Source organism: Podarcis tiliguerta (assembly GCF_965153285.1).
Source record: "Podarcis tiliguerta genome assembly, chromosome: 4".
In the NCBI taxonomy this organism is placed as follows: Eukaryota; Metazoa; Chordata; class Lepidosauria; order Squamata; family Lacertidae; genus Podarcis; species Podarcis tiliguerta.
Genome location: NC_139537.1, coordinates 39,553,714 through 39,697,892, shown reverse-complemented (window position 1 = coordinate 39,697,892; position 144,179 = coordinate 39,553,714). Strand labels below are relative to the sequence as shown.

Sequence of the window (144,179 nt, the reverse complement as noted above, 5' to 3'; positions counted from 1 at the left end):
TATACATGTACCTTATTTTTCGCCCTATAGGGCGCACTGGCCCATAGGACGCACCTCATTTTTTGGGGGGGGGGGATGAATAAAAAAAATCATTTATTCATCCCCCCCTCATTTTGGGGGGGGGATGAATAAAAAAAAAAGCAAGGCTTACGGATAGCTTCCTGAAGCCTTGAGAGCGAGAGGGGTCGGTGCACACCGACGCCTCTCGCTCTCCAGGCTTCAGCGAAAGCCTGCATTCGCCCCATAGGACGCACACACATTTCCCCTTCATTTTTGCAGGGGGAAAAGTGTGTCCTATAGGGCAAAAAATATGGTACTTCTTCAGGGAAGGCTGTGGTTTGGAACCTGCTTTGTTGTTTTGGATAGTGGGTCTTCTCATTTTGGTGTTTTGGACTGATTTTACACTTTGGTGAACATTTGAATCAAAACTTTGCTTTGGTTCATTTTCCAAACGTTTAGATGACTTCTCCATTGATTAGAATGAAGAACAACAACAATTGCCTTTAACTTCTTCCATTTTTGGCAAGATTGGGGGGGGGGGAATCCACAACCTTAGTGGACTCTAAGACTGACTAAAATCCAAAAACTTGATGCATGGAAGAGTTTTCTGTTTGTAAGATACCTTGAAAGTTTGAGCTATAACTTCTTCTTCTTCATTTGAGAGGCAGAATGGGTATAGACTCTGATAGTACCATTTCCTGCAAAAGTGGAGGACACTGATCATACTTGCAAAGTCTACACACACAGGCTCATGCGCTGAGGAAACATCAAATATGTGGACATGGGGGAAGGAGAGAGGCGCCAGCATAAACAACCAGCTTCCTCTCCACACATCCATTCATACAAGTTAGAATGCCACTCTGTTCAGGCTTCTATGCACAAGCAAATTCAGAAACGCCAATGGATGCCATAACATGTACACAAGAAGAGCCTGCTGGATCACATCAGTGCCTCAACTGGTCCAGGACTCTGTCCTCCCAGTGCCCAACCAGATGACCAGAATCAGGATCCAATGACAACACCACTCTCCCTTCCTGCAGTTCAACTAGCATGCAGTCTCTGATTGTGGAGGCAAAGCCTTTGATAGCCTTTACCTCCATGGATTGGTTGAATCAGTTCATTAGAGCATGGACAGGGACTGGCTGGATGGGAGGCACCAGCCGGGGAACCCACAAGGGAAACACCAGAGGAGGACGGCTCAGAGCTATGGGATTGGTGGAGGGACACAGAGGAGAGGTCAGGGGGAGAAGAGTGGGAGGAGGTGTTGGATGCTGAGGAGGGCAATAGGATTTGGTGAAGAGGGGGAGCCTGTGACTGGAAGCAGTTCCGACTCAGTGGCTGAAGCAGAGCAGGAGGGGCAAGAGGCTGTAGGGAGCCTGCCTCTCCTCCTGTGGCAAGCTCCTCTTCCCCCACCCCTTGTCTCCAGGGACATGCAGAGTAATGAGTAGAGCAGAGATTAGAGATTTCCCATCACAGTTTGAGACTGCTTGGGAAACTTCGGGCAGAGGAAGATCCTTAGAGGGGGTAGAAGGTGAAGTCCTGACAACTGCTCTGTAGGAGCAAGACTTACTGGGAAGTGTTGCTGAGTCATATCCCATTCATTTGAATAAAAAGTTATCTTCTCAGTCAAACACCGCTACTCGCTCATTGACCTGCGTCTGACTCCAGCCCTGACACCTTGCAAATCTGCATATCTAGGTTTCATTTGACACACTTTCACTAGTGAATAGTGCATTACTTCTAGGTGCTGGCTCTCACGGCTGCCTGAAAGCCTTTGCCATCTTTACACCTTAACCCAGATATGCGGAAGCTCATTCTTCTTTTTACTGATTACTGGGAGGAAAGCCCTCTGCATGTGCTCAAGGGAAAACTTTCAGGATTGCCTCACATGTCCCAGGGCTGAGCCCTGACACTAAAAACAGATTCTGGCTCAGGGTAAGAAAAAGAAAAATTCACACCTAGGTACATGAAACTCAGTTAAATATATCCCTCCCTCTTGGTCTGGCTGATGGTGCAATCTTACTGGATGGGACTCAGCAATAATATAAAATGAACGTATCAGCTTTGAGTTGTTGTTGTTTACTTCCTCTCTGTGTCTTTGTGTAAAGGCTACAGCACTCTTTGCTTTCATTCTGCAAGTCAAATTTGTCTCCAAAATGCTGCTGTTTTCCCAACCAGACACTGTGCTTTTGCAATCTCTCTCTCCAGTTATCCTAAGGGGCTTCTCTCAAAAACCTCAGTCAAGACAGCTCATCTCAGTGCCCAGGAGCTTTACATAAGCAATGCCCATTAGCGTTAATGGAAGATGCTTGCATAAATCTCTCAGGCGAAGAAGGGAGAATAGACCCTTGGGTATATACACATGCATCAGCGCCAGAGTTCTTATCAGCTAAATGGAGGGAGATGCATTTGCACCTGCTAGTGTTCTGCTCCTTGGGCCTCCCCAAAGAAGCTTCTTGCACATGGCAATTCAAGAAGCAGCAAAATCCATTGTAGTGCATCTAGTTAAGTCAATTCTACAACTGTAGAATCCAGGGCAGCATTTCAGCACTGGAGACATGAGGCAGTTGTTGCTTGTATATCTCAAGCAGGAGCTGGAAGTCTCCCTATTCCCCATTCCCCATTGTGATCTTTGCATTCCAGAACAGTAAATTAGTGGAATTACTTTTGCTATGCAAGGTGGATTTGGGTGACTGGCGTCTCATTCCCACTCAGCCACCCCTCACCCCACAAGTTCTCTTGGGTGTGTACCAGATATTTGCCTGACTAGAAATAGTCAGAGGAGGCAATAGTCAGTTTTGCTGTGCAGTTGTTTCCTTTACATGCAGTATCACAACACAATTCACCTGTCAATTAAACTTTGCTAGTGAGGATCATATGTTAGGACCACAGTCTCCATCGTCTTCCTTTCCATATTGATCAATGATGGAAATGAGTTGCCAATTTGTCTATTGCTCTCCTTGTTTATTTGTTATTGTTGTTATGTCTCTCACAATGTTATATTAGCATTAAACACAATGATAAATTTTGGTGCATTTGTTTTGTGGAACACCATTTTTAATGGAACTCTTGATACATGTTTTTGTTGGTTTTTTTGCCAAAATTAAAAAGGCATTGAAATGAACTTTAAAAGAAAATTTTAAAGCATTCCTGCACAGTATAATGTTAGGTTAAAGAAATAAAAAGCCAACTACATCTATGGGGTCCTCTGTTTTTTGCTGAACGTATAAAACATCCCAGCACAGTCTATTACAAAGGATGAATCATGGCTTAATAACCAGAGGAGTTTCCCCCACCTTTTGCAGACCACCTATTTAAATATTTAACTAGCAGATCAAGCCATTTCTTTCAAAGCTTAATATAGCAGACATGTCAACACATAACACACAAGGTCTATTTCATCCAATTCACATGGACATCTACCTTAAAAAGAAATCCTGTTCCAAAATTGCAGCAGTGTTAATCTTATTAAAGTACAAGCAAGTAATGTTTCCCACGTTTTAAAATTTAGCACAGTTGTTAGCTAATATACCAGTGCAATGGGGCACTTGAATCATCACAGAAAGACAGTAGCAGGGGGCAAATTTACAACTAACAGAACAGGCATTCCAGGACCCTTTCCCTGCCTGTTCCTGTCCACATTCGTCATCACGAATGGACGGTGACAAGAGCAACTAGAGCTGTCTGTGCCAGAAGCTCAGTGCTTCTGGATGCACAACAGGCACAAATTCATCAGGTGATGCTTCTCCCTAGCAGGGATATGTGGTAAGAGCAAAGGCTGCACCCGTTGAATTTCTGCCTGTGAAGCTGCCACTGGCAGGAAACAAGCAGTATAGTGATGCAATCATTGCTCTTTGTCCTTGTTTGTGATCCGGACTTAAATTGCCCTTTCCTCCATCTGTATAAAAGAAAACAACAGACAATGAGGCTGATCTTTACATAAGGAAGTGATAGGGCACTATGGCACTGGATACCACTTGCTGGGGAAAGCAGGAGCTTGTCAGCTTTCCAGGAACATCTGGTTGGCCACTGTGGGAAACAGGTGCTGGACTACGTGGACTTGAGATTAGACACAACAAGGCCCCTCTTATATTCTTGCAGCTCCTTGACTGCATTTTTTCTTCCTATGCCCCTGTGAGATAAGGCAGATGGTGCAGAGACATTTCAAAAGTGAGGGCCAGAGGCGCACCCTTCTATTCCACTCAGAAAGGAAGAGATGGCAGCTGTTGCAAAGAAAGCTGTTGCAAAGAAAGCCACTCGACATAGATTTTGCTCTCGCGTCTACAAAGAGAATGCGTCAAGTGGTGGAATGAACCGAATCCACCGGGGCCCGGTGACGTTTGCACAGATTCTGAAGGAAACAGTCTATGCAAATCTCAGAGCTGCTAACAAAGGAGCTTCATTAGTGCAAGGATTTCTGCTTTTGTGCAATGGGAAGTCCCCCCTTCCCCTCCACGCACTCCCCAAATCTGATCTGGAGGTGGGACCCCCAGAACAGTTTTAAGGGCACACACAGGGTATGTGGGGAGTAGAACTGTAGAGTTCGAAGGAACTCCAAGGATCATCTAGTCCAACCCCCTGCAATGCAGGAATCTCAACACGTGGTTCCCCTATCCAGTTTGAAACCATATTTGGGGAGAAGGAGGGGAAGTTCAGTTGCAAAGCCAGAAGTTCTTGAGCAATGGAACTACTTCACCAGGTACTGCCCCTAATGTTGATAGTGCAGGAATAGTGTGGAAAAGGAAGATAAAATGACAGAAGGGCCAAACTCCAATACAGGCCTGACTCCAGGTTTTGAGGGTCTCATAGGTGGTGGCCCCTCACCTTTGTAATACATGAGTGAAGATCCCTGGCACTTACCGAAGTATATTGTCTGATGGCCCTAAAGAGTGCAATTTCTAAGAACGAGCAAAAAGTTGGAGAATCATGAAATGGATCTGACTATGTAATATAAGAGGCACCATATACCTAAGCTTTAGCAAGGCTTTTCTCATTTCTATAAAGGCTCAGGGAATGTGGACTAGAATGAAGGTGGAGGGAGGCACATTTAGCTGAGACACAAACTGACATCAGATTCAAAACGAGTATCCAAAGGAATCAGTCCAAAGTCTCACATTGTTCAGCACAATGTGCTGGAAATAGGCTTGGAAATAGGTTCCGTAAACTTGTTGAAATTGTTGGCTGTTTTGTAAACTTATTGAAGAGAGTGGCAAAGATAGAAGAGGGTAGGCTACAGTTCAAAATGAGCTCCATAAACTAGAGAACGAATAATTATGACAAAATGGAACTTGACAAAGACAAATGTAAAGGATTATAAATGCTCCTTTATACGATGCAAAATACCCAGCTAGGCAATAGTACTGCCAAAAATGATTTAAGTGTTACAGCGGATCACTAAACATGAAACAAAGCTATGACACTCTGCTTTTTCAGTACCTGTGTTTGGGTAGAATTCTCAGTCAAACATTAATCACTACAACATGGAGACTTTCCCTATGAAGTGTGTGAAGAACTAGGTCCAAAAAGAATTCTCCATTGTAAATTTTTGTGTTGAATATTCTCTAGATATAAGAAGAAGAAGAGGAGTTTGGATTTGATATCCCGCCTTTCACTCCCTTTAAGGAGTCTCAAAGTGGCTAACATTCTCCTTTCCCTTCCTCCCCACAACAAACACTCTGTGAGGTGAGTGGGGCTGAGAGACTTCAGAGAAGTGTGACTAGCCCAAGGTCACCCAGCAGCTGCATGTGGAGGAGCGGAGACGCGAACCTGGTTCCCCAGATTACGAGACTACCGCTCTTAACCACTACGCCATACTGGCACACCATATATGTGTGGATCATTAACATCTGACAAAGTACCTCTCTGTTTGCCACAAAAAATGGCATGTTGCAAACACCTGCAACTAGGGGGTGTGCACAACCCCTAGGGCTTGCACAAACCATAGTAGGGTCCTTCTGACATGCCCTGAACCAAAATGCAAACCTGAAAGGGCAGCTCAGATGTTTAAAAAAACTTTGCAGACAAGTGGGGGAAACGATATCCCCCCCCCCTTATTTCCCCATAATGGTGAATGGGGAATACATGAAGCTTTGTTTTGCTGAATCGGGATTCAGATTTGGACCTGAACTTAATCAGGCAGCATCCAAAGTACTGTTTTTCAAAGTGCCAAGTTGGTGTCTGAACCTGATCTGGTGGTCTGTGCAGCCCCCTAGGGTGAATCCTGGCCAGTAAAGTCATCTTTCTTTATTCTTTCAGCTCCTGCCACCACAAGAAAAGCCTTGCATGTTAATTGGGGAGGTGGGGTTGAGAGACAAGGAATACAGCAGTCTGCTTAGGAATTGTGAATGAAGCAACACTAAGATAAGTGAGAATCAAGCCCTCCCAACCCTTTACAGTTTGAAGCCAGGAGCTAACATCGCTGCATGCTGAATTCACAGCTCAACAAAGTATGACGTGAAGAACTGCTTCGCTTCAACCAGGACCAAGTTAGTTTGCTACCGTCAGCGATGGGTAAAGAAACCTTTTCCCAAGCATGGACATTTCCCAGGCTCTGGCAGCAGCTCCAAAATTCATTTCACCCTTTAATTCGATTTCATGGAGCTGAGTAAAGAGAGGTGGGGCGGAGGGAGAGGACCAAGGGGATAAGGGAAAGGGCATCTCACAATTCTTCCTTTGAATGCAGAGATGCTCTTGATCAGTGAGGGGTGGGATAAGTGGTTTCTATGGCAATATATTCCCAAATACACACACACACACATATTTGGCAGGGAAGGAATTCAGTGCCCTGTATTGAGTGTCAAATTTCAGCAAGAGCACAAGTCACTTCCATTTCATCATCTTCCAAAAAAATAAAAACCTCTGGCTTTAACTAGGTCACATTTTCTTACCAGAGCAGAAGCTGCTGCAGCCTTGCTCGGAATGGCTTAACCACCCGAGAAGAATTTCACTAAGAGGCTCCTTATATGCCAGAATTGGTGATAAAAACCCCTTCCCTCTGCTCCGGGGGGGGGGGGGAGCCCTGTGTGCAGGGTGGGGGCAAAGCCTTTGGAATGGTGCCGTTCAACGGCGGCATTAGAACAACAGTTTAAAACAATGACGCAGTCCCCCAAGGCAGGCCACAGCTGTACACACACTGAGCACATTTGGGGAGAAATGGGGAATGGGGACAGAGAGAGAGAGAGAGAGAGAGAGAGATTTGCAGAAAGCCTTTATTCCGCTTCTCATTTCCCGGGAAAGGCTTTGTAACATATGCTATTAATTCAGTGTGAGGGGGTATGCAGGATGTTTAGTATACGAAGTAAAATTTTAGTTTCATCCCATTGATTTTAATGCCAAAGCGTCCTGGGCAATGTTTCTGAAATGTATCTCACTTAGGATTGATATCTTTGCCCATTTTTGTAACTATGTTGATTTAAGTATCTGTTTCATTAAAAAAAAAATTGCAGTGCAATCCCATCTTTGATTTACAATGGCTAGGATGAAGGTGGACTGTTACTAAATCCCTTATAGAGGCTTAAACCCTAAGCTTCCGGTACCATTTGCCTCCAGATACATGTGGGAAAGGAAATGGGGTTGACCCACTGGTCTCACCTTCAACCTTCACACATGCAATGGAGAACCTGCAAGTCACCCTGTATGAACACAGTAACTGCATGTGTCTGGAACTGTCAAAAGTGCCTGGAAAGCAGGCACAATCAGGATTTCTTATCATGTAGCCACAAGTCAAAGTTGGTTGGCCATTACCGGTCACTGCCTTTTATGTGCGGGTTGGGCGGTTGCTTTATCTATGACAGAGGTGGCCCTCCAAAAGGCTGCTGGATTCCAGCTCCCATCAGTCTCCAAACAAGTGGTCAAACAACATCTGGAGGATGGTAGGTTAGCCACCCCTGGTCTATGGCATCTGCATCTATGTATATGGCCAGTGGAATACCTGGTCTATGTTCCTATTGAGAAGCTTGAAGACAGTGGCACTGCTGGTTCCAAAGCTGTATGTGCACAGGGCAGCTCAAGCCAGTTGGCTGCCTCGGGAGCAAAGGACAAAATGTAACCTCTCTCATTTCTTGCACAGAGTAAACCAAATCTTACTTCAACACTGGCAATGGGTCAGTGTCTTGCACTGCAGGCTAACTTGGGGGGTGGGGGGTTTCAGGGCAAACCACATAGCTCAGTTCTCTAACATCTCACTGCTGTTCCTCACCATCTGCCACCAGAGGCAGCCATCTTACGCTGCCAAATGATTAAGTTGGTCTTGTCCAGGAGCGCAGGAAGGATTCTAGAAGCAGGCAAATACTTTACCATTTGCACAGCCTGGTCAGCCCGCATCAGTTCTGTCTATGATTAGTAGCCCCATCATCTCCAGGAAGGGCTGGAAATGTCCTTTGCTTGAAATCCTGGACAGCCCCTGCCAGTCAGTGAAAACAATACTGAGCTAGAGAGATAGTTGTGGATACCCAACAATTAGAGCCAATAAGAGATGCTATGGGGAGGCTCGCATGGTCCAGGTCTGAGCATTCATTGCGGAGTGAAGGGGGAATGGCTTTGCTGTGCATCCAAATGTTCAGTCGTCTCTTGAATTTAACGGAGCTCTTTTGGCCTCTGCTATCTTATGGCAATGAGCTTCACACATTAATAATGCATAGGGGCCAGTTTTAAATATATTGCCTTTTAAAGACATTAAGGTCCTCTTGTGCCTCTATTATTAGAATGGGAAACAGGGTGTAGATAATTTACTTTCATTCATTATTTTTAATGCGTCTGCCATGGCCCTTATTCTTTGGCTCTGTAAATTAGGCATCCAGTATTTTCATTCCGTCTTCATCTTGGGGGCTTTCCATGCTGATAGCACATGGCTTTTTCTCTCTCTCTGGGCACCTTCAGATTCAGCTGTTTCTTTGAGATAGGCTGAACCCGGCGCCCTTCAAATGTACTGCAGCTCCCAACCTTCAGACATGCTGACTGGTGCTCTTGGGAGTTGTCATCCAAACATCTGGAGGCTGCCCATTTAGGGGAAGGTGAGATGAACAATCATAGTTCTACTATTCCTGGTGAAGAATCCTCAAGGATGTATACAAAGCAATTATAATACCAGATTGTTACTTTATAGTAGGACTGAAGATTTCAGTTTGTAGATTCAATGTACAGCACCCCAGCGGGGCTTTGCAGAGAGGTGAGGTTGCTGTTTTGACCACAGGCCTGTTGCTCACACTGGCCACAGTGGAAAGAGGAGCAGGAGTATCTGGACTGATCCATGCTGATGACCCTGCCACCTCTAGCAGCGAGGCTGGCTTGAGATCCTGCAGATTCCTGGCCAGTTCAGCCCTGCCACCTCCTCAAAATGCCCAGTTGAGGCCTTTCTGATGGCTGCCACCAGCCTCCAGGCCTAACATTTCCCTGCCTGGTCTTAGATAAAGCATGATGAAAGCAGAGGCCAATGGTCCAACCAATGGTGCAATCAAGCCTGTACATGTCTACTCGGATGCATGTCCCATTGGATTCAAGGAATTGTCCACACTTCCATTTGCCCCATGCCTAGATAGCACAAATCTGAGTGGTTTTCAACTTCATCTGCAGTGTCTAGGTGTGGGTCCAAGCGATTTTTCACTTGCCCTATTCCTTTCCCAGGAAAAACTTGTTCTTTGGTGCTAAACTGGAGCAAGAGTTAATCCATAATAAACCTGAATTGCTGTTTGCTCTGATTGAGCACTAAAGAGCAGTTTTCCCCAGGGAAAAGCAGTGAGACAAGATAAAGTTACTCCCAGGTAAATGAGTTTAGGATTTGCAACCTAAAGCACATGTGTGGCTAAACCCTTTTAGCTGTTTTAGATGGTGAAAGAAGGAAAAGCTCAGTGTACAGTTGCAAAGAGAACCAGATGCAGAGAGATCAAAATAGACTTTCCTAGAGCAGAAAAAAGGCATTCATTTCAGTGAAGTCTATTTATCTGCCAAATTGTAATGTATTTCCAGCTGGTTTGGCTATGGCTATGCTAAAAAGAAAATTCAGGATTATTATATGGTTTTTTTGAAAGGCAAAACATATTTATTTCAGTTTCCCTTGGCTCTTTTGGGAAAATGGCTGATTTATATTTGCTCAAGCTTTCAAGCAAATTTCACATCTAAAAAGAAACTGGGCCAGGGAAGCTGCTTCAAGTTCCAAACAGCTGGAAATGAGATGGTGATGACAGTGAGGGAGGAGGCTAAAGTGGAAATCTTAATCCACTTCAAAAGTGAGCTTTCTCTAATATAATACAGAAGCCCCTCACATTTACATGTACCTCACATTTACAGGTTGGTGGCAGAGCCATTCATGGGATTACTGCAAGCTCAGAGTTGCTACTTCTAGTTGCCAACACCAATATTTCACTTCTCCGATCATATGGCAATCTGCATCTTCCCATGTAGTCCAGCATTCTGTCCTCACATTGGCCAGCCTATGAGAAGCCTGTAAGCTTGTGATTCCTAGCAGATGGCATTCATGGGCATACTGCCTCTGACATCAGGTGTAGAACATCGTGTGTCCCAGTGGCCTCAGAGTGCAGCAGCCATCACAAATCAGAAACTATGGGAATCTCCAGCTAAGGTGTTGGCCCAGGTTCAGGGCCCTGAGCCTCCTGCTGGAGACTGAGAAACCACTGAATCTGAACTGACAGACATGAGCCTGCAGGGTGCGAAGCAGAACTGGTGAAGGTGTGCTACCTGGGTAGAGCCCCAAGGGCCAGGTAAAGAAACAGGGGCTGCACATTGGTACCCTGGCCCTGAGATTTCCTATTTCTGATCTAGCAGAAGTAGAGCTACCAGTGAACTGTCCAAGACAATATTCCCCTCCCCTTCCACTTGCAGAAGATGACTAGACTGGCAGTTGAATTGGATGGGACAGTATTCTGCACAGCTGAAGGTGGCAAACTAAATTAGGGGACACTGAGCACGATACATGGTTCACTCAGCTCCATCTTCTAACACCTTTGTGCCATTTCCCTCCCTGCAGCATCTGCTGCCTGAGGCAACTGCATCACCCTACCTAATGGTAGGGCCAGCTCAGAGTGATATATTACAGGAGATCCGTGCCACATGGCTGCTGCCAAAAGCCACAGCCGTGTATCTCTTCCTCCTTTCTTCCTTGGTAATTCAAAACATTTTCCAGTATTTTCTAGTATCTTACTTCTTTACAGATATTAATCCCTTCCTTCCCAGTCCTTCCAATAACTGTTTTTTCCCCATTTGTTTTCTCTGTACTGTCTTCCACAAAACCAATTAAAGGCAGGTATTTTGACCAGTTTGCAAATCTCCCTCCCTCTTCTTTGAAAATGGGGGCTTATTGCCCCAGTTCTGCACTTTTGAAATGGGGGGGTGGGGGCATAAGATGCCTTTACTACCACATAAAACTTGCCAAGATAACAAATGAAACTTTGTGAAAGAAGCTGCAGAGCTGTCCAGATGTCCAGAATACCAGTGACCTGATAGGAGATAATGATGAAAGGGAAACATCTCCTGGTGCATTCATACCTCAAAAGCAAAAGTGGGTGGTGGAGATATATCAGCAGAGATAGAAGGAAACAAAACAACATTGCTAATTAGGGAAGAAACACTGGCCATTTCTGAACTTGACTGTAATGGCAAATGATAGATCTGTCACTTGACAGAAGGGATTCATTCAAATTGATTGAACAGAACTTTATAGTCTAAATTGTTGTTGCATATCATTAGAAGCAATTAAGGTGTTCACACTGTGCATCACTTACAGGGCATATTCCTGAATTATCTGTGAGCAGATTGTGTGTCTATGGATGTGGTTCGCAGTTGCTTAACACAGCAACAAAAGAAATTTAAACATGTGGCTTATTTGCAAAACTTATTTGCATTTGATGGAGTATGCGATGCTAGCCTGTGATAGCTTACGCCAGAATAAATTAACCTTCAAGACGCTACAATTCTGCTTTTCTTTTTGTTCCTCGAGAGCTCTCCTGTAAATAGCTATCAGCACCACATGAACTGTCACCTCAGGTAGATAATATTGTTTGGCTTCTCTGATTGGAACACATTAATTCTATATTTTCTTTCATACTTTCTTTCTTTCCTTCCTTCCTTCCTTCCTTCCTTCCTTCCTTCCTTCCTTCCTTCCTTCCTTCCTCTCTCTCTCTCTCTCTCTCTCTCACACACACACACACACACACACAGAGGGAGAGAGAGAGAGAGAGAGAGAGGAGGAGGAGGAGGAGGAGGAGGGAGGAGGAGGAGGAATCTATTCTTTTATTGCCAACAAATACTCAATTGCTATAGAAATCCAATTTATGTGTTGGTGTATTTTAGAAAGGCTGGGAGTGTGTTTTTATAATGAATACCCCAATGGATCTTAAATATTCCAGAGAGGATTTAGATAACCCTAAGTGGCTTAAAGTCTGCAACATCCAGTTTTAATTCCTAGGAAATATCTGCTGGAACTGCCCAGTTATAAAGTCCTTTGTGAGAAAACTGGTAGATATAACGATTTATCTATCAGAACTCATGATGTGACCCCCATGTCTGTTCTGTTGGGTTATCTGGATATTAGACTTGAGGAGGGGAAAGAGTCTGTATGAAATCTAACAAATACAGCACAGATATCTGTAGCACAAAAATGGAGAAACAGTTCCCCATCTACGATAAAGGAATATTTGGCAAAGCAAATAGGCTCCTGAAATTACTAAAAAGTGTTGTGGAAGACGAAAGTCATAAGAATTTTATAATAATTGGTTTCTGTTTACTGAATATATGAAGAATAGATTTGGCATAGTTATTGACAAACATGGAAACTTCTCTATGTGGTGACTAGTGGGGTGCCACAGGGTTCTGTCTTGGGCCGGTCTTATTCAACATCTTTATCAACGACTTGGATGATGGACTCAAGGGCATCCTGATCAAATTTGCAGATAACACCAAACTGGGAGGGGTGGCTAACACCCCAGAGGACAGGATCACACTTCAAAATGACCTTGACAGATTAGAGAAATGGGCCAAAACAAACAAGATGAATTTTAACAGGGAGAAATGTAAAGTATTGCCCTTGGGCAAAAAAAATGAGAGGCACAAATACAAGATGGGTGACACCTGGCTTGAGAGCAGTACATGTGAAAAGGATCTAGGAGTCTTGGTTGACCACAAACTTGACATGAGCCAACAGTGTAACGCGGCAGCTAAAAAAGCCAATGCAATTCTGGGCTGCATCAATAGGAGTATAGCATCTAGATCAAGGGAAGTAATAGTGCCACTGTATTCTGCTCTGGTCAGACCTCACCTGGAGTACGGTGTCCAGTTCTGGGCACCACAGTTCAAGAAGGACACTGACAAACTGGAACGTGTCCAGAGGAGGGCAACCAAAATGGTCAAAGGCCTGGAAACGATGCCTTATGAGGAACGGCTAAGGGAGCTGGGCATGTTTAGCCTGGAGAAGAGGAGGTTAAGGGGTGATATGATAGCCATGTTCAAATATACAAAAGGATGTCACATAGAGGAGGGAGAAAGGTTGTTTTCTGCTGCTCCAGAGAAGAGGACATGGAGCAATGGATCCAAACTACAAGAAAGAAGATTCCACCTAAACATTAGGAAGAACTTCCTGACAGTAAGAGCTGTTCGACAGTGGAATTTGCTGCCAAGGAGTGTGGTGGAGTCTCCTTCTTTGGAGGTCTTTAAGCAGAGGCTTGACAACCATATGTCAGGAGTGCTCTGATGGTGTTTCCTGCTTGGCAGGGGGTTGGACTCAATGGCCCTTGTGGTCTCTTCCAACTCTATGATTCTATGATTCTATTATTGTAAATTGGCCGGGGAAAATAAGGTTTGTCGTGGATATTATGCTACCAGAAATACTTATTTACAATACGTATACACCATCCAATAACAAAAAGTTTTCTGGACAGTTTACAGTAAAAGTGAAAACTACAAATTATACCAGGAATTTCTCCAGCATGGTGTTCCCTTCAGATGCTGTTGCACTAAAACTCTCATTATCCCTGTTGATTTGAAAGGCATCAGATTGGGGGAGGCTGAACTATACAAATTATCTCAACAAAAAAAACAGTAAGAATAAATCCATCATACAATGCAAGACAGAGAATTTCAACAGTGCAAAATATCTAAAAATCACTAAAGGTTCTTTTGTAAAACTGAGGGGCTAGGAAAATAATAATAAAAACAGAAAGTTTCCACCTGGCATTCTGCTCTAACAATGACAAGAAAAAGCAATGTTGCATCATATTTTGACATTTAAATGAAGATTATACTTCAAGGTTAGAAAGAAAAGCACCCACCATCCAATACTCAGAAAATTTTATTGCCTTTTCTACATTTGAACATTTATCTTACAATTGTCACTCTTATTTGGATATCTATTTGGACATATGGCCTGCTTATACTAAGATATGTGTTTACATCAGGATTAATGCACTGTGGTCTAAACCACTGAGCCTAGGGCTTGCCGATCAGAAGGTCGGCGGTTCGAATCCCCATGATGGGGTGAGCTCCCGTTGCTCGGTCCCAGCTCCTGCCCACCTAGCAGTTCGAAAGCACGTCAAAGTGCAAGTAGATAAATGGGTACTGCTCTGGCGGGAAGGTAAATAGCACTTCCATTCGCTGCTCTGGTTTCGCCAGAAGCGGCTTAGTCATGCTGGCCACATGACCCGGAAAAACTGTCCGCGGACAAACATTGGCTTCCTCAGCCAGTAAAGCGAGATGAGCGCCGCAACCCCAGAGTCATTCGTGACTGGACTTAACTGTCTGGGGTCCTTTACCTATTGATAAGGTGAGCCGACATAGTTTCTTTCTCTTATATCTTATTTTTAATATAAATATTGTGTGCTTTTTAAAAAACTAAATTCAGAAATTGACTTTTTATTTAAAAAAAAAAGGTTAACACACTTAACAAAATACAATCCAGAGCTCTGTTATTATTCATCCTCCTTACTTCTCTGCACCCACTGCAAGTGTATGAGTGTTTGCTCAAAAAAGGAAGTTGAAATGAATTATAGGATTGTGGTCCCAGGATAATTGACTGTAAAAAAAAAAATGGGAGGGGAGAAAATTAAAGAAGCTCATTGACTTACACATCAACAGATGGAGAAACAAGAGACTTTGAGAAACAGCTTCAGGAAAGCAAAATTAAACATAACAGATATGGCTTTCATTAACAAGAGCAGCAGTAAAAACTAATTTTCCATGGATGCAAATGGTTCCTCTGCTTGCTCTGTAGCACGCCATTTGGGGAACTTGGGTATTAGGTTGGGAGGGGGTTCACCCCGGTTCAGTCTTTTATTGCCACAGCTCTCCGAGTCTGTCAATATTTGTAAAAGAGCATGTGCATATCTCAGGAGACAGATAGGTGTGTATTGGATTTCCATGGTGAGAATGAGAAGAACAGACAGAAGCTGTAATGTAAGGAGCCTGAGGAGACTAGCAGGGCCAAGTAAACAGCCTTGTTTCATTAGACGAGAAATGAATTCCCACTTCAAGCTCCATGGCTGGAACAGGCAGGGGTCTCTATTGACAAGCAGAGGCATAAGTACACGTGCGTCAGGATGTTGCCTTGCTTCACTGACAGACAATCCCCTTGACGTGAGCCAGCCACTTTCAGCCAAGAATAGTAACCATTACACAACTCTCCTGTGGGACAGCCTGCAGAGGCCGGGATGTGGCTGTTACTACGGTACAGAATGTAGCACATTGAAAACGCTCTCTGGGGGGAGAGAGAGAAAGAGAGAACGAGAGAAAGAGAGAGAAAGAAAGAATTATACCCACTTCCTTGAGGAAATAAGAAGCTCCAGTAACTGTCAGATTTCCAGTATCTTATTCTTTATTTACATTAAGACCCCTGGGTATAGGGTGGAATATACATTCAATTATTATTAATAATAGTAACGACACACAGGACTTCACCTTTCCTACCTTCTGCCACCAGTTTCTGAGTGAGTTTAATACTTGTCTAGTTATGTCTCGCTCTCTTTTAGTACACTGCCACAATATTTTTGAATGATGGGCAGGCTGCAAAATAATCATAGCATATTCACAATTTATTCTTGGCATCTTCTCAAGAGGCACAACCCTGCTTAAAAAGTCAGTTGTTAATACAATATTAGATTCATCTTTTGAATGTATCGATGAATTTAGATGATCCATAGCTCTAGTGCTAATAGCTATTCACAATAGTACCATTATGCAGAACACAGAAAATCCCCTGCAAAGGTTTTAAGGACATGTAAACACCATACATATCTATTTTAAGGAAAGGGAATGAAGCATAATAAAAGCATTATTTCACAGATGATTCATTTTTACTCATTTCTCCAGTCACTTCACTTGCACTTCAACCGCGGTAGAATATTCAAATTGTAGCTTCTTTCTTGTTTTATTGTTTTCTAACCAAACCTCCAGAAAGGGTCGTAGCTCAGGGGTAGAGCACGTTCTTTGCATACAGAAATTCCTGATTCCATCTCCAGCTAAGACTTGGAAAGGCTCATCCGAACCCTGGAGAGCCACTACCAACCAGTATAGACAATGTTGACTTAGATGATCTAAGGTTCTTAGTTGGATGACGCGTTCTGCAATTGCCGGGCACGCTGGGTTCAGGACCCTAGAGGGCTGCATCTGGCCTGCGGGCTGTAGTTTGAGGACCCCTGGTCTAATGGATCGACCCAGTAGGACAAAGCTTCCTAAACAATAAAATAGAGCTCCTGCTAGTTTTCGGATTTATTATTCAGTTTACTTTTGTCACTTTTCTGATAGGGCTATGTATTATACGCATCACACAAATGCACAGTAAAGTGTAAAGGCACAGGTCAATTCTGTGACCAGGGTAGCTGTCTACCAGCTCCATCTGGTACGCAGGCTATGACCCTACCTGCCCACAGACTGTCTTGCCAGAGTGGTGCATGCTCTAGTTATCTCTCGCTTGGACTACTGCAATGCGCTCTACGTGGGGCTACCTTTGAAGGTGACCCGGAAACTACAACTAATCCAGAATGCGGCAGCTAGACTGGTGACTGGGAGCGCCCGCCGAGACCATATAACACCAGTCCTGAAAGACCTACATTGGCTCCCAGCATGTTTCCAAGCACAATTCCAAGTGTTGGTGATGACCTTTAAAGCCCTAAACAACCTTGGCCCAGAATATCTGAAGGAGTCTCTCCACCTCCATTGTTCACCCCAGACACTGAGGTCCAGCTCCGAGGGCCTGTGGAACGCCTTCCCATCAAATGTCAAGGAAGCAAATAACTATCTGACATTAAGAAGACATCTGAAGGCAACCCTGTTTAGGGAAGTTTTTAATGTTTGATGTTTTATCATGTTTTAATATTCTGTTGGGAGCACTATGGTTTCATAAACTAGTGGTATTTCATGTATTTTACAGACAGCATAGCCTGCACTGAGGAGGAGGTCAGGAGAAAGCTGTGTGGAAATAGCTCAGTAATACAGAATGCAAGAACTCCAGTTTGCTTTCCTAAGAACATATCAACAAAAGGAGAATCTGATCAAAGGTCCATTTAGTCCAGCATTCTGTTCTCACAGTGGCCACAAGCTTCCAACTTCTGATTCCCAGTAGCTTTTCTTCATAGGCATACTGTCTTCAGCAGTGGAAGCAGATTACTAGTTAGGGATAACCTTTTCTTCCATGAATCTGTCTAATTTGCCTCTTCCCACTCACCCCCACCTAAACAAACAAACACAACATAGGTAAGGTAAAGGTACCCCTGCCCGTACGGGCCAGTCTTGACAGACTCTAGGGTTGTGCGCCCATCTCACTTAAAGAGGCCAAGGGCCAGCGCTGTCTGAAGACACTTCCGGGTCACGTGGCCAGCGTGACATCGCTGCTCTGGCAACACACAACACACAACACAACATATATTTATTCAAATCTAGCCAGGATCTTTAACTTAAACCTGTGTTTAAGATCCCGGTTTGCTCCAAAGCTGATAACTATGGCTTTCCAGTTTAGACGTAATGAGAAATTATGGTTAAAGATGAGCATCTGGACCCATTTTAGAGCATACTGTTAGGCATGGCAGGTCAGACCATCTTCATTCTAGACCACAAAAGAAGAGTGTTGACATGTGGAGAATGTGGTAGGATGGAAGCTTCGAAGATGTGCTTTTATAAGTCCAACTTGAGTGGAAAGTCAAGTTCCAAGCTCCTATCTTACTCTTGCTTGGCTGCAAAGAGGTGGGAGATACAGAAGGAAGCTGGTGGAAAAAGAAACCATAAGATGAGAAGAAGAGAACAAGGTTATGGGAATATGCCTTGTAGGTTTTCCCAGGCTGCCTTGCCTCTTCCTTATCTCTCTTTCTATGCAAACATGTGTGTGCATATCATCTTCACTTTCACATTAATAATATCCTGGAACTGATTAACTGCATTCTTTAATGCTTCTTTCCACAGAAGGATCATCAGGAAAAGTGTATTTAGATACAGGGCGTGCATTTACCCAAAATAGAATTAATCCCGAGAATTTGGATTAATACATCCCTAATACTGTGAAAGGTATCAAGGGGGAATTCTTTTATTTAGTTATGCAAATATAATTTTGTTTGGCTTGGCCTACCCCAGGTCTCGAAGAGATCTCTCCCTCGATATAACAGACCTTCTTCCCTATGTCCGCCCAGACGATCCCGAAGTCCTGAACTCCTTGCATATTTACTGACATTTTGATTTTTAATCCACTCAATCCCAGCATTATGTCCACTCTCTTTGCTTTTGCAGTAGACAATCTCGGTTCTAAGCCCACATATGCCAGTAGTGGCTGGCGTAGTAGGGCCGAGCCGCAGAGCTGCTTAGGTTTTTGTTGCAATTCTGGCTTGCTTCAGTAAGGAGTGGATAATGTGCATTACCATCCCTGCTACATCCAGCCCCATCCAGTTAAGCTGCCATGATGGATAAGCCACTCTGCCCCACTATACCAGCCACTACTGTCCTATGCCCCACCCAGCTCTAATAATAATAATAATAAATTTTATTTATATCCCGCCCTCCCCAGCCGAAGCCAGGCTCAGGGCGGCTAACAACAATAAAACAGTACAAAAGTACAGCACAAACAACACTCTAAAATCATTCATTATAAAATTAATTAATTCAAGCCACTGGCAACCATTGGGCCAGAGCTCTGCGAAGATAACCGAGGGAGGGAGTCAGGCTGTGCCCTGGCCAAAGGCCTGGTGGAACAGTTCTGTCTTGCAGGCCCTGCGGAAAGATGTCAAATCCCGCAGGGCCCTGGTCTCTTGTGACAGAGTGTTCCACCAGATCGGAGCCACGGCCGAAAAAGCCCTGGCTCTAATTGAGGCCAGCCTAACTTCTCTGTGGCCTGGGACCTTCAAGATGTTTTTATTTGAAGACCGTAAGTTTCTCTGTGGGGCATACCAGGAGAGGCGGTCCCGTAGGTACGAGGGTCCTAGGCCGTAAAGGGCTTTAAAGGTTAAAACCAGCACCTTAAACCTGATCCTGTACTCCACCAGGAGCCAGTGCAGCTGGTATAGCACCGGGTGAATGTGATCTCGCAGCGAAGACCCCGTAAGGAGTCTCGCTGCAGCATTCTGCACCCGCTGAACTTCCTCTCAACTCAGTGTTTATCCCTAAGGGCCAAGTCTAATTATTAGGCTGTAGTCCTTTACAGGTGTGCCTGGGAGTCAGTGGTGCCATCAAGGGAAAGGACATTCAAGGCCACACTCAGCAGAGTTAGCAGGACAACCTCCAAATGCAGCAGGGTTGACTTGCCACATTTCAAAGGAAGGGAAGCAGTTGCCTTGACAATCTGAAGAGTAGGACCCCTGCAAGGCCAGCAAGTCTAAAATAGCTGCTCCGCTGATGGAAATCAGTCCTACGGAACTCAAGGCGGCTAACCTCTGCATAGGCATGTACAGGATTGCCCTGCAGATTAGTTATCCATTACTTAAGCAACCCAAATTACAGCAAAGCCGTAATCAGACTTGAACAGAGCAAGAAATTAAGCAGCTTTGGCCCAGGGAGCCAAGAGAATGACAGAATTGCAACCTCGTAAACATTCTCTGCAGTGTGCCCAACACTGCTATTATTACAGTCTTGAGCAGATCCAGTTATTTGGGGGGGGGGGCAGACAAAAAACCCACTTTATTCCATATGTTCCTTCCCACATGCTCTGGTCACCATCTGAAGCACTGATCCAGATTCCTTTCACCCTATGAAGCATGGGGAAAGGGGGGTGGACAGTAACTACCAGGTATAAATTCCTCCTTCTATATTTAAAGAAATATAGGCCTTCTGCCGGAGAGGGCACCCCACATTAATTCAGCCTCCCTACTAGTCTCCCAAGGACCAGAAAGGTAAATTAGGGATCAGATCAAGTCCATGATCTGACTCGGTGGGCCTTACTAACATCTATTACCCCAAGCTGTGCTGCACAATTATAAGCATCATAGGTTTCTCTCCGTTTCATAGGAGTTCTTCCCAGTTAGTATGTACAGGACTGCAACTTTGATGCGGCTAATAGTCGCACACATATTTTTCAAGGGAAAGAAATGTCTGCTTCACTCCAATAAGCCCCCTATGTGATGCTATTATCACACTTGGCACAAACCCTAGAATCAGTGCCAAAATCATGCAAACAGAAGGCAAGATGTTTCACTGAACATTTCAATTGCCTCCCAAGGATTCTGACCCTCTTTATGGAGCAGTGCAAGAAGTGAGCTTTCATAGTGTTATGAGTTTTGGGTGTTAAGCTGTGTGCCAGACTCCCCAATCCCTGGATCCAGTGAGTGTTAGAATTTAATCAAGGCATCTAATTCTTGGAATAGCCAGGCTAGCCTCCTGGTGAGGCGATAGCCTGGTGATGAGCCATTAAGGGGGATTAAGGGGATCAGTGTGAGATGGCAAATGGGTGTCCCCACCTCAACAGACAAAGCCAGAGTTTGGAGTTTTGCAGTGATGTGACCTACAATCAAAGCAGCAACAAGGAGAGAGAAGCAAGAGCCTCTTTTAACATCTTTGTCTTCCAGGAGCACTTCTGATCCAAGTCTATCAGTGACATTGACATCTTTCCATATCAGACAATGGAAAGCAAATGATGGACTCTGGCCCACATTCACCCACACTGCATTAACCTCTCCACTTTCATTGCTAAACATCCGGCATTGTTCTGGCTCACGCAAAATGAAGCCACAGACTCCCAAGGAGAGAACCCTGGAAGGCAAAGGCCTTTACAGTGGAGAAGGTAAGGGCTACAGCTGTTTTCCATGAATGCAATATTTTATTTATGCACTCGGCTCTTTGGTTAAGTGAGCCTGAGGGGCTGAGAATCTGCATCCATAGAAGCTTTTAGCTATTGTCTTCTTGGATGTGGCTGGAAGTCTTGGAATGGAATGAATTGGAGCAGGACCCTTTGACAAGGCAACAGCAAATTGCCAAATGCAAGGAGATAAGAAAGCCTGTTAAAAGGTCAATCTGTAGTGATTGCTAATAGCTTGGGGTGACTCACAAGCCACAGGAGTGGTCTATTTCTGATATTCCATTATGCCCAGTGTGGCTTGCTGGAAGCTCTGTAGTGTGAAAAGGCAAAATAGAGCAAGTAAATCATTTCTTATTGATTGGCAACTGAGAGGCAATCCACTGGCCATCTTGAGAATTCTTCCAAGGAGAATAAAAAGAGGACTCACTTGTTTTGGAAAGGCTTGCTGGTCTTCTGGGTGTAATTTAAGAACAAAAATTGAGAATCTGTGACCTTTGGGCTCTTCTGGAAATTTAACTTGAATGTTTTATTATTTACCAAAATGGAAACAAATCTCTGCAAGTTAGAGTAGATATGCCAGTTTGTTTCTAGGCCCAATTCAAGATGTTTACTTTAGTATTCAAAGCCCTAAATGACTTACTCTTTGACCACTCCTGTTGCTTTTACACACATTATGATCTTGATGCCTTTACCTTGCTAGGGATGTTGCCATCTGTCTCTCTATTGGCCACTGATAGATCCTCACTCAAGATCCATTCCTGCTACTATGCAGGTGGTCCTGTTGCTACCCAAAACCTGGCCTCTTCACACAGCTGCTATTATGCAGACCAGTGGCTTGCCACACATATCTATGCTACTGTGTGGAAAACCTCCACAGAGGAAACTGGTGACAACATAGGAACCTTCCATACTAAGGATGCATACACACTATAACTTTAAAGCAAATTTGAAGCACATTATTTCTCTCAAAGTATTCTGGGAGCTTTGCCCCTCACAACCGCAATTCCTGGCAATCCCTAAACAAACAACAGTGCCCAGATTCTTTGAAGGAAAGAATGTGCTTCAAATGTGCTGTAGGGTTGCCATAGCTTTTTTTAAAAAGCCTTTTTTTTTTAAACTAAATACACACACACACATTCAACAGGTCTGACATGGGTTGCCATACGACCAGGTTTTCCCGGTCATCTTTACCGATTTTTGGAAATTCCATCCGGACATTATTTCTGACGCATCCTGGATATGTCTGGCAAATGTGACATATGGAAGCCCTATACAATGGTACCTCAGGTTAAGTACTTAATTCATTCCAGAGATCCGTACTTAACCTGAAACTGTTCTTAACCTGAAGCACCACTTTAGCTAATGGGGCCTCCTGCTGCTGCCGCGCCACCACTGCACGATTTCTGTTCTCATCCTGAAGCAAAGTTCTTAACCTGAAGCACTATTTCTGGGTTAGCGGAGTCTGTAACCTGAAGCATATGTAACCTGAAGCGTATGTAACCTGAGGTACCACTGTAGTGCTGTGAAGGTATGGTGTGAACTGCTACATGCCCCCCATCAACTGCTTTTGCCCAATATGTGCTTCAGCTGGGATAAGGCATGTGACCAAGGGAATCCTTGGGCTGAAAAAGATTCAGAGACACCTTGGCCTAGAGAAATTCTTGCAGTGATATCACAAGAAAGGTAGATGCTGATGGGCTATAACTGCCATCATAGCTAATAACTGGCCATGCCAACTGAGACTGATGGAAACTGGAATCCAACTGCATGTGTTGGGTCCTATTCTGGCCTTGAGCAGGAGCTCATGGAGCGAAGCAGGTTGGTTATCGCAGCACCAAGGAGAGCTCCCAGAGAGCAAGGTTACACCCATTTCATACATTCAATGCATGTGGCTTCCCGCAAAGAATCCTAGGAACAGTAGTTGAGGGTGTTGGTAATCATAGCTCTGTGTGGGGTAAACAGAAGTACCCAGGATTCTTTGTGGAAGGCCACGTGCTTTAAATGTATGGTGTGGTTACGACCCAAGTTGCTACAACAAAGGGTGGATGTAAATTGAGGTCTTTTGCCCCTGTTCACCTGTTCTATGCTCCATCTCCCTTTGTCAGGGCACAAAGTACTCCAAAAGGCCCAGTCCTCTGGCCTGAAGATGGGAGATCTTCCTGATGTGCTCCCTGCATCATTGAAAGGGCAAGGTAGTATAAGAGTCTATCAGTTCCTTGGGTCTATGGGAGGACCCCTGAATACTGCTGGACTCTGGGTGTCACATCACAGAAGGCCCTAGGTTCCTTACCCCTACCATATAGCAACCCAAGAAGCAGAGGATCAAATATGGATAAGTTGTTGCTTATCTTTATCCCATACTGGACAAAAGTGAACATTAAAAAAAAAAAATCTTACAAAATTAGAAGTGTCATTTGGACTGCAAAATGCATTTGATCAGCTTAAATTCAGCCTCTCTAAATTTTGATGGGTATTTTTCTAAAACACATCACTTCACTGATGTCCTCTCCAGAGATGTCTTTATCCTCGGCTAGCTCTTGTTAAGACGCATCATTCTAGACATCATGGAGAAGCCCCAGGAGAGCCATTGAGTAAAAGCAAAATCACAAGAAACAACCCACAGCTGAAGCATTGAGATTTAACAGCATCGCTCAACAGCTTAGTACTTGGTTGCAGCGCTCTTGGCTGACTGCAAAATTAGGTTGGTGCCAACAGCCTAAGAGCTTTATATTCCATATTCACAACAAAAACTATGATCATTTTTGCTTTGGTGATGGCCTTTCTTTCCCTTGCCAGTCCGGGCTCTTCCCCTTGCAGGAAAATCCTCTCTTAGTCTGGCCATGTAGAAAATCCTCTATATGAGAATTCCAAAATCGGTGGGAATGAATGCTTTCCTCTTAAGTTACTCTCCTGGCAAGACTAGTGTCAAGGATCAGCAAGGTCAGGCACTCACCAAGGTGAGACAGGCAGAGAACCCACCATTGTCATGAGACCCTGAGCGAGTATCCCATTTCCTAGTGGAGGAAGTACCTGCTGGCAGAAGGTAAATCAGACAGGGCCACGTGCTGCACGTGCTTCAGGTGCAACTCCACTGCAGAGGCCTCTGGGGGCAAGCTACCATTTCCCAGGGGGAGGGGCACCTGGAGGCTGCAGAACTGTAATCCTCTTGGGATCTGCTCCCTCCACCAGAGTGCAAAAAGGAGGAGGGCTGGTGTTGGGGTAAAGTTAGCCATTATGTCCCCACCCTTAGCCCCAACTCTCTCACAGCTGAGCATTAAATTTAAACTTGCAATAACTTGTCCAGAACTGGAGCCCTAGTAACCAATGGTGAAAATGGAAATCAGTGACAAGACCCAAATACATAACTTTGGATTTTCAGTGTTGGCTGGGTTGACTCATCTAGTCCAACCGCCTGCAATGCAGGAATATGCAGCTGTCCCATATGGGAATTGAACCTGCAACCTTGGTGTTATCAGTGCCACGCTCTAACCAACTGAGCTATGCTGAGTATAAATACATTCTTATTTATAGTAATTCACATAAATAGGAAGCTACCGTATTTTTCGCTCTATAAGACACACCAGACCACAAGACGCACCTAGTTTTTGGAGGAGGAAAACAAGAAAAAAAATATTCTGAATCTCAGAAGCCAGAACAGCAAGAGGGATCACTGTGCAGTGAAAGCAGCAATCCCTCTTGCTGTTCTGGCTTCTGGGATAGCTGCGCAGCCTGCATTCGCTCCATAAGACACACACACATTTCCCCTTACTTTTTAGGAGGGGAAAAGTGAGTCTTATAGAGCAAAAAATACAGTATGTGGAAACAAGAATGGCTTTGGGCATTTGGGGTGGTACTACAGATTAGCCACCTTTTAAAATCTGCAAGATAATTGCTTTGAGAAAGTCCCACCCAGAGTCTCAGATTCAAGTCTGACATAAGTCCTTTTAAACATGTGTGATACCAAATGAATGAGGGGGCAGCAGGAATATGCAGCCCAGTTCCCTAGATGACACCATGCACACTGGCCACAAACCCCAGGCAATGCATGATGCAGCTTAGTCTGAATCGGGCTGCCTCCTATGCTCTAGGGTTTGCAATCTGGGGAAGTAGCTACTTTCACACTCAGCCAATCACACATCAGCTGGGAGATACTGCTGGTGTGTGCAGTGAGGTCAAGTGAGTGGGCCTAACCCTGTGACTTCCCACTGGCCCCTTCATGCATTTGGTAATGAACATCCTAGTAGGGTTTTAATGGCAAACCATGCTTTTAATGTTACCTGATTGAGTCCTGGGCTTCCATGCTCCTTCTTCCCTCTCCTCCCTCCCAGACATCCTGTTTGTGGTAAAAGTAGAATTTGTGATTATTTCCAAACTGTGTTTTGCACCACGAGTTGCTGGCCCTCAGGCCACATGTACCCCACCCACCCCAGTGGTTGCTCCAGCCTCTCTGACCTTTTCTTCGAGCTGAAAAAGGTTAGCCAGTGTGGTGTAGTGGTTAAGGGCGGTGGACTCGTAATCTGGTGAACCAGGTTTGTGTCTCCACTTCCTCCACATGCAGCTGCTGGGTGACCTTGGGCTAGTCACACTTCTTTGAAGTCTCTCAGCCCCACTCACCTCACAGAGTGTCTGTTGTGGGGGAGGAAGGGAAAGGAGAATGTTAGCCGCTTTCAGACTCCTTCGGGTAGTGATACGGCAGGATATCAAATCCAAACTCCTCTTCTTCTTCTTCTTCTTCTTCTTCTTCTTCTTGCCACCCCTGTTTTACACACATCACAGCCCAACGACAAATGAATACCGTCATACCTCATGTTACATTTGCTTCATGTTACATCTTTTCTGGTTGCATCCCATGGCGACCCAGAAGTACCGGAAAGGGTTACTTCTGGGTTTTGCTGCTCGCGCATGCGCAAAATTGCTAAATCTGCAAGCCAGATTGAGAAAGCGATTAGTCCGCATTCGGCCCCCGGGCCTTAGGTTGCCTACCCCTACTCCAAGCTATGGGAAAAACAATGGTTAGGACTGTCTATCTGCCTGGGTTCTGGATTCCAATGAACAAAAGGATCTTTTAAAAAACAGGAAACCAAGTAATTAAAGCAGTCCTTTTCCAAAGGTAGTTGCCTCTTTAATGCCCGAGGGCAAAACATGTGCAACTTATCAAAACAGGTTTATTTACCAACATACATCAAGATAATCATAGCATAAAATAAATAACCACTTCTAGCTATCTCGACTCATTGTTTGACAATGGTGTAGAAGGTCAAACAAGCCTTGAAAGCTTGCAGTTACATTACAATGATCCTTTGTGCAAGATATCTTAAAAGCTCTAAGATGAATCTCAGCTGCCCAGACTTAACACATGGGTGGGTAACCTACAACTTGCATAAGGTAAAGTGAAGCCAAAGGATGGTATACAACTAGGTTTTGCTCAGAGTAGATAGATTGAAATTAGTGGATCCAAGTTAGTTAAGGTCATTAATTTCAGTGGGTCTACTCTGAGTAAAATGTGGTGAATACCACCCAAGGAGCCTTGTTTAAAGAGAAAAAGCCCAAAGTATTGTGCAAACAAATATGCCCTACTTCAGTGGCATGGAGAAATCAGGATCCTGAATATCGTTAATGGCACCAGGCCTACAAAGTGTACACATCTTTTAATTGAAAATCCAGCAGGGCATAGAAAAAGGTTTGCGCTACAACTTTTCTCCACAGGACTCCCTGGTGCAATTTAATAGGCCAGCCACTAACTGTGGAGGAATTGGATGAAACAGAAGAAATAAAGACAATAGGTATTGCATGAACATTGATTACAAGCGATAGCGAGTGAAGATCCAAGGACTCCCTGCTTTCAAAACAGAGTTTTGTAGTCAGGTCAAGCAAGCCAGAAATGTGATTAAGATCATACAGGCCAAAGTTCAACATGTGCATCTCCCCCTGTATGGAAAAACTGGAGCAAACAGTAATCGGGGTTTCTGTGGACTGCCATTTCTTCCAATTCAGTAGTAAAATACAGGTTTCCCTGGGGAAAGTGATGGGGCAAAACAACAACACCACTCAGATACAGAGCTGGATATCCCAGACCTGTTCCTAGAAAGCACAGCACAAAAGGAAGTGTGACTGAGCCCCAAGTTCAAGGAGACTAACAGAGACCACATCTGCACTATTTAAAGCAGTATCATACCACTTTAAACGATCAAGGCATCCCCCAAAGAATTATGGGGACTGCAACTTGTTGAGGGTGCTGAGAGTTGTTAGGGACTCCTATTCTGCCCCCCGCCCCCCAGAGTTACAATTCTGAGAGCTGTTTAACTGTCATAGTCTCATTTCTGAGCCACAACATACAGAGCTCAGTGGAGTGGGAGACCAGCCAACCAGACAGGTCTCTGAGGTGTACTTGCCTGCAGGCAGAGTCAGCATCCAAAGTTGGGTCCAGTCCTAGGGTGAGGCAAACAGCAATCCTCATGGTCAGATGGTCCAGGGATTTAGGAATCCAATGATCTTGGGGGTCAAGACGAGCAGGAAGCAGCAAGGTCAGACCAGGAACTACAAGCGTTATTTCCAGCACCTGACTGCTGCTGGAAGCTCTGCCTAAGAAGGCTGAAGCCAGCTGGTTCTCATCAGTGCCTTCTCCTCTGTCCCCTTGAAGGCTGATCAGCTGCTGGTGGAGTCACTCTGCCTTCTCCCCCTTCAGGCAAAGCTGACTCCTGGCCCACGACATTAACAATCAATCTCTCTTCTTAGGGAACTCAGGAATTTGTTGTTCTGTGAGGGGAAACAAACTATAGTTCCCATGTTTCTTTGTGGGAAGCCACCATCATTGCTTAAAGTGGTATACTCCTGCTTTAAATGTTTTGGGTGGTATTCAACTAAGTTTACCTAGACTAGACCTATTGAAATTAACAGGCCTAACTTAGTCATGTTCATTCATTTCAGTGTGTTTGCTCTGATTAAAAACCTAGTTGAAAGGCAGAAGGGCCATAATTTGGATCCAACCGTATGTACTTACTGCAGGAAACTCCGCTGTGACACTTCTCCACACACATTTACAGCCTGTATTTTGGTGGTGGATGAAAATATTTAATCTTTTAAGGATTGCACTTCTGCTAGAAGGGGGACCCCAGTGTGTCAGAAGGACTCCAGCCTTCTGTGGAACAGGCAGTTTCAGTGTCCTCCTTTTATATTTATCTTTTGAACAGCCAAGTTCTGCATTTTGTGATACTATGGTGATGATATAGTAAGGTTTTGGTATGAAGGGCTGGATCTAGACAAATCAAAGAAGCGTTTCAGTTAAACCTTGTAAACGTTGTATGAGAAATCGGGTCGGCAAAAATGGAACTTCACAGCGCCATCTGGTGTCACAGTGTTATAATGCATCTAGGTAAAGATAAAGGTACACCTGACCATTAGGTCCAATCGCGGACGACTCTGGGGTTGTGTGTTCATCTTGCTCTATAGGCCAAGGGAGCCGGCATTTGTCCACAGTTTTTCCGGGTCATGTGGCCAGCATGACTAAGCTGCTTCTGGCAAACCAGAGCAGCACACAGAAACGCCGTTTACCTTCCCACCAGTGCAGTACCTATTTATCTACTTGTACTTTGACGTGCTTTCAAACTGCTAGGTTGGCAGGAGCTGGGACCGAACAACGGGAGCTCACCCCGTGGCGGGGATTCGAACCGCCAACCTTCCAATCGGCAAGCCCTAGGCTCTGTGGTTTAGACCACAGCGCCACCCATGTCCCATAATGCATATACAATGCATCTAAAGCGCTTTTTCTTTGCCAGTGTAGCTGAGTCCAAAGCCTGCAGAATTTTACTGAGGGGAAAGAAAACTAAGGCTAGGAAAGTGAACTGGGGTGTATGGGAGGAAATTAATTCATTCAGCTTGGTAAAACAAAGATGCTCTTCTGCTATGAACATTCTACAAGTACAGAATCTGGTGCAGAATGGATTTATATATATATTTTTTAAAAAAACTATCTGCTATACTGTATTTCTTAATTAAAAATGCAAGTTGTAGAGTTTTCAAGCAGCAATTGCAAAAGGCTCCAGCGTCTGGACTCTCCGCCCCTTCAAGGCCTTCATTTATGTTCATCCTTTATATATACATCCCCCCACAGCCCCCTGCCAACCTTTATCTGTCTTCTGACAACATGCTTTTGACTTGCAGTCTCTTGGAGACTTTTTTTATGCTGACAGGTCTACACAATTGTTTAAAATTTTCTTGAGTTGCCAGTCTTTTTAATGATTGCTCTTTACTGCTTTTAATGTGCGTGCTCTTTGTTTTATATTGCTGTGCATCACCCTGATATTTTGTGAGAGCGTGATATAGAAATACTGATACAAATAAAGAAAATCAATAAATAAACATGTCAGTCCTTGGAAAAATCTGTTTTCAAGCCTACAGATGCTCAAATGACAGATCCCTCCACCCTCCGCACAAGGAGTGGAAATGTAGATATTGTCTCTAAAGACCAGGCTCGATTTATGCTCCTAGCTACGTGACTCACTATCACTCAACAACTTCCACAAACCACAATCTGAGGTACCAATTATTGCACCTAAGTCCAATAGCACTTTTTAATGTTATGTGATAATGAGATGTGAAGCTACCAGTGTAAATTGAACCTGGTCTTTAGAGGCAATGGCCTTCTCCACATTTCACCCTGATTTAGCTGTTAATGCACTTTTCTGCCATTCGGATTAGACTGGAGTAGCCCACACCTGCACATATTTCAGTTTGCATATGAGAAGGTCCTTCCTGGTCGTACCAGCAGCCATTTTGTGTTTGCCTGTGGCTTCTGATTTGTTGATTCTGTACCAACAGAGCATGCATGCAGATACCTGCACACTCATCTTATTTTTAATTTTTTATTTAAAAAAAATCTGTCCCTGTGAAGTATGCAACAGCACACACTCAGGCACACACTCACTCAGCACACACTCAGCACACACTTATGGGACATGGGTGGCGCTGTAGTCTAAACCACAGAGCCTAGGGCCTGCCAATTGGAAGGTCGGCGGTTCAAATCCCCGCGATGGGGTGAGCTTCAGTTGTTTGGTCCCAGCTCCTGCTAACCTAGCAGTTCAAAAGCACATCAAAGTGCAAGTAGATAAATAGGTACCGCTCCGGCGGAAAGGTAAACAGCGTTTCTGTGTGCTGCTCTGGTTCACCAGTTGTTAAATTTGCTTGTGCATTTTCTGGTTTTGTGCAAATCTGAGGGATCAGTTGTCAGGGGAAGCAGAACCCTCTGTTCAGGAGCACACCAGAATGACCGCTCCCCACATTAAATGGGGGGCGCCCTTTGCATGGTTGCACACAGCCCCCTGGACCCTATATGGCACCATTAACACAGTCTCCGCCTACCTCAGCCAGTTGCCCAATCCCGCCTGGAGAGGTGTTGCCAAGGTGATCAGGCCAGGTAGGGGGAGGGACCACCCTGCCCACACAATAGGGGGAGGATCTTACCTGGGAATCGTCAGTTGGCTCCAGAGCTTATCCCACCCTACCTACCATCAGTTAAGACTTATTTTGCAGGTTAACCTTTTCTCCACAGCTATGCAGGCGCTGCTAAATCAAGGTCACTGTTGAAGGGCCTGAAAGGAATTATCCTGCATTGGCAGGATTGCCTTTCCCGTAGCAAAACGTCACAACTTTGGCGGTTTCAGGCCTTGGCCAGAATCCTTTAGTCTATCTTCCTAAATGAGGGGGGGGCTGAAGCGGTGGCCCACACCTCTCTTGTGGCGGTGATCCCAGGGTTCCCCATTAAAGGGGTTGTTTTGAGGGAAAGCTTTGGCCGTACGCCGAGAGGTTGTCATTGCTCTCCCCTGTGACAGCGGTGTAACAGGGGCAGGCTCTCTCTGACGCCTGTACACAGGGGAAAGGCATCGAGACTGCTATTGTTGGAGAGTAGCATCACATGGACTACCCAAATAAATGGGAATGCGAACAGCTGCAAACAGACACTGAACTATGGTGTGGACAAGCCCAATATCTACAGATGGTCCCTTGAAAATACAAAATAAATTCAGTGTCAGATCCTTCACCATGACGGTAAGCTCATTAATTCAAGACTACCTCCCAAAATGCTTCTAGTGGGGGCAGCTCCACCACATATGTAGGAGTACCTTTCCAGAAGACAAACTCTCCAACAAAGATTTCGAACCCATGTTGTCACTTGGGCCATAGAGTTCTCCCTAATATTGGCTGAGATGGAGTGGAAGACTATATAATTATATATATATATATATATATATATCCCATGTTTCAGCTTAGTTCTCCTAATTCCTGCACCCATTGGGATATATGTCCCATGAAACTTGCAGTACTGAACTCTAATAATGAATATCTTAGATACTCACAACATTTTCCAGCTTTGAATACTAGTGACACAGAAAGTCACCAGGTGTTGGTTGCTGCTTATGCGTAAGAAAGCAGATCTGATGAAGTTGCAACCAGCCCAAGATGATCTCTCCAAACACCTGACACAGCTCTACTTGAAATAAAGGTTCCTTTGTCTTAATATCAAAGTCTCATTACAATAAAGGCTATTCGGTTTCCAGATCAAATGCATTTGCCCTTGTCCTGACTAGGAAAAGTACAGAAATGGGAACAACGGGGACAAACCAGGCAATAGTTTTCATTGCCATTGTTTTCATATTTTTAATGTACATGCCAAAAATAAAAATAAGGGTTTCCTTCTGGCTTCTGCCTTTCAAGAGCCTGAAACAAGAGTGCCATGACTTCTAAATGTGTGAGACAAGGTTCCTGTGCTCACCTATGCCTTGCCACAGTCCTTCAGCAAAAATGGGAGATGTTGCCTTAGTTAAAAAGCATCCAAATACTGCTGGAGGTTAGATATTCCCCAACTACCTTATCTTGATTTATTGTATAAAATGTACACACTCAGTGAGCTTCCAAACAGGGGCAACCCATACTGTAAATGGTTTGTTTGCATATCACAAGTGAGTCATTCACAACAGCGAGTTTCTGGGTTTTTTTTTTAACGTATGCAATTTCCCCCAGAAAGGGTAAATCTGGATTAAGGTGGCTGGGGGATATGGTTTGGCATTTTGGTGCCAACAACATCATGTGGGCACCGTGACAAAAATTATGCATGGGGAGCATCCATTCCACAATAAACACCCTTCAGGAAGCGCCTTGGAGTTAGGCATTTATTGTGGAAACTAAAACTGTTGAAGATGGTTTGCCAGGATTTGATGGTCCTTTTCTCTCTCAGGAATACATTTTTAAAATGAATATTGCAGCAGGTTTGTAACAACACATTGAGTCAGCGCGAGGGAGGAAGATGGTCTAATGAATTCAGCACATCACAGCCGCCAGTTTTCACGGCGCCTCATGAAGTAGCTGAGCTCTGGTCTGGTCAGGAGCTAGAAAATTCTTAAGAGTCCTGCACTTCATACAAACCAGGAAGCAGGAAGCCCTGAAAAATAGCTCATGATGTCATTGGATGCCAATCCCTGCCTAGTTCTGAAATTACACAGGAGGTGAGAAAAGGATATTAGAGTTACAACACCAATAATATATTTTGTCACAAATGTCTGCTTCCTCCTCCTCTGGGAGAAGTTGCAACTGGCTTTTCTCCCCAGCTTTCTTCTAAGCCACCCCTTGGGAACTGGAGGGTGGGTGGGTGTGGAGATCCACACAGTTCCCTGGTTTTCTATTTTGACATTCTGTGTTTTGTGCATAGCGTTTCCCTTAATATCTATTTGCAATATTCAACCAGAGCAAGCCTAGATAGGTTTCACCAAACCACCCTTGCTTGAAACCCTGCCATCTTGCAACCTGTCAGTGACCAAACCATTGAAAGCGAAGGTCTGTGTGCACAGAGTTGCCAACTCTGTCAGGCAACATCAACTTAGTGGCAGTTAGTGGAAACAGGCACCATGAAACCCAGGGAAAGAACTGATAAGAATCAGCAGCTCCGGCCCTGTTAATCCATCCTCCATCACTCACCCAACTTTATTACTCCTGTAAAGATCAATGATGCATCAGTATTACACTTGCATCCTTCCCTTCCTCTAGGTCAGGATGGCATATATAGTGTCCCTACAAACACCTGCTGCCACCACCCACATTTTATCCCCACAACCACTCTGTGAGGAAGATTAGGTTGAAAGATGTCTGAAGTGAGCTTCTTGGCAAAGTGGGGGTTTTAACTCTAGTCTTCCAGATCCTAGACCAACACTCTAACCACCAAACCACACTGACTCTCACATAATGATTAACTTAATACATATATTTCTAGACTTTGACCAGGAGACCTGAATTTGACTCCTCACTCATCCCTGAAGCTCAGTAGCTAACCCTAGACCAGTCACTCCCTTTCCCTCCCTCCCTCCCTCCCTCCCTCTCTCTCTCAGAACTGTAGAGTTGGAAGGGACACCAACAGTGAAACTTTGGTGGATGGGCAGGACGGCTCCAAGATTACCCAGCAAGCTTTATGGCTAAGTCAGGATTCAAACTGGACTCACCCAAGTCCTCCCCAACACTGATTGTTGTTGTTGTTGTTGTTTATTAACTTAGGGTAGTATTCAGTTAAGTTTTACTTTGAGTAGTGCCACTGAAATCAGTAGCCATAACTAGGCAAGGCCTATTAATTTCAATGGGTCTACTCTGGTTAAAATCTATAAACTGTTCTCTGAGCAGCTCCTACGAAAGTAAAGAATAAAATTGCAAGATTCCTCATAAGCAAGGATGTTAGTGCAAGTGTTCTTTTAAAGATAAGGAAGAAGCAGTGGAGCAAGGGATGTGTGGATTTCACAAGATGCAGGCTTTGGGCTGGCAATGTCCCACACATTCCAGGTGAGAGTTTTGCCCTACCCTTTTCCTACCTTGCCCTGCCCTGCCCTGCCCTGCCCTGCCCTGCCCTGCCCTGCCCTGCCCTGCCCTTTTACCGGAACTTCCTCCCGCTCCCATCGGTGACTCCCAGCCCGTGAAAATGCTGTCCACCTTCCATTTGCATCCTACCTTGCTGTGTACATCAGGGTCAAAGAGACTGCGATTACATCATGTTTAATCCTTCAGGCTACATGAATCAAAAGAGCTATTGATACTTAATGCAGATCCAACATAATCAGGCAAGCCTCGACAAGTCTGCTGACATACACAGCATTAGCAAAGAAGACAACTCATGCACCTTCAGCAGAAACCAAGGATCCTGGAAAGAAGCCTGGCCGGCGCGGGGGGAGCGTGGAGGGAGGTATAGCAGGAACAAAGAAGGGGGGGAAATACTTAGGGCAGGCATGCCTCTTCAGGCACACAGCTCCCCACCCCTCACCCCCAAGACATGCTTACAGGTGTATTGCAGGAAGCAGCCTCTCCAGTATAATGGTACCATGCTACTGACAAATCTATGGCATGGAGGAGATTAGATCTGCCACCTCTTTTATCCGTGGCTCTACCAGCTGTGTGGCAGGCACAAATTCAACAGGCAAAGCTTTTGCTGCTGCGGAAAAAGCTGCACATGTCCATTTTCCATCTGGGAGGAAAGAGGCTTGGTCAGAAAGATGGAGGCACACCTAGCTGGATGCCTCAAAAACAAATGATGCACAAGCTTCCAAATCAGAGGGGACCAGATATAGTCATACCTCTTGTTACGTTTGCTTCAGGTTGTGCGTTTTCAGGTTGTATCCCGCGGCAACCCGGAAGTACCAGAAAGGGTTACTTCCGGGTTTCACCATTCACGCATGCGCAGATGCCAAAATGATGTCACGCGCATGTGCAGAAGCGGCGAATCGCGACCCACGCATGCGCAGACGCAGGTTGTGTTCTGCTCATGTTGTGAACGCAGCTCCGGAACGGAGCCCTTTCACAACCAGAGGTACCAGTGTACTATAGATGATAAGAAGTTGCTCTGTACCAGGTCAGACCTTTGTGGATCTGAGCCAGTGCTGTCTAATACTAGGGGCTCTCCAGGGTCACAGGAAGAGGCTTTGCATCCCTCAACTACCTTATTCTTTTACAGCTAGGCACACAGGGATTGCACCTGCAAAGGATTTGTTCTGCCATGGAGGTACAGTTCCTCTCCAGATGAAGGAGGGGAATCTGTGTGTCTTTTGTAGTTGTAGAGAAGCAGGGATTTCAGCAAGCGCTGTTTTTCCACCCCCACTTTCTACAGCAGTTTCTGTGTCTGAAGGATCGCCTCTTCCCATGCATGCCTATGTGGACTTTGCCATCATCCCTCAAGGCCCTGCTCTCTGTGGCCACATAAGTTGAGTTCAGATAGGTGGCCACAAGCAAAAAGGCCTTCTCAGCAGTGGCCCCTTGCTTGTCACTTCAGCACCAGCAAGAGTGCGGTGCTTTTAAAATCTCATCTCTTTTCCTCTGTTTTTATCCCTGGAATATTTTTAGGAAGAGTTGTATGCTTCTTGCATGATTCTTGTTATGTACTGAAGTTCTCACTCTGGGCCAGCAGGGGGATACTGTAGATAGTTATGCAAATGAAGGATCGAAAAGTGACGTTCAGTGATTGGATAGTTTTAGAAAATGGCAACAGTTGCATTGTTCTGGAGCTCTATATAAGCAGGCTGACTGAGCTCCTCAGCCTAGTTCTGTTCTGGCATCTGAATAAAGAAGAGCTGTTTAAAGAATCGCTGTGTCGTCTGACATGTTCACCCACAACTTAACAATTCTCATTCTCTCCCTCTCTCATTTTATACTGATTGTTTCGTTTTGTTTTTCAAGATTTGTGTTTCATTTTTGTTTGTGCTTTTCTAAGTATAAATTCATTGATATTGTATTATTACACTTTGTAGCCAAGATCGTTATACATCAAACAAGCTTGCTTGTCAAGAAAAAAAATAAGTGAAGCAGAAAGGGAGGAAAAGAAAAATGACACGTGAAGGAGAAAGGGGGCAACATAGCAAAAAACCTCTAAAGTACGGTAAAGGAAAACTATCGTTTACATTGTCATTCAATAAATGTAAACAAAGCCCACATCTCAATAAATCTGTTTTCTTGATTTTTATGTATTGTGTTTCTCTCCTACATATGTTTTATCATTAAGACAGTTTGTCAGGTTTTCCTTAAACAATCAATTATAGTAGGAAGTCTTTATTTTTTCCATTTTCATGAAATACACTGATTTGCTGTCCTAGCAGTGTAGTAATGAGCTGCAAATCAATATTAATGACTTCAGAATGAACTTTGGTGAGACACATGCACATGAATACACACAACAAAGATACTTTAAAATATTATACTGTATTAGTATAATATTTTTATACTGTATTAGCAGAGAACTTTATAGCACTTCATTTGTAACTCGGCAAGCAACTACAAATTATAATTGGGTCAATTTACTCACCACCAACCATACCCTCCAACATTCCTCAGATAAAAATAGGGACATTTCTCATCACCAACCGCACCCTCCAACATTCCTCAGATAAAAATAGGGACATTTCTCCCTCCCTTCTCAACTGACCCTCCCCAACCCTGACCCCCATTTTTTGTCCCCATCCCCCACACAGAACATTTCCTGTCAGAACAAGGGTGAGTACCACTGGGACACAGTACACACACCCTCCTGAGAAAACCCCTTAATCCTCATTTTATTTTATTTTATTCTTTGGTAGATTTACAAAAAGAAAAGCACACACCAATCAATAAACGCATTTTGTTTTATTTTAAAATTATATTTATGCTTTATACATTTCACTAATTTTACAGTCATTTTAACATTTCAAAACTTGATTTCTTATTCTTCTGGTAAGTTTCGCCAATGAAGATATCAAACTTTTAAATAAAAGAATGGAAATGGTTTATTGAATATTTACAGATCAATTGTAAACAGATAAGAACATTGGCAGGATTATTGTAATAACTTGCAGTTTCATAAGAGTATATATTTAAAGTAGAAGAATAAATGAGCAAATGAAGTTAATTTGGATATGCAGAAGATATTAAAAATAAATTTAAGGAGCTGCAGCAAGAGGGGGAAGGAAGTCAAGATACCAATAAATAAATTTTAGAAAGGGGCAAGATTAGGCGCACAAAGTGTTTGGATTTTTTTTTTCTTTAAAAAGGAGACTCCTTGCTCTCTGCTTTGCTTCCCCTTTCTTCCTTCCCAGGGTGGCCCTTCCCTCTGCCTGCCCTTCAGAGTTGGTTTTATGTTCATTTTAATGAACATAAAGGTAAAGGAAAAGGTACCCCTGACCATTAGGTCCAGTTGTGACCAACTCTGGGGTTGCAGCGCTCATCTCACTTTATTGGCCGAGGGAGCCGGCATACAGCTTCCAGGTCATGTGGCCAGCATGACTAAGCTGCTTCTGGCGAACCAGAGCAGCGCACGGAAACACCGTTTACCTTCCCGCCGGAGCAGTAGCTATTTATCTACTTGCACATTGACGTGCTTTCGAACTGCTAGGTTGGCAGGAGCAGGGACCGATCAACGGGAGCTCACCCCGTCGCGGGGATTCGAACTGCCAACCTTCTGATCAGCAAGCCCTGGGCTCTGTGGTTTAACGCACAGCACCACCCGCGTCCCTTTAAAGAACATAAAACTATCCAAATGGAGTTCCAGCAGTAAAATAAACAAACCAACTATGCAGGGTTCTCGTTTTCTACAATCTAGATGCTGTAATAAGCAGTGTTGTGTTTTTTCTTGGGGAGAACGCAGGGGTATGCATACCCCTAAACATTTTGTGAATCTAAGTTTGGCCTCATTGAGGGGCAGTATTTCAATATGAGTAGGAAAATGAGAGAACCCCTACACTTTTTTTTTTTTTTTTAGAAAAAAGGACTGGTAATAAGAATGGAAGTTCTATACAGTGAATGGGAAAGACATCTAAAGCCCTGTTGGTTGAAACAACTGTTGTTCCTGTGCTCCCCCTACTGTTCACCTCTAGGTGTACACTCACATTTTTTGAATATTCCATTGCAGGGAGAGAGAGAAATGTTATTGGGTGGCTTATTCGTTTGTTGTCAGCAAACAAAGCTCCTTTACACTTGGTGCTCTGCTGGCTTTATTTCCCTTCCTGCTCTCATAACATGAGAACAGCATAAGCCAGTAGTTGACAAGGGAGTTTCCTGCTGCAGAAGAACAGCCTCACAAGGGAGGCGAGACTGTTTGCCCTCTTTTTTTGAAAGAATAAAAGGGAGATATGAATTACAATCCTCAAAATGGGGAGCATGCATTCTTCAAAGAAGAAGAAGAAAATCAGCCTCAAGAAGGGGGGGGTCTGGCTTGTATTCAATTTCCTTCCTTTTTCGCCCCATGAATGGAACAGAACAGAAGCCACCCTGGCCGTAATGGAAACCATGCTAACTGGCCAAGATACAGCAAATATGCTTTAAGAAAGCTACTCCATGCATGCTCAGAGGGATGTTTCTTTTCTTCGTTATTACTTCACAGATTTCAGGACTCAACTCCAATAGTAAAAACAGAGTCAGGTGGCTACAAAAGTACACAGAGGAGACCTTTCATTTTTATTTTGAAGATGTGTCTTATTGTCTTTTAATATTGTAATTTGCTATCTGTTTCATGTGTCCCAGGAAATGATTGTAAATTTCTGACTCCTCAGGATTTCCCACAGCTTTATTATATTCTTAGTTTCCTTGATTTTGAAAACATGTCAGGTAGCCACAGACAATGTTGATGGTGTGAAAATGCATTTACTATTATGGGTTGGATCCAGACCTAGCCATACTTGGAACACATCCATGGAAATCAGTGGGGAATGAATTACTCATGATCCAACCTTGTATATTTCTTCCGTCTAAATGCTGCCTTCCTGTTAAGGTAGCCAAGGAAGTTTACAATTTTAAATTACCAAAACGAGAAAGAAGAAGAGAGCATAAAAGCAGCAAATCTCAAACAAAGTTTTTACAGGCTGTTTGATAGCCCCTTTAGGAGCTGATGATATGGATCCCTTGATCTGGGTTTTTCTCTTTGGCCTTCCTTCTAGCCGCATGTTTTAAATAGGCTCTTGGGAAGGTGTGAGGAGAAACTCCCTTTAAAGTTATTTCGAGTCATTGTTGATGTCCTCAGAAGCTCCTTGATGTAGGCTTCTTCTTTACTAGTGCAAATGGTAGAAGAGCATACCTTAAAAATCTGCATTATCACAACAACAGATGAGCCATCGGTTTTGTGAAAGGCCAGCTGTGTGCCATAGAGTGTGTACATCTTTGGCTACCATTTTGATTTTCTGCCTCTGCCTTGGGCTGACCCTGTTGATGGCTGCCACCTGCTGTTCAGCGTCGCTTACACATGCTCAAGCACTCCCAAATCCACCACCAGGCAATATCTTTATTAGGACCAACCAAAACACCACAGTTCTCCAAAACGAGATGTTATACACAAAGGGGGTGGAAGATGGCTGTTAAGCAAATTGGGCTGGATGTTGTAGTCAAGGGGATCTGCAGCTAGACTTCACGCCATGATGGGAGACTGCAGACTGACTGGATTAGTCTTGGCTAGGTGGTGCTTGCGGGTATCAGGTTACATCCAGGATTCTGGGACGAAGCAGCAGCGGCTGGTTCCTGCCTGGCTGCATTCCAGATCTGTTTCATGCCGTAAGCAAAACACACAGCTTCCTGGTTAGGCAGAAAGCAGGATTAAGACAAAACGCGCCAGTCTTTATGTTAACAAAGGTGGAGATTAATCTTGGGTGGTGTGCGATAGAAGGGAACGTAAGCCTCAAAAAGGCAGACTTTCGCTTCAGATTCGAAGAAATCGAATGACAATTTGATTCTACAACACAGACCTTAATTTCTTTTCTTTTTTTATGTGAAAGTATGCCCCACAGTGCTCAGTTGGGCTTAAACACCCTTGTCTATGTGTTTTATATTGCCTCATTCCAAAGCATTATGTACCCTAGTTGTAAGAAAATGGCATATTTCCACACTTAAGACCATGAATGGACTGTTATAGGTTGGGGAAACCCCGCTCCCAAACTCTAGAAATTAATAAATAGTAGGATTTTGATTATTTGGGTTATGAAGGGGGAAATACCAGCTGCAGAGGGACTCCTGGGCTAACCTACATAAAGCAAGCTGGCATTAAGAAACTACAGGGCCATTGAGGGCCATTCAAAATGCAAGAGAACTGTCCTTCCTCACTGCCCTGAGGTGTGAAGAGAGAAGGTTGGAAGGCTGCCAGGATAACTTGGCATGATGTGACAGGAGGAGTTTGGGGCCTTTAACATGAGGCTTGGAGTAGCTGATAAAATGGGGCAGAATGCAGCATTGCTGAAGGCAGGCTGGAACTCCAGTGCTTCACTGCTGGGGAAGAAGAGCCGGAGGTTTCTATTCACATACATTTCTCCATCAAGGCAAGCAAGATGCAGTATCAGGACACATTCCAGCCAGGCAAAAAGCACTTGAGGACAGTGTCCGGAGCAGGGCTGGTGAGAAGCGTGGCCTGGAGAGGAGCATGATGAGAAAACATTTTATCCACTAGATGGCACCATTACCATTTCCTTGTAACCACAGATGAAACACTGTTGTGTATAGTGGTTTCAAGGTCAGATAACCTAAGGACTTGTCTGCACCAGAATTCACCAGGGACTCAGCTGTACAGCCAGAAATAAAACGTTTTAAGTTAGTTTGTAAAATGCAATATACAAATGTGACACTAGATGGCGATGGTGAGCTATGACAAATTCAATTTATTTTTTCAAAACATTTTTATAAAAAAGCACTTTCACAGTGTTTGCAGTATGTGTGTAGATACCACTCAGGTAGTAAAAGGCAAAAGATTTATATGATCTGAAGAGAAAACAGAGCTTTCTTTTTCTTTTTGAAAAGCAAGGATGTTTGATGCCTAATGGTTTTGGTTACAAATTGTAATAATAAAGGGGGTGGGAAGAAAAATGAAACCAAACAAACATTTCACTTTGTAGGTTGCTTGCTCCTTCCTTTTTTTGCAGGAAACACGTGATGTTTGTACTGAACAAGTGACATACTGGTCTATCTGGAGCTGAAATCTGCTTTTCCACTAACCAATAATAACAAAAAAAAGTTTTTTTCTAAATAAATTACATGCCCCTTTGCTGTGTAATGTGCATTTGCCATATCAAGGATTTGGGGTTATCCCATTTTCCCCTGCATCTTATCTCCTCCTCTGTGCTACTTCCCTACACTCCAGAGCACCAACAAGCCCAAAGCCTCATCTTTTCTCCTTGCTTCTTCAATTTGAAGAAGCTTTCCTTATTTCTTTTCCTCCTGTTCCTTAGCTCCTGTTGTTGCGTGCTTGCTTGTTGCAAGGCATTTGAAGCAGCAGTGTGCGATGCAGTCTAGTAATAATGAAAAAGCAATATGACAAGTCCCATGAAATACAAAAACAAAAACAAAATAAAACCCCACACACTCCTTCTCAGCTCATGAATTTCCCTTCTTTCTGCTGCAAGCAGTACATGTTGGAAGATTTGCTGTGGTAGTTGTAGTGTGGTTGCTTATACCAAGTCACTGGCAAGATATTAAAAATAGACAATGTTACACAAGATGCGGAACAAAGGTAAACACGTGTGTGGTCCTTGGACAACAATATGTGGGAACAGTGAACAAACTGGATAGCTTTGGCAGCACGAAGGGCTGTGGTGCACAAAACAGATTTGGAAAATGTGAATTTTCAGCTGTGGTGCAGATGAGTCCTAAATTTGCAATCCTGAACGGAACCGACACCAGGCTGCATGGTGTGGATATTTCATCAAAAGCCTCCACAAAAAAGACCCCTCTTTAATATGGACGTGCACAAGATTCAGCTGAAGCATGAGCCCTGAATAGAATTTGGTCAGTTTTTTTTGGGGGGGGGGATCCTGGTGTGCCCTAAGCTAGGTTGAGACAGCCACTGATTGCCTTGGGTCAGGTGGCCCAGAACAATTTGGTGTTGTCAGGGTGAGGGGCATCAGGCAGCAGAGGTAGACACTGAGCAGGAAGAAGGAGAGGTCAGGCAGGGGAAAGGCAAAACCATGAGGAGACCTAGGAGAGTAGGGACATACCTGACTGGTTGTGCCCTTCACTTAGAACAGTTGTGATGAAGGCGAAGGGCAGGGCCTTGGTGACAAAAGTCGTAGATTTATGAGCAGGAGGGATGCAATATCTGAAAACCAGCAGATAATAAAGAGCCTGGAATGTCACTCCATGTTGAAGATTGTCACACCAAGAAGACAGACCAAGGTACAAGCTGAGTGGGTGTGCGGCCTCTGATCACATATGCACATAAGTATGTACATAATTCAATTGTATGCCAGCTTTCCACAGTTCAAACTATGCTCCAGGCAGCTTACAACATGAAAAAATACATGACTGCAACGCAACAAAAATAGTCATAAACAATAAATTAAACAAGTCCTACATAAATCAAATATAAACCTAAAAGAAAGATACAAAAAAACAAGAGTAGCAATAACCTCCTGCCCCACAATAATAATAAAAAATCCAAACAACACCCCAGCCCAAGAGTCTGTTCAGCAGTCCCAACTTGTGTAGCTGGAGTCAGTCAGGGCCCCCACTCTCCCAGGCTAGGTGGAAAAAGGCCTACAAGGCAGGCAGGGAGCAGGTCTTCCAGGACTCAAAGCCTAGGTGATATGGGCCAAGGCTTACCCTAGTGTCTGCATAGGATTAGTCCATCATTTGCAAGCAGCAATCTCCAAGAGGCAGAAGGGAGCTCTTCAAGTGATTGACTAGAAATCAATGTCCCTAGGAAATTCAGATCACTACTGCTGCTGATTCAAGGAGAGTGGTATGATTAGCACACCGTCAATGTAGATATGAACCACAATCATCATCAGATGGGTCACCAAAAACTCCAGGACTTTAGTGAAGATCCTGGGTGTGGCCAAGACTGGTATTGGTGTGGTCTACAACTGAACCTCAGGGAGGGGTGATGACGTTGTTCGAAAACGTCTTACTTGGTACTATTTTCACCAACAATTAAGCAACTCTTCCTTTATTACATGAATAAACTGCCGGTACGGATGAGACTTTGAGAAGGAACATCTACAGACCTGCCCACAGACAGACATATCTGGTGGTGGAAGGTTTTGCGAGTGGCTGCCTTTCAAACAATGTCTGTTTGTCAAACAATACACTCCACACATACCGTGGCAATCGCTCAGGAGACCTTCATCCCGGGGAAAAAGAGAGGGACCTCACTAAAATGAAAAGTGGGGGAGGGCCTCTGCAGCATTGGGAAAGAGGCTGTGAGCTGGCAATTTGGCTGGGAGTTGGGGGAGAGTAGTAAGAGAGATGTGCTTGGGAATTGTGAAGAGTGTGTGTAAAACTGTAGACCAGGGCTGACTCTGCCATTGGGCAGTGAGGCAGCTGTCTCGGGTGGCTAATTCTGGGTGTCCCGAAAGGGCAGCAAATTGTTACCTTGTCATTTTTCAAAAACAATCTTTTTATCCCCAGGGGGAAATGCTAGTTGGAGCTTCTTCCTCAGAAACCAAAATACCTTCGTGTGCCTTGGGTATTATTGTATCTGAACTGCCAGCCTACTCTGGGGCACCAGCGATCATCATGTATTACCCAGATGAACATACAAAACTGGGCCTGACCTAATAATGTTTGGAACTAGTTCAGAGCAGACAGTTGTTTTATGGAGCCAGAGTTGCTGTAAACTCTGTGGAGAGAAGCCAAAGAAGAAAGCCAGTATGAGGACTAGAATGAGATCAGCACCCAAAAAGGACAGGGCTTAGAATGAGAACCAATAAATAAATTTTGTGGAAACTTCTCTTTCTCTCAGTTTGCCACAGTGTTTTGCTGCCACCTAGTAACTGATTTGTAAAAGTGCAGTTCATAAAATAACTTGTTATTTTATGAGCAGAATTATTTAGGGTTGACTCTTTTATGTGCACTTACGAAATGCACATACAGGCTGAAGTAATACAGTCCTTAGAATTTCTGACAGCCTGTCCATCAGTAACAGTTGTTGTTTGCCCCCAAACCTTTTATTTTATCCTTAAGGAATGAGCAGGGCTTCGTGGCAAGCTGGAAATCCAATTTCCTGGGCCAGGGCAACAAAACAGAACAGGAAGATGGGAGGTGCTGGTTTGGTGTAATGCTTAGAGTGGTGGACTAAGAATTCACACTCACAGGGTACACTTAGGCCTGCCACATCTCATAGCCTCACCTCTAGTGCAGAGTTGACACAAGGATAAAATGGAGGGCCAAGAACCATATACATTGTATTGAGCTCCTTTGAATAAATTTATTTAATTACCATATAATAAGAAATAGGAGCTTTGGGTAAGTAGAGCTGAGGGGAGTGAGATGGGAGTGACTTGGCATGGTGGGTGCCACATAAACACGGATAAGCTTTCCAGATAGTAGTAAGGAACAAAAACAATGGTACAAATAACTTTACTTTTCCACATTATGTTTATAAAACAATATTTTTATTAGTTAGGGTACAGCATTATTTTAAAAAACACCATAGCATGAATGCAGATAAAAACATTACAGAAGAATGAATGTCCTAGCCTTATATTGCTGTAAGAGAGAGAGAGAGAGAGAGAGAGAGAGAGAGAGAGAGAGAGAGAGAGAATAAAGCAAAATGGCGAGCTGTAGCTGTCTGCAGAATTTCTGAAGCTATTTTATGGCTGTCTACACGTCTTCTCTAGTGCTGTAAACATGCAGCTTCTGACACATGAAGCAAAGTGGGATTCTAGAAGATCCTGTACATTAGACTAGTACGAAGCTCAAGAGGCCTGTCAAGTAACGTGCGCCTAGTCATAGGACAGTCACCACCACAGTCACATCATGGATGGCAGATAAAGACATTAGGGTGATGGACAAGCAGGATGCAAGTGGTACAAAACATCAGCAGATAAGGGGGCTACTCTGATGTGCTGCCACCGAGCAATCTTCTTAGAAGGGGTAGAGGAGGGGGCCTGTACATCTGGGCCCCTGGCTTGGGAATCAATGGTAAAGACACAGTAAACCATTTGGCTGGCACACGAGAAATACTAGCCTAGTCCCAGCCTTTTACTTTAAGTCTTAGAATCTCCCGGAGCATCTTTCTTCCAACCTTGGCCTCTGATGCAATATCAGGGCTGTGAATGACATCACCTTCACTAGTGGGTTGGAGGTTTTTTAAAGCCCAATAGTTAACTTAAAGCAATTTCACTTTATTCTAGATACTGTTGAACTCTGTACCCTAGCATGCTCTGCAGAATGAAAGCCCATACCCCTTTCTCCTAGCAATCAGGACTTTCAAGTCACAAGGCCAAACGTCATACCAATGACATCCATGCTCATATGACATTCAGACACCCTGGTGTGTTTTTTAAAAGCTTTTTTATTTTATTTTAAGGAAAGCATTGTCCCCAGAATCTAACTGCAAATTCTAAAGACTTTTTATGCACAAAGCTTAAAGCAGGGCATGCGTCAGTCAGGCTTGTGAATGTAAAGTCTATGATGCCTATTTGTGTCATATGTGCATCTTTTCTGCATTATCAAACGTAGTTATAAATGGCAGGAGAGGCTGGAACACAAGCGAAGTTTCAACTTTGATAACAGCCTAAAACAATGTGACTTATTGCTTAGTAAACATACCTGGCACACGTGCTGCACATCTAATTTACAAGGCCTATATAAGCTACAAAGATGGGATAAGAAGCCTTGAAATCATGTGTTAGATCTGAGTTCTAAAATAGAATAATTCAAAACATTTGTGTAAAAATGGTCTCACCAGATAGCAGTAACTGGATGTTCATGGCTCCTGGCAGTGGCAGTATTGGTAAGAGGGGTTTTTCCAGTAAATGAGACATGACTCTGAAATTAATTCTACTGCAACTCAGTTCTGTAGCCATAGAGTGGGGTTTAGTCATCAGCATTTAATATTTATAAAAGGGTCCACACTGAACAAGGAGCTGTACGTCAAAACAAATGCATAACAAGTCCCAGCCAGGAGTTCACGATCTAATAATAGCTAGTGATGCTTAGAAGCAGAGACTGGCTTGTTTAGTCAAGGACTGACTTCTTTTCAAAGGCAATGGAATGTCACCCAAAGCCAGTACAACTGACACTCACAGGCTGCAATATTATACAAACTTACCTAGTCATAAACCTTGCTTCTGAGTACACATGAATGGAACTGTAGTGCCATTTTCTTTAGCCTCCACCAATCTCTGAAAAAAGAACATTCTCAGGGCCATCCTATACATGTCTACTCAGAAGTAAGTCCCCAGTGCCATTTACTTCAAGGAGTGCTGCTACCTCAGTGTATGTTCATATAGGGAGCAAATAATGCCCCCTTTAGAAGTTTCTAGAACTTAATCCTAAAGCCTATCTGCAGAGTATATGCCCAATTAAAGACAGCAGAGTGGCTTGCAGTGTTTCAGGCAGCAGCAGCAAAGCCTTTCTATCTAACTAAGGGCCCAAAATAGCTACACCACAAGAAAAGAGCACCTGGAGAATCCCTCAAATTCTCCAGCCTTTCATCTGAAATAAGATGCAAGCACATCCACACAAAGGCAAGATGCAGGCAAGGAAAGAAATGGAACACCTGCCGCAAATTACAAAGAAGATATATGTGAACTGCTTGGAACACTCAAGAAAGCGCAATGCGTATACAGAGAATTATCAAATTGCTTAGGCCAGTAGTCAATTTATGTTGAAAACTCCATCACAAATATAAAAACAAAATGCTGTTTCTGTGCTTCCTATTAGGCACAAACTGTGCACTGGAGCAGCTTCTTCAACCTTGTGCTCCTAGGTGTTGTTGGGACTGCAGCTCCTACCATTCATGACCATGGCTGGGGGTTATGGAAGCTGTAGTCCAACAACATCTGGATATCCAAGGTTGGAGCTGGAACATGTGCTGGGAAGCATTTTTGAATCATTCCTTTCAAAGGGGCATCCAGCAGTGGGCACAGGGATCCCTACCTTCTGCTAAAAGGTAGCTGGATGGAACAAAAACAGTTTAGCTATGGAAGCTCGGTTTGTGTCAGAACTTGCTCCAGAAGGGGATGAGATTGGGCATCTCTTTGGGCCTGTAAATTGACAAAGGGTCCACTGTCCAAACAGTGCCACTGATCTCACTTTCCACATTCTCTATTTTTGTGCCTCATCTCTTCCAGGTAAAGGAATTCTGTAGATACCCTCCTTGAGGGTCCCTGAAATCTATGAGCCAACATCAGTTCATATAAACACCCAGCGTAATGAATAGAACTGTTTTTGACCACAAGAATCTGCGAAAGCTACTGTGATATGATTCCAAACATCCCAGTACAGAACTCAACACTTTTTCTGGAATTTTTAGGGAATTTCTGGTCCTCATTCCAATATAAAATATGTACTTTGGGACTCCTGTATGGTATGTTGCCTGTTGTGTGTCTGTGCCTTGACAGAACCAAAAATATTGAGGTTTTGAGAAGCCTGAAAATTGTCATAGAAACAGGAAAAAGTAATCAGATTGCTTGAAGGTTAAAGGTCTTGCACATAGATCTGTCATATTTAATTTGAAATCTAATTGCTACATGGAGCGAGGATACCACACTGGCCCATGAGGACTATTTTTAGGTGGGTTTGTAGATTTGGCTAACTGTAGGCAGGTTTTTTTTAAAGGACACTATTATTATGGAGATAACATCATGGAATGAAGAAACACCAATTCCCAAGACTGTAGGTAGGGTTAAAGGGAACACATCTGATCAAGCATCAATAGGATCCGGGAAGCAATCATCCACGGTTTCCAGGGCTTCAGTGTCAACCATGACTTCTCGAAATGCTGTTTCAACATCTTCCTCTGTTTTAGTCTCCAGTGCCAGTTTAGGTTGAACTGTAGGATTTGGGTCTGTCTTGTGCTCTGGTTTAAAACTCTCACAGGTCTCAGGACCTTTAAAGGAAGCGCAAGTTAGAATGTGCTATAAAAATGAACTAACATAGTCTTAGATCTCAATCTTTACTATAATCTTCAACAAAGTCTTCATCTCAGCTTTCCTTTTGCCGTTTTCTTTTTTAATTTTTGGTTTATAGATTTATATCCCATCATTTAAACAGAAACTTCCTCACAAGGTAGTACATGACGTGTATCAACTAAATCAACATCATCATCATCATCAAATAAGAATGTAAGAAGAGTTCGCTGGATCAGACCAAAGGCCCATCTTGTCTAGCATCCTGTTCTCACAGTGGCCAACCAGATGCCTGAGGAAAACCCACAAGCAAGACCCAAGCACCAAAGTACTTGCCCCACATCATTTAAAACATAAACAATAACACTAAAGCAATACATCCAAGTGAATGGTTGACAAATATATTGAAACAGCCATCAGTCCTAGTAAAACCTTATAACTACAACACAATCACAATCAAACATCTCACAAAACTTCATCAGTCCAATTGAAATCATTATGGAAGAGCACCAGTGTACAAGCGATTATTGTGGAGGAACTCTGTATGATTCCATTTGGCCATGTGGGGGCTGCTCTACATGTTACTCTACTGTTTTGTGGAATGGCCACCACACAAAAACTGTTGCATGTGGCTTTTGGAGGGTCACCATTTCTGCATCCCTGAACTACACAAATACATTTAGTCCCACACAGCTTTGCTCTTTAATAACAACAACAATGACATAACTGTACCTACCAGGATTGGGGGTGCTGGCAACAAGGGCATCTGTGGTTTCACAGGGGTCTCCATTAGGAGGACTCTTTGGTTCTTCACTGGAAATGGCAGACAGGGTTATCCCCTCATCCTTTTCATCTTCTGTTGGAAAGCATAATGAGAGACTGAAAGGGGGCAAATCAATTATTCAATTAACATGGGTGAGGTGGAATTTCGGCTTTGTGGGTATTCCTTCACCAATGCTAATTGATGTCTACTGTACCTGGCCTCTCCATAAAAAAACCCAAAGCACCCCCCAAAAAATTCCATGTACAATTGCCATGCTTCATAGAGCAAAATAGCAGGTGCCCTATTTTACATCAGAAGTGGCTAACCTGTGGCCCTCTACTGGATGACATCTCATCCAAGAGAACATTGGCTAGGCAGGCAGAGGCTTTGGGGAGCTGATGTTCAGCAACATCTGGAGGGTCACAGGATCCTCGCTTTCACCTGGGCATTTATTTAGGATTGAGGAATTGTTCACATGTAACTAAACTGTTGATTATTTTTATGAGGATGAGCCAGTAAAGGGCACTAAGAGAATAAGAATTATAGGCAAAGAGGAGAAGAGAACTACAAAAATGCATAGTGAATAGTGGGTATAAGCAGTTTAATTCCAACTTGTATGAACTCTAGGTAAAGAAGGGCAAGGTCTCCAGATGGTCTCCTGATGCCCCTTTGGAATTACAGGCCCAAAAATACTCAGCATATTTCCAACAAGGACTAAAACAAGCATATTCAGGCTTAACCGAGGATTATTATGATTATGACCAAACTTTAAGACTATTCTCGAATCTGTCGGAAGATCTAACGTCTTTTTTCTCTGTCCCGACGCATAAAATAAATCGAACACAAAGGAAGATAGGTGCATTGTGGTTCAATAGTGCTTGTAAACAGGCTAGACAACTTCTCGGTAACATCTACAAAGAGTATAAAGCCTCCGGGGCAACGGTCTTGCCAAAAGAATATTTCCAAGCAAAATCGGCCTACAAGCAAATTCAAAAGGGAGCCAGACAGGAATGGCAAGTGAATCAATGGCGAGCAATCATAGAAGCCTCATCATCACGGAACTCCAGACAATTTTGGCTCCTGGTAAATAAAAGAACTAAAAGATACCCTTTGACTATTATTCCTGCCCCGGTTTGGGAATCTTACTTAAAAAATTACTTTGCCACAACTGACTGTATTGCTAACACAAGAGATGAATTTCAACATCAGCTTCCCCTCTGGCCCCCCACCGATCCAGAAGACATCCATGACCTGATCGTTAAACTCAAAACAGGGAAAGCGCCTGGGCCAGACCTGATCCCGGCAGAAGCAATAAAATACCACGCGGACTGGTGGGCCAAAGTTCTGGCGACCATCTTCGATGCCGTTAACAACTCTGGAATGATCCCGGAAGTATGGAAGGACGCTGTTATCGTTCCAATCCACAAAAAGGGCTCACCAGATGACCCGGGGAATTACAGAAACATCAGTCTGCTCTCAATAGTGGGGAAACTGTATGCCCGCTTCCTGTTGATCAGACTTAACCAATGGGCCGAAGAGAAAAAATTAATTGGGCCCGAACAAGCTGGATTCCGCCCAAAACAGTCAACAATTAATCACATTCTAACTTTACAGCATCTTGCCTGGAAATACTCCACCCCAAAGGGTGGCCAACTCTGTGTAGCATTCATTGACCTAAAGGCAGCATTCGATAGTATCCCCAGGAGCATCCTCTGGGAAAAACTCATCCGCTGGGGCATTGACAGAAGGCTTCTCTGGCTAATAATCAAACTCCATGAGAACTCAGCGGCCAGAGTGAGATTCACCCCGGAGGGTGATCTCACGAATTCAATTCCCATTAACAGAGGTGTCCGACAGGGTTGTATATTGGCTCCACTCCTGTTCAATTTGTTCATAAGTGACATGAGGACTCCCCTAATAGAGGCCCAAGAAAGGATTCATGCACCCCGCCTAGCACTCTATCGCTGCCCCTTGTTACTATATGCGGATGACGCAGTCATTCTTTCTTTTTCTAGAGTAGGTCTCAGGAGGGCCCTAAAAATTTTTGGATCATACTGTAGCGCAAACTCCCTTACAATTAATTATGGAAAATCTAAGATCCTGATTTTCTCAAAGAGCCGGAAACTCCATAATTGGAGAATTGATGGGAGAGTCATCGAACAAGTCTATAGATTCCAATATTTGGGAGTTTGGTTACAACATAACCTCAGATGGAAGGCCCATGTAGCCTATGTTACAAATAGAGCCAAAGCTATCTCCTTGGCGATCTTGCGATTCTTCTTCACCGATGGGGCCCTTCATATCCCATCGGCGCTGAAAGTCTTCAAGGCCAAGGTGATCCCGACAATAGCTTATGCCATCTCAATCTGGGGGACCCTTGCCAACCTATCTCACCTGGAGGTCATTCAAAATCAGTTCTTAAGAGGGATATTGAAACTACCCAACTGTGTAAGTAATACAGCGTTACGCATGGAACTTAATATTGTATCCCTGGAAAATGCTCTGTGGAAGCACATACTCTGTCACTGGTTATCTCTATGGCACAATCTCCCAAACTTGTACTTGATACAATGTATGTGGAGAGATGATTTCCAGAGCCCATGGGTAAAAAATTTACAGCTGAAAATTACGGCAATGGGAATTTCCCCATCCAAATTATTAGAGCAGGACATAGTCCCAGCTAAAAGAACAGTAACCTGTAAGCTAGAGGAGATGGACTTGCAGCAGAAAATGATCTTGGGCAATGGTACCTGCTCACCTCTAAATCTTGGTTTATTACCCCTCTTAAGGCTCCCAAACTATTTGAATTCCTTAACTTCCTCAGCTCATAGATATGCCTTTGTAAAGGCAAGATTCAACACCTTCCCATCGAACGTGCTGAGAAATAGATTCTCCAATGGACAGATATCGCTCTTATGTGATTGTAACAGTGGGGCACCGGAATCGTTGCATCACATAATTTTTGACTGTGCTTTTCACCTACCGGCCAGGAGCAAGTTTCTGGCTCAATATCTTAAGGGAATTGCCGATGACACAATTGAAGCCAAACTGAGATATCTACTAATTGATGATGACCCCCTAAAATCACTCATGGTTGCCAGATTCCTGATCAGCGTCCTATCCCTAAAGAAGAGAAACGGTCTCCTGTGTGATTCGGATAACCCCTTTAAACCATGACCTATGTTTTAGGTGATATCACCATTGTTTTAAATCATGATCTATGTTTTGGGCGATATCACCATTGATACCCCTGATTAATTTATGAGTAGAGGGTGATGTATAGGTTACAAATTTATTGCAATGTATGGTGGTGGTTCCTGTTTTGTATGATGGTGGTTTTTGTTTTTGTTTTGCTTTGGTTACTGTTTGTCTTTTGTAAGCTTTGGCGATTTTAAATTTGGAGTTTTAAGTATAATATGTTGGTATGGGAAACTGTCGTGTAACGGGCCAATGGCCGTAATAAAGATCAATCCAATCCAATCAGTAGGTCTGGATTTTTCCCCGTGGGGATTCTCCTAAACTTCAAGGACAAATTGTGGAACAGGGGCCTCTTGTTCTGGTGATGCCAGAACTGAGTTATTGCCAGAGGCCTAATCATGCAAGGAAACCTACAAAATGTGACACCTTGATGTCAACATCACCAGCATCATGATTTGTGGTGCCTGTAGGCAAAACTTATCGTGGCGAAGCCTCTGTATCCCTTCTGTTCCCATGGCATATTATGAGACCTTTCTAGTTGGAACAACCTACGTTAAGAGGAGTGTAAGGAATTAGGGTGAAGGATTTTGAAGAAGTATCAGGTGGGCTTGATAGAAATTTGGAAGATAGATCCCATGGTGCAGGGTCCTTTCTAACAGTTCTATGATTTTATGTGCCGAAGGAGCTGCATACCTAAAAGATAGGTTAGGATCATATGAATAAAATCAGCTAAATGATTCTTGGTCCCTAAAACAAGAATGATGTAACCTTATGAGAAATATACCTTTGCAGAAATGCAGTCAAGTGTATAACCTGAGAGGCAGGCTGGGATATGGGCAAAGGAGCCATGGAAAGTAAATATGAGCTTTATTCTGGCTGGTTGCAAAATCCGCCTAACTTCAGAATTGTCACTTTTGTCACAGAGTGTAAACAACTGCAGTTATAGGAGGAGCTTAGATTCATCTACAACAGGCATCCCCAATCTCGGCTATCCAGCTGTTTTGGGACTACAATACCCATCATCCATGACCACTGGTCCTGTTAGCTAGGGATGATGGGAGTTGTAGTCCCAAAACTTAGTCATGCTGGCCACATGACCCGGAAGCTGTACGCTAGCTCCCTCGGCCAGTAAAGCGAGATGAGCGCGGCAATCCTAGAGTCGGCCACTACTGGACCTAATGGTCAGGGGGTCCCTTTCCCTTTTTAAAAAAATCTACAATAACCTATTTTTTTAAAGAATGTAACTGTGGTTACAGGCCCATGCATTGCTTACATGGGGAATAAATGCCACTGGACTTCTACGTAAACATGCAATAGGATTGTGCTGCAAAATACAATGCAAAAAAGAAGAGGGGAAATTGTTACTCACCCGCAGGCACTGGAGTGAAATGATGCTTGCTCTTCATGCAGCAGCATGTGATCAGTGAGGCAATAATGGCCAGAAGGAGAGCACCCCCTCCACAGGCTACCATAATATACAGGAAGTGCGGGTGCTGCAGCAGATCTCCTGATTGAAAGAAACAACCTTGTTCTTAAGCAGTAAAGAAACAGGAGCAACCTAAAGACAGGACTCAGGGTCACCACAATGTTAAAGGTGTCTTTGCCTATAATATGCAAGGTGTGTGGGTTTTTTAATGCAAATAATGTTGGTGGGGAGAAGACCAATGTTAGTTATCAGAATCCTACCAGGCATGGGGAAGTTATGTAAGGATGCTTCTAGACTGCTACTATTTGGGGGTGGCAAATTCAGGTTGCAGTCAACACCAATAACATACATTTAAAGCACATCTAAAGCATATGACTTCCCCACAAAGAAGCCTGTGAATAGTAGTTTGTTAAGGGTGCTTTAAATCACTGGTCTTCGGCTGATGGGTTGGGACCCACTAGGTAATAAGCTACCCTTTGATCCTTCACATCTCATTTTACTTGAAATAAAATTTACTTACAAAAGAACATGATTCACTCTGCCTCCCACTTAGATCAAACTTTAAAAAACCCACTTAAGGCTGGAAACATTCCATTGAGACATAATACAGTAATCCACTTTATAGCCTAGTATGCTTTGCTTCCATTTTATATTTTAGTTCCTAGGAATTGAAGTGGCTTTCAGTCACTAATATTTACATTTATTATTATTAAAAAATATTTTTATCCCCACCACCACTGCTTTTGGAAGCCAAGAGGTTCCTGGGTTCATTCTGAATTATGGAGTGCCAACAGGATTTTCCAGACCTGGTCCACTCAGTGTGGGTTGCCTGCTGTACCCCACCGATCTAGTTGCAACAGGGCCAGCCCTTCCATTAGGCAACACAATTTGAGTATCAAAAAAGGGCTAACTGTGTTAGTTATTTAATTTGTTGTCACTGTATTTTTACAAAGGAGAGGTTTTCTGTCTCAGGTAACAGAATAACTTGGATGGCCTTAGGGATTATGTACCTTGACTTGGTAGGAATTCATGGCACCATTTCCTGGTCAGCTTCAGGCAGCAAAATGTGTTGTGCTGAGCCAAATAGGTAGGAATTATCCTCCTTTGTTATGTAAAAAGGTAAGGTAAAGGTACCCCTGCCCGTACGGGCCAGTCTTGACAGACTCTAGGGTTGTGCGCCCATCTCACTCAAGAGGCCGGGGGCCAGCGCTGTCTGGAGACACTTCCAGGTCACGTGGCCAATGTGACATCGCTGCTCTGGCAAGCCAGAGCCGCACACGGAAACGCCGTTTATTTTCCCGCTAGTAAGCGGTCCCTATTTATCTACTTGCACCCGAGAGTGCTTTCGAACTGCTAGGTTGGCAGGCGCTGGGACCGAACAACAGGAGCGCACCCCGCCGCGGGGATTCGAACTGCTGACCTTTCGATCGGCAAGCCCTAGGCGCTGAGGCGTTAACCCACAGCGCCACCCGCGTCCCTTCAGTTATGTAAAAAACATACCCATAAATTCAAGAAAAAGGAGGGTCCAGAACAAAAGACCCAGCACTCAACCCCCCTCACCCATGGAGCATAGGGGATATCATCATGAGATGCATAGAAACTTATTCAGACAGACATGCAGTGCCCATTTTAAACCTTCATCACATGAGGAGGCCCCTGTTTGCTGATTCTTGCGGCTGCTGCTACATCTCTCTAGGTCTGTAAAGGTTGGAGAGTGCAGAAATAGTTCCCTGTGACTGAGGGGATTGAACTGCACAGTTACTGCACCATAAATATCAAAGCCACGCACGACTGCTTGCAGTTAGCAGTCTGTGAGCAACCCATTGACTGCAATCCATTCAAAACATTCAGGGGGCAATAGGTATCCAATAAATTGCATTCTCTGTTTGCTTGTTTTTATTTCAACTGCCTGGTCCAGGACATAGACATTAAAAAGCAAAATACATTGCCAAAATGATAAATGATTTACCCTAACCATGAATGTCAGGTAAAGGAGATTTTATTGTGAGCTACTAATATTTCTGGTTATTTTGCAATGAATATCTAGGCAAGAATCACAAGATGGGGCCAAAACGGAAGCTGAGCCTTGGAGCATTCAGCTAATTATGCTGAGGACTGCTGTGTCAGTTGTGGTGCTGGTAACAGAAAGATTATTACATCAGTTTCAGATGTCTCTCGGTGACTTTTTAATGCTGACAGACCTATGCTGTCTAAAATGTTCCTTCAGCAGCCAGTCATATTAATGATTGCTTTGCTTTGCTTTGATTTTTATTTTATTTTTATTTTGTCATACACTGCTCTGATGTTTGTGAGATGGAAATGTGTGTGTGTGTGTGTATTTCTGGGAAACATGTTAAAATATGTTGTAAAATGTATTCAGACATGTTTTTCCCACTTTAACATTATTATTAAGTTCTCCGATATACAGAGGAACAAGAAATAAATAAAAAAAGTTGCCCCCCCCAAAAAAAAAAAATCATCACAGCCTGGAAGAAAAAAATGAGAATGCTGTATGGAACAAAGTAAATAACAAACCATCATTTTTCAGAGGGCCTTTCACCAAAAGTCTTTAAAATAAGCATGAAAAAAGGAAAGAAATACCCTTCCTTGTGTGTCTGTTAATTTTCTATTAAGGTCCAGAAATTAAATTTAATATCTAAAAGCTTTACAAAATCCCAATATCTGCATATGCGGGTGGGACCAAATGTCCATGTTCTTTCAGATTCGTGTATAATATAAAGTCATTCCACATGGCAAAGTAATGGTCACTAGTGATTTGGCCTCCCATTAGCCCCTGTCAACATGGCCAAAGGTCAGGGATGATGGAAGGAGCTGTCCAACAATGTCTGGAGAGCACCCAGTAGGCAGGGGGCTGCTTCATGAATGAAGGAAAATGATTTTGTGTTGGTGAGTCAGAGAGACAGATCTGCTGATATATAAATTCAAATAACACGTTGAACACCCATAAGAAGAAGGTAAAATATAACTTACGATCGTTACCACCATTACATGACAGCTCAATGGAGGAGCTGCTGCAAGAGTTTCTTCTATGGCAAGCGAACTTTCCCTCTACCCCTTTCCCCAAAATAATGCTCTTGCCACCATCTTTCACACAAGCATCAACATCATGTATTATTCTCCCATTCCGAGTCCAGTAAACTCTATCATTGAATTGACCATCTGCTTCACAGGACAAATTTGCTCTTCCATCAGGTAGACAATTGATATAAACAGCTGGAGGCTTCTCTAGGCAGTGGAAAGAGAACAAAAAAACAGAGAGAAAAAATATTACCATGACAGGACAGTGGAACCATCATCTGAACCTTTCGTTTTTTTTCATTTAATCCCCGATGACCTCCTTCAACTATATATAACATTCAATGGATCCTAATGGATTTTTCTTGCTGTTTGCTTCCGGAGAAATTGAAAGCTCCTCATGGTCCTTGTAAACAGACCTGCTCCTCTACTAAAATTTACCATCTTCTAAATTGGGATTCCAGGAATCTTCGAAAGCAAATCACATGGATTGCAGGTTCCTATTCACTTTGTTTTTAGGGTACCAGCCCAAGGGCATGTAATTAAGGTGCAATTCTGTATTGAAAATACAGCACAGGGGACGAGCACACATGTTACTTCAATCCATTGCCATGCCTATGTCAATCAAACTGCCTTGCCAAACCATCAACTCCATTATGTGTTCACCATCAACTTCATCATGTCAGGAGCCACTAATGGTTGTGTGAAGTTGGTTCATGTTAGCTCCAGTCCAAAGAATGTGAGTCCTCTTGTGACTTGTTGAATTCAAGCATACTGGAAAAAGATGGGGTGGTGTGTGTGTTTTTTTTTTGTTGTTGTTGTTGTTTTCCAGATCAGAACAAATATATGGAAAATCTGGGTCACAATATAGAAGCCTGGCAAAGGAATATTTCTGGCAAAAACATTTCCATACAAAATGTGATTCTCGCAATTCAAGTATGCATTTGAAGTAATGAAGGAATTGGTGTTTCCTTCTCCCTCTTTGGGAAGTTGTATCTTTGCTACTTAAATCCCACTTACGTGTGTACCCAAAGCACCATTGCCTTTGCTGCAGCAGTTGCAGTTCTGCCTGTTTGCCTTTGGGTGGCACTTAAACACTTGAATCATAAATGCATACCTTTCTTATGGCACTTTCTTCTGTTTTAACAAACTGATCCGAGCGCGTGCAGAGCCATTATGTGCTTTTATTACACTAACCAGAATAAATTAGCTCCCTCCTTTAACCTGTTGTATACCAACCCACATCTTTGAACGAAACCTACACTCCCATTGATCAAACCCTGTTTAAAAGGGATGTGGTAATTGTGATATTTTCCCTATGCAGTGCTTTAAGGTTACGAAATTAGAAGGCATCCGACAGCTTTAATATTTTTATTCTTGAAATATACTACGTTGCCTATAGCCTCAAATTTAAATTACGGATGGAAACATTTTCACAGATCATTTTAGGTATCTCAACTGACAAATCAATTGCCCAACAGCCCAGCCCTACTGAGTTCAGGGAAGGGGGTGGTCTTAGTCCGAGGTAAGGATGTCTAAGATTGCAGCATGAATGTTGGAAAGAGACTTTTCATCACTGTATCTCCTTGTCCATAAAGGGTTTACTTGTTTTCTGCTCGTTGTGCAGCTGTTAAGAGCCAAGGATCCTCTGTCCATACAATATGGAGAACATACCCTCCAACATTCCTCAGATGAAAATAGGGACATTTCTCATTTGCCCTCCTCAACCTCCCATTTTTGGACCCCCTGGCAGAGATCAGAAGAAGGGCAAAAGGGAGCCCATGGAGGGGCAATGGGGTGCTCCCTCGCTGGTGTCGGGACAATCACCATTTCCTCTTCCTCAAGCTTGTTGGCAGCAGCACTGAGAGGGGAAATATGGACATTCTGGGATCAAATCAGAAGTCGGGATGGCTTTCTGAACTCCAGGACTATCCCTGGACACTTGGAGGGTATGTGAGAACCTCAAAGTACAGTGGTACCTCTAGTTACGAACTTAATTCATTCCGAAGGTCCATTCTTAACCTGAAACTGTTCTTAACTAGAGGCGGGCTTTTGCTAATGGGGCCTCTTGCTGCTGCTGTGCTGCCAGCACACAATTTCCTTTCTCAACCTGGGGCAAAGTTCTCAGCTCAAGGTAACTCTTCCAGATAAGTGGAGTTTGTAACCTGAAGCGTTTGTAACCTGAAGCGTTTGTAACTCGAGGTACCACTGTACTTGGGTACTCTGAGACAGACTGAGGGCAAAGCACATAGCCTGTATGTGTGGCCTGCTTATTATTATTATTATTATTATTATTATTATTATTATTATATTCACACAGTGAAGTGAATTATCTGAAACACTTGCGACAAGCACAAATTAAAAATTAGCATACCACAAAGCAGTTCACTTAAGGGAGATTTGCAATGCTGTGTCAAATCAGCAGGCCTGCTTGCTACATGCAGCGTCTGTCAGGTGGTGGTAGTTATGAATGACAGCTGAGTGTGAGAGGTGATGTCCATTGGCCTCTAGAATAGTCTCCAACTGCCCCAAAAATGCCACAGCTGTCACGAAAACCCTTAAGCCATCACAGCTTCTCACTTTGTCATGTCGAGTCCCGAATTCCCCTCTTTATTGAGCTACACTAACTGGAAATGGCTTCACGTTGGCGGAAGCAAGAGGAAGAGAGAGTTGCCAACTGAGTCACTTTCTCCTCCTCCTCCTCTGCTGCCATGTCCTTTGCCTCTGGGAGTCAGAGAAAATGGGGTGGAGTAAGAGGGAAGAGCATTGTGCCAGGTCCAGGGGAGGGAGCCAGGTAGGTCGGCTGGCTAGCTAGCTGGTGGAGGAGCTGTAGCAGGAAGAGGAGGGAGGGAGGCAATGGAGACGACAACGGCAATGTCACTGCCATCCCTGCCCTAGGAGGTTGTGACTCTCAGCCTGGCAGGCCCCCAGTCACGGAGTCAAGGAGATTATTGGGGTGAGGTGGGTCCTGGAGCTAGGTGGCTTTCAAGTGAGGTTGTCTGTCTCATGGAAAACTTTATTAAGAAATCTTAACCTGCACAAAACAAAAAAGTCCTCTCCCTCGCCAGCAGTGATATTGAAGTACAGTGGTACCTCAGGTTACATACGCTTACGCTTCAGGTTACATACACTTCATGTTACAGACTCCGCTAACCCAGAAATATAACCTCAGGTTAAGAACTTCCTGCTTCAGGATGAGAACAGAAATCCTGCTCTGGCAGCGTGTCAGCAGCGGGAGGCCCCATTAGCTAAAGTGGTGCTTCAGGTTAAGAACAGTTTCAGGTTAAAAACAGACCTCCAGAACAAATTAAGTATTTAACCTGAGGTACGACTGTAGAATAGAATGCCTCATTTTATCTGAGGCATGTTGGAGGGTACGCTTTTAGTCATTAGGCTGTGACTCTCCAAGTACTGCTGGACGACAGCTGCCATCATACATGTTTTTGGCCCTCCAACATAAGCTGGAGGGCCACAGGTTCCCCATCTGTGTTTTAGGCTAAATATCACTGAGTTTAAGCTTAAATTAAAGTGCACTTATTTGTGGATCACAAATTAAGGCTGCATGCTTCCTTGGAAATAATTCCCATTGAACACCTATTTTCACCTATTTTCTGAGTGAGTATGCTTAGGGTCACGCAGTGCGTTTGAAGCAGAACCAGCAATTAATCAACCTCTTAGATTTTGCCATTGTCGATTCCAAAATGAGGATGCTGACCACAAGGAATGGATAGAATTATGTCAATTTCCGTTTCTCTCAGCTACACATTTTTCCCATCTTAAATTTAGTTCTCTATATTTCCACGTCAGTTTGCCAACGCTTTCTGAAAAGTCCTCATGAAAATCGATTGGCATGTTGATACAAATTTCTCTTTTGGGTAAGGAATTTCTGCAAGCAATTTCCCCTGATATGCCCAGTTTTGCAAAGCAAGTTCCCTGAACACAAAGTAGTTTTGTATGTTGATTTCACTAAGATATAAATATATACTACCTGGCTGGAGAACTGCTAAGCTGCAAATGAAAAGAAGTGCAGGTTTTGAAGGATGTCTGGGTTTTGATTCATGCATTGTTTCAGAAAGTGCAGATTCGGTATAAAACACAAACAGGTATTAGATGCAAATGAAATCAGTTCCCATGAAAACTGATTCCAATTTATCCCCCATCCCTACTTACCACACACTTTGAGCAAGAAAACTTCGCTGTCATTTCCAAAAGCAAATGTATATTTCCCCTCATCGTTTTCTGATAAATTCGTCATCTCTACAATCCCGTTCCTCAGGCACAGCCTTTTGTCACAATCATTGCAACAGTCCATCGTAAAATTCTCCGGCTTAGAACAGTTCGTTTCTTTCGTTACTAGGATGCCACTTCGATTTTTAATTTCCAAAGGAAAAGAAACATCGCCACCAGCGTCGCCAAAAAGCTGTTTGAGGTCCATACAAGTCACACCTGCAACAGTAATAAAAGATTTAAGTAGATTTTTTTAAAAAAAAAAACAGTTTAAGTATCGAAGGATACTTGATGAGCCATTGCTGTAAATAAATGACCCAAATGTAGCTTTTAATTCAGGTAACATTTAATATATTTTTACAAGAAAGTATGTGGTTTGTCGGTTGAATAAGTGTTGTTTTTCATGTAGCTTAAACTGTCACCCATAGTGTGTATGTATTTGAATTCATTACTCATTGGCCTCAAAAAACGTTAAATGACTTCATATGGTCCACAGATTTATACTGATTACACCATAGAATGTTTAGAAATGGAAATAATCACCACCTACTTAGTAGTTTAAGAAAAAAAAGAATCTAAGCAGTGTTTGCAAAACTGGACGAATTCAGGCTAGTTACTTTCCCTCACTACAATTCACTGTCTCCAAAATCATGCCCAGATATTGAAAAGGACTTGGAGTATTGTTTTCAAAAGGATTTTAAACTGGAAACCTATGTACATCAGACTTGATTTTGAGATGTTTTCATCAAGTATTCTAAATTATTTGTTCAAGGTCATGCCGAGAGACCAGAAAAGAATCCCGGAATCATTGTGTTGACCACCACCCCGCACGAAAAGCCCCGCAACCTCTTATTTCTCTTGCATTTACAAATGCAGTACATCAGGCGACATGGTTGCAATTAGTTTATGAGAAAATCTGTCTTACTTTGGAGTGACTGTCCATTTTCATGCTTTGGCGGTTATGACACCAGTATTTCCCTGAGTCCCGTCGATTAGCCTTCCTTTAAAGGAGAGGGGTGGCGGGGGTGAAACCTGAACGAAGAGGATCATTTCTGCTCACCTAGGCAAAGCAATGCCAATTTGATAAAAGAAAATTCCCACTTACCATCAGTAATGGTCAGAATCACCAGCACGCATGGCAAGGGAAAAGAAAAGCGGAAATCCATTTTAAGCACCTTCTTGCATCGTGTGCTGAGAAGAGGATCTGGCTTTGCTGTTAAACCAACGCACTAGTCAGGAAATGATGTCAGAAGCAGGAATTTAAAAAAAGAAAAGAAGAAGAGCATATACTGGAGGGATGCAAGACTAATGTACAGTCAAAACAAAGCAGAAGGGTGTTTGGTTGACTGACCTCATGCTTTAGCCACATCACCTTGACGATCTATTTCTATGGCCCTGTATGCAGGAACTGGGGTGTGTAAGAATAAGATTCAGAAGGAGTGATGAAATAGTGCTCTAAGCAAGTCCATCGGAGCCAACAGGACAGAGCTAGCAAGAATCCCAAGCAAATCCTGATATTGTGCCACTGAAGCCCTTTGTTGACTGATATAAACACGAGAGTGCAAAATGCAAGGCAACATAAACAATCTAATCCCACTAACAGTAGCCTTAACTTAATCATACTGAGTTGTATTCAACTACTGTATGTCATACGCAGAGGATGCCCATTGAAATCAACTAACTTTTACCCAGAGTAGACCTATTGAAATGAATGGCCATAAAGAAGTTGGGACCATTCATTTCAATGGCTCCACTCTGGGCTGGCGAGGTGAATCCTGCCCAACAGAACAAGCTAGATTCAACCAACTGAAGTGGATTCAGACCAAAAGCTGCAGCGCATATCGGTAGTGTTTGTGTGTGTGATTACTCTATATGCTTTGAGCATCAATGATAACTCAAAGAATTCTGTACCTTTGTGGATGGAACCAGCAGAACAAGCCCCAGATGCATGAGGTCTTCTTTCTGATGACAAATATTCAACCATCAATGAACTCTGCTGTATATGAAATTAATCCAAAACTTTGGCCAATTTAGAAAAGATACAAATATGGTGCTCTATGTTAACTCAATTTGATACAGCAGCAGTATAGTACAGTGGTACCTCGGATTAAGTACTTAATTCATTCCGGAGATCCGTTCTTAACCTGAAACTGTTCTTAACCTGAAGCACCACTTTAGATAATGGGGCCTCCAGCTGCCGCTGCGCTGCCGCGCTGCTGGAGCACAATTTCTGTTCTCATCCTGAAGCACCTCTTAACCCAAGGTACTATTTCTGGGTTAGCAGAGTCTGTAACCTGAAGTGTCTGTAACCCGAAGCGTATGTAACCCAAGGTACCACTGTAGCTGTAGCATACATATCGCTGTGGAAGATTATCCTGTTGCAAATACCTCTGATAATACTTTGCAGATACTCACATATGCCTCAGTTGAGAGGGTCATAGTAATGGCCCCATATGTGTGTGCAATGCATGTGTTATCCCCCACTAGAAAAGTGCACTCTCACAAGAATGGCCAGGCCCAGCTTCACAGTCAGCATTCTAGAGGATTCTGCCCACCCTCCAAAAAAGCTGCCAAACTCTGTCTCTACAGGGTTGGCTGAAGGTCAGGATAACTATTCTGTCTCTACCACACGCACATACAGTGGGACAGGGGGAGGGGAACCTCGCTGTGATCTAAGATGCGACAAAAATAGCCTTCTGTGAGAAAGGCAGTGATCTGAAACTTCAGACATCTGCAGGCCAGTGGAGAGAGAGAGAAAAGACATCTGCAATTAAGAAGTCACCCATGGGTGCACTTGCCCTTTATATATATTTTTAGACCAGAACCGTGCAACTGCAACCTATATGTGGACCCCACCATCCTGCCCTAAGTGAATGCACTTGATTGGGGAAAGGCTCTATATTGCATCCAATAATAATTCTGAAAAGCAACAGAGGAATGAGGAAGAAACCAGCTCTCACCATTTGGGAAACATCAGTTTTAGGCTACTATTTTTTCCTGGTCATTTCAATGTGTTCAATATACATTTTATTCATGTTGCAAGTCAGATGCTAAGTTGGCACTTTCTCTCTCTGAACTTTCACTTTCTCTGTCCTGGTTCTAGACTTGCCTGGTCTTCTTCCTTAATTTCCTCCCCTGGCCCAACATATCAGTCTACATATGAATTTCCGCCTTCCTGGGATTGTCTCATCCTGGCATTCTTTCCAGCCTGACTCTTGCCCGGCATCCCTTTGCAGAGGAATCAGGGGAAGAACCTTGAGAAGGGGATGTCGAGTGAGGGCTGGAGCAAGGCCGAGTCTCCAGCCAGGATTTGAGGGATACCCATTGCCCTCTGGTGAGCTTCTGTAGCAGTGGTAACAGGCAGCAGCAATGCTCCTAAAAGCGCTGGGTGGGAGCTCCCAGAGTGGTGCAGCGTTTTCCCACGATGCTGCCAGCATGATGCTACACTGGCTTTGCAGAGAACTGTCATTGTAACTAGGTCTGACACTTGGAGCACCAGACCCAGAAGAAAAATTAAGCGGGTTCCAGGGCAGGTGACAGCAATGGGTCCTGCCATGGTGTTGGGGCCCCCAACACTCGCCCAAGGAGCCCAGGGACCAGCGCTGACCGTGCCTGTAGTGCCTTAGTTATCCTGAATCTGGTGTCCTCCACATATTGTTGGACTACAATTCCCACCAGTCCCAGCCACCACAAGCTGGAGGACACCAAGCTGCTGTTGTGCAACACAATTCACTTACCCCTCTCGTGCAAAACCTTTCTCCTGTCTCACGTTCACCATCATCAGCTTGAACACCCAATCAAGTCCATCGCCTCCTCCACCTCCAAGTCTATCACACACTCCCTTTGGCCTTCCTCAGCCTTGCATGAAATGGTCAAGGTGAGACCACTGAGGCAGAGAAACATGAAGGAAGCAGTGTGTGGCCAATTCATCTCAGTCTTCCTTAGTCCCTGCTTGACTACCATCCTAAGATATGTATCCTGGGCTTACTCTTAGTAAAACCCAGGACCACCACCCTCCACCCCCCAAAAATACTTCTGAGGCAGCACAATGCATCCATCTGTCATGTTTTGAGCTCTCTGCTCCACACTTTTTTGAGTTCTTGTTTGTTCTTTCCTTCACTTATCGCATTTATATCCCACATTTTTCTCCAAGGGGCTCAAGGTGGCGAATATGGTTCCCCTCTCCATTTTATCCCCGTGACAACCCTGTGAGGCAGCTTAAACTGAGAGGCAGCAACTCTCCCAAGGTCACACAGTGAGCTTCATGGCCGAGTGGGGATGTGAACCCTGGTCTCCTAGGGCCTAGTCCAACCCTCTATCCACTACACCACACTGCCTCTCACAACTGTTGGAGCTCACTACTCAGTTGCTGCAAAAGAAATCTCCACTTTATGAAGCTCTTTCATAGAGACACGCTTTATAAAAAGGAGTGGGAACTGCCAGATGCAATTCTGTTTAACACTCTGAATAGGCCTCAGCAACTGCACTTTGCATCTCCTTGTTAACTTTCCTTCTGGGAATCCTGTGTTGTTTCTCACTCTGCTGCTGAAATGTGGGTGTTTGGCTGGCAGTTTGCTTGAAAATCTGCATGAGTCTGTCTACCTGGCCAGCCAGATAACAGAAGTCGCTTTTGGGTGGTTTCCAGCAAGGGAAGTGAAACAACCATGCTATCACTTTCTTTGAGATTGAAAGTGAGACGCTACGGATGATAAGATTTCCCCAGTTGCATTTCATTATTGTGGGCTGACTCTGTCTCACACTCTGCTCTATGGTCTCATTTTGTATGGAAAATTTCTAATTAATTTCGGGAATTGCATGTGCGGAGTTTGACCTTGTTCATTCATGTTAGTTTCTCTCTATCCACATGATCCATGCCCATAAGCTGTTGTAAACATTGAAACTTTTTTTTAGTTTGTGACTGAACATGAGTGCACATCATTTGAAAAGCTAGGCTCAGATGAGACGGAATGTGCATTGCCACGTACATCAGAAAGGCATACTCTGTATTGACCTTCTTGAAAGAAGGTTATGATTAAAATGAAAAAGGTGGTGAATCACCCAAGCCAGAGAGAGACATTACTTAAACACAAATAAGATTTATTGAGAAAAGAAAAACAGAATCAAAGAAACATAAATTATCTGTTTCCTAATGACTTATGCTACAATTCTAACCATTTCTACTCTGACTTATTCCCAGGTAACTGGGGTTAGTTAGCATTAGCCATGAATTACGATGAACTACTTAAAATGTGTAAAAGTTCACACAAAGTACTGGGTGACAAGTCAGGGGTTGAAAGCTAAGAAGCACAATCCAGATAAGCAAGAACGCTCAAACTAGATTTCCAAGGGCAACATTTACAGTTTCAAGATGGCGGTTATTTTGGTTCACCTACCTTCCGATCTGATGCAAATCTGACAGGCAAGTTAGCAGCTTTTACGTTCAATGTGACTATTTATATGGTCAAAGGTGGCCTAAGACCACAGTCTGCAACCATAGTTCTATATCTTGGTCATTAATGAATGATTCTGAAACACTTTATACTTACAGGTTTAGTACCTAGCAAGGGGATGTGTGTTTAGTCGTGGTTTAGGCAGGAAGCAGAGTAAAAGCCAGTCCTATACAGATCTATTTTCAATTTGGGCTGAAACATTTGCTGTGAACAAGTCAGCAGGGTTTGCTTTTTTTTAGAAAATAAACTTTTGCTTTTCAATGCATACACTTTTAGTAACTAAATTACAATAAAACATGTTCATATGTCATTATATATGGAAGATATATCCACTCCAGTCCTGTTGCAAAAGCATAGCATCAGCTTCTATAGTCTTGGATTAAAAGACTATAGAAACCTGAAGAATGATAAGTCTAGAAACTCATATCAACAGCAGTTTTAATAATGCATCCACAATAGACATAGACAAGGATAATTAATGATCAGGGACAATGCAAGAGGGAAAGTTGGATGATACACAATACAAATTAAACATTGCTTATTTTAATCAGAACAATACAGTACAGTTGGGTCTTAACAAATTACTACATATTATTGTATCTATACATAAAACTCACCCCATTTGCTAGCTATGTAATGACAATTTGCTGAAAGAGCAGTTTCTCATCATGATGAAGAGGTAAAATGGCCTTTTATTGTTTCATATTTGTGATATTAAAATTAGTAATTAGGTTATTTTTTTTACATAAGCGCACTTTGAAAGCCTCTGCCTAGCTACTAAATGAACTGCATCTTCTGACAAATGAGATAGCATGTTAAATAGAACTTGGTCTCAGATGATTTCAGAATTCCATTGTCTCTTTTCCCATCATACATGTGTGCTGGGTCACTGGAAGAAATGCATATTTGTTCTCTTAATTCCATTGCATCATCAAACCTCTCACAGAACACAGTCCACAAGATCTGGAAGAACACAGCTGCCTTCCCAGCAAACAGAGCTGCCACTCCTCAGTAGACTAGCACTACAACTCCTGACATTCATACACAGTGCTGGTGATAAAGCGTTTTCTTTCTCTAAACAGAAAAATAATATGTATACCTCGGGTTAAAGTTGCTTCAGGTTGAGCGTTTTCGGGTTGCACTCTGCGGTGACCCAGAAGTAACAGAATGCGTTACTTCCAGGTTTCGCCGCTCGCGCATGTGCAGATGCTCAAAATGACGTCACGTGCATGCGCAGAAGAGGCGAATCGTGACCCGCACACGCGCAGACGCACAGACACGGGTTGCGTTCTCTTCAGAATGCGAACAGGGCTCCAGAACGGATCCCGTTCACATCCAGAGGTACCACTATACATCAATAAGATATTTCTCACCCTGTGGTCTCCAAACTTTCCCAGCTTTCCTGCATTGCAGGGGGTTGGACTAGATGACCCTGAGTCCCTTCCAACTCTATGATTCTATGGGTCCTCCTAAAACACTAAAGTACTGATCTCCCTCTGTCTAAAACTGGGATGATGATGAAGAAGAAGAGTTTGGATTTGATATCCCGCTTATCACTACCCTAAGGAGTCTCAAAACAGCTAACATTATAGTGGTTAAGAGCAGTAGATTCGTAATCTGGGGAACCAGGTTTGTGTCTCTGCTCCTCCACATGTAGCTGCTCACATGTAGCTATTCACACTTCTCAGCCCCACTCACCCCACAGAGTGTTTGTTGTGGGGGAGGAAGGGAAAGGAGAATGTTAACTGCTTTGAGACTCCTTTGGGTAGTGATAAAGCAGGATATAAAATCCAAACTCTTCTTCTTCTTCTTCTTTCCCTTCCTCCTCCACAACAAACACTCTGTGAGGTGAGTGGGGCTGAGAGACTTCAAAGAACTGTGACTAGCCCAAGGTCACCCAGCAGCTGCATATGGAGGAGTGGGGAATCAAACCCGGTTCACCAGATTACAAGTCTACTGCTCTTAACCACTACACCACACTGGCTCTGGGTCTCCAGATGTTGTTGGAGTACAATTCCCGTAATTCCTGATGGCCATGCTGATGAGGTCTAAAATAAAGAATTAATTTTATCTGTACAAGACTTGCCAGAGCCAGCCCACAGATGTGGTGGGGTTGTGCTTCTGCCTCAGGTGGCAGAAGTACAAGAGGCGGCACCCCATCTGCCCCACCACTTCCACCACCACCAAATTTGAATACGAGAGAGACATTCCAGTGTGCAGTGCTGCCGCTCACTGGGTGAAGAGGAGGGCATTTTAGAGGTGGTGGAAGTGGTGGGGCAGGAATGGTGCAGGGGTGTGGCAGGGGCAACAGAGAGGGGACAGGAGACAGCACATTCCCATTTCACCTCATGTGAAATGGGATGCGCTGCCCCTGAGACTTCCCTATTTTACCACAGCTCCAACTGACATCTGTGCAGTGATCATGCTGCAAATGCTGGAAATTTCTGCTGCTTTCACTGTAAAGAGAGAAATTCCACCTGGTCCAGGTTTCTGTCCTCATAGTGTCCAACCAGATGCCTACGAAAGGCCCAGGAAAGTGCTGTTGTGCTCAAGTAATTCTTTCAGGCTCCCCACAGGGATCAGGTTGCACACTATGGGAACAAAGCTTCCAAAAATTTTGTAAGTGTCCCCAAATTTCAAGGAGGCTCGATCGCAGTAAAGATCACTTTCAGCATATTTATATTTCAGACTTAAGCTGGTTTATCTGCTAGTCATTCTCCTTCCCCAGAAACCTGATGTTCTAGGAAGATGGCCAGAATAATCAGGGAATCCTCAGCACAGTTCCCAGAAGGCTGTGGGAGTGTTAAAGTAATATAAAACCTAATATGTTTGCAAGATAGGTATGTCCTTAGACATTTAGCCAAGCAGTACAACCTCATCTGCCTATTGCCTTATAATTAGAAAAGTCCTCAGGATGCTCAAGAGATGCTCACAGCTAAACTATTTTAGATAAAAATGTGTCCTTCCTGTCTGCAGTGTGGTTCGGTTTTGGTCACTTACCTTGAAAAGTAGAGATATTTAAAAGCATGGGGTTTTCTGTGTTGGGAGCTGCTGCTGTTGCAGTCTCTTTTTCATTCCCAATCGAAAACCCTTGACCTTCTTCTGTGGTTTCTATAGCCTGTGGTTTCTGTAACTCTGGACTTGCAGTTGCTGAGCAAGAAAGCAAAAAGCAGAAAATACAACAACCATGGAAAGTAAATGCTGGGTTAACACAACATTAACATATAAACATGTTATAACACAGGAACACACAAAATTTACTAAGTATAGGGGGAACAGGTTTTAGCATGATTACACAAGGTTTCTGTATACTATGGGGCTCACTCCCAGGTAAGTAGCCTTTTCTGAAGACCATAAATAGAGGATCCAAAATCTGCCTTGGGTCCTTTGTGGAGAGGGGAAAAACAGATTAGAACAACAACAAGATGCTTGGAAAATGTAACTTGTGGGACCTCCTGATAAATACAAAACCATAGTGGCCTTTTTCTGTGAGCATGTAGCTCAATGTAAGCCAGGTCCATAAGAGGGCCAAACTAGATAGGACCTGGGAGAAATGTGTGAAGCATTTCCTAACTGAAAAACTTGAATTGCAGGGGTGGAGTGCCCCAAATTTTGTCAAACCAGCTGCAGTGGAAGGGAGTGATCAGTTCCCCCATCACAATCTGCTAAGAACCACCCTCTGGTATCTGCTTTTTCCCCTGTAGGGAAATTTTGAGCCAGTTTTGACTGAGAAAACTACTCAAGATAGTAAAGTGTTTTCTTCCTCCTGCTACTGCTCCAATTGCATTTGGAGGCAACAAGGGTGCATTAAAGGAAATTGTTGGAAGATACTTGATGTGCCTCCAGCTCAGGTCTAGTTGGACCCTCAGTTGCCCCCTAGGAGATATCATCAATTTGTCCCTTGGCACCAGGTCATTCCCAGGGGAATTAAAGGAGGCAGTGGTGCGCCCGCTCTTAAAGAAAACATCATTAGATCCTTTCGATCTATCCAATTACCGCCCGGTTTCGAATCTTTCGTTCCTGGGTAAGGTAATTGAGAAAATGGTTGCTGAACAGCTTGGTGGGTTTCTGGGTGAAACATCGACTCTGGATCCACTCCAGTCCGGCTTCCGCGCTGGTCATGGGACCGAGATGGCTCTGGTCGCCCTAACAGATGATCTCTGCAGGCAGCTGGATCAAGGCGGGTCGGGGCTGCTGATTCTTTTAGACCTGTCAGCAGCCTTCAACATGGTCAATCACGAACACTTGGACCACCGCCTCGCCGACGTGGGGATCCAGGGCATAGTCCTTCAATGGTTGCACTTGTTTCTCTCTGGTCGGGGACAGAGGGTGGCGCTTGGGGGAGAACTGTTGTCGCGCCACTCCTTGGTGTGTGGAGTACCTCAGGGTGCAATACTCTCCCCGATCCTTTTTAACATCTTTATGCGCCCCCTCGCCCAGCTTGTCCAGAGTTTTGGTTTGGGCTGCCATCAGTATGCTGATGACACCCAACTCTACCTGTTGATGGACGGCCATCCTGACTCGGCCCCAGACACACTGTTCAGATGTTTGGAAGCTGTGGCTGGATGGTTACACGGAAACCAGTTGAAGTTAAATCTTCGAAGACAGAGGTCCTTTGGCTGGGTCGGAACGATGTGGGATTGGGGGAGGCAACTCCCATCTGTTGCAGGGGCGCAATTAGTGCCAGCACCATCTGTTAAGAGTTTGGGTGTAATCTTCGACACCTCCCTTTCCATGGAGGCGCAGATTGCTGCTATAACAAAGGCAGCATTTTTTCATCTCCACCAAGCTAAGCAGTTGGCTCCTTACCTCTCTCGCCCTGACCTAGCCACTGTGATCCACATGACAGTCACCTCCAGACTTGATTATTGTAACCCACTCTAGGTGGGGCTGCCCTTGAGACTGACCCAGAAACTCCAGCAGGTGCAGAATGCCACGGCGAGACTCCTTACGGGGTCCTTGCCATGGGATCACATTTACCCAGTGCTATACCAGCTGCACTGGCTCCCAGTGGAGTACAGGATCAGGTTTAAGGTGCTGGTTTTAACCTTTAAAGCCCTATATGGCCTAGGACCCTTGTACCTACGGGACCGCCTCTCCTGGTATGTCCCACGGAGGATCATACGGTCTTCAAATAAAAACACCTTGGAGATCCCGGGCCACAGGGAGTTTAGGCTGGCCTCAACCAGAGCCTGGGCTTTTTTCGGCCGTGGCTCCGATCTGGTGGAACACACTGTCACAAGAGACTAGGGCCCTGTGGGACTTGACATCTTTCCGCAGGGCCTGCAAGACAGAGCTGTTCCACCAGGCCTTTGGCCAAGGCACAGTCTGACCCCCTCCTTCGGTATTCCTCATGGAACTCTAGCCCAATGGTTGCCATTAATTTGATTTTGAATTAATTTTAGAATGAATTAATTTTAGAATGCATTTCAATTAATTGATTGTGATTTTATGTAACTGTGTTACTTTTATTGTGGTTAGCCGATCTGAGCCCAGCTTTGGCTGGGGAGGGCAGGATATAAATAAAATTTTATTGTTGTTGTTATTATTATTATTATTATTAGTGTATGTGCTGCACTAGAATAAACCCTTCTGACCACCAACAGTTGCACTGAATTCTCTAGAGACAGCAGACATGATATTTGAAGTTCCTTCTCTACGTGTGTGCAATCCCCACCACCACTCTGCCCCAATACCAGCACTATGCATCACTGCATACACCTGTGGTTAAAAACAGTATCGCCAACCTCAATGAACACTTTCTACTGCAAGCTAACATCTCACACACGGTCTCATTTCAGCTGCTTTTAAACATTTCTGAGGATGAACAAATCCTTACATCAACTACACTTGCAGCAATCTTTCTTCTATAATTCTACGTTTTGATTTCTAGCGGCTAACACTGAATACTGTTCAAACTCCTTTACCGAAATTGCTTAGGGCAAATGTCCCAAACAGTTGGAGCACCAGTTGGGAGGGTGTGGAGTGCTGGACTTGGACTAGGGAGAGGTGGGATCAAGTTATTGCCCAGTCTAGGTGGCCCATGAATGCTGCCTCAGCTCCTTGGAAGAAAGGTGGGCTAATGTTTAATATGAATAATAATAAGGAATAATTTTTTAAAATAGCAACAAGAAGGAGCAGTTGTCATATCAGACCCATTAAAATACCAGTTTGCCCATGTCTTAAGATCTTCTGTAGAGATGCTGTTCCAAGTACTCTCTTTAATATGAGGTATGCTACTCTTTAAAAGAAAAAGAAGGCTTTTTTCTGCAGTGCCTCTCCAACCTTTGAGTGCCTTCTCAAGGGAGACATGACTGGATCTGACATGACAAGCTTTCCTATTTGCTCACACACGTTAGTTTGGGGAAGGGAGGGATGGAATGGTTTATTTCTGTTTTTAGCTTTTGAGATATTTGTTTTGTTTCATTTATGTTTTGTTAAGCTGATTTGCTGATTTTAAGGTGTGTTGATAAATTGTCCAAATTAATGATATTCCTATTTTTGGACCTGACTCTGGAATCTTCTGTTGAAAGACAGTTGAGAAAAATTTAAAATAAAATAAAAAACTTAAAAATGAGTCATGATTCACTTATATCTATTGAATTCAGTGGTCTACTGTGAGTCCATGGCAATCCAATAACAAACAAACAAACAAACAAACAAATAAATAAATAGCGGCTGCAATGTTTCAGTGATTAATTCATTAGACTAATGGATTTTTAAAGTATTTTAATCTACTAAAAGTGTGAATCAGGAAGCATGTTTATTTATTTATTTAAATTGGTTATTTAATGCGAGTTACTTATTAAAACTGTGGGTGGCAAGCAGGAATGCCTCTTCGAAAATGACACTTGCAATGGCATATTGGGGGGGACCCAGCCTGTGGGCCTAATTAGACCTACCATGCCTCCTCATTTGACTTGCAAGGCAGCTTTTGCCCAGTCAAGCTCACCAGCTCTATGTCCAAGGCGTGTGTAGGGTTGCCACCTAAAGCACATATGGTGAATCAAGTTGCAGTAATTATAGTAATAAACAGCCGTTCAGATAGAAGACAGTGCTGCCCAATGAGAAGATATGGCCCATTCACTCGCTGAATTAGCTTTGTTTCTCAGAGTAGACCATGACATTACCTTCTGTTCATGATACTGTTATAGGTGGGGGGAATTCCACCCACCCACCCAAAAAAAACACCCTAGGAATTAATAAATGGTAAATGGTAGGAGTCTGATGATTTGGAGTATTGAAGGGAAGATTGGAGGCCTGTGGAAAAGTACAGGCTAAGCTTCCTTCCTGTCACCTGGAATAGAGGCATTAACATGACAAAAGGTGTTGCTGACCCATCTAGGAAGGATCTTGGGCCTGGGCAGGTAGGCAGAGGTTGCCATGGTGATGGGGTGTGTATCTGAGGTGGCACACAAAGAGTCTTTAGAGAAAGGTGTGCTGGGAAGAAGAAGGGGAGGGCAAAGGGGGAGATCCATCTTGGGCAAGCTGGTTGAAGGCTGATTGGGAGAGATGCCTTGCACTCCAGTGCTGCATTGCTGCGGGGAACAAGTAAGAGCTGGACTCCCTCCATGCAGACTGAAGGTGTAAATATGCAAATAAAACAGATTTCTTAAAGCAGGCTCCACTACATCTTCAGTTCTCCAGAGGAGCTCAAACCATCAGTGAATGCCTGAAACCCCTGGAATCTTGCTACTGCTTGGCAGAGAGTGGGGGTGCCACCCAACCTTTGTAATAATATGCACAATTAATACTTTGTTGGCGTGGAGTTTAATTTATAAGGAAGGAAAACAGGCAGAACCATCACTTCTTTAAGGTCTCCAAAGCAACCAAAAATCCTTGCTTCCAGAAGCTGATCGGCAGTGCTTCAGGATGTCCTACTTACTAAGTGGCACTGTTCACATGAGTATTCTGCTCACTGAACTGTTAAATGCACTTGGTGGCAGCAGAACGTAGTGTATGAATCACCCCATAATGAATAACAAACTACACTTGGCAAAGATGCACCGACACGACCTAAATGCAAGCACAGTAAAGAAGCTCTGATAGCTTTCTGGTTTTTTATTTGTCTTTTAACTGGCACGTAAAACCATAAGAACTGTGGAAGAGTCTAGCTAGCTCCAATGAAACAGATTTATGTTATTGTCTATGTATTCTCTTCCATTTATATCCCGTCTTTCTTCCACCCTGAATCCAAACATACATGTGGTTGCAGGAAGTCCCCAGTCCAGGAACTGACCAGAACTGAATTTCATATATTTTTTTAAGCCTGCTTCACAAATCATGCTAACACAAACTATGTGTGAGTGTGGAGGCTCCCAGAGAGGAGATCACAGCCGCTTTGCTTCTCATCAGTTGTTTGGCTGCTGCACCAAACTGGGAGAGCTAAACCAAGAGCCTAGGTTTGTACAACACATCAACCCATACCATGGAGTTGGAAAATGATTTCCTCTCAGGCACAACTGGCCCAAGACATTTCCCTCCCCCAACCCCAGCAGCTGCACTATATAACTCTATAACTAGTCTATAACTGGTTTTAACTAGTCTGAGAGGCATCCTTGTGTACTTGGAAGGTCATAACTGTTGGGTGACACACGGCTTTGTTGGTGGCCTTCAGCAGAAACTTAGGTTGCAGTGCAGTGCCAGACTGTGGGAACTGGAGGACCCATGGCCTTCTTCTGTAACTTATGGCTTGGCTCATTTCTCTCTGTTGTTTAGAGCTAAGGATTCCCAACAGAATTTGCTTCCTTCTGCTTTCTGCTTATGTGGTCTAAATTATATAGACCAAACTTGAATCTCACCTACTGGTCTTTGGGTCCCTTTCTTCTTATAGTTCTTTGAACCAACCCCTGAGGTATCTCCGAACCAATTTGTTCCAGACCCGCACACCTTGATTTGCAATAGAAACCTATCACACCAGAACCACCTTTGTTTGTTGTCCTCACACAATTATCAGGTAGAAAGGTCACACTTTTACGACCTCCACCTGTCCCGCCTTCAACTGCAACATACAGAGGTCTCTAGTGGTTGGGACTCCACAATCACAGTTCTAGATCCCATGGAAGCCTAAACACATAGAGATTAGTGTACACTGGTTTGGCAGCAGTAATACTCACATTGGTCTTGCTTTCTCCTATAAACTACTGCATGGTCAGCCACATTCTTTCTCCAACTTGCACGGTGTTGTCTTCTTGGTTTCCAGAGAACTTAAACCATATAAAATAAAAAGTGTGGAAATGGTTTTCAGTGAGAACTGAAAGCGCACATTACTGGTGCCGTAGTCACTCCTACTATCCCCATCATCTCCTAATTTTATTGCAGGGGTGCAGACACAATCCCATTTCTTTCTTTGCCTTTTCTTTCTCTAGAGCAAATGACAGAGGAGTCCCCTCCCTCCTGCCCATTACAGCCTTTGTGAAAAATGACACAGATTTTAAGAGAAGCTTAGAATAAAGTCTTTCCCCAGAGGTAACTGGCTTTCCAACATATGCATACTGAAGAACCCTCAACCTATTTTCTTTTTAACAAACTAGCTTAGCACCACTAAAAACATGGCCTGAAATATTCGTGGGCAACTTCCTCTTATCAGGGACCCTATGAAAGCTAAGAGGGCAGGAGGCACATGCGACAAACGGCATAGGCGTCAATTAATTGCTCACAACCCATCACGTGCATATAACTGAAGCCTTATTTACCTAGGGATCCATTAGCCACGCCATCCCCTGGACCTCGGAGGGAGCAAAAGTACCAGGAAAGCAAAATCTTCTTTGGAGAAAAAGAGTTTATTGAGATCTGAGCACAGAGTCAAGGTCTGTACTCAGAGACAGCCTGCTGGTTAGTTCCTAGAAATACACTGGCTGTAAAGCAAGACACTTCAGCAGACTTTCTTATACCCCCAGACTTCCCCAATCGGCTAGCAAATATTGCTTGCTTAACACATTTTATTGCTTGCTAAACATGCCTGTCTTTCTGCTAAGCCAAGCACTCCCTTCCACCTCCTTGTACACGTGTTCGCTAGCTAAGCATTCCCTTCGTATCTCTTCTTATCTAAAGCAGAAGTAAAGCAGGAAACATCTTGCTAGTGGTTTTTAGTTGACAGCAGTTTTTGGCTAGGCAGGAAACGACCTTCTGACCTGTAACTAGCATCAGCAGTTTCAAATAGCTGGTTAGACAGGAAACGGCCTCCTGACCTGTCTGATTTAGACTTTTGCAAGCAACTGCATTTTTGGGTTTGAGCTTGTGTAACCATCCTAGCAGAGTGCCGGAATTTACTATGTGTAGATAATATTTGAGAGCAACAGAATAAAATATTGAGAGAAACCTTTCCCATCTCCCTTTACTCCGTCCTCTTCTTTTGAACAATCTATTACTTAGATTCGTTCTGGGGTAGGGGTCTATATTCTCTCATTACAGCAATCACGCGAGGTCCCATCATGCGAGACATCATCTTTTTCATCATATGTTGCAGGCATTGCATTAAGCAGGGTATACAGAAGCAGAAAAGCAATAGAAGCATTATTGGGCCTATTCTCCTCACAAATACGATACCGTTCATGCCAACAGAAATACGAGAGCATCCATATGACAAGGGCGGTACATATCACTCCTACCCACCAAACCCAATATCTCCATGGTTCCTCCCACCAATATTCAGGGGGTGTGCTCATTGTTGAAGAGCCCACTGATATTTGTGCCCGACTACCTGTTGAGCCTCAAGGATGAGAGCCCACCGGTGAGCTGATGCTCCCACTATGTGGGTCAATTTTCCTATTAGCCCTGTTGGGTGGATTGAACTCTCGTGCTGCCTCCCTAGTGACCAGAGCATATGGAAGCTGAAATCCTGGGGTGGCAATTCTTACTGGCACTTGTTTAGTAATTTCAATGCACACCTGGCTCAGGCTCCCATCTATCACCTGGGTTAAGAGTAGGACCTGGTCTATCAAATGAGGTTGGTACAGTGCTCTACCTTCCAGATAACAGTTGACTACCCTCCCACAACAGCAAGAGCGGTACAGAACTAGATAGATTTCGATCGTCTCTACAGCTTCCCGTAAGAGCACTGTCCACGCATGCTGGTCAGTGGTGTGGGAGAGGAGCCACAACGGGGCAGTGGGGTGTCTCAATACGGTAATCTCATCAAATCCCAGTTTCCAATAGCCATAGAGCACACCATCTCTTACCACCGGTAAGACGAACCAGTCGTAGCAGAGGCCAGCAGGCCAATAGGGTTGGTATGGTTCGGTAGGGTCAGGGCAATAAGACATAGAGCAAGTCAATAAAGAAAATAAGAGAGAAAAGAGAAAGTCTTTGTAACTGTCCTTGTGATGATTAGTCGCAGGATCTCGTTGCCCGTGGCCTAACGCTTTTTCCTGGTAGCGTCAGACACAAGGTGATGATCAACTTCAGAGGGTCAGCGGGATTTCTTTTGCAAGTCCAGACACCCTTCTTCAGATGCGTGTGATGTACCCAGGGGATCACCTCGACTACTTTCACTGCAGTTAGGGATGAGGGGGTCGCCAGACGCTGTCACTCAGAGGGACTGGTGAACCGGCTCAGCGAGACTGCCACGGGACTGCAGGTGTACGCTTGAGGGAATACCTGGAAAGAAAGCAAACACACACAACAAACACAGGGATTGCACTTGTTCTTGGGTGATGTGATCTCCCATCTGCCCAAACCGGCGGGGATGCCTCGGACGAAAGGGGTTGGCCTGCCATATAGAAGTTCAAAGGGTGATAGTTCTCAGTCTCTTGGTTGGCGCACAGGGCACATTTTGGGATATAGCAGCAGTTAGTTATAGCAGCAGTTAGTTGAGGTAGAATATTCTCCCAAGGTGCGCCTTAGCAGCTGGGCCTCCCAAATGGGTGGACTCGTGGTAATTCTTTACAATTGTGCTGGCCAGATGTTGGGGCACAAAAACACGGCTGTCCGGTCCTTCCTGGAGCGTTGCTCCTTCTTGGCTGGTCCACTGCTGTTCATCAAGGGTGTAACGTGGTTCCACATCGTCTGGAGTGAGTTCTGGTACCAATATCAAAAGTCCCGGTGGTGCCTCTAAATTGGCTGGAGAACAAATGTCTACGTTGGGGGCGCTGCCTGCGGGCGCCCCTCCCATCCAATTCTTCACCGTGCGTAGAGATATCAGCAAGGCGGTCGTCACTGGAGGGGATCTTCAGGATGCTGAGACACAGTCCAATCTGAAGCAGCTTTCTTATGTGGTGGACCCAAGGGGTGGTGCCAGCGACCTTCACAGCTGTGGGTGTGGAGAGCAGATGGGCCCTTCCAGCACGGCGGCAGTGGTGCCTGGGACCAGTCTCATCCACACCTCGTCACCTGGCTCAAACTGGTCATGCAAGAAGTTCGGGCCTGGGTTGAGAGAGAAAATCTCGAGAGAGAGAGACTGTACATAATTGTTCAATTCCACATCTTGAGCAGGGATAGGTGAAAGCATGCACACATAAGGAACCGGTCTCCCAAACATCACTTCAAAAGGGTGACAAGTGAATACGTTTCAATGGGAGGCTACAGACTCTAAGCAAAGCCAAGGGCAACATGGACACCCAATTAGACCCTGTTTCTTGGGTCAATGGTTTTTTTTTTCAAAGTCCTGTTCATCCTTTCCTCTTTTCCAGAACTTTGGGGCCTATATGCGGTACCCACCATCTTCCTTCTTCACTGGCAACAGTGGGGTGTTTCACTGTGATTGGCATTGTTTCAAGATTCCATGTTGAAGCAATCGCTTCAAATGCACCCACACTCCTTCAGCTGCCTGTCGTGGGATGGGGTATTGGTTTTTATCTTTCGCCCATAGTCCAGGGTCAACATCATGAGGCAGGCTAACAGGGAGGATTCCCTCCTCTTCTTTTACCATCATCAAGCACCAATGGTCTCTCAGGGGCATTTCTAAAGAAAACTCTCCTGCTGGTCCAGTTGTCATCATTACTTCCCCCATTGGTTGGAAGGAAATCTGGGCTTGTAATTTTGTTAACAAGTCTTGGCCCAATAAAGGAATGGGACACTCTGGTATATACAAAAAATTGTGCTGGACTACTTGGCCACCTAGGCAGCAGGTAACAGACTGCAAAAAACGGGGCCTTTTGTGATTTACCTGTGGCCCCAATTATATTAACCACTTGGTTTGTGGGTTTTGTTACAGGCACAGGTAAGACTGAGTGGGCAGCTCCCTTGTTCACCTTCTCCTACCTGTAATAAGGTAGCTAGGTTAAGGGCTGTGGTAACCTGAAACTTCAGGCGTGAATGTAATAACAGCATCTGGCACTTCCTCATTTTCGCTTGTGATAGGAAATAGGTGCCTTTCATGTCAAGTAAGGCTGGGACTGCATGTGGAGTCACACAGGTGGTGTCCTGTCCAAACGTGAATTTTATCTGCCTTCGTGAGTAGGGTGGCCACTGCCACAATCGCTTTCATACAGGGGGGGGGCAATCTCTGTTCTGTTGGGGTTAGCTTCTCTGACAAGTATGCGACGGGTTGCTGCCAATTTTTCAGTTTCTGGCATAAGACTCCCTTGGCTACCCCCTGGTCTTCATCTATGAACAGCGTAAAAGGCTTCTTGGGGTTTGGATGCCAAGCACTGGGGCTTGTTGTCACTTTGAGATCCTGAAAAGCCTGCTGCTGTTCCCTGCCCCATATAAAAGGATCCTTCTCTATTCCCTAGTTGACTCATGCAGGGGCCAAGCAATGCTTCTGTAATTAGTAGTGAGTCCAGGAGATATTGTTCATCATCATAAGTGGGATTATAGGTTTAAAAAAAATCCCTTCAAACAATTTTACGATCTTTGCTGGATTCTCCTCAAAAGAGGGGTTCTGATTTCTCCAATTACAAACATCTGCACTTGAAAAGGGTATATGCTGGACCGTGTAGGTCTGTGGTGCCTTCGCTTGTTCAGCTGGGACAGGGGCTGGTGGATCATAAACCCTCTGAAGGGGCATTTCTCCAGTTGCCTGATCCTTCCTGGTTTTCTCATACTATCTGTGAGACATAACTCTCTTCGCCGCCTGTCCCCACTTACGTTGCCATCTCTTCCTCTTTTCAGGGGTGCAGCATTCTGCTGCCTCAACTAACAAGGGGCTTACATCCAACTTCTTCCTCAAATGGCTTTACAAACTCCTTTAGTCTCTTTTTCTGTCTTTCTGTCCACATTTTCTTTCCTTGATTCATATCATCTAGTGTCTTCCTAAACTCTTCGTTATCTTCCTCATCTTCCTCTTCTTCCGTCTCACTATCCTCCTTCGCAGGTCCTCCTCCCCCCTACACCAGCACCTCCCTGTGCTTCTTGATCTTGGCCTGGGGGGGGGGGGGGGGGTTTGGAGGGGCTGTTGGTGGAGTGTAAGGTGGTGGCTTAATCACTCCCCCTCCTCATCTTCTGGGTCTTCTAACACCAGAGGCTTCACTGTACAAATCCTGTTCTGTGTGTTGCTGTCACAGCAAGACTTTAGCCATGGTAGATTCTTTCTTTACATTGGTCTTCCATGTAGAGATATAGGGGATCTGGTCTGGGTGGACATTTAATATATTTTGCCACAGGGGGTTGATTTGCCACAGGGGGTTGATTAATTGCAAATCAAAGCCACGCAGTTCTCTGGGTTGGCAAGTCCACCTCACATAAAGTTTTGAGTCTCTGTTTTTTCAATGTGAATCATCACTCTTCGTGGCTGTTTTCCAGTTATTAAAAAAGCATTCCAGAGGAATACATTGGCTTGCTCCAGACCCTATTTTTTTTTTTTTTTTCTTTTCAGATACTCCGCACCTGACTGGGCTGTAAATTCTTTCACAGTTCACACGATACAGATTGTGGTCTGCACGAGGTCGCCCTGGCAGAAAACGCACAACCCTGCAATCGCTCGGCCAAGGGGAGCGCTAGGCCCCGACCCACACTTGACAACAATTCAGTCACTGGAGTATCTGACACACAACATGTCAACAAAACACTCAATTCCCTCTGCCCCATTCCCTTTCCCAAACCTTTACCAATTCCTTTCCTGGTGGCATTCTTACTGCCGGGCACTCTACTGCCAACTACCAGGTGAGGCTGATCAGGCCTCTGGCCCTTTCCCTCGGGCCCCTAGCCCTTTCCCTCGGGCTTACCTTTCTCCGCTGCGGACCTGTCCCCTCGGCGCCGTTCTGTCCTCTTGTTCTCCCTCAACTAGATGTCTCCGCTCCAGGACGGTGTGGCAATCTCCCCCTACAAACTGGCAGGGTGTGCACCGGAAATGCGAACGCCGATTGGAGCTGTTCCACCTTGGTTGAGCCTGGCCCTCCGGTCCGTATTTGGGGAGGGGGCTGATCCCGGACGAGCCCCCAAAGAAATGAAGCCTTATTTACCTAGGGATCCATTAGCCACGCCATCCCCTGGACCTCGGAGGGAGCAAAAGTACCAGGAAAGCAAAATCTTCTTTGGAGAAAAAGAGTTTATTGAGATCTGAGCACAGAGTCAAGGTCTGTACTCAGAGACAGCCTGCTGGTTAGTTCCTAGAAATACACTGGCTGTAAAGCAAGACACTTCAGCAGACTTTCTTATACCCCCAGACTTCCCCAATCGGCTAGCAAATATTGCTTGCTTAACACATTTTATTGCTTGCTAAACATGCCTGTCTTTCTGCTAAGCCAAGCACTCCCTTCCACCTCCTTGTACACGTGTTCGCTAGCTAAGCATTCCCTTCGTATCTCTTCTTATCTAAAGCAGAAGTAAAGCAGGAAACATCTTGCTAGTGGTTTTTAGTTGACAGCAGTTTTTGGCTAGGCAGGAAACGACCTTCTGACCTGTAACTAGCATCAGCAGTTTCAAATAGCTGGTTAGACAGGAAACGGCCTCCTGACCTGTCTGATTTAGACTTTTGCAAGCAACTGCATTTTTGGGTTTGAGCTTGTGTAACCATCCTAGCAGAGTGCCGGAATTTACTATGTGTAGATAATATTTGAGAGCAACAGAATAAAATATTGAGAGAAACCTTTCCCATCTCCCTTTATAACCTTTCAATGCTGGCAGGAGGAAAGGCGATGGATCCAATTATTTGTGTTTTCCCTCTTCAGAGGTTGAGTCTTGGTGGCTAGAGATGGGGGAATTCAGTTCACATTTAAAGGCAAATCTATTAAATTCACATAAGCGGAATTCACAGAACCTTCCATCCAAAAAAAAGGTAATGAGACAGGGCAGATGGGCTTGATGATAGTATCTTCACCTCTTAAAAGATATCTACTGTAACTTGTTTTTTAATCAATGCAGCATGCATATACTTGCTATCAATTAAGTTCACAGGCCTACTTAGTACACTGTGATTCATGTTAGTTAGTAAGCAAACAATTCAACAATGCCAGCAATTCCAAAGGGGATCTTCAGTTGAAAATGTCTTACTTTAGACTCAAGGATGCTGCTCTCCCTGGCATGTGCCAGAGGGTGGCAAAAGTCTGCATCCTGGTTTTAACTAGTCACAGTGCAGGGGACTGGAAGTGACACACTGCCCTGACACACTCACTGCAGCCTGATAAAAGACGGCAAGTCACTGTGGGAGAGTGTGACAGCTGCAATAGCAGCAAAACACACACACAAGGGAGGGGGGGACATGGAGAAAGAATTATTGACAAGTGCACAGCATCGAAGGCCAGCTAAGAAGCAAGGAGGGAGAGAACCTGTCCCAGCAAGGCTGCTAGAAAATAATATTAATTGTGAGTGGGAGACAGGGGAAACAGAGAGGAGAAATCTGCAGCTACAGAGACAAAACAGAGGCAGAGTGAGAGAAGAGTTTGGATTTGATATCGGGCTTTATCACTACCCTAAGGAGTCTCAAAGTGGCTAACAATCTCCTTTCCCTCCCTCCCTCACAACAAACACTCTGTGAAGTGAGTGGGGCTGAGACTTCAAAGAAGTATGACTAGCCCAAGGTCACCCAGCAGCTGCATGTGGCGGAGCAGAGACACGAACCCGGTGCCCCAGATTACGAGTCTACTGCTCTTAACCACCATACCACACTGGTGTGAGAGAACAGCTGTGAAAGAAAAAGAGACAGCTGAGGTTACAAACTTCAGTAGAGAGCCAAGAAAAGCTGAGAGAAGTTGCTGTAATCAGAAATACCTGTATGAAACCTGGAGCAAGGAACCATTCCAGGTCTTTGAGGCCTCCCGTGTGTTGGGGGGGGGCACAGGGGCTTTTACATGGAACAGGAATCCTGACACACAATGTGTTGTTATGTCCAAACCAAGAACTGCATTCACTTCAACAAACTACAATTTAAGCTGAGCCAAGGTCAGAAACCACTGTTTCAATAAACTATAGTTTGACCCTACCCATAGTTTGACCCAATTCAGATGTAACCAATTATGGTCAGCTTAGCTCAGGAAGCAGATGAAGATCTCTTCCTCTGGTGCATGTTGGAGGAGGACACAGGACAAGAGGATGCTTGAGTCCACGTCTTGAGTAGGCTCACTCCTATTACGCTAAAGTATAGTTTAGCATTATGTCCAAACAGGTGTTATATACTGACCTCCATCTTGTGGGTGGGTGGCTGGGTGTCAGAGAGAGAGCGAGAGAGCGAGAGAGAGGCAGTGGCGTAGCGTGGGGGTGCAGGGGTGCCGGCCGCACCGGGCGCAACATCTGGCGGGGGGGCGCGCTCGCACTCGCAGCTCTCTGCCCCTACCTGGCTTACTCACTCTAGGGGGCGCAAATTACTTGCCTTGCCCCGGGTGCTGACAACCCACGCTACACCACTGGAGAGAGAGAGAGAGATCCCAGTGTGCTTGGTGTGCTTGTAAAAAAAGAGAAAAAGATCAGGCGGCACATGGATTTTCACCACCATGAGATGCAAAAGGTTTTATTGACAAAGTAAAAGAAGGAGTTGCATTAGACAACCACCTGTACCTTTTGAGTGAGTTTCCCCCATTATGGTAAGCAAGGTAAGGCAAGGAAAGATTACCTGGCTTCCTCTTCCATTTTCCAAAATGATATATACATGAGCCCAATATAACGAGAAATGCTGCAACAAGAGCTCCTTCTAAGATGAAGAAGATTAAATGAGGCAAACGTATTGTCTTCTGTGGATTAGGTTATAAAATGAGAATGCAATTGTGAAAATAATTACCTATTTTAACTCACTTCTGACAGGTAGTTTTACAAAGAGCTCTGTTTGTACTTTTAATGGCATGCGGCACTTTGTAAAACATTAATATTACCCTGTCAATTTATTTAATCATTTCAATTAACTACTTTGGGCTTAACTTTTTCATCAATTAACCATGTATAATAAATGTTGCATGAACTCAACAAAGCCTCTAACTTGACGGGGGCAGGGGCAGCACACAAAACTATGTATTGTCATACATTACTTGAAAATCAGCTTCAGTCTTATACAAGCTTTCCTGGGAATAAGCCCCACTGAACTGAATGGGGCTTACTTCTGAGTCAGCATGCATAAGATTCTAGACATATCCTACCAACTCTACCAATTCTAAAGTATTTTCATAAGAAGCAACCTTAGTTAAAACCAAGTGAATCTGTTATCAGACTGAGAAATACTCTTAAGTCTTTAAGTCAAGCCACTAGCCCATCCAGTACAGTACCATCTGCTCTGATCCATATCAGCTTTTAAGACCTCAGAACAATACCTGCTACTTGATAGCCTTTTAACAAGGGTCTTTCTGCATGCACTGTGTAGCATGACTAGAAATTTCCACTGAAGCTGAAGAAGAGCCTAACAAGTGAATCATGAAGTGGGGATGTATCTCTGTGCCTCAATCACAAGATGTTTAGCAGTCATATGAAAAGGATTGTATTGCAGGTCTATGCATTTGCTAATCTGTAGGCATCCATCTTGGGTGGGGTGCTTTCTTTGTTCCAAGCTACTGAAAAGAATGGATGTGTGAATCTCTGTCTGCAGCAAACAACTTGAGACTAATGGAGGCAGCAATGGAGGAGAGACAGAGCTTTGATTTCTAGCTGAGAATACAACATATTTGTAATCTAAGATATTATGGCTTCTGCTGGGAGCAGTGCAAAAAATATGCATTTAACTGAAAGTAACTTTTATTGTTTTAAGTTGTTTGGAAGTTCTGTAAGTAAAGCTTCTGAGCCATATTTTGGCCTGGAGAATATTTATTTCAATACAAGCGTCAGTTTTTATTCATCCAGCAGATTACAAATGTGCAATATTAATAGTCTCAATAGGGTTTCCCGCTGAAACATAACTTGGTTTTCATTCATCAGGTTCTCCCTTATTACATGAAGCAACACCTAGCACCTGTAATTCCAGGTGCTTATTGATACACTGTGTAAGGAGGGGGAAATAATCTCTGCTAAACTATGAATATCATTTTCAGTTTTAGCTGCAAATCAACATTTCTAACAGTTTCTTAACGGTGAATGAACCCAATTTCTGTTGTGCCATTTTAAGGGACAGTCTACCACACTGTGGGCACATACTTCACAAAAAGTTAAGTGCCTGTAGGTTCTGTTGATTAGAACAGAGCAAGTCAGCCCAATTGGCTTAGCATGGCCTAAAAGTACATAATGTTGGCAATGGCATGAATAAAAAAATAGTAATATCCTTCTATTCAGTAAAATTACCAACGTTCTTTTATTTGGAGGTACCGGTAAGTGTTATTGTACTTTACTAAAGGGACGCGGGTGGCGCTGTGGGCTAAAGCCTCAGCGCCTAGGGCTTGCCGATCGAAAGGTCGGCGGTTCGAATCCCCGCGGCGGGGTGCGCTCCCGTTGTTCGGTCCCAGCGCCTGCCAACCTAGCAGTTCGAAAGCACTCTTGGGTGCAAGTAGATAAATAGGGACCGCTTACTAGCAGGAAGGTAAACGGCGTTTCCGTGTGTGGCTCTGGCTCGCCAGAGCAGCGATGTCACGCAGGCCACGTGACCCGGAAGTGTCTTCGGACAGCGCTGGCCCCCGGCCTCTTTGAGTGAGATGGGCGCACAACCCTAGAGTCTGTCAAGACTGGCCTGTACGGGCAGGGGTACCTTTACCTTTACCTTAAAGTATTTGCAGCAGGCTCTTGTCAAACAGAATTGTGTGAAAGATATATAGTTACAACAAAATTACAGTACGTATAACTGTTCCAGTGGTTGGCTACTGCACAGATGAACCTTGTAAATACTTGCTACTCATCTTAGAGCATGGGAATGCCCATCTAATACTCACGTGTAAGTTCCAGTCGAATTGTGTGACTGTACTGATACACACCATCCTTGGTAAACACTTCTGCTGTGTACTGTCCGATATCCTGCACATGAGTGGGACACAAGCTCAAGCTGCCATTGTTAAGTATAAGACATCTCTTGCTGCCGTCTATGCAAGTTGTAATATTCTGGCCGTCCACCTTTCCTATTGTGATATTGCCCTTCTTCCAAATCACATCATGAAGGTGGATTGCTTGTTTCGTGATCTTCATCTCAAGGAGCGTACAATCACCAAGTGTTCCTTTGGTGAGACTAAGCTGCAGTTTGGATTCTGAATACAGAGCAAAAAATATAGTGGACATACAGTTTACTTCGATCCTCAAAAATGTGTGCATTAAGTAGATTTGAAAGAATTTTGAAAACTGTTATTTCACTGAATTAAAATATTTCAATTTCAGGGGTGCATTTCAGATTTCAGCCATGAAACTGAAAGCAAAGTAGTAAATGCAACTCTCAGGGAGCTATTCAATTTGAAAATTATACCAGAACGCCTTTTAGCTGCATAATGTAACTTCTCTGCCCTCTCCCCTCCCCATGTGCCCTAAATCCGCTCCTAAATGTGTTCCTCTAACTCTCCAGCTGTTCTGGCTATTATACAGCTGAATGTTGCAAATGCATGGCACTTATTTTATAGGAATAACACACAGTCCCTTAGAGGGCGTATCTGATACTTACGTGTAAGCAGCAGTTCCTTGCATGCGTATTGAATGCGTCCATCCTCAGTATATGCTGCCACTGTATAATGCCCAATATCGTCCAACTGAGTGGGACACAAGCTCAAGGTGCCATTGTTATAGATAAAACATCTTTTGCTATGGATTGTACAGTTTCCTTCATTCTGACCATTGATCATCATCCCAATCAATGCTTTGCCTTTCTTCCAAATCACGTTGTGAATGTGGATTGCTGGGTTCCTGTTCTCCAGATCAAGGAGAATACAATCACCAAGCGTTCCATTGATGAGGCTATCCACTTTGGATCCTAAGCATGTCAATAAGATGCAATGGGAAGACATTTAATTCATTAACACCCAAATTGAACAAAGCATACCAATTCATAGAACTGTGATTTCATGAAATCAAAATGTTCAGATTTCAAGAGGACACCTAAAAATTTCAGACACAAAACACAGCACAAAAGCAAATTCAAATCTCCATAGTAAGACATGGCTGGTAGAATTCATTTCCCAGCTGTAATCAACATAATTTCATACTTTTTCAGAAGTGAAATATGACAGCTTTTAACATAGAACATCCATTTTTAGCATTCTTATCTGACATAATAAATCCCAGGAACGTTTATACCCAATATATCTTTTGTTTCTTTCTTTGTTTAAAATATTTTATCTCACTCTTCAATTATTCCAGGGTGGTTTACAAATTGCTCTTAAAACAGTAAAGCACCAATAATTAATATCTATCCTTTCATTGTAAGTAGTTGCAGCAGCACCAGGTTTTATCCAATTGGATTCAAAGAAACCGGGAGTGGATTGTTCAAAATGGTGGGTGTAGAATGCCCTCTTGAATCCAGTAATTGTGTCACTGGCTACTTCTTCCAAACAGTCACTGCATGTTGAAATAGTCAACCCAGACTCAAGTTTTTCCAAGCTTACTAATGTGCCAGTATGGTGGGACCACCCCCATAAAATGCTGAAATCCCATTAGTATCCCATGGAGGCTGCAGCTGTCATGGTTGGACACAAATACCTATTTACATGCTCATCTGATCATGCCATAAATAAGTTTGACTGTGATTCCCCTCTCTCAGTAAAACATGTATAGAAAAGGGGGCATGAGCTCTGGCAAATCCTCTTCACCACCTGGTTAGTCACATGATTGTGTGTGCACAGTGGGAGATAGCCAGCCACTGTTCCTGCAGTACACTAAATTATTATTTTACATCCAAGCAGAGTTTTATGATAAAAGAGGTTTGCGAAATTTCAAAATGTTGGAAATGGACAAGAGCTGTCTCAGCTAAAGAGACAGGTAAAAATACTTGAAGTAAATAAATAATAGGCCATTAAGTCCAACTCCTTGCCACTGGTCATGATTCTCCACACACTAGCATCCTGACCCCTGAGCAGTCCTGACCCCTGAGCTGACAACAAGCAGAGAACAGACTCAAAAGGGACAAAGAGATAAATATCTAAAATGTTGTTAAACAAGCTATATGCTCTCTGTAACATGTTCCCTTTTCCAAGCAGTCTCACCAGAGTATTGACTTTTGCGAGGAAAATCAGCAGATTCATCCAAAGCCTTATTTGCTCGCATGCCATCACCGAAAACTGGACCAGAAATATAAAAATAATAACATTAAGAAAAGCTGCATATCAAATTGTTCTTTCCACCATATAAATAGATAACCATAAATAATACTACAGTCTTAAGGCAGAAATGTATTAGTTTTAGAACATGAACCTGGAGGGCAAAGTTCCTGTTTCCTAGCTGCCTCCTCATTTTGGAGTTGACACAAGGCTTTGGACATGGGCATCTCATGGACCAGTATGAAAGCAAGAATGCTGGATTGGATGAGAGTTTGGTCTGATCCAGCAAGGCTCTTCTCATGGCTTTATGTAACTATTAGAGACCTTACAACCAGCTCCAGATTTTCTTCCATCCCATCACAATGACGGATATGTGGACTTTAATCATAAATTTTGACAAAAATATGTATCCTTTCTTTCTATATCTGTGCTTTTTTTAAAAAAGGCATGTTGTTTTTTAAACATATCTGCAATCTCATTGGCTTCAGTTTCTTTCTGTGATCAAAGCACCATTTTCAAAATTACTTTACCTTATTGTTTTGTCCATTATCTTATTATATTAAAGAGATTTGGGGGAGGGGGTTGTCCAGTCTAGCCAAATACATTTGACTCCTGTTTTACCGAGGGACTAAATAAGCAATTTCTAACATCAGTAGTAATACTGTGCATTAAACTTTTTGAAAATTTAAGTATGATTCACCCTTTAAAAATGTATCCCATTCATACACCACTTACAGTTATGCTTGTTGGATTTACACTGCATTTGATGCAATTACAGCAGACTAAATCTTAGTACTCTGATATACAACAGTCACTGTCTAATCCTACACATAAGCATGACATACCAAGTCATTGATTTCCATGAAATATTTATTTGGTTGTAGTTCATTCATACTGTGGGAGGCAGTGGAAGACAGGAGTGCCTGGCATGCTCTGGTCCATGGGGTCACGAAGAGTCGGACACGACTAAACGACTAAACAACAAAACAACAACAACAACAACAACAAGTTCATTCACATCCAAGCCAAAAAGAAACTTACCTTGAAGAACAAGTATATAAACCATTGACGGGACAGGAAAAATAGAAAATGCTTGAGAGTTCATTTTGGTAGGATGCTGTAGCAGGTACATCAGAACACAATATCCTCAGAAACATCCCTACAGTAACAGATCTTCCATAGCATTGCCTAGAAAAGATAAAGGGCTGTTCTATCTTGATTTTAAACTCTTCCTCCTAGGTTCAGTCAAAACAGAGAAGCATGGGAGAGTTGGTTCTTCAAAACAGAAGCAAGGTGGTTTCAACCACTGTAAGAAATACTCATGCAAATTGTTGGTAAATGTGTTACTCACATGTCTGAATGTACAGAAATAGTACCTTGTAAGGCAAATGCATGCGAGAGCAAAAAATAGAGATCAAAGATAAGAGCTACAAAGAGCAGAGAGATGTGGACGGCCAGTCCATGATTCAGAGTGGGGAACCTGAGGCAAGTGTTGAGTTGGGGTATAATATTTAATGAGACTTTAGTAATTAAAGTTACAGCCACAGCAGAGCTTTTTTACAGCAAATCCCATACATGCCTATATAGAAGTAAGTCCCACTGAGTTCAATGGGGGTTATTTCTAGGTAAGTAGCATTGATTATATAGATTCAAACTCCAATAAGCCAGTGCATTGTACCCCAAACTTGTTGACCAAACTGGAATGGTGATGTGTGAAACAGCAACCATATTGAGATAGCTAGAAAATAATGCAATGTACCCAAGAGTAGACTCAAATATTAGTTTTCTAATACAGTCACTGACTCCGAGCAGACCATTTATTTAATATATATTGAACTCTTCCTTCCACATAACCAAATTCCAGGCAATGTACAGCTAATAAAACATATTCTATTATAAAGCCCTATATGGCTTAGGTCCAAGCTATCTGAAATACCACATTCCCTCATATGAAGCTGCCTGGGTTTTGAGATCTTCAGGGCAGGTCCTTCTCTTGGCCCCATAGCCACTCCCGATCTCGAGAGGGGGTGGGGTTGCGGGCTCTCGTCCGCGACCACAGTCTCGCGGGGCTGGGAAGCCCCGCGGGAAGGTCAGGGATTCCCCAGCCTTATTACTATGCATCTCCCCCGGGCCAGCCAATCGGCTGGTGAGGGGGCGGGGCCTGCCAGGGCAATTTAAGGTCAGGGCTGCCCTGGCTCGCCCCTTTTTTCCCTCGCACCGGCTCCAGTTCGCTTTTCCCACCCACCCTCCCTCTAGGCTTGCCCCGGACTTTGCTATGGGCTTCGGCTGGTCGCCGCAAGGGGCCTGGTAGGAATTTTTCCATTTGGCTAATTGGCTATGATTTCGAAGCCTTTGGTTTTTTCGCCTACCTCGTAGCAAAATGTCACAACTCCCCGGTTTTGGCGGTTAGGCATTGGCATGGGTATTGTTATGCATATGAGGACGGGGGGGAGGAGCGCCATCACCTCCCCCACATCACGAAGGGTAGTTCGTTAAAGGACTCCGAGGGGCGTCGCCTCGTCCGAAACCTACGGAGGCTAGGGCCTAAAGCGCGCCCCCGAGCGGTAACCCCTGGGGGGGCGCCTACGGATGTGCATCTCGGGGGCTCCCCCTGTAGGTGCTTCACCCTTCCCGGTTAGACCGGTTAGAATGTTAGGGCCAATGCCTAAAGCCAATACCTCTCTTACCTGTAATCAATAAAGTTGTGGCCATTTACGCCCATTAACCTTAATTCTTGTGTCCGAGTCGTTATTTCTACACCTGTGGGAGGGGGCGGGTGTTGCCACGCAACACCCTCATAGGCACACTTGGTGGGAATGGACAAAAGGGCATTCTCGGTGGCTGCTCCCAGACTCTGGAGAGTCTTCCTCCCTGGAGAATACAGACTGGCTTCCTCCTTGTTGTGCTTCCATCATCAGGCTTTTGGGAATTGACCGCTCTAATAATGGGGCTGGTGCTGTGCTGTTTCTATTGCAATTGCTTGTAGTATTTTAAACAAAATTTGATTATTTTAATGTTTTATTGTTTTTTAATGACTGCCCCCCCCCCCATGTTTCTACGTTTTTACAGATTTCTTGTTTTTTATGTATAAGCTGCCTTGAGTCCTGTCAGGGGGGAAAGGCGGGCTATGTGTAACTAACTAACTAACTAACTAAATATTAAATAAATAAGCAGCAGCAGTAGTAGTAGTACAGTGATACCTCGGGTTACAGACGCTTCAGGTTGCAGATGCTTCAGGTTACAGACTCTGCTAACCCAGAAATAGTACCTCGGGTTAAGAACTTTGCTTCAGGATGAGAACAGAAATCGTGCTCCGGCGGTATAGCAGCAGCAGGAGGCCCCATTAGCTAAAGTGATGCTTCAGGTTAAGAAGAGTTTCACGTTAAGAAAAGACCTCCAGAACGAATTAAGTACTTAACCCGAGGTACCACTGTAGTAGTAAACAATTACAGTAAGAGGACCATTCAACAAGAAGAACAGGTTAGACAACCCTAATTATGAACAAATTCCTTGATATTCAAATCTTTAAAATACAGACTTCCATACTTCCAGCAATAAACTAACCAGTTGCAATCCTGTACCCACGAGAATAAGCCCCACTGAACTCAATGGAACTTATTTCTGAGTAGACATGCAGTGGGTTGCACTGTAAATCTAATACTGTGCAAGCACCAGGGCAAACAAGAAAACCTATGAGAAGAGAATAGCTTAAATTAACCTAGGGATCTGTGAATGATGGTAAGATATGTTTACATGGTTGCCATCTAGAGGCCAGAAGGCAAAAGTGTGGGTTTTTTTGAGGAAAAAGTTGGCACTGAGCATGCTCAAGGCCTGTGTTCTTGGGAGCGGTTCCAAGATGGATGCCAGAGTAAAAACTGTATAAAATAAACCAAGAAATAAAAGCCATTCTAGTTCATCTTATCACTGTAGCTTGCATTCACCGTTCTGCCCTGCTGTCCACTTTGGCATGCTGCTGTGGCTGCCTTCAGAGAAGCCTTTAGCGCTCCCTGGCTTCCTCAGGAAATTGCCCCATTTCTGCCCAAACTATTGCTGTAGCATTTGCTGACGCAATTGATTCCTGCCCTGTGTTCATATTATTATGAATGCAGCGCTTGCATCTTACTGGCGGTGCTTGGAACGAAATCTAATTTAGCTAAAGCTTAATTCTGAGCGTCCCCTGAGGAACCAGCAGTAACTGTGTGTGTCTGTTACAAATGGAACTTTTTTCCTTACTTTGTTACTCATCGCAAAGAAGTACAGGGCAGGCTGCCATATCTTTCTCAGCCTGAAGGGCACCGTGAGGTAGATTCAGGGGTAGATCAGTCTCAATAGCAAAGTAAACATTGAACATCTTGAATACCCTGGTCCAAAGTTGAGCCACTAAACACCAGGGACTGAGCCCTTGTGCCTCACCACTGGGATGGGGAATCCTCATCCTAATCTCATCTGTCCTACAGAACTGTTAAAAAAATATTGCGTTCACACTGTGCACACACGTAGCTATGTGTATTTGGGGTGGGCAGTTGCTCTATGCTTTGGGAGGGGGAGCAATGCAGGGCTGGCCTTTTTTTCTTGGCAGCAACAGCTCCCTGTCTTTTTGTGGCTGTATGGTTCAAAATACTCAGGATTAAATATGTCTTGATTCTTTATTGGCCAGGAGGTGTTGGTGCAAATAAAATAACTCTTCAGGAGGGAGCCTCTGAATGCAGAAAGGATTGTGCTACTTATCATGACTGAAAATATTTCACTGGCTCCCAATCTTGGACAGTTCCCTACAGAAACCAATTGAATTCTGTGTTGTGCCTGTGTGACATCTCTTCAGAGCCTGCCCACTTGCTTGGGAAAAGGTCTTGAGAAAAGTCAAGCAGGAGCAGTGTCCCAGGAGACATCCAGAGTCGAGAGTCTGTATGTTCTGAATGTGACAAGAGCTTTAAGTTGGAGCATCTGACTTGGTCCTGCACCGGAGGAAGCACTCTGGAGAAAAGCTCTTTAAGTGTACTGAGAGCTCACATCTCACTCGGCCCCTGAGAATTCACACTGGACAGAAACCATGTGTCATGAGTGTGGGCATAGCTTCAATCAGAGATGCAATCTTACCAAACATTGGAGAATACATGCATGTGCAACATGTGGAAAAATAATCAGTGCCAGCTCCGCCTGTAGCAAAGGATGCACACAGGAGAGAAGCCATAAAAGTGTCCAGAATGTGGGAAGAGCTTCAGCCAACCATCTCATGTCACTCATCACCAATGGATCCACAGTGGGGAAAAAGCCCTAAATGTGTGTGGAGTGTGGGGAAAGCTTTGAGCAGGGCTCATATCTCATTAACCATAGAAGAACCCACACTGGTGAGAAACCCTATAGCTGCAACCAGCTATACCTCAGTGGGTATTCCAGCCTCATTAAATGCCAGAGAATTCATACAGGAGAACATTCATATATGTGTGATGATGCAGGAAATGTTTCTGGTTGCAGCCCAAGCTTCTGCGACATCAGAAACACTATGCTTGACATAATTAAATCTGAATGACAAATGCCCTTTGGTGGTGGGCAAGTATACAAAAACTAGAACTGAAACATAATCCACACAAGGTGGAGTTGATCATGCTGGGTAGCCTAAATACCTATAAAGGGATGGAAATGCCTGTGTTGAATGACTCCTCCACCACCACTAAATAGATCGAGTTTGTAGCTTGTGAACATTCCTGGATCTAGGCCTCATGGGTGAGCAAGTCAAGGCAGTTTTATCAGCTTTGACTGATATACCATCTGTACCCTTTTCTGGAACAGAGGGTCCTGCATACTGTTGGGGCCATGCCCTGCTAATTTACCAACTGGAGTAATGTGATGTCCTCTATGTGACTGCCTTTGAAAGCTGTGCAATTAGTTCAGAATGCGGCAGCCAGATCAATCTCTGCTGTTAAAACTGCATGTAGCACTCCAGTTCTGCAATATGCTGAGATATGACTGAACATAGCACATCTGTGATCTGAAACCTTGCTTGCAGAAGAAAACAGGTGGACTAACACTGGGAAGAAACAGCAGGTCAGGCAGACTCACCATACTGATCAGCTGGGTTTGTTTCTTCATGCTAATGTGCTAAGTTCTAAAGCTGTGGCATGGAATAGAAAAATGAAGGTGAAGCTCATCACCAGGGTTGCTCTTAATATTGTAAATAACAGTACGGGGGCGGGGGAATGCATTATAACTACTTAGCAAAACTCTTTGAAGTACAGTGGTACCTCGGGTTAAGTACTTAATTCGTTCCAGAGGTCCGTTCTTAACCTGAAACGGTTCTTAATCTGAAGCACCACTTTAGCTAATGGGGCCTCCTGCTGCCGCCAGAGCACAATTTCTGTTCTCATCCTGAAGCAAAGGTAATATTTCTGGGTTAACGGAGTCTGTAACCTGAAGCGTATGTAACCTGCAGTGTATGTAACCCGAGGTACCACTGTAAAGCTGTTATGTACTGAGCTGAATCCTAGAACAATAGGATCCAGAATGCAGCAATCTGATTGGTCCGCAGGAGCCACCCAATCCAGCTCCAGGTAAAAGTGAATCAGGGTTCTGATTGGCCTGCAGGAGCAGCCAATCAGGCTTCTGGAGGAGGTAAATCTGCAACCTGATTGGCCTACAGGAGCAGCCCGGAATTAGCCAATCACACAGGGCCCATTGTGTAAATAATGTATAAATACCTGTAGCTATGTTTTGAGGAAAAGATTCATTCATTGCTACTATGAGCTGAATAAAGAGCATGAAATTCACACTCGACTCCAAGTATGTTTCACTGGCGACGAAGGTAGGATTCCGCTGAGCTGACTGCCACACACAGCACTGCAGCACCACTGCCTGCCACACCGCTGCCTCGCACCGTGTATCCAGGCTTCAGCTCCGGGACCCAAGGAACTCAGAACGGCAACCGACAGCAGCTTCTTGCCGTTCAACCCAGCATCAGGAGACTGGGAAGGTACGCCACCCGTTTCAACTTCCTCCTAGAAGCTAAAGAGGTCACCAATGACGCCAAGAAGAGGGCAACATTCCTCAGCGTCTGCGAAGAGGAGGCATTCGAAATTGCCCAGGCTCTCCTTGCACCAGAAGACGTCACTGCTGTTTCTCACAAAACAATAATGGAATGGCTGAAGGGGCACTTCTCGCCGCAGCCCTCGGTGGTAGCTTGCCGAAATGCCTTCTACGCAAAGCGGCAAGCCCCTGAGGAAACCATAACTGGGTTTCCATTTGATAAGAGAATTATGGCTTCGAGACAGAAGGCCTTTTCATTCATGTCTTCTCCTGCAATGTGTAGAGATGGACTGGCATCGCACCCACTGACTTGCACCTTACCGTGAGTTCAGGATCAGTGAGAAAGGCTACAGACTTCATTCAATGTGTGTTCGTAATTTAGGTCTCTCAATCAATTTCTAAAGGTTCTGTGATAAAGGCTTTCAAGCACCAAGAGAAACAGGGAAGGAAGGCGGGAGGTGGGCAAGACCCCTATCCACATCACAAACACTGGATATCAATGCCCCTTATTTTTCACCTGGGAATTCTTTCTAAAACTACCATAGTAGTAATTTAGCTCAACCCTAGGACAAAATGCCTCTGCACTGCATTGTCCGGTACTGGCTTTTAAGCCACTCTAGACGCATGTAGCAATTTCCCCAGCACTTACACCAATCTTCAGAGCCATGGTTAGCGTTTCTAAGCAACAAATGTCAGGAAAAGGTAACTTATTTTACAGCTGCCCCTCTAAAAAGCAATGAAAAATGCTGGCGTGATCCAAACTATATATTTACTTATAGGAATGCCGTATTGATTTCAATGCAATTTACTCTTAAGTAAGCAGACTTAGGATTACAACCTGAATACTCTGTCCGTCATGCTAGAAGCAATGTTAAGATGCCTCATGTCCACAAGATGGTGTTGTTATCTCAAGAATGTATTCCAACTGTGTGTGTGATCGTCAAAGCTACACAGGATGCAAAAAGCTTCTCGTGGTCACTGGATAGAATATTAGCTAACATACCTAAGGCATTTGTTGCAGTATTGGATAAATACTCTCCCCGCCCCCTGAAACGTCTTTCTTGTGAACATTGTAAGCATAGTGTTGCAATTAACGTGAAATGTGATCGCCTGCAACATGGCAGGATCTGCCATACCCCACATATTCTATCAGTTTATGACAAAACTAAATCAATCTGTGGCACAAAAAAAGAGGACAAGAGCTCAGTCAGGAATAGAAGTGGCAGCACACAACTGTGTTGTGAGCAGGCTCTTCAGGAGCCTGCACAAATAGCCCAGCTATTTTTGTAACATTGGGTTTTGGCAGGATTGAGAAGCTGCTGGAACAGAAACAACAAATGTATTTTATATATTTGTTTTAGATATTCTGCCTTCCTTCCACAAGCACTTTCAAAACAGCATCCACAAGCACTTTCCAAACAGCATACATACATAGGTTTTAAATGGTAATATCTTATTAAAGCACTGAACAGACCCAGACCTATTTAGCTTCAGCAAGGTTCCTATATTGTGTGCTTTCAGCCTATGCCCTAAGGCTAGAATGATAGCACCAGAAACATAAAATGCAACCAAAGGAACCTCCCAAATACTCCCAGACTTAATTGTTGACTAACCTGCCTTTCCTGCCTCTTATTGTAGTCGCTTAAACTAAGGTTGTAGTCCACTAAAAAGGGGTCGCAGGTGGGAATATTTGTTTGCAGGAAGCAGACCAAGTGTTCTCAGACAGTGGCAGCCTGCCAACAGTTCCTAATTTTTAAGTATTCCTTTTCATGCTGCTGCTGGCCTGAGCAATGCCACTTGGGACTGGCCAGCTTCAAGGAAGTATGAAATACCCAGTTCAGTTTTGGCTTCACTGCTTCCTCAGAAGTGCTAGACCCCAGGCAATGGTTACAGCAGTCAGACATCACACTCAATTTTGACTACTTAGCCCAAGCATAAAACAAGTTCTTGAGGATCATGTGCCACTTCTGAACTAGATCTGCCTTCCCAGCATTGTGGCAGATTCTTGGGCTATTGATGCTTTAGAAGAACAAAATGTGAACAATGAAGTAACTTTCAAAGCTGGTGTTTCACCCAATCTATTTATTGTTCAAATTTTCTGTTGCCTTATTGAATGGCCGCAGCCAATTACCAGAAAAGGAGCAATATTGGTCCTTGTAGAAGTATAAAAGCAATGGCTATTTTCCCCTCTTTTGCACCCTGATTTTCTCATTCTAGGTCTGTTGTTGTCTACTAGTTGGCTTTATTAAGAAAAAAAATCATTGTCAGCAGAACCCAAGCTTGAGCTCTGCTTACGAAAGGACCAATCAGCAGAACTAGCTGAAGCCTTTTATGGCTATAGTTCAACTGTAAGGCAATGCTGATACATCATATCAGACAACAGTGAAATAACATGGCACATTCTCATTACAGCAAAATCTACTAAGTTTCACTTTCAAAACAAAACATTAATCTCACTGGTGGCTCCCATTCCTGAATGAGAAGGACATTAAAACTTTTTTTTTACAGGAACTCCTCAATATTACCCTGTCCTCCTTAGTGCAGTGCCCCAGTTCTCAGTTTGGGATCATTTCCAGATGGGTGTAGAATTGATTTTGCAGTATTTCTTGAAAATGCCTTTTCAAGAAGTCTCAGCATGGGAAGAAAGAGCAAATGGTGAGAGCCCCTTGAACCTGTGGCAACTTTCCCTGTCAAATCTAGAATGCAGAGCAGTACAAGTGAGAAGTCAGTCATATCGGGGAAGGAATATATATCATACAAGAAAGCAGCTCCCATAATACTGTGAGTTCAAAGATGACTGAGGATAAAAATATGGAGACACAATCTTTGCTGGGAGATCAGAAGATGAGCTTGGCAAAAGAAATCTTCTCCATGTTTCATTTCCTTGTCAACTGAGCTTCCCCCTTCCAAGGGGTTGACTGGATGAGAGCAACTGGTTGGAACTAGCTTCTGCACAGGATCTCTATTCACATGATGAAACAGACAAGAGTCTGAATATTATCAGGTGAGAACACACATCTTGGAAGCCTGTGTGACTCAGCAGTATCACTGTTTCTGTTTTCCAAGTCCATTAACACAACTCTTCTACAACAGCATCACACCACGAGGGACATCCTTGTTGGGAACTCATTCTGAGGGGGGAAAGAGAGGCAAACACTGTTAAACACTAAACCACATCTCTCATAACATGAAGAAAAAAATGTATCCTCAGCAGGGAACAAATATTGGGTGCTTGGCTTCTGCTTTCAGAAGCTTTAAGTGGCCTCTTACAGTGGAGCTTCCCTACATGCTAACTAGCTTTATGGTGGCATTTATCAAATCTTTCTATCTTTAACCACCTGCCCACCAATCTCACAGCCTCAATATGAAGGGGCCGATTCGTACCTTCTGAAAGCCTGCTGGAAGACCCCTTGTTTTCATTCCTGGTTCAAACCATGTCCAGGGTAATTGTTCATTTAAGTGCTTCATCATGAGCTCAGAGTGCAGTTTCTCAAGACTCCACACAACCTGCTTCAGGAAGGCTTTTTGTGGCATTTTCTATATTCAAAATTAACTGCTCATCCAGATTTCCTTTTGTGCTGTACTTTCCATGCACAGGTCCACACTTTAAAGCTCTGTGTCCGAGTGGTGTGGGGGTTTTTTTTGGGGGGGGGGGGCGGTGTCGCAGTGCTTTCCCTGGGAAAATCCACATTTACCACTGAATTGACACAAACGGCAATCTCCAAAAATCCTGATTGCCATTTGCTTCAATTCAGTTGTAAAACACAAGTTGTTCTGGGGAAAGCACTGGGTCAAAAGAAAAACCACTCGACCTGGACAGCCAGGACCTGTACCCAGAAACGTGGCACAAAGGGAAGTCTGGATGAATCTAGATAAAAACCAGAAATCTCACCACAAGTACAAGGGTCACAGCAGCTCCTTGTAAGCTGCCAGATGGCACTTGGACCTTCCTTTCTCCATCACCCAAGCCAACATGATTGCACTAACTGATCTTCCTCAGATCAGTAATTCTCTAGTTATGCATGTGTGCTCTCAGTACTTCTTTATGGCCAGAGCTGACATGAATGTGCTTCCTTTACTGAGTGATCAGTGGGCAATTTTCTGACCAGTCAGTCACAAACTGCACCAGGCAGCCTTCTAAATTAATTTGGCACATCAGTGAATTATCAGCTAGTGCAAATACACTTTTAACTACTCAACAAGTTGTAAGCAACAAGTTATTAAGAAGGAAATATATAGGTTTTCAACTTTCCCATCCAACAACACCAGTAGACAGATAGTTAACTGTTCCAATTGCTCAAAAAATAAGGTGAACAGATGCCACTTCCAAATGTTGTGTAGACTCTGAACTTTGGAAACTTTTAAAAGAAGTGCATTTCTGCTCAGGTCACTAGGATCAAATCAAGCAACTATTGCTTTCACCCATCATCAGTGACCCAGAATTCATTTACGATTTACTAAAATTAGATTATTTTGCTTCCTTTCTTATTATCAACCCCTAACCTGCCACCTTCTGCTCAAGATATTCCTCTTTGTACTCCTCAGTTCTCTGAATCAAGGCAGATTTTTTTATAATGCATTTTGTACTCAGATTCCAAGGCCTAAGACTGAAACATGAAAGTGGCCACCATTTTCAGGCTCCCCCTGCAACAGCTGTGCAAGCAGGGCTGAGATCTTTCCCCAGATGCAACTTGAGTAACAGAACCCGAGTACAAAAACATTGACTACGAAGCGGCCCTAAGTTGTTGCCCCATCAGCCCAGAACCTAGCCACCCTGCCTGGTGATTCTTGCTCAGCCCATTTGGATCAGGAGTGTCAGACATGGCCTCACTGTTTTCTTGGGTTCTTTCTTCCTTTTCTTATCTGAGTTATTCAGGCTTGGTTGTTCTCTGCTTCTGTATGAAGGGCCTCGGCTCAACTCCCTTTCGCTGTATGGCGGCAGAGTGTCTTCCCCTTCCTCTTGCTGTGGAGGTTGTTGTTGTTGCTGCTGCTGCTGCTGCTGCTGCCCTGGTTTGTAAGTGGATGGTGGCGACCAAGCATAGTATGTCCCTCCTCTCTGGCTGGATTGCGAGCTAAACTTTGAAGGTGTCCCGCCATGATCACCACCTTCATCATAGCTTCGTGATTTCCTCTCAAGGGCACTGGTAAGGTAGGAGTGGTCATACTTCTGACTCCCTCCCGGTGTCCGACACACTAGCCTAGGCAAGTGTTTCTCTTCGTGGGCACGTCTCCTGGGTGGGCTATACGTCCAGCCCCGATCCGAATCTGTCAACGGCTCACGGTTTCCTGCCCTGTGCTTGCCATAATACTCATCGGATGAGTTTTCTGGGTGTTGCACTGCACCTCCACGTGGTCCTCTGGATCCTGTCCGCTCAAAGCGCCGGGGCTCCTGAGGGCCTTCTGTCCGACAGACGTGCTGACTGTAGGACTCAGCGAAGGCTGCAAGTTCATCCATGGAAACAGCCGGCACTCCCATGGAGAAACTCTTCCTTGAGAGCATTTCTGACTTGCATCTCTGCTGGCTGAAAGAGACGGGAAATGGTTCGTGTTTTTTGTTTCAAATCAGTAAGCCAGTCTTGTAACTGGACTTGCCTGCTCGCCTAGGGTGAGCAAGCAATAAACCCCAAGCAAAGCACCTGAATGACATATGCCAGCAGCCTAATATCCTTCTCCCTAGCAAAGGACACACACACACACACACACACACACACACACACACATGTATATATATAGAATTGCTATCCCACCCTTTCTCCCAAAGGAGCTTAGGAGAACAAACAACGGAGTAGCAAAAAGAATACAATGAAAATAAAGTAAAACCTATTTAAAACATTTAAGAACAATGAAGACTATTTTAAAGCATGTAAAAACAGTCATATAACCTCACAACAACTAATAATTCCAAGGTTGTTGCGAATAGGATCTTTCACCTGTCAGGTGTTTGGGTGAACAGCATTTTCAAAAATTCCTCTTCAATGTTTATAATGAGGGAGTGGGGAAAGAGAGAGAAACTTCACCAGGGAGGGCCTTCCCTGGTTTGTTTTAATTCATGCTGGGAGAAAATTGGGATAGATAGAAAGAAAGAAAGAAAGAAAATAAATAAATAAATAAATAAAGGAATTTCCACAAATGGGAAACCACTACTAAGAAGGCCCTGCTGTGGGTCAGCACCAACAAGGCAACATCCAGCGGCAACAGCATCAACCAGGGCTCCCTGCTGATTGAAGGACATTTTCAATCACCTTTTATATTAATCTCTTCTCTGGACGTAAACACACCCGGGTCCTCCAACCTTTATTCACAGGAATTTTTCTCAAAGCCCCTCACCATCTTGGTCACTTTTAACTCTTACTCTTTTCATTGTCATTCAAGCACCTACTCCTAAAAAATTTGGACCGCAATAATTAGAAAGAAAAAGGAGGGAAATCAGGAAAGCAAAAGGCATTCTCCCTCCCTTCCTTTTCTCCCCTTCTCCCAGGAGCTGCACTCACCTGAGCCTCAGGCTGCCCCTCTCTGCCCTATAATCAGAGCATGTCTGTGGCCTGGATGTGCCACCTCCACTGATGACTCCTGCCCAGTATTCTGCATCACCATCCATGTCTCCTGAAGGGGGAAGCGGCTTCCTGCGCACCTGGCGGTAAGATTGGCGGAAGTTGGCATCTTCCTCATGCAAGGAGCTGAGCTCTGAGATTGTGTTATTGTCTGGGATGAAAGAAGGCACAGAAATGCTGGAAACCATGGAGATGATAAAAATAACTCAGAAGACATTGGGAAAAATAGCAATCTAACACTCATGGATTGTTGGAGAGCCTTCACATACCGGAACAGAATTAATTCCTCAAGAAACACTAGATGTTGTATAGAATATCTAAATACTGTATAACAGATCCATCCTTTCTGGATGGATGATTACCTGTAGAATTTTTTCTTTTATGAAAATAAACATTGTGTGTATGTGAGAGAGAGAACTATAAAAATGGTGAAGGGGCTATTGGGTTGTTGGTTTTATTTTTATTATGTATTTGTGTGGTTTTATATTTTGATTTTATTCTGTGAACCGCCCTGAGACCCCCAGGTATAGGCCTGTATATAAATTCAATAAATAAAATAATAATAATAATAATAATAATAATAGTGGTGGAGTAAGACTTGTCCCTGTTAAACCAACCTTATCAGAAATGTGGATTTAGTTATCAAAAGCTATGCTAAAACTGTTTTTCCTTTACCCTTTTTTAATTAAAAAATATAAACCAATAAAAAAAATCAAAGCAGTGCACATACAATAATTATCAATGCTACACAGATAAAATCTGCAATTTAAAAAAATGAGGATACATGACTAAATTATATTTCATTTCTGGGTAGGTTTGCTGAAATAAAGGCACTAAAAAGCTGTAATCTAAAACAGTATAGTGAGGGCATCTGCCTAATAGGCGGGCAGTTCCAAAGCATAAGTGCTGCCACAGAACAAGACAGACTACAGAACAAACATTAAATGGCACTTGTAAAAGCACCAATTCAGGAAAACATGAGAAAAAAGTGGATCCAAAGAAGGCAAAAAGGGAAAGGGAAAGGGAAAGGACCCCTGGATGGTTAAGTCCAGTCAAAGGCGACTATGGGGTTATGGAGCAAATCTCGCTTTTCAGGCCAAGGGAGCCAGTGTTTGTGTACAGACCAGCAGGACTAAACTGCTACTGGCACATGGAGGACCGTGACACGAGCAACGCCATTTACCTTCTCGCCGCAGCAGTACCTATTTATCTACTCGCACTAGCGTGCTTTCGAACTGCTAGATTGGCAGAAGCTGGTATACAGCAATGGGAGCTCACCCCGTCACACGGATTCGAACTGCCGACCTTCCAATCAGCAAGCCCAAGAGGCTCAGTGGCTTAGACCACAGTGCCACCTGCTCCCTTACAGATCCAAAGAACCACAAGGCTACCTCTATGTGTCAGTGAGAGATATAGTACTGTCTCTCACCATCAACAGTAAGAAAGTAAGAAGGTCTTGGAAAAGCATTTCTAACTTGGCGTGAGGGTCTGCTGCTCAAAAGGAATAATGTACAGGGAATCAACAGGACATGTTCCAGCCCCTGAGTGCAGCCAAGTAGTTTTTTTGGATTCTTAAAACAAAACCAATGTAAACATTGTATTGCTCATAAAGATTTCCATATGCATTTTTTCACAGGTACTCCTCCATAGCAATAAAACATAGGAGAAGCACCCTACTGTGTGTCAGAATTATATGCATTCTGTCTCACTCTTTCTGGAGTGGGAGATAGACCGGCTCTGTGTGATTCACCAAACTTAGCTTTTTAAAATGACACGCTCTTTCCCTCCCATCACCCCCATTGCCTAACCCACTGCACATACTGACATCTGGATCCTAGGCATCCCAATCTGGAGGAAACCTTTTTATAGTATTTCTTGTGGGTGGAAATGGCAGCATGTTCAGTGATGACTGCTTGAGTACAGCATGTAATTTTTTAGTTTTTTCCCTCAAAGCTGTGATTAAAGTCATTCCTTGAGTCTGTCAAGTGATTGAGGCCGCTTGTGTATCTCTGACAGCCAGGACCAAGTGGCACTAATGGGCTGAATCTATTGAATGTGTATGCTAAAAATAGAGGGCAGCATTTTTATCGGTTGGTTTTTTAAAAAAAAAACAACTGTATTAGACGTATCTGAATGGACTTGATGAGTCAGTGACTTGGACCACCTCAGTGTGTAGCAATTTATTTCCTGCCGTCTTTTGCTAGAAATGATGGATGTGTACAGACATACATAATGTGGGAGTGAGCCCTATGTGGAAATGCACTCACTGTGTTTTTCTCTCCCGGACTGAACTCAGAAGAAACCATTTCTGTGTCTTTACAGCAGAAGGCAATTGTTCACCCTGCTGGTTGGTGGAAACTGATGGCATTACTAACTCACATTCCACCCCTTTCCTGAAGCACTTTTTTCCAATATTTTAAAAACTGTTTCCAACTTAAAAAAAAATGGCAGGGAGGGAGATGAATGTGCATGTGGTGCAATTAAGAAAGGTGGATGCCTTGTTGAAGAAACATGTTACTTTGCATCCTGTCAGTAGCCCAGTCTTCTGCATTAACATTCCATTCTATTTTGAATGAAACATTGTTGGGTTTTACTAGAAATAGCTGAACAAGTTCCATCTCTTACATCTCTCTCGCATCCTCCTCGATGGGTCAAACTGAGCCAATTCTTTCTCGACATAGTACAGCACCTTCATAGAATCTCTCTCTTTGTCAGCCTGGATTCGGTAGCCTTTCCGCACTATTGGAGAAGTAGTAAATAACTGGTCAGTATGAATTCTTTCCAAAAAATAACTTTCAAGTCCTCCTAAACTAAGAATCAAATCAGAATGCCTAACTAGTTCCTGATTGCAGGGGAGAACAGAATCTTATGTGTTCGTTAACTCAAAAGCCATAGGGAAATTCACGAACAATTACACACTTCCAAACCCTGAAGATTTCAGTGGAAAAGTCAACACATTCTTCTCTGGCACTGAAATAAGTGGACCTTTAAAATATGGAAATATAAAGTGTGGGATCATGCCTAATTTGAATAACAGCAGTGAATGCCAGTTTCCTCAAACATTGTGTTTATTGCCTCTTCCCAACAAGACTGTCTATGATGTGGTGCTTCTTCCAATATGAATGTCTCTTTATTATTACGATAAACTTTATTCATCTTATCCATTAATGAAAGTGACTTTTTAACTGCTAGTGACCTTGGTGGAAATTAGAGTGGCATTATACAGTCATCATCTCTTGTAGTCCCAGAGGTTATTTTGGCCTTTGGATATCTATTTGGGTAGCTTGCATAATTTCTGTAATTGACAGGGAAATTAGTCATCCTCCCCCCCCCCCAATTGCAGCTGTGTAGTAGGAAAACTTTATACCCTATTTTGTGGAATGTAGATATTAATATCAGAGTGAGTTTAGATCTGTTGACTGATCCCAAACAATTAAGGAAGACACTCCTAAAATAAAAAAATGAGCTTAATGGGACTTACTCCCAAGTAAGTGCAACATATTTGCAGCCTTAAAGAAATGTCTAGTGTGGTCAGTAAAGTTCTTGTGAGTCATTCAGTCAGGATTTGATTCCATTAGCTATTCCATATAAATCAGAGATGATTATAGCAACCCATGCAACAGTATTTATAACAATTGCCCATGCCTGGTACCTGAGAAGTGAGAGGGTGGGAAGGATTTAGCCGTGCTTTATAATGTATGCAACCAATTTAAAGTAGTTTCAGAGAAGCAGACCCCACACCATGTCCAATAACAATGAAATGAAAAATGCAGTGGGTTGTTTGTTTGTTTTTCAAAGTATGTGTCGACTGAGCATCCTAGTGTGGTACAGCCATTTCTGTGCAGTGACATTTAAAGCACACACACACACACACACACAACTGTGGTCGAACATGATGGGTTGTTTATGATATTTTTCAGTTCAATATAATTCTGCTGTTGGTCAAATACTGATTTATCACTCCTGAATCTGCTCCAGATCTTTTTGTTAATAATGAAAGAATGTTTTAACAGTTCCCCTTAACTCATCCATTCTTATTTTGAGTGGAGGAGAGCAGAAATGCACAGATTATTTAAACCCTTTTTTCCAATGACTTTTCCAATGATCCCTCAAAAGGTCAGTACACTAGTACAAGGGCACATGAGCTTTATTGCCAGCATTTGGTCATCAATTGCTTTTTCAAGAATGTCATCTCAGTGCAGTGCTGCTTTTACCAATTAGATTCTTCCTTCCAAAATGCCACATGCCGTTTCAAAAGCTAGTAGTATAAGCATTTGATGCTAAAGTATTGCACAGGACTGTTGATAAAGAACACCTGCCATTTTCTTCGGCTGCCTATCACTGATAAGCAAAAAGGCATGTAGCGCTATCCTAAGCACGTTCCACTGTGTTCAATAGAACTTGCTCCTGACTAATGTCCATAGGATTGCACAAAGTTTTTCTCTCTCTCTTAATCATAGATCAGTACTGATTCAAGGCATGTGTGACATAACCGAAAGCACATGGAAATATGCACTGGGCATGCTGCCACCACACTGAACACTTGAAATGGGGCATGGTTTTCTTCTTAAAAATTCCAGGCAAAATATGTGGTGGGAAAATATATATAATACCATAAATTTTTGCTCATGAGTGGTAGAGATGAAGCAGAGGTGCAAAAAGGATTTGTGTTTTTACTTTGCATGATTGTGCAAACTCGCACATTTCTTAATTTTGATCTACAACTGTCCATCAAAAAACATACAAAGAAGTTTGTACCTTATTCTTCAGGAAAAGTCACCCTTTCCTAATCTCGAAACTTTCCTAGTTAGAATGAGGATATCCCTTGGTTTTGTTAATTTAATTCCATGTGAATACACTTGTATACATTTCCCTCCCATTCTGCTTCATTTGAGGGCCCTGCTGATATATTCTGACAAAGACCCAGAAAGCATCCAGATTACCACTTTGTCCTCCTGTGCTGGATTCACTTGCTGCCAAGGGAGGAAGGTGTGACTTCTCCATCAGGACAGCATGAGATGGGACTCCAGTTGCAGAGTGGACAGAGGGAATATAATAAGGCCCAGGGATTGATGTAACGGTTGAAGGGTATCCAGCCTTCGCAGCCTTTCCTGCTTCATACACTGGAAAAAAAGATAATAATTAAAAACGAAGCATTCACCCTGTAGTGCTTCCCATTTAACAGTTTGTAACTGCTCTTGATTTTAGCAACAGAAATTGCAGAAGCCAATTGATTCTTCCAAGGTCTTTTAAATGAGATGATACTGAACCCATTTTAAACAAACAAGCTCAGCAAGTGTCATCAGAAATGTTTTCATGTTTCAGAGATACTACGGTCTATATATCTTCAGCAGCAAAATCAGGTTCAGGTCATAACAAGACTTTCTATCAAGCATATTTCTGCAAAATAATCAGAGGATTTGTTTATTTTAAAAGGGGGTTAATTAAAAATAATTAAACCACTGAGTAAACAAATGCAGAACCTAAATGAAATTTGAGGGAAATTACCCAGAAGCCTAATTAGCAAAGAGCATTCACCATGTAAATAGATTCTGTTTAATTTATCTTATAGCGTCATAGCAGTTCACCTTTAATACTACTGGAAGCCTCAAGCATGTATTAAAAGCCTGCAACTAGTTGGCCAAAGATTCCAACTTATATCAGAATGGGATTTGGCTTCTCACAGCAGACACAGGTGTGCACTGAGCATTCATGTGACTGATATTTCTTTCCACACAGTCACCCTGATCCAGCAAGATCTGTGTGTGGAAGAAAGCTTCTGTGCATGCCACCAGATGGATTTAAGATGCACACCTGGCTGCTCATTTACATCTGCATTGCTATGGACATCCAGTCACCACTCAGCTGACTGGTCCATCTTTAGATTTATTTAACATATGTTCATTTGGCTTCTGCTGTTGACTGAAGTCACTCACAAACATCAAGGAGACATCAAAATTCATCAGTAATTATGCAGTCATGCTTTAAAAAAAACACCAACCCACCTTTTCAAAGTTAACAGTAAAAACAATGGGTTGATTCCATTGCTGGCTTTTGAAAATCCCCCTATCTACTGTATCTCTCCACATTATTTTCCTTCTGTTCAGAGGGTTCACCAACCCTCATGAGGTGTTTCCCAGAAGGAAGAAGCAGCTGCAGTAGAAGATAAGACCAAAATTGAGTGCCCCAGTTTGCACAGGTGTATTTGCTTACTACTGATGGAAAGCCACCATTGGATGCAAGAGACCCAAGGAAGCTGCCTTATACCGAGTTGGATCATTGGTCCATCTAGTTCAGTATTGTCTACACTAACTGACAGCAGCTCTATAGGATTTAAGAAAGGGTTCTTTCCCAGTCCTACTTGGGTGTGCCAGTTTGAACCTGGGACATTTTGCATGAAAAGCAGGTGCTCTACTATAGAGCCCAACCCTATACAGATACATACTCCTCTCATCCAAACCAGTGAAAGCCTGAACAAATAGATAGGCCTTCATGGATTTTTCAAAAGGCTAGCAGGAAGGAATACTGATAATCCTCTTTCCAAGGGGCTGTTCAAAGGGTGTTTTAAAGCCTCATAAGAACTAGCTGCTCAACTCCACCCAGAGCCCACAAGTTGAACATATCTGCGGCTGGATTAGAGCCAATCTATTTTGCAGTCACCCCATGGATGATTGACATCCATATGAAACTCTGCTCTGTGAAAGGTCAACCAATACACGTTTGGCTTCTCAGTTCCCAAGGCAATTCGTCAGCCTGATTTTAATGAGCAACAATACTTTAGGGCTGACAGCTGGATCCTTCAGTTCTGTGAGAAGCACAGGAGGAGAAATATCATTTTAGCAATGAATATGGCAAGGAAGATGGTGTATCTACATGAAAAAGTGCTTCACAATTTCGTCCACATTGTGAACAAGTCACTCACGTGCCCGTGGACAGCAGCAGGTATCTGGGCAGCAGGGGCAGCGGACGTAGCAACAGCAGCTATGAGGACAGCACTGGCACCAGCAGATCCCAACCAGGAGGAAGAAGAGGAAGACCCCCAGGATCACCAAGCCCACAAACACCCACTCTAGAAAGAGAGAGACACAAATGTGTCAAAATGTTAGGACCGTTAGCCAGTTAAGACTAGATTAATTCAGTGTGTGTGTGTGTTTACAAAAACCTCGGAATGCATGTCTTTGGGGAATACTAAAGGACATGTAAATCAATTGAATTTGATAAATGAAAACATCTATTAATGCTTAGAAGGAAAGGCCACCTTCAATATTTTCCACTCCATACAGGCAACCCCCTATTTATGCACGTTCAATAAGTACGCAACCACGCACATACGCATCATACAGAATCTGGAAATGACCCGAAAACGTCACGAAAACATCACCAAAAGTGCAGAATGGGGCGGGCGCCCAGCCCCTTCATAAAAAACTGCCTCGGCCCCTAGGAGTCGGCACCTATGCTATGATCTATAGATTGCTTCCATTATACCTAATGTTTACCTAGAGACCCAAATAAAGCTATAATTAGAATCATAGAATCATAGAATCATAGAGTTGGAAGAGACCACAAGGGCCATCGAGTCCAACCCCCTGCCAAGCAGGAAACACCATCAGAGCACTCCTGACATATGGTTGTCAAGCCTCTGCTTAAAGACCTCCAAAGAAGGAGACTCCACCACACTCCTTGGCAGCAAATTCCACTGTCGAACAGCTCTTACTGTCAGGAAGTTCTTCCTAATGTTTAGGTGGAATCTTCTTTCTTGTAGTTTGCATCCATTGCTCCGTGTCCGCTTCTCTGGAGCAGCAGAAAACAACCTTTCTCCCTCCTCAATCTTTATCCAAAGATTGAACTGCCCCAAGAAAAGAAAAGTGCTTTTGCCCATCTCTCATAGCAAAAGCCAAAAAAGCAATGGGTAGGCACAGACAGCAATTGACTAAGTGGTAAATGGCGGTGATTTTAAGAAAATAGCAGCTCCTCCATATAGCATTGTACAGTTGTATTGTGTTCAGTTGTATGTGCAAGTTAGGATTTTCCCAGTAATAGCAGTCTCCAGCTACACCAACATAGGGATACACACAACAGCTTTATATAAACAACACTGGAGTATCCATTGCAGCAGTAGATTGAATAATACCCTAAATCTATCAACCCTCAAATTCTACCCTCAATCAACCCTCAAATTCTACCAAACCGCCTATCCATGTATGTCTGGGTAGCTTTAGCTGTAGGACGCTGCTGAACAAAAAACTTAATTACTTACCAAAGCTGCTTCTAGACTGTCACTAATTTGCGGGTAGAATGCAACATAGCAGCTAATACAGAATGTGGCAGCTAGACTGGTGACTGGGAGTGGCCGCCGAGACCACGTAACACCTGTCTTGAAAGACCTACACTGGTTCCCAGTACGCTTCTGAGCACAATTCCAAGTGTTGGTGCTGACCTTTAAAGCCCTAAACAGCCTCGGTCCAGTAAACCTGAAGGAGCGTCTCCATCCCCATCATTCTACCCGGACACTGAGGTCCAGCACCGAGGGCCTTCTGGTGGTTCCCACACTGCGAGAAGCAAAGCTACAGGGAACCAGGCAGAGGGCCTTCTCGGTAGTGGCACCCATCCTGTGGAACGCCCTCCCACCAGATGTCAAAGAGAAAAACAACTACCCAGACTTTTAGAAGACATCTGAAGGCAGCCCTGTTTAGGGAAGCTTTTAATAGACTATTGTATTTTAATACAGTGGTACCTTGGGTTAAGTACTTAATTCGCTCCGGAGGTCCGTACTTAACCTGAAACTGTTCTTAACCAGAAGCACCACTTTAGCTAATGGGGCCTCCCGCTGCCGCTGCGCCGCCGGAGCATGATTTCTGTTCTCATCCTGAAGCAAAGTTCTTAACCTGAAGCCCTATTTCTGGGTTAGCGGAGTCTGTAACCTGAAGCGTATGTAACCTGAAGCGTATGTAACCTGAGGTACCACTGTATTCTGTTGAAAGCTGCCCAGAGTGGCTGGGGAAACCCAGCCAGATGGGCAGGGTATAAATAATAAATTATTATTATTATTATTATTGATGCAACATCATACAAACAAATCAGAAAGAATACTCAATAAACAGCAGGCATCATAGAATCTCCCTGCAAACTTTGTGAAAACAAATCTGGATGAATACTTGATGGAAAGGTTGATATGGAAGTGACCCAAGTGAATGGTCCCATGACTAACAACAAAGTCACCGTTGTCTTAGCATGCTCCATGTCACTTGCTAAAGCCCCGGTTGTTCTCCCCAATTGCTAGTTGCAAGCAGTTGCAAGCAGTTATGGAAAAGATGGGGAACCAAGGGCACATGCACAAGCAGATGAATGCACAAGATGCTGTGGTTGAATGGGAAGATAAAGTAGAAGAAGAATGGATAAAGTGTTAGATGACGGAGTACCTGGCATAATCTCCACAGCAAAACTGGGCAGGAGATCAGCAAGCAGCCCTGTCCTGCCTAGAAAAGACAGAGGAGGGGAAAGAAGGAGAGAGGTTAGTGCAGGAAAATCACTCCCTTGCCTCAGCATGAAGCCTGCTCTTATGTTATGATGAGGTCTCTATGCTAGAGATGGGGGAGACATTTGATTCAGTTTCACATTTAGAAGTGAATTCACACTTTCCAAAACAGTACAAGAACAAACCCACAGCCATCCTGCAAAATTCGCATTATTCCAAATTTTGCAATGGACTTTGCCAGCCAAGTAACGTGTAAATAAAAAGTACCTGCTGGAGTAAAGTGTGCATAAAAATGCATATAATAGTGAAAATAACATACAAAATTTATTCTGTTGGAGAAAACTACTACCAAAAAGGGTATATTAGGTGAGATTACGTACAAAAAATATTATTAAGAGAAATTCACGCTAAAATGCTGATGAATTTTCATGAGGACTTTCTTTTTTAAAAAAGAAATGTGACATGTAAATGTGGATAACTTAATTTAAGATTAGAAAAATGAGAAACTAGTATGATTCATGTGTGCTTTCTCCCCTTTCTTATTTCTCAGTGAACTGTACAGGAATGGATGCAGTTCCCTTTCCCCACATCTTTAAACTGATAGGGATTTAAAATAGGTAAAGGGTAGATATAGGAAATAGCTGCAGGAAGCACTGCTTCACTGGAGAAATAGTTAAGTATACATATAACATCGTTTAGCTTCATGCATACATATGTCTCTTAATGAAACAAGACAAAATAATAATTTTGGCCTAGACTTTCAGTATATATGACCTGTTCCTTTTGAGACTTTATTATAGGTAGCAGTCATAAATTCTGCATTGAGCCTGCATAGATTGCTTCCAGTTGACATGGAAACAACCTGGTTCAGCGGTGCTTTACAGAAAGGAAAGGCTTGACATTGTAAAACAGTACTGTCTGCGTACTCCACATCTGTGTTAATAGCAACTTGGGTCATTCCAACCTTGACTGCCTCTGGTACTTTTAGAGATGTCTGGTAAAAACCCAGAGATGCAGGGAGTTGGGGATAAGGTCTCTTAAAGAAAACTGATATCCCTAAAATTAGCATTGTAATCTGGATTTTTTGTTGCAGTTAAAGCACTGATAAGATCTCAGTTAAAATGGAAAATGCAAAGAGCTGAATGATTGCCACCATCAATCCTGGCTCTTGTGAATACCCCAGCTATACAAAAAACATTGGCCCAATTTCAACGAAAATGTAATTTTATCAGCATGGTAAGTAGAAACCTGTACAGAGTTTAACATTTTCACCTTCTACGTTTATGCATCTATATTTTGTTACAGCTCTTGATTAAATGGTTGCAATCGAACATTTTCATATCCAATTCAAGAGCCAGCTCATTAGCATGATTAGATATCATCCTGAGACCTGCAGGTTTCTTAATTGGTCAAAAAGTTAATCACCACAAGGAGCCATCCCAGTGTCAAAATAATCCACAAAATTACTGTGGATGACCTACAGTAGAATGTTCAGATACAAATGTGTATGGATTAAGTCTCTTGGCACTCAGAAGCTCCACAAGCGCACCATGAAATGGAAAGAAAAGGAGAGTCATTTTGAATACAGTGTTATGTTGCAACTTGCTCTTAGTAGACTTATACTGCAACCCTAATGCATCTTCATTTAGCAGTGCTATTGGATTCAATGGGACTTAATGCCACGTGACTGGATTGCAGTCCAAATAAGAGAAAGGGCATGAGAAAGGGCAATATTTTATCTTCAGGAAGTTATAGGCCACTGGCTACAGAATTCTAGATACAAACTTGTCTCCACATCCGTCAGCCAGTTCTGCATTAAGCAAAATTTAGACTAAGATCACCAACTGGAATTCAATTCTTTCCTACTTCTAGTTCTCCCCATTGAATAAAAAAGAGGGCTATACTTATTAAGACTACAGTATATGTTTCTGGTCCCCTAACCATGAGGCTATTGTCAAAGCAACAATAAAAGCACTCTATAAAGTCTAGTAATGCTTTGCTACCTGTTGCATTTCATCAAAGCTGCTGTTATATCACCACTGTAACATCATCAATCATGAGTGGCTCTTGGAACCATAGTGGAACGCAAAACTGATTCTGCAGGTAATGTGCTCACATTTCCTTATAACAATAATTGTTTCTATCACCAATAGTTTTCTTGCAACTATCTTTGGGCTGAACTATATGTTACACACATAACAAAAGGCCATAAAATCATTTTCCTAGGGGAAAGCAGTTTGCACTGGAGAAGCAACGGAACAGGGAAGGGATCTTTAACTCTTACTATTCAGAGTGCTTCTTCCTACCAAATCCTGCTCTCTTTTCTACTGCTATCCCTACAAGGTCCCAAATCCATTGTTTAAGACACCTGGTGAGGATACGAGCACTGCTACGCTGGAAAAGGGTGCTACTCTTTTACAGCATAGCATTTTCTTGATCTAACTGTGCCCCTCCAAAGTTCCTATTTTCCTTGCTGTGGGTAAACATATGAAAGGTATCGATCAGGAAAATGGCATGGGCGAAAGGCTTCGAAACAACATGGCAGTCCTGATTCAATTCTCCCCTTCCCTTTAAAGAGAAACTAAACATTGGGAGATCCCATCACAAATCTCCCACATTTCATCTAGTTTGACCCTGAATGTAACACTGTACCTATTCCTTCATGCACATTTAAAACAGCAACTGCACTAAACACTAGTCTCAGTTGCATGTATGTTTATGACTTTCAGTCACAAAAAGCAAATATGTAGGGAGAGAAAACTTCTAAACCAGTCTTTTCTGACCTGGTACCCTCCAAGTGTTTTTTTACTGTTAACCCCAATGTCCCTGACCATTGACCATTTTGGCGGGGGCTAATAGTGGTGGGCCAAAACTATCAGAGGCTACCAGGTAGGAGAAGCCTGCAGATATCTGGAGCGTGGGGTCATGTTTTCTAGTTAGGGAATTGTTTGAGGCCAAGTGTGAATGCCTAAAGATCTGGAGAACTGAACATCCCTAGCACTCTCAAACTGTGATCTGGCCTCCAAAACAAAACAGATGTGGTAGCCAACCTGCCAACCCCTGTATTCCAGCACATCCTGTCAAAACAGTCAGATCGGCCTCGATTGCCAGGGACCATGCTGCACCCTCCACACTCCCACAGAACGGTTTACAGCCAGATTCCAGAATACAGCATACACTTCAGACAAAGCACACACACCCGCCCAAAGACTGTGTGTGTTTTGTTCTCGTCTCACAGATTTCTTCTCGCCCTTCCCTCCTGCCCACCACCCTGTCTAGTGTGAAGAATTCAATCTCTAAAGGAATTCACTAAGCTCTCTCCTTGGGGGCTAGTTCAAAGCACGGGGGTGAGGTGGAGGCGGGGCAGAGGCCATGCCTAGGTCTGAACCTGATGACTTGAATATTCCAACAGAAATTAAACAGCACTAAATAACTGTGCTAACGCCCACCTTTCAGCATTTTGATTCCCCCCTCCTTTTACACAAGCTGCATTAATTCAAAGATAACCGCTCTTCCCAATGCTGCGTAATTCCACCCCCCTTCACAGAACCTCCCCCTGATCCTAGTTTTTAATACCGGCTGTTAAGTAGGCTGCTGAAAAACACTACAGCTGACCCAGCCGCTCTTGTTCATACCAGTGGTAACCACAGCAACGGTAGGGGGGAGGTAACACATGGGCCTGTCATGAATGCTCGCTAATTGAAGGCCAACTTTCCTCCCACAGGGATGAGCAACAAGTGAACCAAAAATATATAACAAACGAGGACAAAAGAACACACTGGGTGAGGAAGGAAGAAGTCTGAATACCTCTTGGAAATTTTCAGGCAGAAAATTGAGACATTTTGCACATTTAGAAATTTGATAATCCAGGCGCAAGGCAGATGTGACACAAAATGGGACTATATTTTTTTGCGGGGGGGGGAATAGAAATTTGAAGTGTACAGTCAACAAATACACAAGGGCTGCCAAGATGCAGCTTTAATATTCTTAAAGGTTTTGGTTTTAGCAATCTGCTTGAGGAAACACACAAGTCTATTCCACTGCCAACATTCAGTTGCTATTTGCTTCCCAACCCCAGTGATGCAGAATGAGAGCATGAGCATTCAGGCTTCCAGCCAAGGGGCCACCAACATTTTTGGGTACGTCCAGGGGTACATTTGCAAAATGGGGAGTCTGCCATGGGTCTCACATGCGCATTGCAACCAAGCACACACTGCAACCTAATCTATTGGCTGCAACAGAATGCCTCTTTCAAATCTAATTTCAGCAGGCAAAGGAGACCCTACGGGCACCAGAAAAGGCCTATGCAGGTGCAGATGTAGCCAAAGGTGCCACAGTGGCAACCACTGCTCTAGCCACCAAAGTTGCTTCTGACCCTTTCCTCTGAAATTGCCATCCTTTGTACACTCACTTTTTCATGGGACACCTGCGTTGCATCATTGCTTGCCCACTGCATTCCAGAAAAAAAATGAGAGGAAATTAGTAATTGAGATCTCTGTCTCTCTCTTTTCTTCCTCTGCCCCCAAACTGTGTGAGCGCAGAAACTGACATTGGTGTAATTAAAAGACGCTTGGGGTGGTTGTACCTTCCTCTAAATTAAGAGGCAGTCAAACCCTCCCCTCATGACCATCTTCTTTAAGAGATAACTTCCTCAGGTTAAACCGTGACCTGAGCAAACCTTCATTCCTGTACAAAGGTAAGGAAGGACATTTATTCACCTATTCTCGTAATTGTACACTGGGAATAGATCTGAGTCTGGCACTTAGTGGAGGTGCCAAACTCAATTCAAAATCAAAAGCAGGAGAGTACAGAGAAGGAACAAGCTGGCAGGGGAAAATAGCATATTAAGCGATCCAGATAACAGATCATCCATCTTGGCTTCCTGTTTATTATTGCTATTTCTTGCTGGAAAGGGAACTGCAGACATTTGATAAATCAATTGCAACAGTAGCATAGATTTCAGTGTATTTCACCTCCCCATAAACATATTTTTATCTGTGCGGGCTCCAAGCCCTCCTGTTTTCATGTGTCAGTAACTCATAGCAACTATCCTACTGCTAGGCTGACTAGATGGCCCAGTTTATTAGGATTGTCCCAGATGGTTATTTCCAAATGGCAAATTTGTCCTTGTTTCAATAATAAAAAGAAAATCTAGGACATGCTGTCATTGTCTCTATTCCCGCTGCACTGCTGATTATACCTTTTGTATAAGTACATCCAGCAGCTGCCTCTCTGCCGTTTCCCTAAATGCACCTGCTGCCTCTTAAACCATCAACGGAAGTTTGAGCCAGGCACATAATCAAGTTGCAAGGAGTGGGCAGCAAAGTCTACAGAGAAGGAGCATAGCATGTACAAAGCAGAGAAAAGAGCAGATACGGGGAAGTGAGTTACAGTGTTAAAGCAAAGGAAAGATATACTGATCCAAATGGCAGGGGAATAAATCAGAAGGGCAAACTCAAATATGGGGAAGGATGAAGAGAAGTTGTAAAATTTTGACAAAGGAAAAATAAATAAATGAGACAAGAGGTAAGTAGGTTATGGAAAAAGGGAAACATCCTATGAGACAAGACACACAAAAAAGGTTGAAAAAACACTATGGATGGTCAATGTGAGGGGGTGAAAACATGCAAATGTAAACACAGTAAAATAGCAAATGCAGCTAAGCACAGAATAGGAATTTATGATAACATTGTTTTTGGACATATTGGATTACAGCAGTCTGGTTCTGCAGCTCTCTAATGGGAAAAAGGAACTATTGTTCTTCTAGCGGTGGCAACGTGTGGCTATTTGGCAAAACCGTAGCACTCGTTGGGCCTCAACATTTAGGCATGATCCCATAACAGCATAAAAAAGTTGTAGAGAGGAAACGCGTCTCTTGTAAATCAGAGGGGCATCCAGGAAGCCACTGAGAGATTTATTGGGAGAGTGTGACCATGTAATGAATTCCTCTTTCCTCCCTCTGCTAGAAATAAACTTCTTCTTTTCTGCCCACCCCTCTCTTTCTTGTTTTGTCAATCAAGGGAAGAACAGCAGCAGCTATTTGCAGAGATCAAAGTTTTAACAGGCAACAGAGACCGCCAAGCAGGCTGTTACCATAGAAACCTTAGTAACGGAGGCCTTTGAATTGTGCCGGTATCCTTTGTTAGCAGCATGTGGCCAAGGCTGGCGAGTGAGAAGGAATGATGGGAAAATCTTTGGACAACAAGCACCACTTCTAAATAGCATTAAAGGAGGGGAGTAGGACTGGGCAGAGGAGACTCAAAGGCTGCTAACAGTGCCATGTGGCCTTGAGGCAGAAAGGCTGGGTGGGGGGGAGTTAAAGCACACTGAAGATGCAGATGGGAACTACCACTCCATCAGAAACAGGCATTCACAGATCATGACAAAAAATAAATAAGGAGTTACTTTGTTCTACCCTTTTCATATTACTACTATGTGTGCTATTCTGTTAAGTTTTACTCAGAGCAGGTCCATTGAAATTAATCAACATGGCAAAGTTAGGTCCATTAATTTTAATACCACCCAATGAATACCATCCACTGTTTGCTTACTGATTTGTTTATAGGTGTCAGGAGTCAAGCCTGCAGTAGGATGGTGGGACCTTAGCCCCTCATATAAAGCAGAGATTTAGGCTGTGTGTCACACCATGCTCTTGCCAAAGAGCCAGAGTCCTTTGTTCTGAATTGGCCAAACTAATGAAACTCTGAGAAACACATGACCAGTCTCCCAATGGCTTTTTATTGTTACTGAAAGGCAACAAGAGTCAGGGATTAGGTATCTGACTGGCGAAGAAGCAGAGGAAGGAGTGCCTAACCCTTTTCCCTCAGGCCATTTTTCTCTATATACTACATTTGCCCTTTCCGTCATCATGCTGCTGAACAAATAAACAACGAAGAAGAGAGCAGGCAGACAGGTGGCCCAGGCAGTTTCCATGCACTTCCTGCCAGACTGGGGTAGGAAGAAGAGGGAGGGCAGACAGACACCACAGGGAGGCAGGGTGAGCAAGCAGACCAGTGTGGTCTGGCAGGCAGGTGGCCCAGGAAGTTCTTCCCAGATTCCTCCTGTTGTTGCTGCCATTACTACTGGTGTGGGGAGGGGAGGGGAATGAAGGGAAGAAAGTTGCTCTCCACTTTGTCCTGCTGCCATCACCACCTTCTCAACTTTCTCTCCTTCATTCCCCTCCCTGCCCCACAGTGGCAACAGCGACAGAAGCAAAAAGGGATGGGGTTAGGGAGCTGCGAGGGGTTGAGAGGGTTTTTGGTGGCAAGCTGTGTGGGAGGGGGTTCGGGGCCAACTGCGAGGCAGGTGTTGGCAGTAGGTATGTTTGTGAGCAACATAAGCAGCGCCAGAAGTCCCTAGTGCAAGTGAAAGAAGGGGCAGGGAGAAGCCATGCCATGAGGAGAAACGCTCTTTACATACATCCTTCCTGCTTGGACAGCTCCTTTATCAGTGAGTGTGTGGTGACACCACTTTCAAATGGCAGGCAAACTCAGCTCCCACCCACAGTGGCTGCCCACCATCTTAACTTCCTCCAAGCACAATGCCTGTCCCTGGCCTATTGAGATTGGACAGCCAAGTTCAGCTTCCATTCAGGAGTAGTACTGCTAGCTGCTCTCTGCTCTTCGGCCACCAAAGGACCCAGCAGCAGGCAGCTGGGTTAGGCCAATGAAGGGCCCTACTGAGCCCCTGGCTGGCTGTTGGTGCTACGCCTGCTATTCATCACTAATCTCCCAGTCAGGATCAACATAAAGCAATAATATGGGCAGGACCTGCAAACAAGGCACTTTTAATTATAGGGACGGGAGCCCCCAAAAGCTTCAACAGCACTTTGCCTGTTCACACTAGAACAGCTGGTGCTGCAATTACATGTTGTTGCAAAAAGGGAAGGAAGCCCACCGCCACAAATCAAGTCTGAAAGAAATACGGGAGGGTAGACAACAAAGGAAATATTTGACTGCATTTATTTAGCAACATCATCTGGAATTCTCTATAAAAAGTAAATGGGTAGAGGATGGCAGTTCCACAGAAAAGAGTCTGTGTAGAAGCGACCTCAGACGCTATTCATTGCAGCTGCTTGAAACGCAGTTTCTTCACCCAGTCTTACTTCCTCTGTCTGATCATACTCAGACCACCACTATTGATTTGGCAACCACAGGATCAGATAATAGGCCTATAACTCTGAGGGAGCAGGCAACAAGAGTGTCTGCTGTGAAGCCTTCTTCCCCAAACTACCACTTCCTCCACACAAGTCTTCACTTCTGCTTTGGTGACAGGGGATGTGATAAGACATCTACTCTCCAGAGAGTGCCAGTTGCTAATCTGCAGTTTAGCATTTCAGTGGACTATGTTGTGGGATAACAGCATCCCACAACATATCAAAGATACCAACACCTGTTTTAATCACAAGTACAGTGGTACCACAGGTTAAGAACTTAATTAGTTCTTGAGGTCCGTTCTTAACCTGAAACTGTTCTTAACCTGAGGTACCACTTTAACAAATGGGGCCTCCTGCTACTGCCGCTGCGCCGGCGCCGTGCGATTTCTGTTCTTATCCTGAAGCAAAGTTCTTAACCCAAGGTAATATTTCTGGCTTAGTGGAGTCTGTAACCTGAAGCGTATGTAATCTGAAGCGTCTGTAACCCAAGGTACCACTGTAGTTGCTGATATACGATTGGCAGCTTTTCAGCAAAACATTATAAAATCAGTGGTTCTTTTAACTATCATATCTTTATCACATTTTAAGTAGAAATTCACTTGAAGGATTCCTCTAACTTTCGCATCCATATCACCTTGTCTAATGCATTTTTGCTGAGGCAGAAGAGATCACTAAAACTGACCTAAAGTAGCATGTCATCCAGCAGGGCCCTCACCTCACGTGGAGTCAGACTTTCCTCTCCCCAGAGGCTTTTCACCCACTCTGCTTGCAGCTATTTTATTCTATCCTATAGGGTTGTCACATGGAAGATGAAGCAAGTTTGTTTTTTCCTGCTCTGGAGGCTAGGACCCAAACCAATGGATTCAAAGTTACAAGAAAGGAGATTCTGGATAAATATCAGGAAGAACTTTCTGACAGTACGAGCTCTTCAACAGTGGAGCAGGCTTCCATGAGAGGCAGTGGGCTCTCTTTCCTTGGAGGTTTTTAAGCAGAAGTTGGATGGCCACCTGTCATGTATGATTTAGTTGAAATTACTGCATTGCGGGGGGGTTGGACTAGATGACCCTTGATGTCCTTTCCAACAATGTGATTGTAAACATATCCCATCAACACATACACAGACAGGAGGCATGAACTGATAAAGTAAGAAGGTGTATTTCCATAGCTGGTGATGACAAAACGGTTCTTTCTGAAATCTGATGGTAGGGAATCTTCCCATTTCTTGTCCTGGGGGGGGGGGGGGGGGGAGAGATATTCTGGCCACCTCCAAACTGTCAGTATTTTGCAGGAGGGATTTAAATAACATGCCAGAAATTTAGGTTTCAGCATTTAAAATGGATTAAAGCATCCTGTCACAACATATCTACTTTATAAAACAAAAAACAAGACTTCTGGGATAGGAAAGTGACAGGGAAATGTACTTAATTGTGTCAGATATTTGATTAACAAAAAGACGTACAGTATAACCATCACACGCAAGCAGTGTAATGCCAGTGAGCAACCTTTTGATAAAGTCTTGGTTTGCTACAAATGCACTTATGAAAAATCTTGTGAAACTGCATGCTCACTTTTATATATCTAAATCAGAATATATGTGTTTCCTGCCTCAATCGGAAAGATTCAGATGTTGCTCTGTCTGTATGATTAGTTATTTTCTACTTCCACAGTTTTAAGAAATGTTGCACAGAATGAGCAAATAAAACTTTTGAAATAAATTTGTCAACAGGCTAGTGAAGTAGGAATGTTTTAAGTTATCTCAGTTATGTAGGATGACCCATAAACATCTATTTGCTCCTAAATAGCCCATATTTCATGATTTTCAAGTGCTTTACTCTTGGCGCATAAAAAGCTACCCTTCTCACATAAGTGCAGGGGATAAGGCAGCCCCCAAGGTGTTGCATAATTTATAGGCAGCCCCTAATCCCTTTCCTGTTCTAGTTTTGCATCCCCCTCTAAGGGAATAAGCCTCCCATCTGAATATCAGCAAACAGAAAAACAAAAGCCTCTCACTCTGACTCTCCAAGAACTAAGATATTTTATCTAAGCCTTTTCTACAGTTCATTAATAGTGGAATGGGGTTTAAATGTCCCCAAGAAGCTACAGAACCTCGAACAAATGGTCGTTTCTAAGTGTTTGTTTTCTCCTTTGAATGATGAGAAGAATGCTAAGCATTGGCAATGAAATACTACTGGGTGTGCAAAAAATACATAAATGCACACCCACACAAATATAAGTAGTATATGTTTCTGGTCTTGGATCAGACCAAGTTGGAGCCAATCATTTGCTTCTGAGAAGCCCAAAGCAGGGCATAGAGACCCCTGATGCTGCCCTCCCCTATAACAACTGGTGTTTAGACTGCGTCTGAAGTGGAAGTACCAATTATACACAATGCTATGCATGTTTACGTAGAAATAAGCCCAACTGAATTTAGTTGTACTTGGCCCCGGGACTGCAGTCTTAACAATTATGACTAACATCCTTTGATAGCCCTACTCACTCCTACTACACTGAGATTTATGTAATCCCATCTAAACCCAAGGCCATTACCACACTTTATATACATTGTGTGTGACATGCGCTACATCTTCTGCCAACTGATTTCATTGAGCAACCTCAAGTTTTAGGATTGTGAGAGCTGAAGCAGAGAGGAACCTCCTACCAACTAACATGGCCAATTTGGGATTTCTGGAGGGCACCTGTGCAAATGGGTACAAAGAGCATACATGCTAAATGAACATGCTTGAGGAGGGAGTCAGTATTGGCACGGCAGGTTTTATCTCATCAGGGGTGCCAGAAACAGGAAACTTTCAATAAATAGGAAAGCCCTCAGAGGCCTAGCCAGCTTCTTATTTTGGAGTATGGGATCCTTTTCTCTCTCTCTCTCTCTCTCTCTCTCTCTCTCTCTCTCTCTCTCTCTTTCTCTCTCTCTCTCTCTCTCTCGTCCAAGACTTTGTTCATCACAGGGTATCGCTAAGTGACACAAACATAATCTCTCTTCATCATCATAATCTCCCAGATAACCCCTCAAGTCCCTCAACTAGTTTCCCCTCTTTCTTGAACTCCAGTGTGGCTCAGCACTGGGCTGAACCTGACCTTTCTTCCTTCTTTCTGAATATAGCAGGGCCTCTTTGAACCTTGCCTTTGCCTTCTCTGAGACATGCTCCCACTCTTCCTCTTTTGCTGCTCTCCTTTTCCCCTGCCGGCCACCCAGTGGGACAAACGGAAGCGCATCAGATGTCCAAACACCACAGCACTTCAGGTCCACCCATGTTTACATCTGGTTATTTCTGACCTCCCACATGATGGTTTAAAATAGAGTTGAGCCAAAATTATCTGCAGACGTATTAACAGTAGTCTGTGAAGTGGATCTAATGGAGACTGTGGAATCCAAAAGCTACCCTTCCGCTCATGAAACAGAAGGACTCCTTGCAGCAGAAGGTGACCTTTGGGTCCTACAAGTGACTTGTGGCTGATAGAACCAACATATGACATCCACAGTGAATCTGCTGAAAACATCTGGGAACTGATCAGGCACCACTGAAGTTGGATTTGCACAGTTCATGCTGTAGAAATTTGCCCCAAAGTTCCCTTCTGCTGCTTCCAGGGCTGCCATTTTGCATTGCAGTTTTAAGAAAAGGGCAATAGGATACCTGGCAAACCATTTACACCATTCCCACCATTTCAGGGGGGTGTTATTGTTTTTTAATATATATTTTTTGAACAATTGTTATTTCTCTGCCCAATTTTTCTAAGAATTTTAGACAGCTGTTTAAATTTTGAAAACAATGCAAAAGCTGTGTTTTTAACTTGTAGGCTATATTAATGAAATTCATTGTGCATGTTGGCACTGCAACGTTTAGTGTAAAAGTATTTTAAATTATGCACTTATTACTTTTGTTTTAATGTGAGCCATCTGGAGTTTCAAAGAAAACAGGATCCGATCATTTAAGTAAACACTGATCTTGGAATACTGCTTCAGTGGAACTTTATCATTTAAATTTAGGAGGAAAGAATCTGGCACTCTCCATCCTTTGTTACATGTTGCCTTACAACAGTGCGTAGTGATTGCAAAACAATACTGGCTTGTATCTCTTTAGATCAGCTTCACTCTGACACAAAGCAACAATGCAAGGAACAGAAAGACCAGAGAAGGACGCCCAGGAAATGTTGCAAATCTTTTCACGTATAGACTAATGTCATGCATTTAAAAACAATTCCCAGAGTGGTTTACCAATAACTCCCTCTTCCCAGAGAACTCTGGCAATTGTAGCTCTACAAGGGGCATAGGGGATCTCCTAACAACTCTCAGCACCTTTAACAAACTACATTTCCCAGGAATCTTTGGTAGGAACCAGATGGTATAACAGTGCTTTAAATGTATGGCGTGGATGTGACCTTAGATAAGTACATAGAAATTAGTAGAGAAGTAGGCTGTGCTGAATGGAAAAGTAAGCTGAGAATGGAAAAGTAAGCTCACCCAGAACAAGCAGCTCCACTGACTCTTCCGTCTTGCCCTCCACATCGTCAGGTGTGATAATGAGGCAGTAATACAACCCACTGTCTCCCCACATCAGTTTTCCAATGTGGAGGTCTGCATCTGAAAAACAATGTAAGAGAAATAGTAGAGTCAGAAACACAGAGAAAAGGTGAAGGACTAAAAACAAGGCTTTCACTAAAAGTTGTTACTGGCAGGAGTGCATTTTTCTTCCTTAGAGAAATAAGCACACTCCAGTGAGCCACAGTGCACTCCAGAGAGTCAGCAAACTCCGCTGGACAGTGATTTGGATCCAGGAGACCAAATTCCTATTTATTGAGGAACACACCAGATTGTCTTTTCCACAATGAAAGTAGGACACATATAAAACTTATCTCACAAGGCCATTTGTTCCCATGCCCTTCAACACGGAAGCAAGGTATAGCCCCATTCACATCACAGGCTCCTGCCCCAATCCACATATACAACACAAACATCTGTAGGGAGGGGGCCTTCACATATAGTTGAACATGCAATGGCTTCTTTGGAATCTAGGATCTGGGTGGTCAGGGTTCCAGATCACAAGAAAGCCTTCACGCAATGCAAAGTGATTGTGAATAATTTTTATTTCTATAGGAAGGGACATACACCTCAACAACACACACAAAGAAAAAGATCTTCTATTTTACCAAGGTTTTTACAACTTAATTTTTGCTTAGTGTTTTACACTGCCACTAGATGTTTTTACATCTAAGATCTCTCTGCCTTGTTAGTTTTTATGTTTTATTGAAATGTGTACTTTAACTGTTTCACATGTTTTTTAAATGTAAACTGCCCTGGGAATATACCTGAAGAGTGGAATATACATGCCTATAATAAATAAGCACACTGATCCTCGTAAGAGAGATCCAAAAAACTGATGTAATTTTCTACCATTCATAATAGCCAAAGAAGCTTTCCCATAATTAATAAACTGCTAGGCAGGCAGTTACCATGGAGAATGGTGACATCTCTTCCTTTGTAGAATTCTCCAACTGTGACCGATGGGCCCTGCTTGGAAGCCACAATGCGGACCGTTCTTCTGCTGTCCACACAGTCCAAGTATGGATCCCATTCCAGGTTCCTCTTGCTCACAGCCTGTAAGCCTGCAGAGACCACTCCCAGAGCTTCTCCCATGCGGTCTTGGCAATATGATTTGAACTTCCACTGCACCACAGCTGGTTGTGTGGAAGAAGTTGAAAAGTGGCATCGAAGCACGACAGACTGAAAGAGCATGGCCACCTTTTTCTTTTCCGGCACCATGACCTGAAGCCCTTCAGTCACAGCTACAAGACAAAAAGTGTGAACGTTATTGATTTGTGAGGTATCAACCATCTGTTCAGTGGTTCTGATCAAGACAGAATGTTATATGGAAGATTGCCATCTGCTTTTGGTGCTAAGAAGAAAATGTGCTGGAGAAATACTGGCAGCAAGGCAATAGTGCTATTTAATGCATCAACACTATACTGGGCTGGTTCAGACATCAAGGCAAACTGCAGTTTGTCATGACAGGAACAAGCCGCAGCAAAACTTGGCTCTCCAATTCACCTCTGCTGCAGCCACAGGAACATCAAAAGCTTTCACTAGGGATGGCTGAAAATGTCACTTTGAATTTTTTGTTATCATCTTTCCAGTCTTACCATAAGTTCAGTTCTCCATGTGAGTTTGCATTGTTTTTTAAGCCCACATGAAAATTCACCAGCATTTTACTTCAAATTTATCCTAAGGTACGAATTTTTGCACGGCAATTTTCCCTAATACAGTGCCTTTTTTTGTCTGTTAGTTTCACTTATATGTGCATTTTTTTTACACCCCTTCCCTAGTATATGTATTTTGGACACTTTTGTTGGCTGAAGAATTGCCTTGCAGTTCAGACTTTGATTTTGCTAAACTTCCGAAGTTGATGTAAATAGCTATGCTGGAAAAACTTGCAGATTTATTATGGGGAAAGGTATTACAAGCTTCCAAGGAACTAAAAAGCCTGGTCCATACACTATTTCCAAAGTAGTTAACATGTTTATTCTCACTTAAATAAAGGGGATAAAATGCTGAAGCCTTTGAATAATAATGAAAATTGTGTGGAATCCGGTCATAAATGAAGTTAATAAAAAAAAAAAAAAGTCTAAACCTAACTCTACACGCTTGGGGAAATTTCACACCCTGGATTGTGTTCAGTCTTAATCCTACTGAGTGGACCCACTTAAACTGATGAACACAACTAGTTTAGCTCCATTAATTGCAAGGGGTCTCCCCTGAGTAGAACTTTTTGGGATACTACCCTTTATATTTAATCCTAGCATAACTAGCTGCTGAATATCATAGCATATTTATATGCTTATACAGTATTTATATTCTGCCTCTTAATTTCAGAAATCCCCAAAGATAAAGAATATTTTTTTTAAAAAAAGAAATCTCTATACAATCACAAAACCCAGTTAATGTTTTAAAAGTGGCAGCAGTGTCAAACCACATTGAAAACTGAAACAGTTTGTGGGGGCAGGTGCTGTCGAAACTGCTACTAATAGCCTGTGAACTAACCAAAAACATCCAGGTGGAAGGATGAGAGGAAGGGAGAAAGGAACAAGTTGTTCAGCCATTAGCAATCAGTGGAAATAAACATTTCTGATAATCTAACAATACATTTTCTCCAAGTGATAGAACAGCTGCATTCTATGCTGGCACAGTAGACCCCAAAGATAATGTATGGGAATTAATTACACGAATGGAACTCCATCACAGCTTCCGCATTATCCCTCTTTATTATAGGGCAAATTTTCACAATGCAAAAAGTGCTGGTTGAAAGACAATGTGTTGCTCTTACATACATCTAAGGGAACAGCTGGACAATGCAAGCAATATCACTTGAGCCACCCCCACATTAATCTGCACCATTGGCAAAGCTATGGCTTTAAAAGCATCTAAGGCACCACTAATGCATACATGACTTTTCACAAATGAGCCCTCTGTTCCTGAAATATTTACAAGTCTAAATAAGGCAACGCAAAGAACAAGCTCACAGTTCAGAAGAAGAAAGGTGAGATTCCTCCTCATGGTGAGAAGGGATGAGGAATTGCTTGCAGAGATTGTAGGAGTAGATTTGAAATAAAGAAAGAAAAACCAATTATAATATTAGTATGAACAGAGTGTGTTCAGGAACTGACAAAATACAGGAGGGAAGTTAATACAAAAAGTAGAACTGGGGAACTGATGTGAGCAAAGAAAACAAGAAGCTCAAGTGAAGATTCAGTGGGCCTACAAAGTTTTTAAATGTCATGTTCATGTTAGTCTCTTTAAAGGCTAACCTTTCATTTACTGATGACTACTACCTGCATTCCTGAGGTGAACAAACATATAATGTAAGCTTCAAAACACCAGACTCTTAACATGATAATTGTAACAATCAGAGGAGAACCTGACTGCATGCATCCACTCTAAACCGATGAAGATAAGAGGAATTAAATTTAGGAAAAAATAAGTTGTTGGCAGTGGCAACAGCAGTTTCTGTGCAATGGAGATAACAGAAATCAGTGCACAGGATAGGAGCAAGAGTAAAATGCACATTAGTCATAGCTTTTTGAGCCCTTATTTTGCCCATAGAAGCGTTGCCCTTTTTTTAATGAGGCTGTACAAGTTTATATTGAAAACTTCCAACTCCTAGAAATGCCGAAATCAGAAAACTAAAAAGCAAAGCCTGCACCTGATACCAATGACATGAAGCACCATACCATATTTGTATGTTATGTTAGGGTGTCTTTTTTCACTAGGGAGCAATTACTTTAGACTAGCGGTGTTCAACTGGCGTGCCTTGAATGATGGTTAGGGGTACCGCGGGCAACACTGGTCTCCTTCCCTCTTTTCTCACCCCCCCCCCCATGCCCTTAGTGTCTTTGCCACTCAAAGGTTTGTGTGGCTGTTTGTTGCAGTGGCCCTGACTACAAGCTCCCCAGACCAATGGTGTATTTGGGGCTGGCCAGGGGGTGCTGGTTGCCAGGAGCTGAAGCAGCCTTGGAGTAAGCAAGCAAGTGAGTCGGCGTGAGGAGGCACCTCTCTTTGGGGCAGGAGGGTGGCTGCCCAGAGGACTCCTAAGGAAAGAGAAGGGGAGAGGAGGCCGAGGGAACACTCCACAAGGGAGGGTGTTTGAAAAGGGGTGAGGGGCTGCCTGCTCTGCAGACAAGGGGCAACATAACTGGGCTTCTTGGGCTTGGAGCATGTTTCCTCACAGGGGAGCCACAGGAAGAATGTAGTTGGTAAATGGAGCCTTTCAAAAAGGTTGAAAACCTCTGCTTTAGACTGATGAGCTATCTGTAAGCTACAAGAGGCCTACCACTCTAGACAAGGATAATCGTTTTGAATGGGCTATGGACCCAAGATGGTGTACTGGGAAAGCTGAGACCTACAGATGACAATACATGGTGTTCTGTTAATTTTTCTGCTGGGACGTTCCTGCAATTGGTGGCTCAGAAATGTTAGTTTTGCCTATCTAATCTGCTTCTTGACTTCCCCAGCTAAGAATTATTTTTGAAGAAAGACAGAGCTAAATTTTGCAAGTGTTGGTCTCTGTTTGAAATAAACACTTTAGGCCCTGCCTGCAGACAATGCAGCATGTGATATGTTGTAGACGGAAACTAGAACCTTGCAGGAATGCACAGTGAATTAGTTTCTTGGTTTAAGGTGGTGCTTATATGTCCCTTGCATGACTGAACTGTACAGTACAGGATTATCCAAAGAGCAGCAAATTGGGCAACTACCCTGGGATTTGTCCACCACATACCAATGGCCACCGCTGACAGCCCCACTGCCTGGCCAGCCCTGCCAGCTTCTGCCCACACAACAAAGCTCTCTACTTCCACCCTTCCTAGAACAAGACATGGAGAGAGTTGATGAGAGGCACAGAGCCACATTGGTACTGTCACTGCCAAAGGGGCAGCAAAAAACAAGAATAAACACCAGGAAGAGGACACAAACCTCACGGAGAAGAGCGAGGGGGCAGAGGGGAGATTAAGGCTGGAGCAGATAAACAGTGTGCTTTGCCCCAGCCCCTACAAATGCCAAGGGGTATTCCTGGTACTGCAAACCCAGGAAAAGGACCTCCTGGTGAAGTGTTCCAGGCTTAAGTTAATGGAGAGGAGGAAATTACTGAATGGAATTGTGAAATTTCTCAAAAGATTTCTTCCTATGTGAGTGCAGACACTGAAAATGTTCTCAGTAGAAGCTCTGTAGAGGAGCTGATGGTAGGAAGCTTTGTTCTAAACGAGCCATTAAAGTGTTGGCAATGTTGTGGTATTACTTATCTAAATCAAGGCTCCTGTGGTGTTTTGCATAGATTTACTCCTGCACTTCCATAGGAAATTTATTCAGTACTTTGGGGGAATTCCTCAGTGGGGCCCAAGGATAATGGCAGGGCATATAAAATGTGGTGTTGGAAAGCTGGCTCTCAGGCTCCCATATGTCATATGACTTGTTCATGATGACTACGACGAAAGATTCTTTATAAGTCAGCATTGTTTTTGAGGCTGTAGGCAGCATTATCTTTTGCAGGGCCTGAGATCATACAGCAGGTGAGACTTGCAGACATTCTCAGCCTGGTGAAATAACTCTGTAAAGAAATGCACTCCGATGCTGCAATCATCAGGAGGAGTCCACACACAATTTGTGAAATGACTCTTAAGTTTCTCTGTTGGTTACCTCAACTTTCTCTGCCTTCCCCTCCCCACAATTTACCTTCTCCGATTTCTTATCATGTCCCTCTATTGCCCTCTTCAGCTCCACTGTACTAGTTGTAGGTTTTGACAACTTTCAAGTAGAGTATCCATATAAAATCTCATTTACACAAATTGTAATGCAATTAAATAATAACATTGCTGCCTATCACATTTTATAAATTTATTTATATTTTAATCTTTCATCTATGGTTTGGGTCAAATGCACACCTTACAGTGCTGAAAAATTCATAAACTATCTGCCAACCTTCTACAATCCTATGTTCCAGGTATTCCTCAATCATGATAAAGTGTGAATTGCCCTGCTGCATAGCAGGGACCCACTTCCTGAGCCTAGTGAAAAATATTATGTTTTATTCTTACAGCTTTTGAGAATAATTCTACTCCTTCTGGAAAGTCTAAGAAAATATTTTACATAAAATAAAACTGTCAATTATAAAATAAAACTGTCAACTGTTCTTTTGGTGTTATGTGCTTCACATTGTGGGGTATTACAGACCCCAATAACCTCTTTGCAACTATATCATTTTACTGAAAAAGGAAAGCTCTTAGGGATGGTGTAAAAAAAAATTATGTGCAAACAGTGTCATGCTTAACACCATTCCCTCAGGTTTTTTGTTTTTATGGCTGTCCCAGCACACATCTGACCCCAAAGCTGACTTGATCCAGTAAGTGTTTCTTATCACCAAGGGTTTAAAAAGACTCATTCAATTACTAACTGTGTGAACAACATCACATCTAGTTTGGTTCCAGTACTGAAATGAAAGAGAACGCTAGAGACTACATGCAAGAAAAGTCTCCCTCACAGAAACATAGAAAGCTGCCTTAAACCAAATCGGACCCTCTGGTTCATCTAGCTCAATATTGTTTACATTGAATGTCAGCATCTCTCCAGCGTTTCAGGAAGGAAGCCTTTCCCAGCCCTACCTGGAGATGCCAGGGATTGAACCTGTGACCTTCTGCATGCAAGGCAAGCACACTACCACTAAGCTATAGCCCTCTCCCCAAACAACCTCTCTGCAGAAGCAGCGTTATATTGTATGCCTGAATCAGAGAACTGTAGAGCTGCAAGGGACCACAAGAGTCATCTAGTCCAACCCCCTGCAATGCAGGAATCTTTTGCCCAATGTGGGGCTTGAACCCACGACCCAGAGATTAAGAGTTTCATGCTCTACCAACTGAGCTATCCCAGTCTGGTTTTGTTTATCCACAGAAAAGCCATAAAGCCACCTCCTTCCCGCCTTTCTTAATAGGGTGCAAGAAAGAACCATTCTTACAATGGGTTGCTGGCTGTTGTGCATACAAAAGTGAGTAGGAACAGCCAGATCCCTCAAGTTTGCTTCCTGTGCTTCTTCCCATAATCTATTTGTGCAAATTCAATACTGCAAAGCGGCAATTCCTAGAATCTTCTGTAGCTTAGCACCAAGGCAACATCCTCCTCAGTACCTTGTAAAAGTGAACTGATGACACTCATAGAAATACTCATCTGACACATATTCCTGGGATTTCCCTCCCCTCTCCCCATTCATACATTAGCAGAGGATTACCTGAGGGCAACTTCATACAGGGCACCATTTCTGCATGGATGAAGGAAAGCAACTGTGTATGCTTGCATACACCGCCATGTGTGAAAATTATGCAAGTATCTATTTTACTGTAGGTAACCATAAATATGGAAGTCTCTGCACACTGCTTTGAATGCAATAATTTTCCACAGAAAACAACCTGGAGAAAGAGATATGCGAGAAGCAAAGCTAGCTGCTGCCAAAATAACCTTACAGGAAATAGCAGCAATGAATTCTTTTTTTCTGAGGAAGTTCTCCTGACCAAAGTAAGCAACTACTTTTCCATGAAGAAAGAGGAAATGACACTCTTTTCCCCTGAGCAAGCAGAACTGCTAATTCAACCAATACAAATCTGTGTTTTCCATTGGCAAAACGTCATCTTAGCCTTTTCACTTAGGCTAGACCTCAGCACGCACATACACAATCTCTGGGGCTGGCCTGTTCTCCCAAAATTTCAACAGACGTGATGGGCATTAACAGTCAGCAAAACTGGGCATTTCCTTGTGACCAAAGAGAGGCTTAAGGACCCACATGAGTGCCACCACCATAACCTGCTGGTCAACACACAGACAGCCCCATCATCACCCATAACTTCTGCCTGATTTTTGCAGGAAGCAGAAACAGCATCCTGATTCCAGCCAGCCTATGCTGTGCTGTGCAATGCCAGGGACAGGATCCCTGGTGACTAGTGAGCTACTCAGTGCTTGTTTTAGTGTCCCAATTCTTGGTATCCCCTGGTGCAGGCTATCCTTGTGGTCTGAAAACTCAAGCAAGGCCTCTTTGGCTCCAGCTGGCATGCTGACATTGCAGCAATCCAGAAATGGGATGGCTGGGTTAATGAGCTGCAGTGGCTCAGGAAAGGCAAGGTGTGGAAGTGAGCCCAGAATGGTTAGTAAACCAGCAAACTTCAGGCCCCAAATGATGGAGATGAAGGATTTGGGCTGTGTTTTCAGTACAGCAGGCAGATATGCTAGAAAGGAAGAAACAGAAAACTCTTCTACATAGGGCATGTTTAGGATTCAGACCAGGGTGGGTAGCAAGCTTGTGGGGTGGGTGGTATTAGCAAGCTCAAGGGGAGCATAGCCACATAGCTCCCTAGACTAGAAACCTCCCTTGAACAAATTCTCTGCAAGCAACTCTGCTAGGGGAAATGGTGGCCTGGGACCCTCCAGGACCTAAGGAACTGGGGGTGGGGGGAGCTAGAAAAATGAGCATCATAAGCTGAGGGTTGCTTGGATGCTGACATTTGGATGTTTTTTCTACACACACACCCAGCTACAGAAGTGGTCCTGGGGGCATGTTTGGCACATGTAGCCAGGGAAGAGATTCCAATCGCTTGATGGGAAAGCTGCCCGTTTAACCCTATCAATCTATGGAAAAAGAGAAGAACACCCCCTCCAAAAAAATAATAATGCATGTGTATGAGTGAAATTTGGGACATTAATCAGTTAGTGATTCAGAACCGAAGAGAGTACAGTACTGTAATAATGACTCTGCCTTAATTATCAATCTGTCTGTGCAGGACATCTGCAAGCAGAGAGCTTTGCCTGGGAGCCACAAAAACCTGCAGCTGTACCTTGCCAATTCCGATGCCCCAATACATTTCCAAAAGATGTTTTTCCCCACATCCAACTAACTCCAAAGAAATCCAGGGGTGGCACCCTGGGGGGAAAGACAGCCACGCTAAAAACCCACACCCAGACTGAGCTCGCCTGCTTCTGAATCAGATCAGGACGAAAGAGATTTGGGAGGGAAAGTGGGGGCGGGGGGGGGGAGTAAAGATCATTTTTCCCCTTTAGAAAGAGATACGCTGCGGGGGTGTGGAGCAGTTTAGTGCCTGCAACACCGATAACGGGCACCTCAATCAAACATGCTGTTTACTATTTGTTCGACAATTCTAACCCCCCCCCCTCCCTTCCGTGCCTCCCACTTGCTGAACAAGCTTGAAACCTGCTGCAACACGACACACACAGAGCGGGGGGGGGGGGGAGGGAGAGGGAGAGAAGGCAGGCAACTCCTTTGGGAATCCAAAAAGTTATTGATCCCCATGAAATCCCTTACCTGTTAGCCACAGCAAAGCAGTCCAGCCTAGTAAGACTCCATCCATCTTCGTGGTCTGTCCCTCCAGAAAGGAAAAGGAAAGGAAGGGGAGAGAGGGGGAGAAACTGGAGCCAGGAAAGTAAAAAATGAGGCTCCCCGCTACGAAGCGGCTGGCACCTCAAGTGTTCTTTCCCGTTATCTGCGGGTCTTCCGCCACATAACTCAGCGTGTGAATAGACAGAGAGTTCTGAATGGGAGCTACCACTCTGCTAGGGGGAGGGGGGCTGCACTGCCCTCCTTCGGGAATTCTGCTCCCTGCGACGTAATTTATGCATCTCAGGCAAGACGGTGGCGGGGGGAATCACCGTTAGACAGCTGTAGTCCTCAAACGGATTGACAATGGGCTGAAAACTTCCAAGGTTTTAAGTCTTTCCCTCCCCCTCCTCCCCCGCAACCAGAATTCCGAGGCTGCAGGAGTTTCTAAATCACATGGCTGCCCATTGAAGCTGTCCAGGAACTGGAGAGAGTTCATCACACTGGGCAGTCTTCGTGTTTAAGGACTAAGTGGAGTAACTGAAAGGCTAGTGAGAACAAGCAGCCGGATCTATGAACGTGTACCAACGAAGCTGAGGGGAAAGAAGGGGCATGTGGTCCCAAACCTGAAAAGGGATCTTCCTAGGCATGCAGAGAAAACACATATAAATGCATAAATCCTTCGCTGGTGCAGATATATATACTGTATATCCATCCACAAGTGCAGGGACAAGATAGCCAACACCATTAGTTAAAACTCCTCTTCCAATAAATAGTTTCTTATGTATAGTTTTTTACGGTTTTCACGTTATAGCTAGCAATAGAACAGTGCAGGCTTTTATCCCCCTGTTCTATCTTATCTCTTATTCTCCCCCCACCCCCCTTATCTCATTTCACTGAAGCTAATGGCAAGATCTCTTTGTGTTATTGCAAAATTTAGCAGGAGTGGTTTTGGTATGCATTCAAATAACTATATATCAATGATTTTATATTTACACAATTCTAAAGAAGATAGTGCGCAAATATAAAATATATGTGATTTGAACTTTCTGGACTATTCCAGCAGTGATCAAGGCACACGAAATACTTGCACAGAACACCTTTCCCATTCTAAATGGCATTGCACTTATCAACTACAAAATAGGAATGGCAATAGTTACCTCAGCCTAAAAGTCTGAGCTAAATTGATTTTTTTCCAGGCACAAACAGGTACTACCACTAACAATTAAATTATCAGGCTTGGATCCAGCCTTAGAATAATAGAACTGTAGAGTTGGAAGGGACCACAAGGATCATCTAGTCCAATCCCCTGCGGTGCAGGGATCTTTCACCCATTGTGAGGCTTGAACCCACCACCCTGAGATTAAGAGTCTCATGCTCTACCAACTGCTATTTGATCATACTTAAGTTGCTAACTTAATTCCTTTGATTTCAATGGGTTTACTTGGTGCATGATTAAGTCTGGATTCAACCCACAGAAAATTTCTGGCTCACTGAATAACTATTAAATGATAGACTGGGGGGTTGCTAAATCACATGTTACTTAAAGCTGCTGTTGCCATGCACTTTACTAAAGGGCTTCAACCCTTTTTGCCTTCCTTGCTCTTCCCCAAATCACTGCCCTTTTCTGCCTTCATTCCCCCTCTGCTGGCAGAACAGAGATACACCCACAAAGCTTCTGTGACTAAAACATATTTCTATAACAATGTATTTATAAGAAAAGTGTCAAATACGGTAAGTGGTCCATTGATGGTCTACATCCAACTTGTTTTGGATCTAAGGCATGTGGGATAAAATCCCATCTTAGTAATGGATTGTTTATGCGGCCTGCCTTGAGTTCAGCCTCCATTCCTTCCCTATAAAAGGTGTGCAACTGTGACCGACCTTGTGGATTTGGTCTGAGGTTGCACAAGGCATAAACTATGAAATATTTCCCATGAATTGTTAATCGTAATATCTGCAAATGCTCAACATGAAAGTGCTGTATTAAACTTTCATCTTTTGCAGCATCTGTCAAGTAAGCAGTGGAATGAGACAGCTGTCATTGTAGAAGAAAAAGAGTAGCAGAAATCAGTCAGCTAGTTAAGCAGTTGGTTTCAAACCTAGGGAGGGAATAATGGTACTGATGCTGCTTAGTAGATAACTGTGTTAAATGAATCCTTTGTTATATATTTATACAGCACTTAATATAATCAATCAAGCAGTTTACAGATGAAAAATGCAAAAAATAAACACATCAAAATAGCACACAATTAAAAAAATAATTAAAATTTCATAGTAAAATACCAATAAGCAAAAACCTATCAATATGTGATCAAAAAAATCTGCAGTCAGGGTAAGCTTCTCTAAACAGAAAGGTTTTCATAGTTAATATATCCCCAATTTCCCAAGTGTGTATTTCAGATGTTAGGTGCCACAACATAGAAGACCCTCTTTTGTGATGACACAGACACCCCACTAATTTCAGTATAGTCAGCAGGACCCTCTCTGAAGATTGTAGGGATCTGCTGGCACAAAGGCACAAATCATTAGGCTGCGGCTTACGTTTTCAAATCAGATGGAAGCTGGTTTGAGGAAAAGTCCATCAATCAACAGGATTTCTCAAGAAGCTACAGGATACATGGATTGTGGCTAACGTCATGTGTACTTGGCTTCAGACAGTGGATGTTGCACTGGAGCCAGAGTAAACAGTACTGTGATGTGCATGCAGCCTAAAGCTAAACTCTGCTGTTCTCCAAACACTTCAGCCTTGCCCTTTCTTTGCCATTCCTCCCAGATCCATTTTATGCCTTTAACTACAAATTCCACTATGCAGTTCACCTACCACAATACCACATGTATGCAACCCCTTCGCTTTCCCAGCAGAGGCATGAATCATGGCACCGCAGTAACACATTTCATGATAAGAATGGAGTTAGACTGATTTGTACCAGCTGAGGACTGATTCCTTATTTTATGCATAAAATATTATCTGTGAAGTTCTGTATAGAACAGAGTCAAGTCTTCACAACACAAAGATACGGAATTAGCTATTCCTTTTTTCTGCTTATTTCAACTATTTGTTAAGCACCAAAATCTAACTCGTAGCTCCTTGTTGGAACAAATCTGCAGAAGTTTTCCCAAATTCTAAACACAAGTATTTGGTTAATGTTTTCTGTATTTATTTTTTCCCTCCAGTACTGGCAAGCAAACTTGGCAAAGACCACCTTTCTTGAAAATAAAGTTTGACTCATCGCTCAGGAAGTGAAGGGAGAGGGGAACGGTTAATCATTAATATTATCTACACATAGTAAATTCCGGCACTCTGCTAGGATGGTTACACAAGCTCAAACCCAAAAATGCAGTTATTTGCAAAGTCTAAATCAGACAGGTCAGGAGGCCGTTTCCTGTCTAACCAGCTACTTGAAACTGCTGATGCTAGCTACAGGTCAGAAGGTCGCTTCCTGCCTAGCCAGAAACTGCTGTCAACTAAAAACCACTAGCAAGATGTTTCCTGCTTTGCTTCTGCTTTAAGTAATGCAAGATAAGAAGAGATACGAAGGGAATGTTTAGCAAGCAATAAAATGTGTTAAGCAAACAATATTTGCTAGCCGATTGGGGAAGTCTGGGGGTATAAGAAAGTCTGCTGAAGTGTCTTGCTTTACAGCCAGTGTATTTCTAGGTACTAACCAGCAGGCTGTCTCTGAGTACAGACCTTGACTCTGTGCTCAGATCTCAATAAACTCTTTTTCTCCAAAGAAGATTTTGCTTTCCTGGTACTTTTGTTCCCTCCGAGGTCCAGGGGATGGCGTGGCTAATGGATCCCTAGGTAAATAAGGCTTCATTTCTTTGGGGGCTCGCCCGGGATCAGCCCCCTCCCCAAATACGGACCGGAGGGCCAGGCTCAACCAAGGTGAAACAGCTCCAATCGGCGTTCGCATTTCCGGTGCACACCCTGCCAGTTTGTAGGGGGAGATTGCCACACCGTCCTGGAGCGGAGACATCTAGTTGAGGGAGAACAAGAGGACAGAACGGCGCCGAGGGGACAGGTCCGCAGCGGAGAAAGGTAAGCCCGAGGGAAAGGGCTAGGGGCCCGAGGGAAAGGGCCAGAGGCCTGATCAGCCTCACCTGGTAGTTGGCAGTAGAGTGCCCGGCAGTAAGAATGCCACCAGGAAAGGAATTGGTAAAGGTTTGGGAAAGGGAATGGGGCAGAGGGAATTGAGTGTTTTGTTGACATGTTGTGTGTCAGATACTCCAGTGGATGAATTGTTGAATGAGGGCCAAGGCTTAGTGCCCCTTGGCCGAGCGATTGTAGGGTTGTGCATTTTCTGACAAACTGTAGCATGTGAAGTGTGAGAGAATTTTGAAAACCCAGTTAGGAGGGGAGTATCTGAAAAGAAAAAAAAAAAAAAAGGGTCTGGAGCAAGCCAATGTATTCCTCTGGAATGCTTTTTTTAATAACTGGAAAACAGCCACGAAGAGTGATGATTCACATTGAAAAAACAGAGACTCAAAACTTTATGTGAGGTGGACTTGCCAACCCAGAGAACTGCGTGGCTTTGATTTGCAATTAATCAACCCCCTGTGGCAAATCAACCCCCTGTGGCAAAATATATTAAATGTCCACCCAGACCAGATCCCCTATATCTCTACATGGAAGACCAATGTAAAGAAAAGAATCTACCATGGCTAAAGTCTTGCTGTGACAGCAACACACAGAACAGGATTTGTACAGTGAAGCCTCTGGTGTTAGAAGACCCAGAAGATGAGGAGGGGGAGTGATTAAGCCACCACCTTACACTCCACCAACAGCCCCTCCAAACCCCCCCCCAGGCCAAGATCAAGAAGCACAGGGAGGTGCTGGTGTAGGGGGGAGGAGGACCTGCGAAGGAGGATAGTGAGACGGAAGAAGAGGAAGATGAGGAAGATAACGAAGAGTTTAGGAAGACACTAGATGATATGAATCAAGGAAAGAAAATGTGGACAGAAAGACAGAAAAAGAGACTAAAGGAGTTTGTAAAGCCATTTGAGGAAGAAGTTGGATGTAAGCCCCTTGTTAGTTGAGGCAGCAGAATGCTGCACCCCTGAAAAGAGGAAGAGATGGCAACGTAAGTGGGGACAGGCGGCGAAGAGAGTTATGTCTCACAGATAGTATGAGAAAACCAGGAAGGATCAGGCAACTGGAGAAATGCCCCTTCAGAGGGTTTATGATCCACCAGCCCCTGTCCCAGCTGAACAAGCGAAGGCACCACAGACCTACACGGTCCAGCATATACCCTTTTCAAGTGCAGATGTTTGTAATTGGAGAAATCAGAACCCCTCTTTTGAGGAGAATCCAGCAAAGATCGTAAAATTGTTTGAAGGGATTTTTTTTTAAACCTATAATCCCACTTATGATGATGAACAATATCTCCTGGACTCACTACTAATTACAGAAGCATTGCTTGGCCCCTGCATGAGTCAACTAGGGAATAGAGAAGGATCCTTTTATATGGGGCAGGGAACAGCAGCAGGCTTTTCAGGATCTCAAAGTGACAACAAGCCCCAGTGCTTGGCATCCAAACCCCAAGAAGCCTTTTACGCTGTTCATAGATGAAGACCAGGGGGTAGCCAAGGGAGTCTTATGCCAGAAACTGAAAAATTGGCAGCAACCCGTCGCATACTTGTCAGAGAAGCTAACCCCAACAGAACAGAGATTGCCCCCCCCCTGTATGAAAGCGATTGTGGCAGTGGCCACCCTACTCACGAAGGCAGATAAAATTCACGTTTGGACAGGACACCACCTGTGTGACTCCACATGCAGTCCCAGCCTTACTTGACATGAAAGGCACCTATTTCCTATCACAAGCGAAAATGAGGAAGTGCCAGATGCTGTTATTACATTCACGCCTGAAGTTTCAGGTTACCACAGCCCTTAACCTAGCTACCTTATTACAGGTAGGAGAAGGTGAACAAGGGAGCTGCCCACTCAGTCTTACCTGTGCCTGTAACAAAACCCACAAACCAAGTGGTTAATATAATTGGGGCCACAGGTAAATCACAAAAGGCCCCGTTTTTTTGCAGTCTGTTACCTGCTGCCTAGGTGGCCAAGTAGTCCAGCACAATTTTTTTGTATATACCAGAGTGTCCCATTCCTTTATTGGGCCAAGACTTGTTAACAAAATTACAAGCCCAGATTTCCTTCCAACCAATGGGGGAAGTAATGATGACAACTGGACCAGCAGGAGAGTTTTCTTTAGAAATGCCCCTGAGAGACCATTGGTGCTTGATGATGGTAAAAGAAGAGGAGGGAATCCTCCCTGTTAGCCTGCCTCATGATGTTGACCCTGGACTATGGGCGAAAGATAAAAAACCAATACCCCATCCCACGACAGGCAGCTGAAGGAGTGTGGGTGCATTTGAAGCGATTGCTTCAACATGGAATCTTGAAACAATGCCAATCACAGTGAAACACCCCACTGTTGCCAGTGAAGAAGGAAGATGGTGGGTACCGCATATAGGCCCCAAAGTTCTGGAAAAGAGGAAAGGATGAACAGGACTTTGAAAAAAAAAAAACCATTGACCCAAGAAACAGGGTCTAATTGGGTGTCCATGTTGCCCTTGGCTTTGCTTAGAGTCTGTAGCCTCCCATTGAAACGTATTCACTTGTCACCCTTTTGAAGTGATGTTTGGGAGACCGGTTCCTTATGTGTGCATGCTTTCACCTATCCCTGCTCAAGATGTGGAATTGAACAATTATGTACAGTCTCTCTCTCGAGATTTTCTCTCTCAACCCAGGCCCGAACTTCTTGCATGACCAGTTTGAGCCAGGTGACGAGGTGTGGATGAGACTGGTCCCAGGCACCACTGCCGCCGTGCTGGAAGGGCCCATCTGCTCTCCACACCCACAGCTGTGAAGGTCGCTGGCACCACCCCTTGGGTCCACCACATAAGAAAGCTGCTTCAGATTGGACTGTGTCTCAGCATCCTGAAGATCCCCTCCAGTGACGACCGCCTTGCTGATATCTCTACGCACGGTGAAGAATTGGATGGGAGGGGCGCCCGCAGGCAGCGCCCCCAACGTAGACATTTGTTCTCCAGCCAATTTAGAGGCACCACCGGGACTTTTGATATTGGTACCAGAACTCACTCCAGACGATGTGGAACCACGTTACACCCTTGATGAACAGCAGTGGACCAGCCAAGAAGGAGCAACGCTCCAGGAAGGACCGGACAGCCGTGTTTTTGTGCCCCAACATCTGGCCAGCACAATTGTAAAGAATTACCACGAGTCCACCCATTTGGGAGGCCCAGCTGCTAAGGCGCACCTTGGGAGAATATTCTACCTCAACTAACTGCTGCTATAACTAACTGCTGCTATATCCCAAAATGTGCCCTGTGCGCCAACCAAGAGACTGAGAACTATCACCCTTTGAACTTCTATATGGCAGGCCAACCCCTTTCGTCCGAGGCATCCCCGCCGGTTTGGGCAGATGGGAGATCACATCACCCAAGAACAAGTGCAATCCCTGTGTTTGTTGTGTGTGTTTGCTTTCTTTCCAGGTATTCCCTCAAGCGTACACCTGCAGTCCCGTGGCAGTCTCGCTGAGCCGGTTCACCAGTCCCTCTGAGTGACAGCGTCTGGCGACCCCCTCATCCCTAACTGCAGTGAAAGTAGTCGAGGTGATCCCCTGGGTACATCACACGCATCTGAAGAAGGGTGTCTGGACTTGCAAAAGAAATCCCGCTGACCCTCTGAAGTTGATCATCACCTTGTGTCTGACGCTACCAGGAAAAAGCGTTAGGCCACGGGCAACGAGATCCTGCGACTAATCATCACAAGGACAGTTACAAAGACTTTCTCTTTTCTCTCTTATTTCCTTTATTGACTTGCTCTATGTCTTATTGCCCTGACCCTACCGAACCATACCAACCCTATTGGCCTGCTGGCCTCTGCTACGACTGGTTCGTCTTACCGGTGGTAAGAGATGGTGTGCTCTATGGCTATTGGAAACTGGGATTTGATGAGATTACCGTATTGAGACACCCCACTGCCCCGTTGTGGCTCCTCTCCCACACCACTGACCAGCATGCGTGGACAGTGCTCTTATCTAGTTCTGTACCGCTCTTGCTGTTGTGGGAGGGTAGTCAACTGTTATCTGGAAGGTAGAGCACTGTACCAACCTCATTTGATAGACCAGGTCCTACTCTTAACCCAGGTGATAGATGGGAGCCTGAGCCAGGTGTGCATTGAAATTACTAAACAAGTGCCAGTAAGAATTGCCACCCCAGGATTTCAGCTTCCATATGCTCTGGTCACTAGGGAGGCAGCACGAGAGTTCAATCCACCCAACAGGGCTAATAGAAAAATTGACCCACATAGTGGGAGCATCAGCTCGCCGGTGGGCTCTCATCCTTGAGGCTCAACAGGTAGTCGGGCACAAATATCAGTGGGCTCTTCAACAATGAGCACACCCCCTGAATATTGGTGGGAGGAACCATGGAGATATTGGGTTTGGTGGGTAGGAGTGATATGTACCGCCCTTGTCATATGGATGCTCTCGTATTTCTGTTGGCATGAACGGTATCGTATTTGTGGGGAGAATAGGCCCAATAATGCTTCTATTGCTTTTCTGCTTCTGTATACCCTGCTTAATGCAATGCCTGCAACATATGATGAAAAAGATGATGTCTCGCATGATGGGACCTCGCGTGATTGCTGTAATGAGAGAATATAGACCCCTACCCCAGAACGAATCTAAGTAATAGATTGTTCAAAAGAAGAGGACGGAGTGAAGGGAGAGGGGAACGGTTAATCATTAATATTATCTACACATAGTAAATTCCGGCACTCTGCTAGGATGGTTACACAAGCTCAAACCCAAAAATGCAGTTATTTGCAAAGTCTAAATCAGACAGGTCAGGAGGCCGTTTCCTGTCTAACCAGCTACTTGAAACTGCTGATGCTAGCTACAGGTCAGAAGGTCGCTTCCTGCCTAGCCAGAAACTGCTGTCAACTAAAAACCACTAGCAAGATGTTTCCTGCTTTGCTTCTGCTTTAAGTAATGCAAGATAAGAAGAGATACGAAGGGAATGTTTAGCAAGCAATAAAATGTGTTAAGCAAACAATATTTGCTAGCCGATTGGGGAAGTCTGGGGGTATAAGAAAGTCTGCTGAAGTGTCTTGCTTTACAGCCAGTGTATTTCTAGGTACTAACCAGCAGGCTGTCTCTGAGTACAGACCTTGACTCTGTGCTCAGATCTCAATAAACTCTTTTTCTCCAAAGAAGATTTTGCTTTCCTGGTACTTTTGTTCCCTCCGAGGTCCAGGGGATGGCGTGGCTAATGGATCCCTAGGTAAATAAGGCTTCAGAAAGATATTCTCAATTCAAGGAAGTGGTATTGTTCTGTGTGCAATGCTGATTTATTCTCACTTTAAAATACCCCTGTGTTCTGAGTTTATTATTAGTTAGGCTCTGTGTGCTAAGCACAACAAACAATTTAATTCTCCTAGTATCTCAGACCACAGAACAGAATAGACCTTTGGCCTCCTTCTCCTCCTTTCTGACATTCATGCTGATTGCTCAGCTTAAAAATTAATTTGAAAACCAGAGTTCCATAAGCCTCCCTATGAAGGTATGAAGCTGTCATTTTTGTGGGGAACAGAACAAGCACCTTCCTGACACACCATTTCCCCCAGTCCTGTTGTTTTGGTTTCTGACTTAGGTCAGGAAGCGGAGTGCTAACCTGTCTCATAGCTCTACTTCCCAGCCAACAGCTGTCATCACCTGTTTATTTGTATGTCTGTTTATCTGTATACTTGTGTGCCTTTCCATTGTTTGAAAAAGCATTTGAATGGGCCAATGGAAGAGCAATACCATATTGCATACTTTTTGCTTCTGTACGGCCCCATTCTATGGACCTTCAGTGATACTACAGAACAGAGATTCTTTTCTGTTGATCTGAAATGACTCTGTCCCAAGACAAGGGTGAAATCTACCAGACAAACACTCTTGTGTTTGTACTGTCTCAGTTACACTCCAGGCAGCTCAAACAATATTTTTCTTAAATTAGGGAGGGTTTAAGTGTTTCCCCCCTCTTTACAGTGATATATTTCTTCTTCTTTTTAATTTTCAGTAGGGAAAAAACAAGTTGTTGTAAAACCTCTCTCTCAGTTATGGGCGAATTATTTAGTGGTGCACGTATAATCCACCATGGGCCAAAAAGAACAGTTTTGCATTATTCAGCACAAGCCTGCATTGTATAATGGAGTTTAATTTTGAATCTCTCTGATCCCATCCCAGTCACCAATTGCAGTTCTTAACTGACTTAAAAGGATTTATATTTGGCTGATACAGGAAAGGGCATGATTGTCCTGGTGTGTAACACATTCCAATTAGACACTGATACTTTTTAGTAAACAAACTCCTGTTAGTCCAATAAAATATATAAATCAACTGTTGGAAATACCTTAGTCTAGCCTTTGCCAACCTGGTGCCTTTTAGACGTTTTGGACTACAACTCCCATCAGGCCCAGCTAGTACTCTTGAGGTGGCCAAGGCTAATGGAAGTTG

At 43.7% G+C, this 144,179-nt stretch overlaps 3 protein-coding genes across 9 annotated transcripts; all 3 read right to left on the bottom strand.

The window, feature by feature from the left end:
• Window positions 1-44,540: 44,540 nt before the first annotated feature.
• On the bottom strand, window positions 44,541-61,898 carry LOC310675449 (uncharacterized protein). Its single transcript, XM_083435929.1, has 6 exons — window positions 61,777-61,898; window positions 60,615-60,890; window positions 56,400-56,654; window positions 53,352-53,489; window positions 48,758-48,877; window positions 44,541-48,002 (listed from the first exon to the last, which is right to left on the bottom strand). Exons 1-6 carry the CDS (start codon window positions 61,835-61,837, stop codon window positions 47,818-47,820), a joined length of 1,035 nt encoding a protein of 344 aa, XP_083292055.1. The 5' UTR covers window positions 61,838-61,898; the 3' UTR covers window positions 44,541-47,817.
• Window positions 61,899-65,861: 3,963 nt separating this feature from the next.
• LOC310676987 (uncharacterized protein) lies at window positions 65,862-93,012 on the bottom strand. 3 transcript variants are annotated; one of them, XM_083439268.1, is made up of 9 exons: window positions 92,809-93,012; window positions 89,617-89,763; window positions 88,522-88,596; window positions 86,988-87,293; window positions 86,275-86,583; window positions 84,048-84,125; window positions 75,238-75,327; window positions 69,122-69,271; window positions 65,862-67,195 (listed from the first exon to the last, which is right to left on the bottom strand). In XM_083439268.1, the coding sequence occupies exons 2-9, from the start codon at window positions 89,705-89,707 to the stop codon at window positions 67,062-67,064; spliced, it is 1,233 nt and encodes a 410-aa protein (XP_083295394.1). In that variant the 5' UTR covers window positions 89,708-89,763; window positions 92,809-93,012; the 3' UTR covers window positions 65,862-67,061. The 3 variants fall into 3 exon arrangements, with proteins under 3 accessions (XP_083295394.1, XP_083295396.1, XP_083295395.1); XM_083439270.1 differs by lacking the exon at window positions 92,809-93,012 and having other exon boundaries at window positions 65,862-67,010; window positions 89,617-90,554; XM_083439269.1 differs by lacking the exons at window positions 84,048-84,125; window positions 92,809-93,012 and having other exon boundaries at window positions 89,617-90,553.
• A 4,632-nt stretch (window positions 93,013-97,644) lies between these two features.
• Window positions 97,645-134,164, bottom strand: ILDR2 (immunoglobulin like domain containing receptor 2). 5 transcript variants are annotated; one of them, XM_083439253.1, is made up of 11 exons: window positions 133,636-134,155; window positions 127,307-127,362; window positions 125,243-125,575; window positions 124,254-124,373; window positions 111,566-111,622; window positions 109,069-109,215; window positions 107,090-107,269; window positions 104,772-104,885; window positions 102,087-102,297; window positions 100,374-101,117; window positions 97,645-98,726 (listed from the first exon to the last, which is right to left on the bottom strand). In XM_083439253.1, exons 2-10 carry the CDS (start codon window positions 127,338-127,340, stop codon window positions 100,388-100,390), a joined length of 1,926 nt encoding a protein of 641 aa, XP_083295379.1. In that variant the 5' UTR covers window positions 127,341-127,362; window positions 133,636-134,155; the 3' UTR covers window positions 97,645-98,726; window positions 100,374-100,387. The 5 variants fall into 5 exon arrangements, with proteins under 5 accessions (XP_083295379.1, XP_083295377.1, XP_083295378.1 ...); XM_083439251.1 differs by lacking the exon at window positions 127,307-127,362 and having other exon boundaries at window positions 133,636-134,164; XM_083439252.1 differs by lacking the exon at window positions 127,307-127,362 and having other exon boundaries at window positions 100,427-101,117; window positions 133,636-134,164.
• Window positions 134,165-144,179: the final 10,015 nt, after the last annotated feature.

Bases quoted from the DNA above. Each gene is read 5' to 3' on its own strand.
- LOC310676987 (XM_083439268.1), bottom strand. From the start codon at position 89,707: ATGTACCTGCTACAGCATCCTACCAAAATGAACTCTCAAGCATTTTCT. The intron at 84,126-86,274 runs GTGAGTATTAGA...TCTTCATCTTAG, and splicing joins AATTCGACTGGAACTTACAC to AAGGAGCTCTTGTTGCAGCA. The intron at 67,196-69,121 runs GTAAGTGACCAA...TTTTCTGTTTAG, and splicing joins AAATATCTCTACTTTTCAAG to AGAAAGAAAACGCTTTATCA.
- LOC310675449 (XM_083435929.1), bottom strand. From the start codon at position 61,837: ATGGATTTCCGCTTTTCTTTTCCCTTGCCATGCGTGCTGGTGATTCTG. The intron at 60,891-61,776 runs GTAAGTGGGAAT...TTACTGTTGCAG, and splicing joins GATTCTGACCATTACTGATG to GTGTGACTTGTATGGACCTC. The intron at 48,003-48,757 runs GTAGGTACAGTT...CTTCCTTTAAAG, and splicing joins TGCCAGCACCCCCAATCCTG to GTCCTGAGACCTGTGAGAGT.
- ILDR2 (XM_083439251.1), bottom strand. From the start codon at position 133,681: ATGGATGGAGTCTTACTAGGCTGGACTGCTTTGCTGTGGCTAACAG. The intron at 104,886-107,089 runs GTAATCTGGATG...CTTCTCCAATAG, and splicing joins CAGCACAGGAGGACAAAGTG to TGCGGAAAGGCTACCGAATC. The intron at 102,298-104,771 runs GTAAGAGATGGA...CTTTCATCCCAG, and splicing joins GAGGAGGATGCGAGAGAGAT to ACAATAACACAATCTCAGAG.